Source organism: Phaseolus vulgaris, chromosome 3 (genome assembly GCF_000499845.2).
Source record: "Phaseolus vulgaris cultivar G19833 chromosome 3, P. vulgaris v2.0, whole genome shotgun sequence".
In the NCBI taxonomy this organism is placed as follows: domain Eukaryota; kingdom Viridiplantae; phylum Streptophyta; class Magnoliopsida; order Fabales; family Fabaceae; genus Phaseolus; species Phaseolus vulgaris.
Window position 1 is genome coordinate 39,582,881 of NC_023757.2, and position 127,259 is coordinate 39,710,139.

General features: G+C 31.1%; 11 protein-coding genes across 15 annotated transcripts in view; 6 read left to right on the top strand and 5 right to left on the bottom strand.

The window, feature by feature from the left end:
* LOC137807619 (ubiquitin-like domain-containing protein CIP73) overlaps positions 1 to 11,170 on the top strand; it is an 11,629-nt gene extending 459 nt beyond the window's left edge. The window contains exons 2-17 of one of the 4 annotated variants that reach the window (XR_011080561.1): positions 1,895 to 2,039; positions 2,453 to 2,570; positions 3,254 to 3,334; positions 3,991 to 4,109; positions 4,196 to 4,264; positions 4,430 to 4,591; positions 4,718 to 4,787; positions 4,875 to 5,050; positions 5,233 to 5,397; positions 5,482 to 5,553; positions 5,626 to 5,755; positions 5,884 to 6,276; positions 8,686 to 9,080; positions 9,459 to 9,533; positions 10,665 to 10,759; positions 11,017 to 11,170. Coding sequence is in view for 2 of the 4 variants with exons in the window: in XM_068608342.1 (XP_068464443.1) it covers positions 1,917 to 2,039; positions 2,453 to 2,570; positions 3,254 to 3,334; positions 3,991 to 4,109; positions 4,196 to 4,264; positions 4,430 to 4,591; positions 4,718 to 4,787; positions 4,875 to 5,050; positions 5,233 to 5,397; positions 5,482 to 5,553; positions 5,626 to 5,755; positions 5,884 to 6,276; positions 8,686 to 9,080; positions 9,459 to 9,533; positions 10,665 to 10,673 (2,157 nt within the window). In the remaining 2 variants the exon portion in view is untranslated. Of the gene's footprint in view, positions 1 to 1,894; positions 2,040 to 2,452; positions 2,571 to 3,253; positions 3,335 to 3,990; positions 4,110 to 4,195; positions 4,265 to 4,429; positions 4,592 to 4,717; positions 4,788 to 4,874; positions 5,051 to 5,232; positions 5,398 to 5,481; positions 5,554 to 5,625; positions 5,756 to 5,883; positions 6,277 to 8,685; positions 9,081 to 9,458; positions 9,534 to 10,664; positions 10,937 to 11,016 lie in introns of those variants that run through there. The other 3 variants (XR_011080562.1, XM_068608342.1, XM_068608343.1) reach the window with 3 other exon arrangements.
* Positions 11,171 to 12,931: 1,761 nt separating this feature from the next.
* Positions 12,932 to 14,380, top strand: LOC137807620 (small ribosomal subunit protein uS17). Its single transcript, XM_068608344.1, has 6 exons — positions 12,932 to 13,099; positions 13,196 to 13,236; positions 13,329 to 13,429; positions 13,704 to 13,848; positions 13,924 to 14,013; positions 14,102 to 14,380. Exons 1-6 carry the CDS (start codon positions 13,088 to 13,090, stop codon positions 14,190 to 14,192), a joined length of 480 nt encoding a protein of 159 aa, XP_068464445.1. The 5' UTR covers positions 12,932 to 13,087; the 3' UTR covers positions 14,193 to 14,380.
* Positions 14,381 to 35,599: 21,219 nt separating this feature from the next.
* LOC137807621 (small ribosomal subunit protein uS17) lies at positions 35,600 to 37,331 on the bottom strand. The gene is made up of 6 exons (XM_068608345.1): positions 37,143 to 37,331; positions 37,006 to 37,046; positions 36,813 to 36,913; positions 36,134 to 36,278; positions 35,969 to 36,058; positions 35,600 to 35,880 (listed from the first exon to the last, which is right to left on the bottom strand). Exons 1-6 carry the CDS (start codon positions 37,152 to 37,154, stop codon positions 35,790 to 35,792), a joined length of 480 nt encoding a protein of 159 aa, XP_068464446.1. The 5' UTR covers positions 37,155 to 37,331; the 3' UTR covers positions 35,600 to 35,789.
* Positions 37,332 to 43,011: 5,680 nt separating this feature from the next.
* LOC137807626 (probable protein phosphatase 2C 27) lies at positions 43,012 to 46,337 on the top strand. The gene is made up of 4 exons (XM_068608350.1): positions 43,012 to 43,491; positions 44,281 to 44,478; positions 45,188 to 45,399; positions 45,615 to 46,337. Exons 1-4 carry the CDS (start codon positions 43,318 to 43,320, stop codon positions 46,174 to 46,176), a joined length of 1,146 nt encoding a protein of 381 aa, XP_068464451.1. The 5' UTR covers positions 43,012 to 43,317; the 3' UTR covers positions 46,177 to 46,337.
* Positions 46,338 to 47,238: 901 nt separating this feature from the next.
* On the bottom strand, positions 47,239 to 52,266 carry LOC137807624 (110 kDa U5 small nuclear ribonucleoprotein component CLO). Its single transcript, XM_068608349.1, has 10 exons — positions 51,320 to 52,266; positions 50,837 to 50,905; positions 49,572 to 50,765; positions 49,346 to 49,444; positions 49,088 to 49,246; positions 48,925 to 49,010; positions 48,639 to 48,837; positions 48,359 to 48,469; positions 48,025 to 48,231; positions 47,239 to 47,814 (listed from the first exon to the last, which is right to left on the bottom strand). Exons 1-10 carry the CDS (start codon positions 52,055 to 52,057, stop codon positions 47,716 to 47,718), a joined length of 2,961 nt encoding a protein of 986 aa, XP_068464450.1. The 5' UTR covers positions 52,058 to 52,266; the 3' UTR covers positions 47,239 to 47,715.
* Positions 52,267 to 59,193: 6,927 nt separating this feature from the next.
* LOC137807622 (uncharacterized) lies at positions 59,194 to 63,659 on the top strand. 2 transcript variants are annotated; one of them, XM_068608346.1, is made up of 6 exons: positions 59,194 to 60,002; positions 60,925 to 61,920; positions 62,039 to 62,209; positions 62,620 to 62,762; positions 62,963 to 63,073; positions 63,178 to 63,659. In XM_068608346.1, exons 1-6 carry the CDS (start codon positions 59,883 to 59,885, stop codon positions 63,254 to 63,256), a joined length of 1,620 nt encoding a protein of 539 aa, XP_068464447.1. In that variant the 5' UTR covers positions 59,194 to 59,882; the 3' UTR covers positions 63,257 to 63,659. The 2 variants fall into 2 exon arrangements, with proteins under 2 accessions (XP_068464447.1, XP_068464448.1); XM_068608347.1 differs by having other exon boundaries at positions 59,677 to 60,002; positions 61,022 to 61,920.
* Positions 63,660 to 64,509: 850 nt separating this feature from the next.
* On the bottom strand, positions 64,510 to 67,027 carry LOC137807623 (uncharacterized). The gene is made up of 5 exons (XM_068608348.1): positions 66,494 to 67,027; positions 65,383 to 66,144; positions 65,205 to 65,284; positions 65,039 to 65,110; positions 64,510 to 64,944 (listed from the first exon to the last, which is right to left on the bottom strand). The coding sequence occupies exons 1-5, from the start codon at positions 66,818 to 66,820 to the stop codon at positions 64,701 to 64,703; spliced, it is 1,485 nt and encodes a 494-aa protein (XP_068464449.1). The 5' UTR covers positions 66,821 to 67,027; the 3' UTR covers positions 64,510 to 64,700.
* A 5,943-nt stretch (positions 67,028 to 72,970) lies between these two features.
* On the bottom strand, positions 72,971 to 73,792 carry LOC137807627 (uncharacterized). Its single transcript, XM_068608351.1, has 2 exons — positions 73,497 to 73,792; positions 72,971 to 73,405 (listed from the first exon to the last, which is right to left on the bottom strand). Exons 1-2 carry the CDS (start codon positions 73,644 to 73,646, stop codon positions 73,232 to 73,234), a joined length of 324 nt encoding a protein of 107 aa, XP_068464452.1. The 5' UTR covers positions 73,647 to 73,792; the 3' UTR covers positions 72,971 to 73,231.
* Positions 73,793 to 84,951: 11,159 nt separating this feature from the next.
* LOC137807628 (RAF-like serine/threonine-protein kinase PRAF) lies at positions 84,952 to 92,589 on the top strand. The gene is made up of 9 exons (XM_068608352.1): positions 84,952 to 88,432; positions 88,532 to 88,710; positions 88,833 to 88,901; positions 88,987 to 89,139; positions 89,219 to 89,382; positions 89,508 to 89,655; positions 91,665 to 91,787; positions 91,897 to 91,984; positions 92,078 to 92,589. The coding sequence occupies exons 1-9, from the start codon at positions 85,402 to 85,404 to the stop codon at positions 92,293 to 92,295; spliced, it is 4,173 nt and encodes a 1,390-aa protein (XP_068464453.1). The 5' UTR covers positions 84,952 to 85,401; the 3' UTR covers positions 92,296 to 92,589.
* Positions 92,590 to 93,020: 431 nt separating this feature from the next.
* On the top strand, positions 93,021 to 93,692 carry LOC137807629 (uncharacterized). The gene has a single exon (XM_068608354.1). It carries the CDS (start codon positions 93,129 to 93,131, stop codon positions 93,558 to 93,560), a length of 432 nt encoding a protein of 143 aa, XP_068464455.1. The 5' UTR covers positions 93,021 to 93,128; the 3' UTR covers positions 93,561 to 93,692.
* An 855-nt stretch (positions 93,693 to 94,547) lies between these two features.
* Positions 94,548 to 101,957, bottom strand: LOC137807630 (homeobox protein knotted-1-like LET12). The gene is made up of 6 exons (XM_068608355.1): positions 101,210 to 101,957; positions 99,959 to 100,079; positions 96,985 to 97,178; positions 96,219 to 96,350; positions 95,950 to 96,089; positions 94,548 to 94,836 (listed from the first exon to the last, which is right to left on the bottom strand). The coding sequence occupies exons 1-6, from the start codon at positions 101,630 to 101,632 to the stop codon at positions 94,803 to 94,805; spliced, it is 1,044 nt and encodes a 347-aa protein (XP_068464456.1). The 5' UTR covers positions 101,633 to 101,957; the 3' UTR covers positions 94,548 to 94,802.
* Between the last annotated feature and the right edge of the window lie 25,302 nt (positions 101,958 to 127,259).

Below are 127,259 nucleotides of genomic sequence, written 5' to 3' on the forward strand. Positions count from 1 at the left end.
CTGTTTATTGTCCAGTTATTGGCAATTTGCAACTAGGTTTTCAATTATACCCAGAACGCTCCTCAAACGACGAGAGTGAGATTAGGTTCATGAATTCGCATTGTTCCTGATAGTATTGTGTGTATGATTAATCATAGCATGTTTGAGCGATTCTTCTATTTGTTACAGTCTCTGGTTGCTTAGTGATTTTGATTTCCTTTTGTGTGAATTTTTTTAGATACACCAAGAACCAATATCTATGAAGTAGTTCCTGTTTTGTCATAACTGCATGACTATTCGGGTGATTATTTTGGATTGCATTTCTTTTTTGTGGCTGGTTTCATTGCTGATATTCTTTTTGTTGTTATATGGGTTATTATTTATTGCTTCAAAAACATCGAGATGAAATGCATGTTAAGTTTTTCTTAATCACGTGAATATAGGTAATGGTAAGATGTACCAAAGCCAAAATTGCATGTGTTTTAGAGAGTGCCAAATCATATAAAGTGAAATTTGAGCTCCTTGCTTCTATGTAACAAATTAACAATAGGCTTCCTGCACAGATTTTATTTATCAATGTCATCTATATTTGCTGAAATCAACTTATTTTGAAAATAGAATATATATTCTTCTGGGTCAAGAGCTTTTTTTCTATCATTGTGACAACCATTTTATTCTTGATTACAAATGGGCTTCTTTTATGGTTGCTCTGCTGCAGTCACTACCTTCCATCTCTTCATGCAATCTAACATATTTGAAGCTAGTTTGTTCAAACAAATTTACTGTCTTAATGTACATCATAACTACATAGAATGATCATATTCAATGTTGTTAAATAACCTTTATAGCCTCAACACATAATGCTATAATGAGGCTATTTTTGACCCTCCATCTTTAGTTTGTGAAGGGAGGTCCACTTGCAATGGTGTGATTATATGCTAGAAATGTTGACTTCCAGCATATTCCAGCATCTGTCATTGATAACCTTTCGTTGTTACATAATGACAATGACATTTGTCTGTTTGATACATGAGAATAATGAGGAAATGATTTATGAAAATAATTCAGATTTCTTTGTTTTAACTAACCACGTACTTTTCTTTGTGGATGTATTTACTTTGGCAAAGTTAACAAACCTCATCTCTAAATGAGTTGATTTCTTAAATCTGTATTTTGCATTAAACTGCCCATGCTCTTTCTACATTTCAAAACGTTATGATTTCTCACTGAACAAACACAAATCTAATCTTATGTGTCAATGTATCATATCCTGGTTTGTCTAACCTTTCCTCTGGATGGTCTTCTATTTCCAACATAATGGGGTTGATGGAGTAGTGTCAGCCCCATATTGGCTGGGTTGCAACACAACTCCCATTTATTTATAAATTAAGGCTTCCCTCTTATCTGATTACTTTTTTGACTGGTTCTCTATATTATTATGGCCTTATGATAAGATTTCTACCCAGGCAGTTAGCAAGCCAGCTTCAGTGTCAATTGTGTTTCTGCTTTTCCGAATATGGCAGTGTACATTTCTTTCCTTGTATTTTTTTTTTTGGTTTGTCTAATTTTTCTTATGTGTCAATGTATAGTAGCCTGGTTTGACTATTCTTTCCTCTGGATGGTCTTCTCTTTCCAACCTAATGGGGGAGTGTTAGTCCCAAATGGACTGGGTTACTATACTACACAAATCCGATTTATAATTGAAGCTTCCCCTCATATCTGGTTACTTTTTGGACTGGTTCTCTATATCATTAAGGTCTTAGGATTTAATTTTTACCCAGGCTGTAAGCAAGCCAGCTGTAGTATTATTAATTGTGTTTTTGTTTTTCCAAACACTGCAGGTTACATTTTTTCTTTTTTGTATTGTTTTATTGGTTTCACAAGATTTGCTCAACAATCTTATATAATTTTATAGAGTATTACGTGGTACGTGGAGGATGGGAAGTAATGGTACTGAAAAGATCCCAATCAATAACAGTGCTGAAAGTTCAGAAACCACTATTGAAATAAAGATTAAAACATTGGATTCTCAAACGTACACCCTCAGAGTGGATAAACAGGTCTTTCCTTGACTCCGTATCATTCTTCTTGACTTGTTTTTTGAATTTCTTATGAAGACTTTCTGTTTCTGTATGTGTATCTTGCTTCTTGCTCCGCTTTGCTTTTAGAAGCATGATAATCGGTAAAATTGAAAAAATTATAATAGTTAAATAGGTTTTTCAAAATAGGCAAAAAACTAAAAAAGTTTCTCCAAAGCATGGAAAGAGTAGATTCTTGAAAAGTTCCTAAATAAATTGTGAATAAAACCATTTTTTTCTGCATATCCAACACATCCTAATATGTTTGTTTTTTAACTGCAACACTATTTTAAAGATATCTGATAATAAGGCTGCCTCTTTGAATTACCTGACAACTTGCTTGAAGATCTGTTACTAATTGTTCTTTTCCTACAACAATATTCCCTGTTCTGCAGATGCCGGTCCCTGCCCTGAAAGAGCAGATTGCTTCTGTAACTGGAGTATTATCTGAACGGCAACGCTTAATTTGCCAAGGAAAAGTTCTAAAGGATGATCAGCTTCTGTCTGCGTATCGTATCCTGTTTCTTTGTCTTTCCACTGTGTTGAAGGACTCACAAAGGAAGCCAATGTAGCTTTAAAGAGATGCTATCTTGCCCTTAAGTAGTTATTAGTTCTGGAGAGAAGACTTGGATTTTGGAAATACAAAATGATATGATGTAATCTGGTGTTTCCTTTATTTTGTGTTAAATTTGTGTTCCTTTTACTTGTCTGGAAAGGGGCTATGTCTTTAGCTTCTGTAGTAATTTTTAATCCACCTTGATAAAATTTCTTATGTGTGTTTGTAAAACATGATCTGTAATCAGTATTGTGATCAAAAGTTTTGTCAAGAGTTTAGATTTGAGGCAAAAAGGCTGCAGCACATAAAAATCAGATTGATAAGAAGGGACACTGCCATGACAGTAAAATTTCTATGGAGTGGAGACTTTTGACTTTTGTACCAAATTGCTTGAACCTTTACAGAAAAGTATGAAGTTGAAATGTAGGCCCATTGACCTGTGTTATAATTTGTTTTTTTGTTTGCCAAGCATATTAATATTATCTCAGTAATTGATTTTATGAACAAAAACAAAGAAGCACTTTTATGATTTGATTAGACACAAAATCCATGATTTGTTATGTCGAAGAAGTTTTGATGCTGTAACTACATCCCTATTTTTTCATATCTTCAAAATGGGTTTCCTCCCTAACACAAGTAGATGTTGAAGATGGTCACACCTTGCATCTGGTTGTGAGGCAACCTGACCTACCACCACCAGGAAGTCTGCCCAATCATTCAGGTTTGATGTGATTATGTACATTATCATTTGCTATCGTAATTGATGTGAAAGTTATGTGCTCTTGTTTAGTAGGATTTATAATGAAGGTTTCTTATTTCTTTCTGTAGCAAATATTCTTTAAATAGAAAATTGGTGAAATAAGATATACTTGGTCTTTCTTGCAAAGAAGATATTGTTATAGCTTGAAACTCGTTTGTTTGTTTCCATTTTATACCTAAATAAAAGCATGCCTGGGGGAAAACATGAATTGTAATTCAACAAGTGGACAAAGTAGGTTTGCAACTTTTAATTTTTTTTTGCCTGGAGAATCAGGTAAGATGATCAAAGCACACATTCATAGTGCCATTTATCTGGTGCACCTGCAAGAATTAAACTAGGTTAGTTTAGTTTCACAAATTTTTTACCTGATTGTGTTGGAAAATATTCCCAAGAACATGCCTTATTTGTGTAAGGAGAAATTCAAGAAGTGGTCATCGTGTTTGATGATTTTCCATTTAAGCACTCACAAAATTGTCACTGTTATTTTTTTTCTTGAAGGGGTGGGGAACTGGGTGAGGAAATTTCTAGTTGATCTTGTCTTGTGGCTTACCTACATGCTCACCCTTAATAAAAAGAGATAAGGTATACTAATCTCCATGCTTACCTCCATTTTGCAGTGACTGAACCGAATTCAAGCTCGAGCCTCAGTCACAGTAGTCAAGTAGCTCCTGGTGTTTTTATTGAGACTTTCAATGTGCCTTTTCAGGGTGATGGTGTTGCACCTGAAATCAATAGGGTATAGTTAAAATTTGAAGAAAAGGGGCCACATTGAAGGTTTTCTTTTGCGGTTGGAAATTTAATTTTTATCTTTTTCCTGTGCAGATCGTTTCTGCTGTTCTAGGATCCATTGGACTTCAAAATTTTGCAAGTGGTGAAGGGATTGATGTCAGGGTAAATTCAGCTTTCTGTATATTCATTCCTTTTCCATTGGGTATTGGAGTGCTATAATGAATTTATGATCCGTGACCAATAAAAAATGGTATTTGCATGTCTTTTTAAGTTTATATTCATCTGAAATTCTTTTCCACTTCATTTGGCATATTGGATTGAATGAAGGAGCATGATTCCCAAGGCCCTGGAAGAATTTCAGGCTCTAGTGGGATATTTGATTCGTCTCATCCTCAACCCGAACAATCGGGTTTTCGGATTTTGTCTGATAGATCACGTAATGCCTTTGGAGCTCCAGTGCCAGTATCTCTAGGGTCTTTGCAGCCTCCTGTATGTGCTAAATCCTTATTTAGTTTCATTCAGGTGTACACATTCTTTTATATTTGACATTTTGAGCCTTTTCCTCTGTTTCTGACTAGAAATCAAACAATTTATTTCTTGTATATGGCTTTGTAGGTCATTCCTGATTCTTTGACAACTTTGTCCCAATATTTAAGTCACATAAGCCATGAATTTGATGCAATTGGTAAGCATGCCATGTTGAATCTAATAGTTATCCTTCATTGGCTCTGTTGCATTATTGTTCTTTGAGAATGACACATTTTACTGGCAGTCAGAGAAGGGGGGGATATTGCCCAAGCAGCTGAGGCTCAGAGGAATGTAGAAACTAGACCTGTTTCTTCACGATCTGGTTCAGCTCCAGAAGGGTTTTCATCTCCAACGTTGTTGGCAGAAGTTTTACTTTCTACAAGACGAATGATTGTTGAACAAGCTGGCGAATGCCTACTTGTGAGTTTTAAAACATCTCAGATTTTTCTTCTGTGTTTGACATGACTTTGTAATGATTCAAAATTTGAAGTGTTTATTCTTTCTTGCTGCACTGTTTGCAAGTAGGCATTTGGAGTTATATAACTATTTTCTTTATTCTGCTAAACATATAAAATTGCCAAGTTCATTATATACTTCCACAGCAACTATCACGGCAGCTAGAGAACCAAGCAGATATAACTGATCCATTGTTGCGGTCAAGCATTCAGTCTAGGGCTTTGAGAACTGGAGTTTTGTTTTATAACCTTGGTGCATTTTTACTTGAGCTTGGTCGCACAACCATGACACTGCGTTTGGGTCAAACACCGGTAGGCTTGGTTTCCCACTGTCGGTATCTTGTTAGTTATTTGTTCGGTTTTGTGCTTCTAAGTACTAATTAACTTTCTCTGCAGACTGAAGCGGTAGTTAATGGTGGGCCTGCAGTTTTTATATCCCCAAATGGTCCTAACCATATCATGGTTCAGGTACTTTTGTCTTCCTATAGTTCTTGTCTCGATGACCATACTGCTTTTGCTTATTGACCTGCATGGTTCCAGCCCCTTCCTTTTCAACCTGGAACAAGCTTTGGCGCTGTCCCTGTGGGAGCTGCACAGTCTAACTCAAGTTTAGGTAGTGGGCTTGGTTCAAGCTTTTTCCCTAGGCGTATAGACATACAGATACGACGAGGTACATTATATATATATATATATATATATATATATATATATATATATATATATATATATTTAGTCTACTAGGTTCTGTTGTTTTGCATGATGTTTTTAACTTGTATATAACATCATTTGTATAATTAGGTACCTCATCAACATCAACCAATACCAATCAAGAAGAACGCAATGATACACAACCTGCCTCAGTACAAAGAAATCCAGGTGAAAATCCTGTTAATCTGGCAAACTCTAGGCGTTCAGATGCATCTTTTGCTGGGGAACCAGGAGTAAGGTTAGTGCCTATTAGAACCATGGTTGCAGCTGCAGTACCAGGTCCGGTGGTCCGTCCACCCTCGGAATCATCTGGTAATTCTATAGGGCTTTACTATCCAATTCTTGGGAGATTTCAACATGTGTCTTCTGGACATGTAAATAGTGAACAGAGATCTCAACATTCAAGTCAACATAATGCTGCGGTACCATCAACTACTGAATCCATGTTGGAAAGGCAAACCACAGATGATTCTACAAGGAATGGTAATTTAACAAATGTCTTTCAATATCTGAAACCACTGATTGCTTCCTGTTACAAGAAGTTTTCAGATTAATATTTGATTCTTTTTTCTAGTTGGTATGCAGAGTATGTGATCCAAAACTATCTTTCTATAATTTGTTAAAATAATAAATGCTTATTTATTTTGATTGAAGATGTGGTGCTATGCAATCTGATGTTATATTCTTCCTATTTTTTTTTGGCTACTGTATTGAAAATTTGAGAAGTAATCAATACTTATTTCGTTTGATTGGTGCTATGAAATCTGATGTTATTTATTCCTGTTTTTTTTTGGGTCTTGTATTTGAAACTTGAGAGCTGTTTATACATTGTTTTCCAGTGCAATGATTAAACATCGAAAATTATTTTATAGAAATAATAGTGTTGTGATAATTATAGAAATTTTTACAATCAAGAATATTGTTATAATTTTAGAAATAAGGAGTTGATCTTATATAATCAGGAATATGTAGATTATATATGTATTATTAGGAACTTTTATTTATTCATTTATTCTCGTATCTTATCTTTGTTATTAGGGGATGTCAAATCTCTATTGTATTAATTCCTTTTTCTCTATAAATAAAGTGCATGTGCTGTTTCAGAAGCATACAGTTTGAGCTCAATGTTTTTCTCTTCCTTGGAGTTTTTACATGTTATCTAGATTTTTTTTTCAAAATTGTGTTGACTCAGGAGACCTACCCATGAACTACTGAGGGTTTTTTCTTTTTTTGCGAACATTTCTCCTAGGTTCGCTTTTTTTTTTTTTTTTTTATGCTCTCTCATTAGGTTATTTTATTTTTCTGGGTAAATGGTGGTTCAGTAAAACAAATATTGATGTATTTTATTTTTACTACAATAAGTAAAAAGAATAGTCGTAGTACAAAAGTTTCAATTCCGTTAGTTTTGTTTGAACTCCATTAATGATTGAAGTAATTAAACACATGTTTCATCTTTACTCATTGACATGTATGTTTATAAAAAGGAAAAATTAATGTTAATATGCAATTAACCTTCTTTTAGAATACATGTGAGTAGAGTTGGGATAATTGCATATTAACATTAATTATCTTTTTAATAAGCACATGTGATAATTACTAAAAACCAAAGACATACTCAATTACCTCAAACCATTAACTGAGTTCAAACAAAAATAATGGAATTAAAGTCTTTTGTTGGAGGGAACCTTATATTTTGGAAAAGTAAGAAACAAAATGTTGTTAACCGATCTAGTGCAGAAGCTGAATATAGATCTACGGTCCTAGCTACTTGTGAACTTGTGTGGATTAAACAACTCCTTCAAGAGTTGAAATTTTGTGAAAATGGGAGATGAATAGTGACAATTAGACAACTCTTCATATTGCCTCCAATCCGATGTTTCATGAGAGAACTAAGCATATAGAGATTGTCATTTTGTTAGATAGAACTTGTTGTCCGAGGATCTTATTACTGAGTTTGTCAGCTCTAATGAACAACTCAGACATTTTAACTAAATCTCTAAGAGGACCTAGGATTCAGTTTATATGTCCAAGCTTGGTGCATATGATCTATATATATTCTCCAGCTTGAGGGGAGTGTTGAAATGTAATATTTTTTTATTATTATTTCTTTTTGTATGTACCCAATTTTAGGGTTAGGGTTTAAGGTAAGTGTCTTGCCTCTTTTTTGTAACCATATATATGTGTGTGTATGTGTACATATATGTACACACACACACACACACACATATATATATATATATATACATCTATAAAAGGTAAAACAGTGTGTAAGTTGAATACACTGTATTCTCTCCATCTTATTTATTCAAGTAATTTCAAGTGCTAATTTATTCTTTCCTAAACACTTGATGGCAATGTTCCTTTCATTTTCCTAAGATAGATGACCCTTTGTGATGTTTTTCAGTAATTCAGTGGGTTAAACTCATAACTGACTAAATTTACCTTATCCTGGATATGATGTTCTTCTTCTATGAACTAAAGATATCTTCCAGATTATTCTTATGATTGAATGATTGATTAACCATGCTTTCAAATCATTTTATTGAATTCAATATGTTTTTTTCATTTTGGTGAGGAAGATATATTGGTACTTCTACAAACCTTCTAAAGTGTATCATTTCTATAAATATACTTAGTTTTATTATACTGACCCCATTTTTTTGTTACTCCATGGACAAGAATGGAGCACTTAGAGGTTTCACATGTAGCCCATCTTTGTAATCATTCAATTGGTTTCTCATATAAATTTGTCAGTTTGTGAGCAGTCAATACCTCTGTTCATATAACTCATGGTCTACTTATTTTTCCGATTTTAAAATTATCTGATATATACTGTAAAGAGTTGAGAGATAAATTTGATTTTATTTAATTTGCCACTGAACTCTGTTGTAGTAGGATCCTTATCAACTCCAAGCACAAGACCGGAGCCATCTAATTCTCGTGTTGTAAATATCAATATTCTTGCTGCTAGTGGACCCCAAAACAACCAAGAACCTGAGCGACAAATACCAAGCAGTGTACTTCAGTTATTAAGGTCACTCTTTCCTGGTGGAGAAATTCATGTGGAAGATTCAAGTGTACAAGGAATAGCTGCTGGCTCTACCTCAGATCATGCTGCAACATCAACGGGTGCTGCCCAAGTCCCTGAAGCACAACCTAATGTCAGTGAAGAAGGAATATTTTTGTCAAATATGCTCCGTGAAATCATGCCAGTCATATCTCAACAAGTAGGGTCAGAGGAGGGAATTCCTTCAGAAGATCACATGGCTCAAGATTCTTCAACCCAGGTGTGCATAGTTTGCTTTCCTTATTCTATTTTTATTTGCTTGATTACATTTGCTATTAGGTCAACATCAACTACCAAAGCCTCTCTCACCCATTGTGAGTGCTTCTTCACTTTTGACACACACGTAGGGAATATTTTGTTTGAAAGATTCCAATTTCTTTATACTTTACTCAAATCCCTCTGGGTTTCACTTTCTCCGGAGTTGCTGAACAGATATAATATATCAAAAAATTCAGGCGAGATTATGCAGGAGAATTTTCTTATTATTGTCTTTTTTTCCCTGTTAAACCATAGAATGTCTAATTGTGAAAATTAAGTATTGTAACTACGTCTCCTAAAAAAAGAGAGAAAAGAAACTGATCAGCCTATGTACATGCAGGTTGAAACTGATGTTGGGACATCACGCAGACCGGGTGATTCTGACTCAAGCCCACCAAATCCAAAACGTCAAAAGGTTTCTCTTCTACTTTTGAGTTTGTAAACTGTTCTTGTGCACAATTTATTTAAAACCCCAGCTAGGATTAGCATCCCAGTTTTAGGTTGGACTGCATTTGCCTACAATTATAACTGTTAAAAAATGATAATAATACCACCAAAATCCTATTCATTGGGTCAGGTACATGAGTCAAAGGATGCCGGTTTGTTTCTGTTGTAAACAATTCTTTAAAGAGGCCATTTAATTATATATACTTTCTAATGGTTTCAATTGAAGAGCCTTTACTGGTCTACCCCTGCCTCTAATTATTTGGCTATCGTATCATTTGATGAGCTCTTCTAATCAAGATTTCCATTGGTCTTCTTTGTACATGGCCTAGATCATCCTAGGTACTGCCACCTTTTTCTCAGTAAATATCACTCTTACTTCCCGCTAACTCATTCCTTTCAGATATATTAATATATAATTATGCCTAAGAACCTTCAATGTATCTATATATTGCATTATGAAAAGTACATGTTTAAATGCATACAGGGTAGATTTGTACAAGAGATTTTCTAAACCACTATGATTAAGCTAATTGGATTTGATAATCTTTCAAAGCTTAGTTCTCCTTGCTTCCTAACGAGGGGCAGAGGGGGTGAATAATTACAAAATACAAAGGCATCCCAACCCGTAAGTAGGTGAGAGTGAGTGCAAAGCTGATATCTGATTCTCTTTCTTTCTAAGGATGTTTCTGTTCCCATGACCACGTGTCTGCTATTTTCATTCCGTGTGGGATCCTGTTGGATCATATCCCCAGTACTCTTTTAAGGGGAGGAAAAAGTTTTCAATTGTCTTGTCAGGCTGAACCTGATAAGTTGATTTAGAATAAGCTACAGTGTGATATTGAAGTATAAGCTACCGTGAATCTTATCTGCCATTAATTATGATGGTCTCTGGATTAATTTCTGAATAAAACAGCTTTTCTCTTGTTAATACAGATTAAATGATGAAAGTTTATATTTTTATTTGCCCATACTGTAAGTTGTATGGACGTTAAAAATAAAAACATGGGCGTTAAGTATCTAATAACATTTTTGAATTATTTTTCGTTACAATTTCAACTACAACTGCAATTTTTAACAATGTCATGGTTTCTTAATGCAGATGGAATGAAATAGAAGACAATGTTGAGTGTGCGGTCAAGGAAGATTACGATCACAAGAAATAGAATTTGGTGTGAAACTCAAGATGTCAATATGGTATTATGTTCTTTCCTAGTTTTCTATATGAAGCATGATTTCATTTACTCATGCTGTACACAAATTTTAAGAAGACTGTTTATGTGACAACTTGTACGTTATTGGCATTGGAATTGAGCTTCCCCAAAGTTCGGTTTATTATGCTTGGATGGTAATAGAATTCAACATTAGAATTGAGATTAGTCATCTTATGAATTAAATTTGGCGTCCGTGAGGTCTTTATTGAAGAACTGAATCAAACATTTCTCTATTTTTAGGAAGAATTTTCCTTTCAAGAAAGCAATAATTGAGATGCAGGTATATTGTACCGGTTCTATTACCTTTTTCCAATAGTTGTCATTGGTCTGTATGTTTCAATATTGCAATATCCTTTTATTTTATTTAATAGTTATAATGTTATTCTTTCTCTAATCTGGTTGTTAAAGTATAAATAAATAAAAGGATTACAAATATGTTGTTATTTTCTAATTATTGATTGTTCTTTAAATTTGTTTGACATGAATCAATAGGGATTAAGTTGATGGATATTCATTATTTGTAAAATTACTTGTATAATTTTGTTACTTTAAGAATTACTAGAGAGTATTGAAATGAAATCGGTGTTTTGTTCTTTTACAAGGGATATTGCAATTATGTCAATTCTGTAAATATTTTCACTTAAGCACGACTTTGTATAATAATTGTAGAGATATTGTTTTATACATGTAATTAACAATTTGATTTTAAAACTGTAAAAATTGAAAATCTTCGCTATCTTAAGATTGAAGATTCGTTGTTATATTATAAAAGAATGAAAGATTTTACTCTTAATTAAACAAGCTAGAATACTCTATGATCATTATTTTTAATTTTAAGTGTATTAATAAGCACTTAAAAAAGTCGTTTGTTATTTTTTATTTATTTTGCCAGTTGTCAATTGAGTTTTATTTGCATATTTATACTATCATAAACCGTTCAATGTGATAAATTTGTTGGCTTTTACAATAATTATCTTAAACTTATTAAATTTTGATTTTCAATTGTTTATAAAATTGTTTTACATTTTAGTTTTAAATTATTCTTAATTTCACAAATTTTTTATTTATTTTATAACAATAGTATGTTCTTAGCATATTTGTTTAATAATAATAATACATAGATGCGAATACTGATGGACCATTACTAATTTCTGATGCAAGAATAAAGTATTCTAATAAACATTACTTTTCTTCGTAACCCTCTTCTCTTTATGTTAATGATGGTTGAATTTAAAACCTTTTTAAAGATAATGTAAATATGGAACTGAGACATTAAAAAAGTGAATTGGAATAATATTTGAATTTATTAGCAAACTAGTAATAACTATGTTTCTAAGACAAGAGATAGTGATTTTTAAAATTTATGTTGATTGGCAAGTGGAAACTGTTAAGATTTTAGAGAGTTGGGGAAAAGGAAAGTGAGGTTTTGAATAGAGTGAAAAGTATGTGAAAGTTTTATTCAAATCCTACACATCACAATTTCTATATCACAGCCATGATATAACATTCAATTTCAAAATTATTAATAATATAACTTTAAAAACAAAAAAATAAAAATAAAAATATAGTTTTAAATATTAGTTAACAGCCATGAAAAAATATATCGTCATTTTAATGAAAGTTTTCTTCATCAAATCAATGTCACTTATCTTATTTTTTTGTTAAGGTTAAGAATTTATTGTTGAAATTAGGTTTAATTAGATTTCAAGTTTTTTTTGATAAATTTGAATATTTTAATCAAGTTTTTATTGAATATTTTAAAAAGTTATACTTTTTAATTGAATTTTTACTGTTTAATTTTCCTTAAATATTTGAGTGACGTGACTATTTGTATTGTGTATTGTTTATTCATCTTGCTTTGTTGTTTTTAGGTGTTATTTTGTGTTAATAATAGTTACATAATTTTGTGTGGTTAACATAATCAGTTACTTATTATCGGATGAAACTAAGCGAAAGATATTAATTAAATATTATAAAACTTCTAAATATTAAAAAAATTAATAGACTTAACTAAAAATATCAAAATTTATCGTGAATTTGAAACTTAATTAAATTTTAAAATTGTTATTATAAATTTTGATTAAATTATTGTCTTTTTAAAAGCACTTAAAATGAAACTATTTTTAAAAAAAATAATGTTATATGAAATTTACAGCCCACAAGGAAAAGCCCAAAAGCCCAGAACTGGAAATCTAAAGAAAAGCGGCGTTTTCCCTGGAAACAACAGTGAGAGAAGTGACTAGGGTTTGTAGGTGCGGCAACTCCAACACTCTCCTCTGCAGCATTCTCCGAGAAATCAAATCCCTTTAGCATGGCTGAACAAGTACGATTCTCCTCCATCTCTCCATTTAGCTTTGTTAATTGTCCTTAGTTCTTCTGTGGATCTTCCGTTTATTTTGTTCTTTATTTTGTATTGCAGACCGAGAAGGCGTTTCTGAAGCAACCAAAAGTGTTCCTCAGGTACGCTACACACTACAAAGACCAATTAACTTTGTTTTTCACGTAGTGGTTTTGATGCTGATTAGTTTTTCTTATTTTTCCCGCTTTCGCAGCTCGAAGAAAACTGGCAAGGGGAAGAGACCTGGTAAAGGTGGAAACCGTTTTTGGAAATCTATTGGTCTTGGATTTAAGACTCCCAGGGATGCTATCGAAGGTATCTCTCCTCTCTCTTTCACCCAATTTTCTCTTGTTTAATGTTTGTTCTTTGAGATTTAAATCTATAGGTTATTGTTTTGGCCGTGTGTATTTTATTATTGTACAAGTTAAATTTCGGATGTGAATATTTTTTAATTAGGTTAAAATTCACATTCCTGTATGAAACCGTCTCTTTGATGGTATGTTTCATTATTTCATATGAAAGGATATGGTTAATTCTGTTGTCTAAATAGGTAATTTAAACATTTCCGACTCCTTTTGATTTATTACAGGAACATACATTGACAAGAAGTGCCCCTTCACTGGCAATGTCTCTATTCGTGGCCGTATCCTAGCAGGAACATGTCACAGTGCTAAGATGAATAGGACTATTGTTGTTAGGAGGAATTATCTCCATTTTATTAAGAAGTACCAGAGGTATTATCCTACCATGTTTATTTTTGTATGTTTATGATTGCAGAAATGTAATTATAAATGTTTTTTTATGTAAAGGTATGAGAAGAGGCACTCCAATATTCCTGCTCATATATCACCTTGTTTCCGTGTGAAGGAAGGTGATCATGTCATTATTGGTCAATGCAGGTAAGATTTTATGAATGTAATTGTTTTGGGGTATTTTTATAGGTTTATGCATCTGTCTGATGTTTGTTTATTTCTACCACCTATGCAGGCCACTCTCCAAGACAGTGAGGTTCAATGTCTTGAAAGTGATTCCTGCAGGATCTTCTAGCGGTGCAAAGAAAGCATTTACTGGAATGTGAGCTTTGATTTCCAGTAGTCTTATGATTTTGTTATACGTTGTGGCCTATGATAACTAGTTTTTTACTTTTCAAACAATGTAGACTCATCCTGTTTTCAGTCTATTTATTTAGTGTTTTTTTGAATTGTGTTTAGACTGAAAATCAAAGTTTTTGCCCTAATTAATGTGAAACAATTATTTTTGGTAGAATGCCTTTGTCATTGGAAATTAAATTGAGAACATCAGTTCTAGGTCTTAAATGTAGTATTGGAAACCAAATATTTAGATTAGAAATCACAGTAGTTTTGTATCTCTAAAACAGTAATTATTGAATTTGTCATTTAACTTATGGGTATTTGATCGTATATTTGACACCGCATGAATATAATAATAAGATACTGTATGCCGACGAGAATGGTTATGCACATTTAATTTTTTATTGCCCATTGCACAGCCACAACCAATACTTCTACTGTCCATTATATTTATTTTTGTGGTTCATTTACAATGTTGAATGTTGGCCACGCAAACTAGTAAATTTTGTTGTTAGTGTAACATTATTCTATATGAATCTATCCTGACTCAAAACTAAGTTGGTTCTAATTTATCAATAGGACATTTACCCGTTGTGGCGGACTGGATTTGTAGGTAGTTAAACTTGTCAAACAGGATTGTTTCAGTCTGTCAAAATGTATTCCTTTCTTTAAGTTTAATATAAAAAAAACTTATGGTTTTTGTTCCTAAGGACCTACTCTGGAATTCGTGTGGGAATAGTTAGACTAATTACAGAATATTTTATGCTATGTTTGGACAATTTTTGGGTAGGGGAGATAGATGATTTGTGAAGATTTTTTATTTCAAAATGTGTGGGGATATATGAAGTTATTTGGATTTAGAAATGATACAAATCCAGTTGATTGTAAGTTCATAAATTAAGTTCATAAATTTATTTTTGTTGTTATAAAATATTTTAATAATGAATTATAGTTTTTGGTGTGTGAAAGTTTGAAGATTTTTTAATAGGTAATATCTATAATTTGTTGTATTTTAAATAGAAAAGCTAAAAAATATAAATTTGTGTTAAATTTATATTTATTATATTTATTTGTTATTTTATATAATTATATATGTTTTGTTGATATTATTATTATTCTCATTATGTATAATTATATGTTATTTGTTATTTTATATATTTTAATAGAATACATGCATTTGGATTTTAATATTTGAATAATGATTTATAATTTTTTGTGTGTGAAAGTTTGAAGATTTTTTAATAGGTAATATCTATAATTTTTTTGTATTTTAAATAAAAAAGCTAAAAAATATAAATTTGTGTTAAATTTATATTTATTATATTTATTTGTTATTTTATATAATTATATATGTTTTGTTGAAATTATTATTATTCTCATTATTTATAATTATATGTTATTTGTTATTTTATATATTTTAATAGAATACATGCACTTGGATAAAATATAAGAATACAAGAATTTTACATGATTCAACACAAATTAGTGAAAACAAGAACTGTATTAGGGATCAATAATTAGTGAAAGACAATTGCTTTTATTGGAGTGAGTATAAGTAACTGTTTAAAAAAAATAATGAACAAGAATAATTGGGATAAATAATTTATTTTGTCAAAAAGGTATAAATATTTTATACCATTTATCTGAAGAAGAATTTCTGATATGATTTTTAAAGTAATTATAAATGAATATTGAATAATGGATTTTTTTTCTTTAGGTAGTTCAATTCTTTTTCGAATTTTTCAAAATGGGCAAAACAATTCGTAAATGGATAAATCATCAATGTAAAATACGTTGTGAAATAGAATACTAAAATCGCCTATGTTGTATACTTTCTTTTAAAAAAATTATATATGAAATTGTATATGCAATAACAAATTTTTAAAAAATATTCAAAAATCTAGAATTCTTGTATTATATACTATTTTTAGTTAAAATCGTATATACGTTTTAAGATTTTTAGTATATAATAATTTTAATCCACGTTTTTAATATTTAAAATTAAAAAATTAAAAATAATGGAAATTAAATAAGATTAATTTATTTATTATTTATAAATTTTTCTATATATATAATTAAAGAAAATTGTTTTCTTTTAATTTTTTTTAACAGAAAACTTTTGTAAATATAATCAATGGTTAAATTTTTAGAAAATAATTTTTTATTATATATAAACAACAATTAAATACATTAAAAAACATTAATTCTTAACAAAATTAATTATGTAATACTTTAATAATATAAAATAATATAAGTTAATTATTTTTAAAAAATTATTAAAGTAAATTTAATTCATAATAAAAGTTTAGTTGGTAAAATCCTAAATTTAAAATAAAACAGAAATTTTAATCGAAAAACTAAAATAAAGAAGATTAATCGAAAACTTTAATGGCAATAGCAATTTATTATATTGTAGCTTTTATACCTATATACACCACCAGTTATTAAGTTCTATTATGTATATAATTACAAATGATTTTATAAAAATTCAGTCATTCTTAGTTTAAATAATAAAAAAATGTTATAAAAGCTTATTTAGTTAAAAAAATATATTTTAAGAAATACTAATTTTCTTTATTTTTTAAAATTTTAAATATTAAAACCGAATATTAAAATTATTATATATTAAAAAATAAAAACGTATATTTTATATACGATGTTAACTAAAATTGATGATTTTGGTATTATAAAACGTATTTCACATCGGTAATTTACTCATTTATGAAAAAAAAATCATTTTGAAAAATTTGAAAAAAAAATGCACTACCTAAGAAAAAAAAAACCTTTTGAAGTAAAAATATCTTTAAGTGCCTATAGTTTTTCTTTTTAAATGTATTAAGTAAGTTTTATTAAAGTATGTCAATTTTGGTAACTAACTTTTTTCGACCTTAGAAGTATAAAAAAATATTATAAAAACATGTCTTTTAATATTTTTAGTTTTTTTAATATATGGTTGTAGACATGATAATCGTTTTTAATTTTAGACAAAAATATATCCAATTTATTAAAACATAAAGCTCAACTCAATATATATCCGTTAAACATAATCAAATTCAATTTTATTTCACCATTTACTGTTTTGATAGGTTCGAGTTGTTTGGTTTTAATATATTTGTAGAAACATACGCATATTAAACAAGCTCAGAAAAAAGTTGTAAAGGATTTGTAAAGTTTGGATTATACTAACATGATAAATGCAAAACTGAGATGAAAATGCGTATTGCGGGAGATGGTTGTAGGTGTTGTGGCCTCAATCCAATCGGTGAAAAAGAGGCCCTATGTAGAAGACAAAAGCGCTTGCACTTTGGATCAAAAGAGGGGTTGCAATATCAACACAATAAACAAACCATGATGAACATAAAAAGGGTCTTGATGAACCCTAAGTCTAAAGATGCACAAGAAGAAGATAAACTGATACGAAGGTAAGGAGAAAAATATTAATTCCAGGGTATACACTTATAAAAAAGGGAGCATGAGCCAAAAGACATGGGCCAAAGAAATAAACAAAAACTAACAACCCATATAACAACCCAAACCAAATAACTACCCACTTTATCACCCCACTCAAGCTGGGTGTAAATATTTTTCATTCCCAGCTTGGATTTAAGTTGAGTAAACAGAGCTGGAGCAAGAAGTTTTGTGAATATGTCGGCAATTTGTAGAGAATATGAAATTGGAAGTAGTTTGAGAAACCCAGTAGTGACCTTTTCTCTGACAATATGATAGTCGATTTCAATGTGCTTGGTACGCTCATGAAAGATTGGATTGGAAGCGATTTGGATAGCAGATTGATTGTCACAAAAAAGAGTGGCTGGTTGAGTGTATGAAATTCCAAGATCTTGGAGAATGAAAGTAAGCCACTATAACTCACAAGTGGTAGTGGCAAGTGCCCTGTTATAGATTTTCTGGTGTCAGTCCGAATCACTGTAGGCACGTAGATGAATGGGGCTGTTGCGGTGAAGGAAGATACCAGAACCCGGATTGCCTTTGAGGTAAAGGAGAACACGAAAAACAGCTTGTTGATGAGCTTTAGTTGGAGAAGAGAGAATGTGGCTGAGGTTGTTTACACTGAAAGTGATGTCTGGTCTTGTGTTAGTAAGATAAATAAGTTTGCCAATCAGACGACGATATGTGGAAGAGTCTTTCTCAGAAAGGAGAGTGCCTTCAGAAGATTTCAATCAAGAGGAGTGGATCATTGGAGTGGGCACTGGAGCATAATCTAACATTCATGGAGAAGATCCAGAACATACTTTCGTTGATTGAGATGTAAACCACTGTTGTTTCGAGCAACTTCAAGTCCTAGAAAGTATGTGAGATCTCCAAGATTCTTGATCTTGAATTGTTGATGTAGTGTGGCAGTAATGTGATTGATTTCCTCGATATTGTTTCCAGTAAGTACAAGATCATCAACATAGACAAGGATAGCAGTTAGTTTAATATTGTTTGTATCTTGTTTCAAAAAAAGGGAATGATCGACAGATGATAAGATATAATTATGGAAAATGAGAAAAGATGATAACTTAGCATACCACTGCCTACCAGCTTGGCGAAGTCCATAAAGGGATCGTTGAAGTTTGCAAACATGTTGAGATGTAGGGATATATAAGTTAGGAGGTGGTTGCATATAAACTTCTTCGTGTAGATCGCCATGTAAAAAGGCGTTGTTGACATCTAGTTGCTTTAAATACCAGTCATTAGCAGTGGCAACCGCAAGCAAGAGTCGTAAGGTAGTGAGCTTGGCGACAGGAGCGAATGTATCGAGAAAATCAAGACCTTCGAGTTGAGTATAACCCTTGGCCACTTAGCATGCCTTGTAGCGATCAAGAGTGCCATCAAATTTGTGTTTGATTTTGTAGACCCGTCTACAACCTATTGTTGTTTTCCCTTCGGGAAGAGGGATGAGCTACTAGGTATGATTGGTAGTAAGAGCATCAAGCTCTTCTTGCACTGCTTGCTGCCAACAGTCGTGCTTGGAAGCCTCATTATAATTTCGAGGCTCTGTGTGTGAGGATATAGAAAGAACAATGTTTTTAAAAGTAGATGATAAAGCTGAATAAGAAAGAAACTTGTGAATAGGGTATTTAGAACTTACATTGCTTGCATTTGGTATTTGAGTATGGAAATCTTCTAACTACGTGGGTGGTCTTCGTGGTCTATTGGACCGTCTAGGTGGTGTTCCAGGTACGGTTTGAATAAGAGAATTATCCTCATGTGGAGTTGTATCCTTATGTAAAACAGTGTCCTTAGGTGTAGTATTTTCAGATTCAAAAGTAAGATCATAATTTGTATCATATAATTCGAAGGTATAGGTAAAAACAAACTGTTGGGACTGTCATTTTTATCATTTTTCGACATGTATGGAAAATGATTTTCGTAAAAGACTGTGTGCCTTGAGATCTCAATACGATGATATTTTAGATTTAAGAAAATATATCCCTTTGTATGAGCTGGAAATCCAAGAAAAATGTCATGCACAGACCTATCATCTAACTTTTTTCTATGTGCAGTAAGAGTGCTAGACTAACAAAGACATCCAAAAACACGTAAATTAGATATATCACAAGGTTTATCATGTAGCTTCACATATGGGGCAATGTTTTGCAGCAATGGAGTAGGAGTACAATTAATAAGATAAGTAGCATGTTGAACAGCAAAATCCCAAAAAAGAGAAAGTAGATGAGCTTGAAAGATTAAAGCACGAGTGATATTTAAAAGTTGTTGGTGCTTGCGCTCAACAATGCCATTTTGTTTAGGTGTTTCAATGCATGTTGTTTGGTGAATAATACCTTTGGAGGAAAAGAAATCTTTCATAGAAAATTCAGAACCATTGTCCGTACGAATGATTTTAGCAGTAGTATGAAAATGATTTTCAATATAGGCAATAAAACTAACAATCTTTTGTCTAACTTCAGATTTTGCATGTAAAAGAAAAGTGCAAGTATAACGAGAAAAGTCATCTACAACAGTCAAACAATATTTGAAACCTTGCATAGAATTGATAGAACAAGGACCCCAAATGTCCATGTGTATAAAATCAAATACAACTGTAGTTTTCGAAGTGCTTAAAGTAAAAGGGAGTTTCTTTTGTATGGCACGATTGTAAATATCACACAAATGTATTTTTCAAAAGAAATAAAAGGATATTGAGTTCTCAACGCATGTAATCTTTCATCAGAAAGATGTCCCAGTCTATAGTGCCACAAATTAAAGTCCTTAGAAATGTAATGAATAGAAGGAACAATATTAAGCGTGGCAGAAAAAAGAAAAATGGCAGAATTAAACATGTACAAGCCAGCTTTGGCACTAACTAAACCAATCTTCTCTTGAGTTATGATGTCATGTATAATACAGTGGGTAGAGAAAAAGATCAAAATGGCAGTTCAGATGTAGACAAAGTTTGGAAGTAGAAATCAAATTGAAAGAAAATTGAGGTACATACAAAACATCTTTAAAAAATAACTTTTTATTGAAAATGACAGTTCCAGAGTAGGTTTGATTTTCCTATAAGCAATAAGAGCTGATAAAACAGTGCATACATGATCTGTTGCTCCAGAGTCAAGAATCCAGACATTTTCAGTTTTAATTGCAGAATTTAAAATGGTATTACCCGTTGAAGATTGCTAAAAAAATTTGTGATTTGGATCTGCAGAGAAGGATCCCACTTGATTTATTTGGGCAACACCACTGTTGCAATTTTGTTTGAACATCTCAGATAAGATTTGATATTGTTGAGCTGTAAAAGGACTATCTCTGTGTTCCTGTTCTTTTGCACAATGCTCAGAAAAACTATCATCAGCAACAACAATCATATTATTAGCTTGGTTATGTTGACCATTACCATAAAACCTATATCCAGCAAGATAGTCATGTTTCTTGTAGCAAGATTCAATGGTATGACCACTTCTATTACAATAGGTACAATGTTTTCTATTTCCACTATTTTTTAGGGTTCTATTATCTTGACTGGGAAAGCCAATTTTTCTAAAACATGCATTCTCAGAATGTCCAAATTTACCACAAAAGGTACAAACAGCAGAAGTATTCATATGTTTAGTGTTAGCACTATTGATATTCGAAACAGGATGAGTGCTAGCTAATTCTTGTTGAACCACAAGGGATAAAATTTTCGTTATAGAGGGAACAAGATCCATCAGCAAGACATGGGATCGAATGTTGTGATATTGATCGTTTAGACCCCTAAGAAACTGCATAGCTTGATCCTCACATTTTCTTTGACATATGATAGAAGCAACAGTACATGTATCTTGATGAATACACAGAGGATTAGGCCTAAAGTTGTCTAATTCATCCCAAATAATCCTCAACTTAGTAAAATAATATGTCACTGATAGATCACCTTGGTTTAAAGAAGCAACCTCAAATTGTAAATCAGAAACCCTAGACAAATTACCCTGAATACCTAACTTTCAAATCATTCCAAATATCCATAGCTTTTTCCATTCATACAATACTTTGTCTATTGGGTATAGAGACAGAGTGGACTAACCAAGACGCTACCATATTGTTACACCTGTACCAGGAAGGGTAAGAGGAGTGATCCTTTGCCGGATAAGGGTGCGTTCCAAGAATGGTAATTCGAAGGTTCTAGCAGCGGCGACACCAACAGTGTGGCTAGATTTTCGCTAGGATGCAAGTACATGTAACTTCCGGCTGATGGGGTCGACTGTTTCGTTTGAGTGGAGGAGGAAGGGGTTTTATTTTGTTCTTCCGCCATATCTGTAAGGAAAAACAATAAGAAAAAGAAAAATTAGAAAAGCGAGAATCAGAAACTGATTGAGAAAGAACAAGAGATTGAAACAAGAAAATCAGAGTTACGCAACAAAGCTCTTCAATTGAAGAGCTCTGATACCATAACATGATCAATGCAAAAATGAGATGAAAATGCGCCTTGCGGGAGATGGTTGTAGGTGTTGTGGCCTCAATCCAATCGGTGAAAAAGAGACCCTGTGTAGAAGACAAAAACGCTTGCACTTTGGATCAAAAGAGGGACTGCAATATCAACACAGTAAACAAACCAAAATGAACAGAAAAAAGGTCTTGATGAACCCTAAGTCTAAAGATGCACAAGAAGAAGATAAACTGATACGAAGGTAAGGACAAAAATATTATTTACTTCAGTAACTTAGTTGTAATTACAGGGATACACTTATAAAAAGGGAAGTATAGACCAAAAATATGAGAAAAAAATAAACAAAAACTAATAATCCAAACCAAATAACTACCCACTTTATCGCATATAAATCAATATTTATCAACATAAACTAAACTTTTCTTTCAGAGGAACTAAACTTTCTTATTTCTCTATGATAATATACGTACATCGAACACATACTGAAAACCATACTTAAGGAGTTATTGTGATTTAGATTGAGATATGCAAATGAAATAGATATTTTTTACCAATGTAATATAATTTTATATCATAATTAACAAAATAGATAAATTTTGTTATGATTCTGTTATAATTGAATTTTGAAAGATGGTACAGTTAAATTCATTAAAATCATATAAATATATAACAAAATGACATTTTAATAATTAAAAAAAATCCAATAAAATAATAAATGAAAGTAGTTCATGATGTGTTAAATTTTAATTTGTTTTGAAAGTGAGTTAAATTGATTAAGTGACTTAAATTGAATCATGGGTGATGCATTGGAAAGAGAGACAAAAAAACATTATTGATATGGCAGGAACAGGACCTATTGTTGAAGCTGTCTGTCACAACAAATGACTGTGTCGGTGCAAGGTTGGAGTCTGCACTCCATCAATTATCAAACTGTCACCCCACTTTCTAAGAACTGTTCTTGTTTTGATTCGCATCACTTTTTTCTATCTTTTTTAACATGATATTTTAAATTATTATTGCCTAACACTAACTAACATATTCCACTTTATAGTGTGGTTGCTCATTACTTTTTATTTATTTATTTGATGAACAATGACTATTTAACTACTAAATTTTTTAATTTTTAAATACTAATTAAGTTACTGTAATTAATTAGATTTTTTATTATAATTTTTTTTTATTTTAGACATCATTTTACATCTCATTTCAATCAAGCTGACATTTTAAATAAAACGATCATTTAGCATCATACTGAAACAAATATTATTAAAAAAAATATTAAAATATGAGGATCAAACCAAAATTCATAATAAAAAATTCTAAAATCATGAAAATCTATTATATCAATAAAAAATTCATTTATAAGTACACATTGTCTTATACCTTTTAATTAGAATTCTTTAGTGGTAGAATATGTGCCACAATACTCTACATAATTTCTTTTGGACGTTTCAACAGCTTATAAGACTCAAATTAGTGGCAGTGGTAATAACTTTTTTTTTTCATTTTCCAATTTGGTAGTAGTCAAGGCGGCTTATACTTATTTTTTAAATATAAATATAAATATATATTTATATTTATTTTTTTGTTTTTATCTATTTCCATCTTCATCTTCATGTATATTTGTAAATTTGTAGTACTTGTTGAATATTGTTTATTATATTAATTAAGTAATTTTAAAAAATTACAATGAAATGATTTAACAATATTAAGGATTTAACGTTAAAATCACACACATTTCTTTTATTTTATATTAAACATAAAGAAAAAAATTACATAAATCTTAAAATAGAATATAAAATACACATTCAATAACAAGACAAGTGTACATATTTATTAATATTTGTAAATTTCAATCACCGAATATTAAATTCTGATTTGAATATTAGAGAACCTTTTTACGTATATCTTTCTTTTATCGATAATCAACCAAAATAATAATAATGAAAAAAAATTAAAAAAAAAATAAATACCATTCATCAATAATAAAATGAGGCTTTCTCTTTTCATAAAATAAAAACCATTATATTAACTCTAAGACATTTATGAGAAATTGGCAAAGGTTCCAAGCCTACAAAAATCATAGACATATATTTAAAGCTTGTGCTGACTTATTTTGCACACTTATCATAGAGAAGTATAATGTGATTTACGTATCATCTTTCCATTCAATAACTTCTTTATTGGTACTAACCAATACAATCTTTAAAACTTTGCTTTTCAATTCATTTTTTTTTTTTGCTAATTAGTGGTAATTATAAAATAAAACAAACTCCATAGTCAACTTGTCTCTTAACTCAATATGTTGCTGTATTTCCTATTATTTGTCATACACATGTTCTTCAAAATTAGGCACATACTTCTATTTTATCCATATAAGATGGTTTTGCCAATAGTTTTCTTCAAAATAATCTCACAAATATGAAATTAATCGTTTTATGGCTACAGAATATTAAAACTTTGAGGATAATTTATTTAAGGTTTTCAATCATTTTTATGTCCCAAATCTATTATTTATTTTTATTTTGAGTACCTAATACTGTTTTTTAAATATATATCTATTAAATTAAATATTTTGATTTAAGTTTATTTTCTAGAAATGTATGTCATACTATCTAAAATAGAAATTATATATTTAATATACTTATGTATGTCATATTATGTAATAACATTTTTAATAACTTTTGTATGATATTTTTTTTCCATCACATCATTTATATTTCTTTCTTCTCTTCTTCGTGCTCATATTATAAAATAATAATACAAATTTTATTATGCAAATATATTCATTCTGTATATTGCAAATTTTATTATTCTGGATTGACGTCAGGGTAAATTCAGGTTTCTGTATATTTATTCTTTTTTCATTGGGTATTGGGGCTTTTTTAGGCTCAATTCCCTATCTAGCACCATTTACATCTTTATTTCCCTATCTAGTACCCTTTTGTTTTTATTTCCCTATCTAGCACCCTTTTGTTTTTATTTCCCTATCTAGCACTCTTTTATTTTTTATTTCCCTATCTAGCACTATTTTAAAAATAAATAAATAAATAATAAATTATTATTTTTTTAATAATTTTAATTTTGAATGCATTAAAAAATAAATATTTTTAATGTTTAAAACAATTATAAATATAATTAATGAATAAATAAATGAGTTTTTACAAAAAAAAAGTAATAAATTAAAAATGTTTAGTTTAAAATTATTTTTTAAAAAAATGAAGAAAATAAAAAATTAAACTCTACAACAACATAAAAGTTGAATCTATAAACATAAATTAGTATTTATTTTTATTATTATTGCTTATGTAATCATATTAATTTCAAGTAAAAAAATACAGGACATATTTATAAAAAAAAAAACAAAGTCAATTAGTATTAATTAATAGTGGACACATAAATAATATTGAAGTGTTTACCTAAATGCAAAATTCTAAAAAAAACTAATACAAATGTTACACTTAATGCTTAAAAATGAGATCAAAAAAATAAGTATAGTAAATAAAAACAGCAACAATAAAATAAAAACAAAAAATAGATATAAATAAAGAATGACAGAAAAAAAAAACTAAAAACATAAAAGATATAAAATAAAGGCAAAACAAAATAAGATAAAGATAAAAGATATAAAAAAAATTCAAACAAGATAAAGATAAGAGATATAAGGCAATATTAAATAAGTATATGTTGATCATAAAAAGGAAAATAAATAAAAGATGATCATTCATTTGATATTTTCTTCAGTGGTACATTAAATAGTTTGTGCAAAATGAAACATAATTAATGACGAGAATTGCACAATCTAGTAATTTTTTTTATAATTTTAATTTTGAATGCATTAAAAAAAATATTTTTAGTATTTAAAATAGTTAGAAATATAATTAATGAATAAAAACATAAATAGAAATAAATAAAGAATGGCAGAAAAAATAATAATAACTAGAAACATATTAAATTAATGATCATCTCTCATTTATTTTCCTTTTTATGATCAATATATACTTATTTAGTATCGTCTTATATCTATTATATTTATCTTGTTTTGATTTATTTGATTTTTTTTTATATCTTTTATCTTTATCTTATTTTGTTTTTCCTTTATTTTATACCTTTTATGTTTTTAGTTATTATTATTTTTTCTGCAATCTTTATTTATTTATTTATGGTTTTTGTTTTTATTTTATTGTTGTTGTTTTTATTTTCTAGACTTATTTATTTTTACATTTTTTTCTTCTCATTTTTAAGCATTAAGTGTAACATTTGTATTAGTTTTTTTAGAATTTTGCATTTAGGTAAACACTTCAATATTATTTATTAATTAATACTATTTGACTTTGGTTTTTTTTATAAATATGTCCTCTATTTTTTACTTGAAATTAACATGATTACATCATCAATAATAATAAAAATAAATACTAATGTATGTTTATAGATTCAACTTTTATGTTGTTGTAGAGTTTAATTTTTTATTTTCTTCATTTAAAAATAATAATTTTAAACTAAACATTTTTAATTTATTACTTTTTTGTTTTTATTTTGTAAAAACTCATTTATTTATTCATTAATTATATTTCTAATTATTTTAAACATTAAAAATATTTATTTTTTAATGCATTAAGTGTAGCATTTGCATTAGCTTTTTTTTAGAATTTTGCATTTAGGGTAGACACTTCAATATTATTTATGTGTTCACTATTCATTAATACTAATTGACTTTGGTTTTTTAATAATTATGTCCTGTATTTTTTACTTGAAATTAACATGATTATATCATTAATAATAATAAAAATAAATACTAATTTATGTTTATAGATTCAACTTTTATGTTGTTGTATAGTTTAATTTTTTATTTTCTTATTTTTAAAAAAAATAATTTTAAACTAAACATTTTTAATTTATTACTTTTTTATTTTTATTTTGTAAAAATTCATTTATTTATTCATTAATTATATTTCTAATTATTTTAAACATTAAAAATATTTATTTTTTAATGCATTCAAAAATTAAAATTATTAAAAAAATAATAATTTATTATTTATTTATTTATTTTTAAAATGGTGCTAGATAGGGAAATAAAAAATAAAAGAGTGCTAGATAGAGAAATAAAAACAAAAGGGTGCTAGATAGGGAAATAAAAACAAAAGCGTGCTAGATACGGAAATAAAAACAAAAGGGTGCTAGATAGGGAAATAAAGATGTAAATGGTGCTAGATAGGGAATTGAGCCGCTTTTTGACCATCATGGGTTTTTTTTTTTATCAAAATGGAGTCCTTTTAAAAAAATTACAAATTTAGACAAGTCGTGCCAATTCGGCACGACTTTATATGCACAAATCGTCTCAATTTGACACGACTTTGTCATGTCATACTGAAGTCGTGTCAATTTGACACGATTTCTGCCCTGTCATACTGAAGTCGTGCCAACACGTCATAATTTATTATTTTTTAAAATTTTATTGTTTATATATTGGGTAGTAAGTTATGTAATGTTAAAAATTAATTTGATACATAATTTTCTAAAAGTGTTAGTTTTAAGGAATAAAAAACTGGATAATCGTGTATGGATCATGTTTGACGGTAATGTAATACAATAACTTGATTATTTGATTAATTAAAAAATAAACAAAATTGTTATTGAATTTGGAAATAAATAGATAAATAAAAATTTATTGTATTTGGAAAATAAATAGAGAATTATTGTTGTGAATTAGTAAAATAAATATCTTGAAAAGTAATGATTATAAGTGATGACACGGGTCAAATCAGCTAATATTGTAATTTTTTTTAAACAGATTCTATTTTGATGGAAAAAAAAATAACCTCATCATGGTCAAAAATCTGTTATTAGATTGCTATAATGAATTTATGATCTCTGACCAATAAAAAATGGTATTTGCATGTCTTTTTAAGTTTATATTCATCTGAAATTCTTTTCCACTACATTTGCCATATTGGAATGAATGAAGGAGCATGATGAATTTGAGGCTCTAGTGGGATATTTGATTCGTCTCATGTCTGATAGATGACGTAATGCCTTTGGAGCTCCAGTGACAGTATCTCTAGGGTCTTTGCAGCCTCCTGTATGTTCTAAATCCTTATTTAAATCCTTATTTAGTTTCATCAGGTGTACACATTCTTTTATATTTTATATTTTCGCTTTGTTTGGATTAGAGGGTGAGGGGAGTGGAAGTGTGAAAAAATTGAGGTTGTTTGGATTTGAGTATGTTAGAGTAGATGTCTGAAGAAAGTTTATTGAAATTTGCGAGTGATGTGATGGTTGTAAGAATATTATAAATTATTTTGAATAGTAAAATTTGTAAGATTACAAATTTACCCTTGTATAAAAAAGAAGAATAAATAATGAAGAATCATTTTCATATTTTAGTTAATTAAAATAATTTTAAGTTTCATTTATAAATAAAAAAAAATGTAAAATTGAAAGAAACCATGAATTATAATTTTAAATTTAAGTATAATTTGATTATTTAACATTTTATTTATTTTATTTTATTTTTTACTTAACTGAATTTATTTACATAATTTTAATATTATATATGAATTTTTAAATTATGTTATGTTATATATATACAAATATATAAAAAATTAATTTTAATAATGATTTTCATTATTATGAATAGCAAAATGAATATATTTTAAAAAGAAAATAGATATTTAGAATATAACATGAATATAAATTAAATATATAATATAAATTCATTACATTTAATCCGGAAAGAGATATAAAGATATGTTAATTTGTTTGTAATTTTGAAATTATGTAAAAATGAAGAACATAATAATGTTAATTAGAAAAAGAAAAGACATCCCCAGTAATAACATTTTAATTCTTCTTGTGGAGACCTTCAAACGGTTTTCTATAAGACATATCTTATTCCGTTGTATGATAATAATTGTATATTTTTCATCGGCAACGTCTTCAATGCACCATTTGAAAAAATTACATTACATTTAATCCGGAAAGAGATATAAAGATTATGTTAATTTGTTTGTAATTTTGAAATTATGTAAAAATGAAGAACATAATAATGTTAATTAGAAAAAGAAAAGACATCCCCAGTAATAACATTTTAATCCTTCTTGTGGAGACCTTCAAACGGTTTTCTGGAAGACATATCTTATTCCGTTGTATGATAATAATTGTATCTTTTTCATCGGCAACGTCTTCAATGCACCATTTGAAAAAATTACAGCCTATAACCATGCCACTTCTAATCTATTTTCAAGAAAACAATAAAATTGAACAATGAATAAATTTAAAATAGCATTCTTAAGTTTGTATCAAACCTAATTGAATAATTTTTACCTTGTAGTTGGGACAACCCCAAAAAAAATTTCCAGCATTTTTTTTCTGTTGTCGCTATTCTCAAAACAGCAAACTGTCCACAATCACAAATAGGAGCAACGAAGGCACTTGTGCTCCCAGTAGCATGAGTAAAAGTACCACGATTTTGCACACTACAACTAGTAAAACTAGATGACAACGTGTTCTGATACACAGACATTGAATGGCACTTAACCAATGTTGTCAAAGTTTCGTATTAGGGTTTAGGGACACAAATATGATTTATGCATAATAGAAATAAAATGGTAAAAAAGTTGCATTCAAAACAATATGATTATGTAAATAAGTAGCATGAAAAGTAGCATAAAACCTTAATATTAAATAACAATTGTCAATGGTCAACATAAAAAATAACAATAACAATTCATTAATGTTCAACATGAAAATTAGAAATAAAAATAACAATGACAATAACATAATGATAACACAATCAATGGCCTTGATGACATCGAATGTCATTCAGAGTATCCTCAATTGGATTCATCCTTTGATCAACCCTGTCAATTGGGGTATTCATGCTTTGTATCCCAAACAAAATTTGGATTAACAATTCGGTTTGATGGGGGATTGCCGCCTCAGGTTGACCACCTTCAACATCTTGTGTTGGCAATTCATCCTTTTCAACATCTTCTTCGTGTGCACGGTGAGGCCTACCAAGTTGCCATACGCCATTGACCTGGAATATATTTAATTTTGTCATACTTTTTTTCCCAAAGTAATGATTTCAGCCTAGCATTATTGCTTGTTCATTCGACAAGTCGAAGCCATACACCTGCAAGATCCTCGTTATCAAATTTGCAAATGGGAGAGGCATCTTGTTATCCCGACATTTGATGATGTGTTGCATGATGTAATGAGGCCAATTAATGAGTACATTATTTTTTTATTAACCACAACATAAAAATATCTTTATTCAGAAGTTGTGCAAAGTTGCTTCCACGAGGGCACAAGATATGCACCCATGTGTAATGCAACAGTCAGTCATTCATTTTCAGACTACCGACATTTCTGAGATTTTTACCTTCAACATCTTCACGAATCATGGACGATAAAATTCAGTTCCTCAGGGATCGTCTCAGGGTTAACTTAAGACCGTCATACTATAGATGAGCAATGGTCATCCAATCCATTTCTTTAATGTGTATCATCCTTCCGCAAATCTCAATGGCAAGGTGACCAACATGTGTGATTTTTACATTTGTATAAAATACTCTCACCAAGTCCTCATAATACGGAAGATTAATTCCAAGTAAAGGTTGTAAACCTTGCCAATTCAAAACATTTTGGAATTCAAATCCTGGAGCAGCAAAAAATGGAGTATCCATAACTTTTTGTGGTAATACTGGTCTTGCGTGAAACTTTTTTCAAACACCACCATTTGACGTCTTGTACTAAAGTATCTTTTATAATCAAGAACTTGTTCAATCCTCGTTGCTGGCTGAGGAGGAACAACAACATCTTCTGCTAGAGATTTACCCATATGGGTTATGTTACGTTTCTGGGATGATGATGCCATGTATAATGCAATTACTACAATAAATAACTAAACCGAAGTTAACATAATATCATAAACATAATGGAAGGTCTTTTCAAACCCAATAGTACAAGTTCACAAAGGAAAATATTACATGGCCAATGAAAGTACAAGTTCACAAAGAAAAATATTACATGTCCAATAATAAACAAACACAGTCAAATATTACATGTCCAATAATTAAAGGTAACGCCGACATACAGATATATGAAATCAACGCCTAGTCATAAATCCAAACAACTTTGTCATGCGACGCTCATATGGCATCCCAAATAGTTGCTTAACTCTTCTGGGATGGTCACATAAAAACTCGTAGCATTGATCCATGAGTTGTTCATCCTAAATGTTAAGCTCCACGAGCATTGCCCAAATATCAGACTTTAAGTACTGGCATGAGGCATGGCGTCGATGGTGGTGTACATGCTCAGCATATAGGTCGTTTCTTTGTCTAATTTCGACAGCTATATCTTGAGCTGTCGTTGCCTGTGCACGAGCAATATTCACCAACTGAGAGGCATTTTCATTTCCATCCTTCATTGATGACACGCATTGTTGAAGATTAATATTCAACATTGCAAAATGTTCATCAATGTCGTCTATAGTAGGGGCTTTTCTCTTTGATCCTCGAGATGAGGATGTGCCCGCAGAGCCAACAGACGGCATAGAAGAAGTGTTTGACGGCATAACATTAATAATTCATGTCAAATCTAAAAAAAATATTAACTAAACATTATCAAATTTTATTTCCATTCTGTAAAAATACTATTTACAAATAAAAAACTATTTCTTATAAACAATTTAATTTTTAAAAACTAATAACTATCTACATTTATTATTACAAATTCAAATTTCTTCTCTAAACTTTTTCTCCCTTTTTAAATTACTATAACATTTTTTATAACATTTAATTCTAACATCAATAATTTATGTAAAATAAAAAATAACCCTACATAATACCAATATTCATTTTAAATAAATAAATCTATTCTCTTATAAAAAAAATAACTATGTACATTTATTATTAAAAATATAAACAATATTTATTTAAACTTTTTCAGTTTTCTTTAATTACTACAACATTTTTTTAATTGTTTTAATTATAACATTAATAATTTATGCTAAATATAAAGAAAACCTAAACTTTACAAATTTCTATTTCCATATGTTAATCATTAATTTTATACAAATAAATATTTTTCTTAAATGTTAAAAAAATAATAATTATGTACAAAAATTTAAAAAAAAAATTCAAATAAAGGAATTAGAAACAACATTAATTTACTAACTCATTAACATAATTAATTAAACTAAACCCTAAACAAATTATATTACAAAACAATAATCATCCAAACATAAATATAAAACAGAAATTAAAAACAAAATGTTAACATAAAAAATTAAAAAACCTAAAGAACAGCACAATAGGCATGAAGAACACACCAGGAGAGTACCTGGAAATTAAGCAAATTAAGCAACCCAGAAAATTTCACAAAGCTCACAAAAAATTAGAACATAATCGATTATCTCATCAGTTACAAACAAAGGATAATCGATTATCCAAAAAAATCAAGCATAACCGATTATTGAACAAGGCAAAAAACAGGCTTAATCGATTATCAAAAGCCATAATCGATTATCACAATTTATGAACGCTTAAGATAATTGATTATGTCTTGAATTTTTAACACATAATTGATTATGTGGCCAATGCTTTTTCAGCCATAATCAATTAAGCACCATTGAAGCAAAGATATATGCTCACCTGAGATCAACCAAGCACCTGAGATGACTCAAGCACAACGTTAGTGAACCCCTACCACACACTCTGATGCCTTACTAATCTCTCCAACCCCAATAGAACTCAATACATATGAGGACAAGCTTCGGTTTCTTTGGTTTCTTTGATTAGTGAAACAACTATGCATGGTTTTATATATTGAACAACCAACTTAATGCACACCTACTCCTCACCCACTGCATTCACAGCCTTCAATGGTCAAACGATTCCTAAGCCAAGTCAGGAATCTCATGCTTTGATGTGGCATGCATGCAGGGGGCAGTGGTTTGTCCTGGAATGGAGAGGAGAAAAGAAATGTCACAAGGGTAACTTCCTAGTTGTGACGTGGCCCTCGCTCTGATGATCCCTACTTTCTCTTCAATATGGAGAAGAGCCTAAACCCACTCCACTTTCTCTGCACTTCCTCCCTCACCCGCATTGAATGCTAGAAGCAAACGGGGTGGTACTGAGACTTCCGTCGTCGACAACAATACCACTCCTAGAACCAAACAGGGCCTAAAGGCTCGAAAAAGTTAGTTAACCTTTATCAATAAAAAAGTCGATATACTTTAATAAAACTTACTTAATACATTTTAAAAGAAAAACTATAGGCACTCAAAGATATTTTTACTTCAACGTATTTTTTTCTTAGGTAGTGCAATTTTTTTTCAAATTTTCAAAATGATTTTTTTTTCATAAATGGGTAAATTACCGATGTGAAATACGTTTTATGAATACCAAAATCACCAATTTTAGTTAACATCGTATATAAAATATACGTTTTTAATTTTTTAATATATAATAATTTTAATAAATATTTAAAATTTTTAAAAATAATAAGAAATTAGATAATTTTAATTATTATAGTTATACATATAATTAAAGAAAATTAGTATTTCTTAAAATATATTTTTTAACTAAATAAGCTTTAATAATATATTTTTTTATTATATAATTAAAGAATGATTGAATTTTTATAAAATCATTTTTAATTATATACATAGTAAAACTTAATGACCGTGATTATATAGGGATAAAATCTACAGGATAATAAATTGCCATATGGTAATTAAAGTTTCCTATTAACCTTCTTTATTTTAGTTTTTCGATTAAAATTTCTGTTTTATTTTGAATTTAGGATTTTACCAACTTAACTTTTATTATGAATTAAATTTAATTTAATCATTTTTAAAAAAAAATAATTAACTTATATTATTAAATTATTACATAACTAATTTTGTTAAAAATTAATTTTTTTAATGTATTTAATTGTTGATTATATATAATAAAAAATTATTTTCTAAAAATTCAACCATTGATTATATATAATAAAAATATTTTACAAAAATTTTCTGTTAAAATTTTTTTTAAAGAAAACAATTATTTTTTAATTATATATATAGAAAATTTATAAATAATAAATTAAACTTATTTAACTTTCATTATTTTTAATTTTTTAATTTTAAATATTAAAAAACGTGGATTAAAATTATTATATACTAAAAATCTTAAAACGTATATACGATTTTAACTAAAAATAGTATATAATACACGAATTCTAGATTTTTGAATATTTTTTAAAAATATGTCATTGCATATTGTAAAATTAGAAAACATATATAGCATATACAATTTCATATATAATTTTTTTTTAAAAAGTATATAACATAAGGCAATTTCAGTATTCTATTTCACAACTTTACATTGATGATTTATCCATTTACAAATTGTTTTGCCCATTTTGAAAAAATAGAAAAAGAATTGCACTAATTATTCTTCTTCAGATAAATGGTATAAAATATTTATACCTTTTTGACAAAAATTATTTATCCCAATTATTCTTGTTCATTATTTTTTTTTAAACAGTTACTTATACTCACTCAAATTAAAGCAATTGTCTTTCACTAATTATTGATCCCTAATACAGTGCTTGTTTTCACTAATTATTAATCCTTAATGCTGAGTTTGTTTCCAAGTAAAAGGAGTCTGTGTTTTTTTTTATTTCAATGATTTTAAAAATGAAAGAATAAATGAAGAGAGGATGGAGAAATTTAAAATTCTTGTATTCTTATATTTTATCCAAGTGCATGTATTCTATTAAAATATATAAAATTAAATTTTACATAAATTTATTTAATAATTTTAAAAATATTTAATTATACTATTAATAATAACATATAATTATAAATAATGAGAATAATATTAATATCAACAAACATATATAATTATATAAAATAACCAATAAATATAATAATAAATATTACTTTCATAAATTTAACACAATATATTTTTTAGTGTTTTTATTTAAAATACAAAAAAAATTATAGATATTACCTATTAAAAAAACTTCAAACTTACACAATAAAAAAAAATCATAATTCATTATTCAAATATTTTATAACAACAAAAATAAATTTATAAACTTACAATCAACTATCTCACAAATCCACTATATCATTCCTCAATCCAAACAACTTCATATATCCCCACACATATTTAATCCTCACAAATCATCTATCCCCAAAAATTGTCCAAACACAGCATAAAATATTCTGTAATTAGTCCAACTATTTCCACACGAATTCCAGAGTAGGTCCTTAGGAACAAAAACCATAAGTTTTATTTTTATTAAACTTAAAGAAAGCAATACAGTTTGACAGACTGAAACAATCCTGTTTGACAAGTTTAACTACTACAAATCCAGTCCGCCACAACGGGTAAATGTCCTATTGATAAATACTGTTTTAGAGATACAAAACTACTCTGATTTCTAATCTAAATATTTGGTTTCCAATACTACATTTAAGACCTAGAACTGATGCTCTCAATTTAGTTTCCAATGACAAAGGCATTCTACCAAAAATAATTGTTTCACATTAATTAGGGCAAAACCTTTGATTTTCAGTCTAAACACAATACAAAAAAACACTAAAATAAATAGACTGAAAACAGGATGAGTTTTACATTGTTTGAAAAGTAAAAAACTAGTTATCATAGGCCACAACGTATAACAAAATCATAAGACTACTGGAAATCAAAGCTCACATTCCAGTAAATGCTTTCTTTGCACCGCTAGAAGATCCTGCAGGAATCACTTTCAAGACATTGAACCTCACTGTCTTGGAGAGTGGCCTGCATAGGTGGTAGAAATAAACAAACATCAGACAGATGCATAAACCTATAAAAATACCCCAAAACAATTACATTCATAAAATCTTACCTGCATTGACCAATAATGACATGATCACCTTCCTTCACACGGAAACAAGGTGATATATGAGCAGGAATATTGGAGTGCCTCTTCTCATACCTTTACATAAAAAAACATTTATAATTACATTTCTGCAATCATAAACATACAAAAATAAACATGGTAGGATAATACCTCTGGTACTTCTTAATAAAATGGAGATAATTCCTCCTAACAACAATAGTCCTATTCATCTTAGCACTGTGACATGTTCCTGCTAGGATACGGCCACGAATAGAGACATTGCCAGTGAAGGGGCACTTCTTGTCAATGTATGTTCCTGTAATAAATCAAAAGGAGTCGGAGATGTTTAAATTACCTATTTAGACAACAGAATTAACCACATCCTTTCGTATGAAATAAAAGATTAAAACAGAGATAATGATATGACATGTGTAATGTCAAGAGTTTTTTTTTGTCAATGATTCTCACCAAAAATTTGAATGTTCAATTGCATAGACAAATGCATATTATTTTGTTTAGCATATATAAGAGAGCAAACATGAGACACCATCATAGAGACTAATCCTTAAATCATGTACATAAAAATGTTCATATCAGAAACATCTCTAACGAGTTGGACTTGAAATGCTTGTTTAAGAATCATTATAGTAAAAAGACAGTCCAAAGTATCAATTATAAAAATGCACTTCTATAACATGAAACATACCATCAAAGAGACGGTTTCATACAAGAATGTGAATTTTAACCTAATTAAAAAATACACACGGCCAAAACAATAACCTATAGATTTACATCTCAAAGAACAAACATTAAAAAAGAGAAAATTGGGTGAAAGAGAGAGGAGAGATACCTTCGATGGCATCTCTGGGAGTCTTAAATCCAAGACCAATAGATTTCCAAAAACGGTTTCCACCTTTACCAGGTCTCTTCCCCTTGCCAGTTTTCTTCGAGCTGCGAAAGCGGGAAAAATAAGAAAAACTAATGAGCATCAAAACAACTACGTGAAAAACAAAGTTAATTGGTCTTTGTAGTGTGTAGCGTACCTGAGGAACACTTTTGGTTGCTTCAGAAACGCCTTCTCGGTCTGCAATACAAAATAAAGAAGAAAATAAACGGAAGATCCACAGAAGAACTAAGGACAATTAACAAAGCCAAATGGAGAATTGGAGGAGAATCGTACTTGTTCAGCCATGCTAAAGGGATTTGATTAGACGGAGAATGCTGCAGAGGAGAGTGCTGGAGTTGCCGCACCTACAAACCTTAGTCACTTCTCTCACGGCTGTTTCCAGGGAAAACGCTGCCTTTCTTAAGATTTCCAGTTCTGGGCTTTTCGTTGTGGGCTGTAAATTTGCTATAACATTATTTTTCTAAAAAATAGTTTCATTTTAAGTTCTTTTAAAAAAGGCATGTTTCTTCCTGCACCCCAATATTTTTTAAAATATCAAAACTAACATTGTCATTTTTATTTGAAAATATGTGTTATAAGGTTTAGAGATTTCTGAAAATTGAGTTCCACTATATTTATACATTCATGAATTTATAATACATTTTTTTACTTATGAGTCTATGAATTCATGATGATTTTTTTAATAAAAATTGGTGAATTCGAAACACATTTTTAACTTATTTTTAACTTATGGATTAGGGAATCGAAAATGTATTTTTTAATAATTATATATTCGTTCTTTCTCTTGAGAATTAATTTCTTTATTATAAATGAAAACATTTTTTTATAGTTATGGGCAGTTAGAATGTAAGAAGAATATATAATTATATCTAAATTTAAAATATGAGACTACATATGATAGTATGCAACATCTATTCTACCACCATGGCAAGGTTTGAAAATAAGACGCATGCACTGGCCTAAGGTAATTCCGAAGTTAACACAATAATGCAAGACTGCACTAAGAAACACCCTTCATAAAAATAAACTTATTTTGTTCTAACTTTTATGCAAATATTTCTCATCAAAGTCCACACAGATTGAGATAATACCCATAGATGCAAATTTATTTCTCATCTTATTTTTTAGATAATTTTTTTATCGCTTTGTTTAATTAAAAATACTTTAATGCTTTTATTTAGTGTTAAGTTGACTTCAATTTTGTTATTTTTTGGTGTTGAAAATATCTCACATATCAAACGAACCCTAACAAAGGGCATGAAACTATTTAAGTCCCTCCACTGATGACTTAATGCGAAGGACACAAAACTTGAGTGAACACCATTGTCCCACGTCTTAGTCCAACATCTCTATTTTCCCATCAAAGACATAAGAAAGATTCTTATGCATAGCTTAGTGCCATGACAACTTTATAGTGCAAAAGGGTTCCTTCCTTTTGCTACCCTTGACTTAACCATAAAGACTTACATGCACTATGTATCAACATTCATGTCCTTGTTGGAATCTCATAGTGATAGCCACTATATTTGAAAAGCTCCTTCTCATATTAAAAAAAAAGTCATTACACTTTTATTTCTTTTTCTTATTCATCTATACACATACAAAATTATCTACAAATCGAATACCTATGAGACATACAAATTTAAACATAATTCATTCTTACGAAATCATATTCTAATCATGAGGTTAATTCAGTAAGTTATGTTAAATCGAATCTATCTGCATAAAAATTATCTTTTAATCCTACAAATATACATTTAAGAATAAGACAAAAGTACATATTAATCATCGAATATTAAATTTTGACTTGAGTATTGAAGGTTTTTTTATAAATATCCTTACAAAAAATTTGTGACCGAACCAGAACAATTATAGACAAAAATAAATAAACATCATTCATCAATAATAAAACAAGGCTTCGAAACTTGTGTTAACTTATCATTAATTCAATTAAGATATTTATGAAAAATTGACAAAAATTCAATTAAGATATTTATGAGAAATTGGCAAAGGTTCCAAGCCTACAAAAATCATAGACATATATTTAAAGCTTGTGCTGACTTATTTTGCACACTTATCATAGAGAAGTATAATGTGATTTACGTATCATCTTTCCATTCAATAACTTCTTTATTGGTACTAACCAATACAATCTTTAAAACTTTGCTTTTCAATTCATTTTTTTTTTTTTGCTAATTAGTGGTAATTATAAAATAAAACAAACTCCATAGTCAACTTGTCTCTTAACTCAATATGTTGCTGTATTTCCTATTATTTGTCATACACATGTTCTTCAAAATTAAGCACATACTTCTATTTTATCCATATAAGATTTTTTTTTTAAAAGTACCTAAAGTGGGTTCTGACTAATCCTCTCCCCAAAAAAGTATAGTCACACACTTGCAATAGTTTTCTTCAAAATAATCTCACAGGTATGAAACTAATCTTTTTATAGCTACAGAATAATAAAACTTTGAGGATAATTTATTTAAGGTTTTCAATAAATTTTATGTCCCAAATCTATTATTTATTTTTATTTTGAGTACCTAATAATGTTTTTTAAATATATATCTATTAAATTAAATATTTCGATTTAAGTTTTTTTTTTCTAGAAATGTATGTTATACTATCTAGAATAGAAATTATATATTTAATATACTTATGTTGTGGTTGATTGAGTTTCTCTCTCCCCAATCCTATCTCATTTTTAGAAAAATTAATTATACAAAACTTATAATCAATTAATTTTATCGTTATTTTTATCTCATAACCTTATAAGGTGCTCCACCTTTTGAATTTGACACAAATATTCAAGAAATGGTTAAAGAATCTCCTTAAAAGGTTGTCAATTACATTCAAAATAGCAAATGGGTTTGAAATCAATGGAATTCAACTTCAAAGATAAAGGTAAAAGGTAAAAATAAACACAAAACTTTCAATCTATCATCATATATTCTAAATTGCAATTCTTCAAAACACATAAAAATGTTCTAACTTTCACCTCTTAAAAATACATTAATAAAATAAATAAATTCCAATTATTCATGATAAAAATAAATAAGTTTGAAAGTATCAGTTGAGATCATTCATATAACAATGACAAAATACAACTTTTGAATACTAAAACTAAAATTTTATAATTATTCACTGCGTAATTCTAAAAAAACATTAATACTAAAATGGGTAAATATTCAGAATTTTAAATTTATAGAAGCTATTTTTTAAAGCTATATTTTGGTGAAGACCTGTTTTGACGTCTGCTTTTTTTTCATGAGAAAAAATAAATTAAATAAATAAATTATCATGTAAAATATTTATATGGTTTTTTCGTATGAATGAAATCTTCAACTATACTCAAAGTATTTGAAGCAGAAATATTGAAACAAGTATTTGCCAAATTAAAAATATTAATTAAATTTGTAGACCAAAACCAGATGAAACTCAAAAGAAATATTTCAACCTATATTATTCCAAATTTCAATAGATAAATTCAAGTTGAAAGTTATCAAAATCTTAATTCATGTATTTTATTTTAGTAATTTAATTTTAATTTTAAAAGTCTTATATCTTGAAATCTATTCCGTTTAGGAAGATAAATATTCATTATTAGTAGTAAAATTTAATAATTTCGTTAGTATAATTTTGTTTACGAAATTTACTTAAACTAAAAATTATCTGTTATAACTCAGAGAGAACTTGATAATTGTTTAAAAATGTTGAGATGAATTTTCTTGAAATTTTCTGAAGTATAAATTTATAATAAAAAATAAAAAATCCATTTCCTAAAACATTTTAGACTTAGCATACATGACTTTAATTATTTCCAATAAATAGGGTTGCAAGTGAATGTTATCAACAAATTCAACTCATCATAATTAATAATGGCCAAGGAATATAATTTTATTTATTTATTTTCATCTTTTAATATAATAAACAAATATGTTTTACATTTTATTTTTTTCAGAAACAATTTTTCTCAAGTGGAACAAGATGTCACAAAATTGTTCTTTAGGATATTAATATTACATATTAAAGATTTGGTTCAAAGAACTTATAAGTCAAAATAATATTATGCTAGGTGATTCATGCATCCAGTGGTTTTGTTTTTCGCAATTATTTATTCATATTTAAGTTTCAGTTTTATTATTTGACTAACAAATAAATAAGTGGCACCATTTTTAATATTGTATATAATTATCTGTTTTAATTATTTTTTATATTTTTCATATAAATCATATTATGTATGTAACCTTTTTAATAACTTTTCTATGATATTTTTTCCTATCACATCATTTATATTTCTTTCTTCTCTTCATATTATAAAATAATAATACAAATTTTATTATGCAACTATAATTTGTTTTGTTATATGCATGCATCTTAAAACACTTTAAAAATAAAAGTGACAACAAAAATTATTTCCATCTTCATGTAATATCTTCGTATAAGTCAACCTTTCAAAACAAATCAACTTATAAATGGTTAAAATGAATAAAATTGCCTAAATACAACAGGAAAATTTATCAATAATTAATGTAATCTTAAATAAGATTTAAATCTTTAAATATAGAATTAATATTTTTTAGTATCTAATAACTTTTGTTTTTCAACGAGTACCTGATAAATTAACATTTTTTTTAAATTTATAAATTCAACATTTATTTATATTTATTTTGATTTAATTTTCTGAAATATTATTTTATGTTATAATAATTAAAAAAAATTAATATGAACTAACCTACCATGTTAATATATGTAATAAAGATACTTAATATTGATTGGGTTTTTTAATGGAATTAGTTTAGTTCTTTAAAAAAAATGGTAGTTTTTGAAAATTTTATGAGACTAAGTCAACTATGAAAAAGTTGTGCAGGTATGATATAGGTTTAAATTTGTAAAATGTAGCAACTTGACACAACTTTAAGTTAAAAGTTAATGAGAGATAAAGTTATGTTTGACCCACGATTAATATTAGTTAGTTTTTTTCTTATTTTAAATGAAGTTAGGTTAGTATGATACTAGTTTAATTTAAATAAAATTATATTCAAGTCATGTCAAACACAATTTTAATGTAATATAATTTAAACTGAAGTTATGTTGAAGTATGTATGAGTGTTACAATTTTAATTATATTTTTATAATAAACTGAATTTATGCATTATTTACATGAAGTTATTTTCATATTTTTAATTTTACAAATATTTTTATTTAAAAACATTTATACTAAAATATCAAACATCTTTTTAATAATACACTAAATTTTAAGAAACATTAGTAATATAATCTCATTGTAAAAGATATATAACTTCAATTTAATATAAAAGACAATTAAAGTCATGTTGCACAACTTTAATTTAAATAAAGATACAATTATTGATTAACAGTAATTTCTCCTTTAATTAAAGCTGTGTCAAACTAGTTTTACTTGACTTTCACAAATTCGAACTTAAATTTTGTATGTACAACTTCATGCAATAAAATTATAATATATTAACACATATTATTTATAACAATTTTTTTTTTTAAATTTATTAATTCTGGTAATTTCTCTAAAATTGCACCAATTGGATTAAAAAACCAAATTATGGTTTCATACCTGAACTTAAGAAACACATAAATAGTAAATGTGACATCAGTAAAGGAAATAACTAAATAAAAAATGATTGATTTCTTAAGTATCTAATTTGGAAAAAAGAAAGTATTAAAAATATTATTACCTAATATTACTCAATAACAATATTAAAAAGTTAGATATTTTTAAAAAAACATCTATGGTCAATTTTATTTAATGATGTATTCCTACTTCCCAAACCAATTCCCTTATCTCGGTGGAAATTATCTTACCCAGTTTGAGCCCAAAGAACATTATGCACTACAACTTCTGAGGATTAAATAAAAGCCACAAAATGAATAATAGAATGAGGTTAGAAGAGAAAAACAAGAAAATGGGAGAAGATTTTTGACATGGGATATTATTATGGGAGTGTTGCAATAAAGAGAGAAAAGACAGGGAAATGAATATAAAAAAGAAAACTAGGTGGGATGACAAGATGATAGGTAAGCATAGAAAAGGACATCATGGAACTTATTTTTGTTACAAAACATTATAATATAAAGAATCAACCTAATAAACTCAACCAACAATTTTGGACCACGCTTTCTTAGAAAAATCTGGTGCTTAACTGCTACCCCTTCCCTCCTTTCACACTGCTTTCCACTGACACTAATATATATAAACACAAAACGCCATCATTTTCCCAACATATTCCAAGAATCTTCTTTCTCTCTCTCTCTATCTTTCTCTTTCTCTTTCTCTGTGGTTTAAGCAACAAAATTCCATCAAGTGTTCTATTCTAATGTGTGGAGTTGTGTATGTGTGACTGTTACTTAATTTCTGTGCCTGCAAGTGCAAGAGCCAGTTGCTGAGTTGAACAGGCCACTTGACACCATGTGTGTGCAAGAGGGTGAACAAGTTGGTGAGGATATAGAGAAGAGCGTTGATAACAGAAGGGTGTCATGGCCATTACATTGTGATCTCTTGCAAGCCCACATGGACAACAGGGAAAAAGACTCTTCCTTTAGAGCTCCCACTGACCAGATCAGTGTTGCAAATTCATTTCCTGTAAGCATTGACTTCCCTTATTTTCTCTTTCTTCTGTTCCTTTGTGGGATGTCTCATTTTTTTTTTTTTCTGTACAATACTGTAGTTTTAATTTGTAGCCACTGTTTCAATTCTGCTGAGGAGACATCAATAGTATTTATTTGTTATTATTCGTGAATCTTGTTCACTGTTTTTTTTTTTTTCCTTTTGTGAAGTCATGGATTCTTCTATGTTGTCCTTTTCTGAATTAGATTTTGGTCTGTGTCTGCCCAGATGGCTGTTAATGGTTTATTTGGATTCTTCTTGTGTATCAGAAGATGAAAAAAACCTGCTGGAGAAATATGACCGATAAAGCTTACATGATTTTGAAATTCTCTCAGATGTGATTATCAAAGAGTGATTGTTAGAATTTGCTATGGTAGAAATTAATTACTCTCCTTGGATAGAGATTAACTTCGTGTACTAGTTCACATCAATGTTGAAATTGATTGTGCTGTCAATTGTATTATTGGATTGCCGTGTAAATCCCGATTAGATTTTCCACATGATTCTACTTGTTAGAACAATTTGTTGGTTCATAATTGTCAGTGACTTTCTAGATATGACAGTTAAAAACTACTGAAATTGACAGTGAATATAATTCAAGAATTACATTTGTGCTTATACACCTTTTAGGAATTCTCCTCTGTTTCTTACCTTTTATGTCTTTATTGAGTTTGCATAGTATGTACTATTTGTTAACTTTATTTCACTGTACAGAGCTCTTATCCTCTTAGCCTATTTTCATTTCTCTGCTCTGGTACTTTTTAGCTGGAAAGCATATGTGAGGATACAGAAACTGTGGACAAAAAACAGAACCTGATGAACTTTGTCCCTACTCTTCGGTCTGGAGAGTGGTGTTATATTGGAGAGCGCACTTCCATGGAGGATACCCACATATGCATTGGAGACTTGGCCAAAAAATTTGGCAATAACGTACTTTCCGAGGAAGCTATTTCTTTTTATGGTGTAAGCTATCTAACCAATTATGTTTTTTCCCTGTTGTCATAAATTTCAGTATATACCATCCTCAGTCATATTATATTTGTCATAATAAACAGAAAAAAAAATGAACATGCATGGTTCAACCCTAAATAGACCCCAGCATGAAGGAAGAAAGTAGTCCATGATACTGATGGACAACATAAAAGAAAGGTCAAGTATCTTGTTGAGTCCATATTGGCCCATAGGAAAGTATCTTTAGTTAGATATGTTTTTTCTTCTGCAGAAGTGGTCTCATTTCACATTGTTAACTCAAGCCACAAAAGTTTCATCTCCCAAAAATTTAGCAAGCAAATTAACTTATAAATGGATGTTTATAAAACTAGACAATGACCATAAATGTTAAATGATGTCATGAGTCAAAGTTAGGGATTTTCCATTAAATACCTCAATCTGGTTCACAAGATTCAGTGTTGAGAACGTTTCCTTGTTTGAACTTTCTTAGAGTTGAGATCATGGACTCTTTCATCATTGTCACTCTCTTCCTCCCTTTACAAGTTGTAATGATATACCCACTCTGAAGTCTGACTTAAAACTTGTGAGTAGAGAAAATCATAGGGAAATTCACCTCAGAGCAAAAGAAAGCTAAACAAATTTTAGTAATTTTCAAATAGTTGAATATGCACCTATTAATCAGGATTTGATTTGACATGTAGAGAAAATTATATCTGTTCAGGTATTTGACGGACATGGAGGGAAGAGTGCTGCACAATTCGTTCGTGATCATCTACCACGGGTGATTGTTGAGGATGCTGACTTTCCTTTGGAACTTGAGAAGGTTGTCACAAGGTCATTTTTGGAGACTGATGCTGAGTTTGCAAGAACATGTTCTATTGAGTCTTCCCTGTCTTCTGGCACAACTGCATTGACTGCCATTATATTTGGAAGGTAAGCAACAATTCGTTTCTGCTACTCTTTAGCTTCACAACCACAGAATAATTTTCACAGCTCACAGTGGCAAAGTTGCACACTGAACTTGAAGGCAAACGTGAGTGCCTAATGCAAGTTGCATAAATATTGAATGATAACAATGGTGATACATGTTGAGTGGATATTTGATGAAGCTATTTGTATGTTCTAAACGAAAGTCATTGTATCTATAGGTCTTTACTTGTAGCCAATGCCGGAGACTGCCGCGCAGTGTTATCTCGTGGTGGACGGGCCATAGAAATGTCCAAAGATCACAGGCCGTTGTGCATGAAAGAAAGGAAGAGGATTGAGTCTGTAGGTGGATACATAGATGATGGTTACCTGAATGGGCAGTTAGGTGTGACTCGTGCTCTAGGCGACTGGCATCTTGAAGGAATGAAGGAAATGAATGGAAAGGATGGACCATTGAGTGCTGAGCCTGAACTTAAATTGCTGACATTGACCAAAGAAGATGAATTTTTTATAATTGGCAGTGATGGAATATGGGATGTTTTTCGCAGCCAGAACGCAGTGGACTTTGCTCGAAGAAGGCTTCAAGAACACAATGACGTGAAGCAGTGTTGCAAAGAGATAATAGAAGAAGCAATAAAGAGAGAAGCAACAGACAACTTGACAGTGGTGATGGTGTGTTTTCACTCAGAACCACCACCTCCTGTGGTAGTAGAAAGGCCTAGAGTCAGAAGAAGCATATCTGCTGAGGGACTTCAAAATCTTAAATGCTTGCTAGAAGGATAGAACGATCTTGTCTGCAAGGCAAATTATTTTTTTGAGCTAGGACTGTGTACATAAATTCATGCAAAACACTGAAAATGCCCTTCTGCTTCCTCTTGCTCTGGGGATTGAGTAAGGAACACACCAAGATGCAAATTCTAATAAAATCCATACCATCTCGTATATTTGTTTTTCTCATTGTTAATTGGAAGTGAGAAATTTGAATCATGTGTATCATGCAAAATGTGATTTATACGCACAATCACCCGTAGTTTTGGCTTTAAACCGTGAACTTTTTTTTATTAGCACAATCATATGAACGTTTAAACCAAAACTGCTCTATAACTTGGAAGAGAACTAAATTTCAAACACAATCACCCTCTTCTTTTTTATATCAAATGGTTTTATCGACTAGAGTCTCCACTTCAGGTATCATATGAGAAGCATCTGTACAATTTCCCTCAATGGATTTATTTCATCAAAATAGATAAACACATGATATACCTGAAAACTTCTGTGCCCTTTGTAAGAGCGACATTCCTTATAATGCTTGAGTATCATATATTACCAACAAAAAAAACAGCAAAAGGAAAGGCATTAAAATACTACTCAAATTGCTTTACTCTAAGCATGGAAATTTTCCAAAATGCTCTTACGTATCACATGTAGAAACTAGATTTGATCCATGAATTCCATCGTAATCAAATAAACATAAAACAAAACATTCAAGGGCCTCGTCACAAAGCGGACAACAAAAGAAAAACACTTTTCGGCCTAACAAGACGTGAAGATACATACAAAGTAAGTGTCGACATTGAATGACGCAGGTACATGTGTATCATGTGAGAATTCATTTGATGAGTTATTTTCCATCAACATGCTGCAATAGGACGTCGTGAACAGTACAACATTAAAAAGTGTTTGATTGTCTCGCTAGAAACTTATCATAATTTTTTTCGTCCATGTTTTCACCATCCGCTAACAGTGAGAAAATAATATAAACATCAATTGAACGCTTTTCAGCAAATCTCGATCTGTAGTCGTTCAAGACAGCTATCAACCGTATATAAATCGACGACCAGGAAGAATTTATAAATTTTTCTCTGCATTATCTGGTTTTGTGGTTTGACTAACGTCCATAACTACTGCATCTACGTTGCAAATAGGATTTAGTTGAACCTATAGTATGAAGGTGTTAGAACTTAGAAATACAAGCACTCGTACAATTACGATCTATGGAGGAAAGAAAAGAAAAGAAAAGAAAAGATTAAGTACTACCACACGATCAATGATACCATCAATACAGAATTTTGTATAGAAAAAGCTGCCCCGTCCGAAATAAGTAGCTTTTTCACACTGGAGAGAATTTAGTAGACTGCAATTTCAACGGCATCGATGCTTGCACCAGTATGTGAAAATAGCTGAGCCATATCCAGATAACTCGCAATGCCAAGCACTAGAAACTTTGCTTGCATCACATATAACGGAACTGCTTAAGGCCCAAACTTCTGAAGAAAACCCCGGAATGAAGATCAAATCGACAGAATAATTATTTATACAGAATCACATCATTTGTTGATGAAGGTCTGCTGCCTGCTGAGCCAATTCCACCATCATAGCCTCATCAAAGAACTTATTTATGCTTACATCCTCGCTCATCCCCTGCGAGATTTAATGTAAGAGCAAAATGTATTAAATGCTTTGCACTAGCTAGTTATTCCACAAAAAGGATAAAAGCAAATCATGGACTACTGTCTTTAACATAAATGCGTTATGGTATTATCACCAAGAGCCCTAAAGAAAAAAAATAAAATAAAAGGGCTAAAATTCTATAATCTTTAGTGAGTGCCTAGAACGAGGAAAAGGCTTTACCTTTCTCCGCCTTGTCTTCACCATAAACTCACGAGCAAGATGCTGGATAGGTGCTGGTTCAAGTGGGCGCAAAACAATGTTTTTGTCTAGAGGATCTCCAGGAACAATAGCCCAATGATCAAAAACTGACATGCAAAACGCTTGACCTTGTGTATGGTATCTCAAGTCTGTCTCAAATCCAAAAGATTCTATCACGGGCAAAAATGCCTGATATAAATTGGGAATGAAGTCAGAAACCAAATTTTTTATGTACTCAATACTACCATCAAGACCATAGCAGTCTAAAGAAACGACATCCATTATTACAGTTTATAGGTAAAAGTTAACCACCAACCTTAACGATATAGGCTGGGGTGCCGGGCTGAGGAACATCAGCAGTAACATGTCCACGCCTTCTAGATAATACAGTGTAGATTGCAGATACACAATCAATTGGTGTTTGAATCTGATGCAAAGGCCAAAAGAATAACATTATTAGTGCAAATATAAAATTTATTGCCTTCAGTGAAAGTCCGCTATTCCAGACATATTTCATTAGTCAACGTAAAAAACCACAAATAATTACAATCAAATTTGGCACGTAACCATCATTGAAGCATGGTAAGAGTATATACCTCCACATAATATACAGGTTCCATAAGCCTCGGAGTAGCCATGAGGAAGGCTGAATAGGCCACTCGCCGAGCTGTGGGAATGATCTGGCCAGATCCCCGGTGAAGTGGTTCAGGGGCAATCCTTGCATCAACAATCTTGAACTTAACGTTTCTGATGGGCTCATCACACAGAGGTCCTTCTCGTGCACCCCACTGAAATCTGTCAAATGACATAAAATCTCACAAATCATAATTATTTCATAATCGATTAAACAAGTGAAAATAGTTCGATGTCAGGTATGGTTACCCCTGAACAATGGAATCCTTCACAGCATTCAGCAGATTCTTGTCAACTTCAGTTGGAAGAGTATCGTCTAACAGAATATTGGGGCCCTGCATTATATTTGCATATGTTACAGAGTTTAACGGAGAATGACAGACTGGTAAATAGATCCATAAAGAGAATTTACCTGCTTATCAGGGCCAAATGCCCATATTGACCGTGCAGCAAGAAGATCCCAATCATATTTTGTCTGGAAAAATTCACCTAGTTTTTTTCTATTCCAGTCAGTGCTAACAACACCATTCTCTATATCCTCTGCAAGGCCTCTTTCTAATGGTTCAGTAATCTAAAGAAAAATCAAGGTCACTATGAGTGGTGATGACACGAGCAATAGAACAGCCTGATATAAAACGTATTCAATTCAAGAACTAAGCCATATACCTACCATAGTTATTTTATTCTTCTTGTTCGGTGTTTCAGCAAAGCATTTCATTGATGAAGATTCCACGACAGTTTCACAAAATGAGACAACAGGATCTGCAACCTAAAACAGCAAATGAACAGCTTCACAAATTACAAAATAATAGTTTCACATTAAAGTCCATGTCTAAAAAAAAGAGAACAAAAAGTTAATGACAGAATTAATTGAGTAGAGAAAATTAATAGATCACCTTGACTTCTACTTCAGAATAGAGCTCTCTCAGGTCCTTCATAATTGAATCCAAGTACAGCTCACCAGTCCCTAATATAGTGTGCTCACCAGATTCCTCTACTTTAGTAACTGCAAGAGGATAACTTTTGCTTATTTTTCGCAGGCCCTCCACCATTTTTGGCAATTCACTTGGATTTAATGGTTCAGTAGCAGTTTTTACCACTGACAGTGTATTGAACTGAAGAGGCCGGAATATATACACATCTTCATCATAATCCACATTACAAAGAGTGGCAGTTTTCATGATTGAAGCATCCACACCTTCAATTAGGACCCAAGAACCAGGAGGAGCCTCAGCTACTGGCATCCTATCTCGAGCTTGATACACCCACAACTTAGTTACTTCTTTAACTGTCATATCCTCCTCATCATCTGGTGAGTATCCTTCTCCTAGAACACGTACAGTCTGTCCTGTCTGTATCTTGCCACTATAAACTCTACCAAAGGCATCAAACACACTGCAATCAGATTTTGGATACAATTTGGTCACATTAACCATTAGGGGGCCATCAGCATCACACTGTGCCATGGCTTTGTAAATGGACGAGTCTTTCGGACCAGTATATATATGGTCAACTTTCGTAATTGCAGCATCCCTAGGGGAAGGTATATGTTGAACAAGCATATCAGTGAAACCTGAAGCTTGACCAAAAACTGAGCTGCATGCCAACCTTAGCAAGGGTCTGACATTTAATCTGTAGGCTGCATTACTTAGTGTGACTCCTAGTTCAGCAAGTGTTGTCTCTACACTCTTTTTATGTTCCCCGATCACTTGGCTGTATATCTTGTAAAGAGGCTCCAGCACAAACTCTACAAAAGATCGCTCCCCTCCAGTGGCAGGGGGCTTCTTTTTGAAGGCTCTAGTATCTGGATGAAAATAATAGTCTCCCCACAGTCGAGAAGCAAATTTACTAGCTTCCAAAGGAATTCCATGCAGCTTCCCATACAACTTAGCAAATGACTGCAACGTAAAGGACCATCCAGCAGTACCACTAGCAAAACAAACATTTCCAGCAACCGGATCCACAACTTGAACATCACCAGCAATCGAGGAGGCAGCAGATATGTGAGTATTAATAACCTCCAAAGTATGCCTTAGTTTATGATAAGCATCCTTCGGCGGCAACTTAAGTTCAGTTATAAGCCTGTCAACCTAAAGTCAAAACATGAAAACTAAGACCAGAACTTAAACTCAACTTTAACATCAATCAAGAAATAGTTTACCTTATTGATTACAACTACAATCGGCAACCGCTCCTGAATTGCATGACGTATCGCCCTTTCCGTGTTTACCTACGGACCACAACACACTAAAAGCTCAGTGTTTAGCAATTTGCAACTATACCAAAATAACTAACTACAAAGCAACAATATTCCTTTTTGGCTTTTCAAAAATCCCCCTTCAAAGGCAATCTTATTCAAGAAATGGTTAGACACTAAATGAAAACGCCCCTTCTAACAGAGTTTCAAATCGTGGTTCACCCCATAACGGGAGCAGAAATCACAAGAAGCTAACAACTAAATGGCTTTTAGTTTCTCCTTCATAGGGAGTCACAATGAAACACTAAACCTAAGCACCTCTCTCGGGAGATTCCTACCTTAGTTCTTCACAATGTATGTCCTATCCGCTAGACCCAACTCCATAATAGTATCACTCCAATTCCAATGCTTAAAAGTCTAAAAACAAAAAAGTATAATAAGCAATACCATGACTCCTTCAGCAGCATCTACAATCAAGACAGCGCCATCAGCAAGCCTCAAAGCGGCGGTCATTTCATCGGAGAAGTTAACATGGCCAGGCGCGTCCATGATGTTACACAGATACGACTTGGAGTTGCTATCCTCCAGCACAAGTGACATGGGAATAGCCTTGATCGAAATCTTCCTCTCCTGCTCATCAATCCGAGTGTCTGTATATCGCGTGTGCTTCTCGCTCTGGGGATCGAACGTGGACATGTGATGCGTCTGCTCCACGAGCATGTCCATGAACACGGTCTTCCCGTGCTGCAAGTGCCCCACCAGCGCCACGTTGCGCACAAGCGTAGGGTTCGACATGAGACCGAGGAGGAACTGAGAGGAGACATAGGTGGAGGAGTCCTTCACTCCAACCTCGAACTTGATGTTCCTCACGGGCTTAATGATAGGTTGCTCCAGGGGCTGCTCGTCCTCGTCCATGACTAGGGTTTCCACGTCGTCGCCGTAGACCTCCTCCGCGGTTGGGTAGTACTTCTTGTCTTCCGCCAGAACCACCTGATTCTCCATGTCCTCCGAGATCGTCGTCATCCATCCGTTGCTCGGATCCTCGCCGTCCGACGCAGCGCCGCCGTCGGACTTCCCGTCGGCGTTGTCGTCGGCTTCGGGGTCGGAGTCGCGGTCAGAGTCCTGGTCGGACTCCATTTCCGGGCCGATGTAGTTGCCAAACTCGTCGTACAAGCTATCGTCCATGGCGGAATGTGAAGCGTGGAGAGTGAAGAATAGAGAATGCGAGGGAAATGCTCACCGTCGTTTCAAACAGACGGAGACAGGGTGTTTGGGTTTTAGGGTAACGTGACCACTCGATGGAACGGTAGGGGAGATGGGATTTCAAGTGGACTGGACCAGGCCCGTAGAAATAAACATCTACGGCCCACTATAATTTTTAAGTTGCCATTTTCAACATGCATTCAACATAAAAATTTAATTTAAAACCCAACATTATTTTTATATTTTTTGTTTTGAAAAAAGAAACTGCAAAGAAGTGTTTTTTTACTGTATTGTGCATTTTGACTGAAGTAGGATGTGTGTGTTTGACTGAAGTGGGTTGTTGTGATACTGTAGTGAAGCCATTACTTTTAGGTAGGTGAAAATCTCTTATGAGATAAAGAAAATTATTTATGTTAGCTCATAGTGTTGAGATCTTATTGGATTCCCATATCCAAAATATTCTGCATTTAGATATTCAAAAGATCATTTTCTGTTATATTTAAGATTTTTCAGGAAGTTAGTTATGAGTTATGGATTTTCATGTTCAAAATGGTGTGTTGTAAATAGTGTTGAGGATCGAGATCCATAACTCATTTATTTTTGTTTATGAATCTTGATATCTGGAATGTCATTTATACTAACTAAGTTTTTGGATGATAAAATTCAAAAATGACATATTATTTCAATATTTTTTTTATATCCATAATTTTATGTTTGACTTATAAATATAAATATTTAAAATATAAAATCTTTTAAATTATTAAAAATAAAACAGATATTTCACCCCTCAACATGTTTGACTGCAAATTTGATTTGATATGATGGAGGGAGGGTCTTCAATATAAGATTCTTCTAATTTATAAAATACTTGTTTTTTCTTTTTAATTTTTACTAGTCTAATTAGCGTGCCAGAAAAAGCATGCATTTTATTAGTGTGTTTTCCACCATGTCATTTAAAATATTTACTCATATTTGGTTTTTATCGGCCTCGCCAAATCTCTGTTTTGCCCTCTAAAGTTCGGCAGTTTCAAAAGCGGCTACATGGTTTTTGATTTTCTTATAAGTGTATAATGTGAAAGGATAAGAAGGACCAACTCAAAAAGTCCAAAAAGAATCATAAAACACAATAAATATATATATATATATATATATATAACTTTATTAAAACATACTAATCATATTTTATAATTAAAAAAATAACAAAATAAATTATAAAAAAAGTGTTATAAAACAAAATTGTATATATTATATTACGTGGTTATGTTTTTAATTATGACTTAGGAGAAGATAAAGATATCAATTTTAAAAATCTTGTCTTCATCGAATAGAAATTCATTTCCTATAATATCTTACTATTTTTTATTATTATCTTTTAAAGAGGATTTTGAAGAGAAACGGAAATTCCTAAAATCAAATATTATATTCTGAATTTTTTTTAGATGTATTTTTTTAAAATAATATAAAAAAAAGTAGGCATTCAATTTGCGGTTTTTTTTACCATGATGAGGTTTTTTTTTTTGTTTTTACCAAAATGGGGTCCGTTTAAAAAAAATTACAAATTTAGGCAAGTCATGTCAATTCGGTACGACTTCATATGCAAAAGTCGTCCCAATTAGGCACGACTCCTGCCATGTCATATTCTGTCATACTGAAGTCGTGTCAACTTGGCACAACTTCTGCCCTGTCATACAGAAGTCGTGCCAACTTGGCACGACTTCTGCCACGTCATAATTGTTTTTTATTTTTAATTTTACTGTTTATATATTGGGTAGTAAGTTACGTAATGTTAAAAATTAATTTGATACATAATTTTCTAAAAGTGTTAGTTTTAAGGAACAAAAAATTGGATAATCGTGTATGGATCATGTTTGACAGTAATGTAATACAATAACTTGATTATTTGATTAATTAAAAAATGAAGAAAATTGTTATTGAATTTGGAAATAGATATATAAATGAAAATTTATTGTATTTGGAAAATAAATAGAGAATTATTGTTGTGAATTTGATACACTCTTTTAGAAAATTATGTATCAAATTAATTTTTAACGTTACATAACTTACTACCCAATATATAAACAATAAAATTAAAAAATAAAATAAAAATTATGACGTGGTAGAAGTCGTGCCAAGTTGGCACGACTTTTGTATGACAGGGCAGAAGTCGTGCCAACTTGGCACGACTTCAATATGACGGGGCAGAAGTCGTGCCAAGTTGGCACGACTTTAGTATGACATGGCAGAAGTCGTGCCTAATTGGGACGACTTCTGCATATGAAGTCGTACCGAATTGGCACGACTTGCCTAAATTTGTAATTTTTTTTAAACGGACTCCATTTTTGTAAAAACCAAAAAAAAAAAACCCGTCATGGTCAAAAGAACCTCAATTTGCTTCATATGTGTGCAAGTAATTTAAGTGTTATTTTCTAAAGTATTTGTGCATAACTTTCATACATAATATAATATAATTCTACATTAAATTTACTTGAATATCTTAAAGAATCATCAATGTTTACAAAATCTTATCTTTCACTCTAAGAGTTTGCAATATTTACTTTTATTACATGTCATAAAATTATTTTGTACACACTTTTTTTTCTTTGATAAACTACATATAATGATGGTCTTTCTAAATTCCACTTAGTTATTCATACTCTGAGTTTATTGTGTTGCAAGTTGTATGAATGAAGTTACAATTGAACTAATAAGTATTTGATCTAATACCCAATACTAAAGCTAAGTTTATAAGTATGTTTTTTTCAGCATGAGAGATGTTTGCTACATTCTTACATATAAAAAAATTGTTATCATTGTTATTTATATTTTCGTTTGACCCGAAACAATATATTTTCATAATTACAAAATACTATTATTTTGTTTGGACTCCTGTATTTTTTCAATCACCCATTTCTTTTAAATACTACCTTTCATCTTTATCTCTAAACTAAAAATTTTCAAGCATGCTCATCTGTTTTTTCTCTTTAGGATAACTTCTTTGTATAGATATTAGTGAATTATAGAAATTGACCTTTTTCAAAAGCTTTTATCTCTTGCAAGTGCCTCCTTTCCGCTTAAAAACTATCCACAAAATAACATTTTTGTTTTAATTTTTTTATCTATCTTCCCAATGTAACAAAATAAAATAAAAATATTCAAAATAATTTCAGCACGCTTCTAAATTATAGATACGTATTTCACATTATTTGATACGAAATCAAACATAGACATTGCAGTGTAAATACGATGGAAAATACCAAAAACAAATCAAAGCACTTTCAATAATACATTATTTATATATATATATATATATATATATATATATATATATATATATATATGATGAGCATATTTTTATTCATAAGCTCCATATGATATGCATTACATCAGAAGCGTTGGCGGTGGTGTGGAGGCGCCGGAGGGTGGAGACCGTGTGGCCCAGGAGCAGCATGCGGTGGTGGAGCAGATCCGTGATTGGGTGGGCCGGACGGGCCGTGGTGAGGTGATGGGTCTGGGCCGGTAGGGCCATGGTGAGGTGGTGGGCCTGGGCCGGGAGGACCGTGGTGAGGTGGTGGGCCTGGAGCGCCCGGTGGGGGAGGAATGTGCATGTTTCTTCTCTCTTATGTTGAATCGATGAAGCACACAGTGAGCATCAACGAAACCTTATATAATATTTTTAGTTACTAAAATTTTGGTTGTAGAGTGAAGGAATTCAAAGCACTACTTTCCATAAACTACAATTTTGGACAAAACTGAATAACTAGTTCCTTATCTTTTAACAATCTACTAGTCAATGAGTTTTGTTTTTAGTAGTTGAGTAACTAACATTCATCATAACGCGTCAACAATTTAAGCTGATGGTCATGGACTGCACAATATGCACTTCTAGGTCTTTACCTATAATAACACTTGTTACAAATTTAAAATATAAAACATAAATAATTCTAATGTCCAATATAAAAAAGTTATCAAAACATAAATTAAAAAACCCATTACATGTACAAAAAAATAGTAGTTGATTTTTTTTTAATTAAAATTAATTAAAATAAATATTACTGACTTACTTTCAAGAAGTGAACATTAAGTTTATTCTAACTATAAAAAAATAATTCATAAGACGAAGTTTGCATTCACTTATATATTGTGAAATATTTTTATCTTTATTCAATATAGGATCTCCAACACACAACACATTCTTATGAGTCGAGACTCTCCAATCTGTGTGTAGGATTATATATTTATGAATAGTCAAATAACGACCTAATAACATGACCTGATAAGCTTAACAAACTCTTATTGTAATAGATTTTATATAACTTTGATATCATATCAAGAAACAGACTTTTAAGTTTAATTGAAATTTAGTTAATTAAGTCTTGATAAATACTTATTTGAAAAATAATTTTGATTTAAATTAATTAAAAATAAAACCTGGATTGATAGAAACTGAAAAAAAGTGATATGTGATGTAAACCAAAACAAAGCACTAAATGAAGTGATTACCTTTGTGCTTTTACATAGCCACATTAATGTTTTGGTAGTATGCTAGCTAGCATTATCAATATGATTTTACAACATTCTCACTGTTTTGCACGTATTAACCATTTTTTTTTGTAATGTGGTAGCTTGTCATCAATATGGCTACACAAATATTGACATGTAGCACAAGAAAAAAGTGCTTTTACATTCCTTTACATAACAATTTGACAAATGGTCAATTAAGGAAATTTATAATGTCTTATGACTTTCATTTAAAATCATGTCAGGATTGCATGTAGAGCGAGAATACAGTAGCTCCACCACTTTCTCACAATTTTTTTATGATGTGTCATTTTCTTTCTAGAATAAATTACCAGATGCAAAGAAAAACTAAGTGAATTTTTAAACTTAGGCAAATAAAGTTCAGGCTGTTTCTTCAACTTTGTCTAGAACCACAACATGTCAGACCAAAAAACAATTTTATGTTTAAAAGAATAAATTTTAAATTAAAAATCCAAAGTGTATTATTAGATCTAAAAACACATTCTGAATTCTACAATAAACAAAAATCTTTTGAATTTTGAGAATGTATTTTTTTAAAAGAAATATATTGTGTATTACAGAATTTATAAGATTTTTTCAAGCAAACTCTAAAATCCGATTTTTTTAAATAATACAGTATAGAAAAATATTAATTAAATAAAAGAATATTTTAAATATTTTAAAAATATGAAGTGACACAAAAAGTTATGAAGAGGTAGGAAAAGACACTCTTAGAAAGCTTATCAAAGAGCAAATGGGTCATATATCTTAAGCCTAGGTGGCCCAAGGGTTGCCTAATTTTCGGGAGATGGCAAAAAAAAAAACCTTAAAAAAAACATGAGATTTATTTGAATATTATACTTCTTTTAATTAAAGTACGACAATCTTTTAATTAAAGTACGACAATCTTTCAAAGCATGTGTTGGATAGTAAACAGTTGATACAAAAGCAATCGTGTGGATCAATTTCACTTCAACAGTATCACATGGACGGATTTTATCAGTAAAAAAAAATAAAAAAAAAATAAAATTGCAACCTATTTTGGTAATTATGTTTTTCTGTCTCTTCACAAATTTCCCCAAACCCGCTACCAAATAATAATAATTTATTTATTAATTTAACAATTTTATCAATTTTTTCATGCTGTTCTCTCTGACGAGCTTGACCCTTCACGTACAAATTGAGCCATGAAATAATATGTGAAGAAAGAACATTAAGGATTTGAAAAAGGCAAATAAAAAGAGAGATGATTTAGGTGAGACGTTTGTAGAATGAAAGAAAATGTGACGTTGTACCAATTTAAATTCAAACACAGTAAGCAACGAATGGTTTGTCTATTTATCATTTATGGTAGAAAGAAGAAACGGGCAAGTATGTTTCATAGACAAAGTCAATAGTCTACCGTATACAACATTGTCATAAAGCATTGTTTTTTTGTTGTTTTTCTCTAATTTACTTAGATTTCGTGGAAATTAACAATTTTTGTTTTCATCACCCTGCCAATTATTATGCTTTATTATCACACATTTCTTCTCTTTGTTATTGCCACCACATCTATGGCCATTTACACAACAAAACAAAAACTTACCACATTTTTACGTGCTGTGAGCTGTTATGGATTTGGCTTTTTCTTCTCCATTCGGTCTTCTGCTTCCTTTTACTTTCAATCATAACATCATCTCATTCGTTACTTTTACTGCTATGTATAATAATATATAATTCAACAAATTCATATCTCTATTAACCTTTCAGACCCTATAAACGGATGTTTAGTTGAAATTGATCTTCCTCTTACAATTTTATGTATTATTTATTTGGATCATTTTTTTTTTACTGTTAATCAAACAAAAATCTTGTTAAAATATATTTTATAGATCATTATTATAAAAATAACAATTTCATCTCTCACTTATGTAATTGGATATTGATATAATATCTTTTATCAGTTAATCTCTATGTAATTTTTTTTTCTTAGTATTTGAATTTCGACTCTAAATGAAAGTACACCTTTGGTATACATAATAAATATTATAGTAATAACATATTTTTTTTTTTAACTATTGTGTCTATTTATATGGTATTAATAATTTTTTTTACTAATGAGTCCATATTGGTACATCCTAACTTCGTACAATTTAACTTATATTACTATATTTTAATTTTAACAATTTGTTTTTATGGAGTTCGTCGGTATTTACTAAATACTGAAGTGTTAAAAAATCCTAAAATCCCTAAGTATACAGTTATTTTAATATAGTGTTGTTATTATTATTTATTTTCATGTAATCGGTTAAAGAGAACTGGCATGCCACAATATCAAATAGCTAATAACCTTAAAATTAACTTGTAATTATATAAATACATTAAATACTTAAGATATAATAAAGAACTTTGCCTACCCTCTCAACGAGTAAAGTAAAACATACATTTTTTTTATCAGACTCGAAGTTCAAGAGTTTATTTGGGATAACTAAATTATAATATTTCAATTGCTCTTTCTAAGGAAAAAATGTTTGTAAAATAAGTGGTGTGTTTAAGATAATAACTTAAATTCGTAAAGAAAAATATAAAAATATAAGTTTTTTGTAATATGAAAATTTGTAGCTTGTGATTATTTTTCGACATTTTTTCCTTTTCGACTTCATGGAGACTCTTTTTCCCATGTATAAACCGATTTCTTTTTTTATATCCAAATGAAATTAGTCATTTTCAGCAAAATAATTGTGATTAGATAAATCTAAATTTTGCAGCTATCCAAAAGAACATCAGAATAGATATGAGATTATTTCATTTCTAAATAATTTCATTATACTCGAAGAGTATTTTGGTTAAGGTTGTTTTTCTGATTGGAAATTTGATAGTAGAAAATCCAATGTATTTTAAAGAAGTAATAAAGAAGAATATTTGGTGGAAGTAGTTTTCTTTAACATGAGTCAAAGTGGAGTTTTCACTTAACAATACATGTAATATCTACAGAAATAGAAATGAAAATTATTTATGATATTTTAAAATAGATTTAGAGAAAAAGGTGAGAAAAGAAAGTGATAATATTAAAAAGACAAGAAAGAAAACACTTATGAGTGTTTGAATTGAGAGCCCCCAAAGTAGAGAAATAATTGAAAATGAAGAAAAGCTCCAAGTTGGTATGCTTTCCATTGTGATGAAGCAATAAGCATCCACATCTTACATCTAGCTAGGTAGCAAGCAAGGAAGCTACTTGGTTGTGGTGAGTTCTTTGTGTGCCTCTAATCTTCTCTTCTCTTCTCTTCTCATCTCTCTCTCCAAGACCATGGGTTCCTCTTCTAGTAGACATGCTTCTCGCCCTTCTGCTTCTTCTACTCACAGGGTCAACCGCTTCAGATTGTCGTCTCTTCTATGTGGCACCTCCACCTCTCGCTCCATTCACCAGGTACCCTTCTCCCTCTATCCCCAAAATCCCTTCTTCCACTCTATTTCCTTAATACCCATTTCTTATTTTGCCTTCTCCTACACTTTTTAAAATTCAAAAAATTGATTTTTCTCATCTGGGATTCATCCATCTGATCCCCCTCCTTAACCACAGGGATAAACAAAAGTAATTGTATGTGCCTTTTTTTAAAAATCCGTGGCCCCTTTTTTTCTGTGTAGTTGCAAAATGCAAATTTAGTTTTTTCAGAGGGCCATGACAATCGATTGAGTTTGACTCATGGATAGAATTTTTGTCAAAGTATTGGCTTTTTTAGTAGGTTTTTTATTTTCCTTTTTCGGAATTGATTGTGTGAGATCATCTTTTACACATAAACTTGTTCGCAGTTTATGGGGGGTGTTGATTGATTGTCATAGTTGTTGGAGCTTTTATAATCCGATAATTTGTCAATTGAATAATACGGTTTGACGTATTTGAGCTTAATCAATGGAACTATCAGCTGATGATGCCTAATTGGCCGTGGTATCATTCTTTGTCAGAATGATCGGATTTAGCTTCTTGTTATTGTTTTCCCTGGGTGGTTTGAATGATTCAGTAAATGGTGCAAATCTCTAACATCTGGAGAACTTAAAATTTCACAATTTACAATATTTTGAATTCAACTCTTTCTCCTTTACTTTTTATTGAATTGTCTGAATTCTGGAGACGAGTTGGTCAATATTATTTTATGCACGTCTGAATCTATACATGGATGCATTCCAAAGATCATATATGTTAACTTATTGAATACTTTCTATAACTTATTAGTATTGTTTGAAATTCTGTGCACTAGCTATGTTAAATAGATGGTACAATTTGAGGAAGATTGTTTAAATAGCCGAGAGAGGTTGATGAAGGAAGTGATATTCTTATATTGTGTTTTTAGATGGAAGAACATTCAGCTGAACTTCAGGTTCATTTAGCAAGAAATTTTGAAGGTGAAATTCATAAAGTCACTGAGGAAACATCTTTATTATGTACAGAAGCTAGAATTAGCTGCAGTCCCCCTGCTGAAACTTCAACCTCATCTGATATGAGAACCGAGTTCCATGGGAATACTAGTGCTGGAAGTTCTTATAGAAACGTTGCAACACATGGTCACAGGAACTGCTTGTCTGAACATGAGGAGCAAGCCCCTCCTTGTCAGGTAAGTGCTGGTCGTAGTGGTCGTGAATCATATAGTGATAGTAGCAACACAGCTAGTACTTCATTTGTAGCACAGCAGTCTTCAGATCCAGTCTCTGTAAATGTTTCTGCTAACAAGGATGTAGTTAATGACGTTAATTATCCAGTGGTTAGTGGTGGTGTCTCTCAAGTCTCTCATGAGACAGTGCATCCAAGAAGTTCAACCCCCCGGGAGCATGTGAATTTCAGTTCTGGGGAAATTTCTGTTGAGAATCACAATAGTGCATTCATTTCTATCCAGAATTCTTCCAACCTTGCTCAAGGTTCCAACTTAGCAGCTACTTCTCAAGGGCAAGAAGAAGAACCTTGTCGTGAGACAATACCTTCAGGTTTAGGTATTCTTGTATCCAATCGGGAAAGAGGACCAGGAAATGATAGTGTGCTTCAAGTTGACGTGGTCACAATATCTTCCAATATTTTGTCTGGAAGCAATGCTGATGCTAATGATCATGATGCTAGAAGGAGTGGTAGAAGATTATTTTGGGATGCTTTTTCACGACGTAGTTCTAGAAGGCTTGGTGATTCTCCAACCATTGTCTTCTCTACTGCAGTTGCTGATGATCCTGGATCTCAAGATCGATGGCTTGTTGATTTTGGTGGTGATTTGTCAAATGATGGGGTTGGAGGTGCTTCTGGATATATGGGCAGTAGAATTCACAGATTGAATGAACGAAGAAGGCGGCACTCAAGATCTGAGGTGATTTTGAAAATTTGGAGCGTAGAATGCCTCAAATTGCTTATATCATCTACTTGGATTTGTTATCTGGATTCATGAACCCTTTCGTGTTGCTTAAGCTGTTTGATTACTTTTATAGATCTGGGATAGGCTTCGTGGTGGCTTTGATGAGATTGGTCGATGGAATTCATGTCCACTAGGACTCCATGCAGATGGCATGTGCTCATGCGAGTCTTCCCCAATGGCTGATGAATCAAGCACTCGAGCAAGTATTTCAAGAATAGTCATGCTGGCTGAGGCGTTGTTTGAGGTTTTAACCTTCTCTCACATTTACTGTTTGCTGCTAGTTTTAATTCAATTTAGCTTTCCACCCTTTTTTTCCTGCACTATTTTGCTTTACATCTTAATTTTTTGCTTTACATTAAGCATTTCATTTAAACCCAGTTCTTACCGAGTTTCATTTCAGCCAGTGAAATCTAATTATGATACCGTTGACAATGTAGTGTGCTCGTTAGATAAGAGCATCCCAAGTGTAGAGTGTCATGCCTCCTGATAATTGAGACTATCTGATGTTGTGATTAAGTTAGGCCATTTTTTATACGATATTGGACTTCTTTTACTGTGCCACTTCTCTGTAGGAAAACCAATTTTTATTTCTTATCTAATAGGTCAGTGAATGTTTTGGAGTGTTGAGATGTCATCTAGTGTTTTGGATTGCAGGTTTTAGATGAAATCCATCGGCAACCTGGATCACTGTCTCTATCCATGGTCTCACTCCCTGCCCCTGAATCAATTGTTGATTCCTTTCCCCTGAAATCTCACAAAAAGGTTGAAGTGGCTGATGGAGGCAATGATGTTGAACAGTAAGGGTTCTTATCCTAGTTGTGTTAAGCAAGAATGTGGGTCTGAATAATGTGATTAAATGTTATGGTTTGTTAGCTTTTAATGCTTGAAAAGTCCATGTCAGTGTGGTAATGATAGTTTGTTTGGTCTTGAATACTTACATGAAACTTCATGTTTTTTATTATTTTTATTTCTTAAACATTAATTTGGAATATGCTAGATGTTACATATGTCTGGCGGAGTACGAAGAAGGGGACCAAATACGAGTTCTTCCTTGCCTCCATGAGTATCACATGTCATGTGTGGACAAGTGGCTTAAAGAAATACACGGGTACTGTCATTATAGCCAAAACTAGTCTTCTTGTATCATTCTTTTTCATATTTACCTATTTCCATTTCATAGACAACCACTTACCTAGCTTTCCTCTTATGCAGTGTATGTCCTCTGTGTCGTGGCAATGTCTGTGGAGGGTTCACAGAGTCTTCTGCCAACTCAGAAGTGCAATCTCATTGACATTGTACATAAAATGTAAATATTAAAATTTAGACCAAGCTTCCATTTGGGTCCTCTTAAAGATATCCACTTGGCACCAACACTGTTCAGGCTATTGTCAGACACAAACATGACCAAGAAACTGTTTTTGGTGTCACCCAAAATCTTCAAGAGACTAATTTGACATCACAGATCTTCAATAGACTGAATTGATACGAACTGTGTCTTCAAATAGCTAAAAATAATGGTTTAAAACACATTCGGCCACTGCCAATGATATGCATAAAACGTTTTTAGAGTCTGGAGTACAAAGTGAGATTTTGTATCCGAATTTTATGATGATTCCGTAGTCTTATTTATCTAGCACATATTCATATGACACACAATTTGTACCTTATTTATCCGATTTTATTTTTTTTGTCAATTTAATGTCTAGATTGTGCATACTAAAAGAAAAATATAATTTATTACATCAAAGATATTCATTTATTTAAAATCTCAATTATATATAAAACATTTATCTTATAGAATACATGTATTAGAATATGTTACGAAACCGTAAAGTTTAAAGTGTTTATTGCAAATAAAAAAAAAATAGTTTTTATATTCGAAGATATTTATTGTAAAAAAAATCTATATAATGCATAAATTTTAATATGTTGCATGTTTTGTAAATATTTTAAAAGTTTGAATGAGACACGTTTCTATGACAACATCCTTGCTGTAAATAGAGACCTTCATTATATTCAAGAACTAGTCAACAACAAATTCATTAAAAGTTATTCATGTCAAAGCTGAAAATTGTATGTTCAACAAAACTCTTTTACAAGTTACAACCTCTTTTTAATAAGCTCAAAAACAAATTGACTTCTATTAACATGTTTCTTCCAAATTGAGAAGGTTGTATTAGCTTATAACCCTTATATCAACTTAGATTAGTTTTTCCTTTATGTTTTTTTTTTAAAGAATTAGTGTCTTAGTGGGTGCAATATATTTCTCTTTTTTCTCTTACATGTTAACAGTCTTAAACTTTGAAGCCAAGATGGTGAAAAAAGTTACCGCCTTCTGCTGCCAATTATTTTCTACTAGATTTCGTTTATCGATTTCCTTTTTGTCCCCACATTATTCGTGAATCGTGATCCGAACACTGTCTACAAATTATAACCATGGTTTTGTTATATCCATTGTGTTTCTTTGAAATGCTGTTTTTGTTTTCGAACCTTTCTTTTATATGGGAAACATCAAATAATAATTGTATGTTTGAGCGAACACCATAACAAGAATAAAATTTTTGAAGGTAAAATCAATTGACAGAACAATATTTAACTTGTCACTAGAAATGCACGATCATAGACTGTAGAAACATTGAGACGGTAATTACAAATTCTAGGTTTTTTTTTTCTCAAATACAACAGATACTGTACGGATGAGCTTCGTAGAGAGGAAGCTTGATCCAGACCTTAAACTAAGCGAAACCATGAGAAAATGGATTGATGTTACTGCAGCGAATTGAGTTTTCACGATGAGCAAAAAGATTTGGATGAATGTTTTCGTCTTTGTCAAATGTTGTTGTTGTCGTTGTCCACCACCTAGAGTTGCTGTGTTTTTCTCTAGTAACGTTGCGCATGTTCTCCATTTCCGCAACATGATCTTTGAATTCTTTCTTCACTACGTCCAGCACAACATCTCCGTATCGGTCACACCAAGATCTTCGAACACAACAATTATTTCAAAATTACATAAAAACAATGCTGAAATTTTAACGTATATATATATGAAAGAGAGGGGTTTATGTTGACTCACTTGGGAAAGTAGTTTTTCAACTCAGCCTTGTCCACTGGAATTCTGGTAGAAATTGCTTCAATCTGATCATTCCTGTTTGTACAAGTAACTTGTCAAATTTCATATGTAAGATTTGATGTAACAAAAAGCTAAGAAAAATGACATACACATATGAGAAAATACTCACGAAAATTTAAGATGTGGGTTTGTGCTGCTGAGTTCTGTCTGGATTCTGGACAACTCCTTCTTTATCTTGTCTCCCAAAACCTATTTATGGTGTACAAAAGATTTTGCATTACACGCCCAAAATTAACTGAATAAGGAAATGAGATTCATAGATTGAAAGGAAGGGAGGATCATAAAACCTTATCTATGAAAAAATCAGATGGGGAACCATCAGAATGCAACTTCTTCTTCATTAACTTGGTGTCTGGTCCCTCCCCAATTCCCTTTGCAAAGGGACCTGAGTATACCTCATTATCTGACCTCTCACCAAATGACAAAGAAGATGTCTCATCTTCTAACTCATTTCTCTTCCATTTCTTGAACCCTTCAAATCCCCATTGCTTTTTAGCTGATTTCCCTGATCTTTGATCTTGCTCAGCACCACCACCATCTCTCTCTCTTTGCTCCTTATGAAACAAAGCCCTAAATGGTTTCCTCTTCAACTTCTCCAAACCACTACTCTCCTTAACTGCTTCTGGAGGCTCACTTCCCTCCATAAGAATTGAACCTCCTTCACTTTGTGCTCCCTTTGGTTGAGCATCCCAGAAAGGGTTTTCATTTTTGGCAGACAAGTAAGGTGAATCAAATATGCTCTTTTCCGTCCCATTTTTTCCACCTTTGCCAAAGCCAAAAACAGATGCAGCTCCTTTAATCTGCTTCATAGATGATCCCTGACTAGATCTGCTCTTACAACCCGAATTCTCTTTGTTCACTGAGCCTTTCTCATCCTTCAAGTCAATCACCGACCACTCTTCTTCCAACTTCTCTTTTGATTCCTTAGTCTTTGCCACTATCACATCCCTGGCTTCAATCTGAGCGCCTTGAGCCGCCAGCCTCTGAAGCAATGGCCTCTTAGAAGAGTGGTATTCTTCTTCAGAAATGCACTTCCCATAAAGAAGTTCCTGGTGACAAAGAAAAATCCAAGTTTCAACAAACATTTTGCAAAATTGACTGTGAATTTAACATAAACTAGTTGTAAAAAATGCATGTTTTAGTGTTTCAACTCAAAAGTCAAAAATAGTAGTAAAAGATCAGAAACAAAGTTTATATTATCCCAAATAATTATCTAAACTATTTCATTCAAAATCAATTCCAGATCCATAATCAATTGTTCCACGCGAAATCAAATACGTAAATATTAACCTAAAACCACTTTACTGACGTGATACTAGATCATCTAGCACGAATCCAAACTAAAAAAAACATCCAAAGATTTGCTTTCATTGAAAAATTACTCCAATTCAAACTGACCTGGAGAAAGAGAAGCTTGTCTCTTAATATAACAGGGTGTTCTTGTTCTGGAGGAGAAGCAATGAGGGTGTCTAGCAAGTGAGTTCTGAAGGCTGAAACCTCAGATTCAGCCACAATGCCTTCTTTGTGGAGACCCATCAGGTTCAGCACCTGGTGGAAAGAGTCTTGCTGCCATTTAAGGTTGTCTGATTGCAGCTTCGACAATTTGTGTTCTGCCGCAGGTAACGGTCGTTTCTTGAAGCTGAAAGGAAGAATGGTCTTGCACAGCGAGGTGATGGAGTCATGGAGGGTTGAGTAGTAGGTGGGCGTGTAATAGGAGTACACCATTATGGATTGTTGAAGTTAGATGAAGGTTTGTGAACAGAGAGACTGTGACTTTTGCGGCAAAAGAGTGATGATGTTTTTGTTTTGTAGAAGTTGAAGAAGGTGTCTGAAATTATGTGTTGGTCAGATTTTGAATTTGGAAAGAATACTATAAACAGTCACTTCGTGCTTAATTACAAACTAGCCGTTGTGAATGTGGAAGAAACACCTATGCATGTGACCACTCCCCAACATCTTTTCATTAATTATTTTCCATCTCATAATGAAATGAAAATAAATTATTTATTACATTATTTTACAGAAAAAAAAATCTCTATTTATTTAATTTTATGATTGCCATTAAATCAATTATTTTTGTTATTACTATCTTTGGTATATTTTTTTATTCAACATTTATAAAAGGCAAATACAACTTTGGTGGAGTGCTTCATGAGAATATACATGGGCATATATGTACTTATGAAACATAATATAATTATCTCAATGAAATGATACATTATTGTGTGTGGTATCTTTTAATAAAACTTTTGTTTTACTTCTTAAAAAAAATAGTAAATATATTGATTTGGCCCTTAAAATAACTCTCTTATTTTTGTATTACATTATAAAAATATTATGCAGAAACTTTTCTATTACTTGTGGCAAATTCATTTATAAAGTAACCAAATTATTAGTAGGATGGAATTCATATATTTATTAAATATTAAATAATAAAATAATTTTGAAAGTACTAATTTTAATAAAATAAATAAATAAATTTTTAAACATAAAAAACATATGTAACTCTACATCATCCAATTTCACATTATTTCGAAGTAATGTTAATTTATCATTATCATCTAAATGTATAAATAAATGGTGTGAGATGCAGGAACTAAAAAAAATGTATAAATGAGTGAAAAAATAGTAAATGATTTGATTGATTTAGTATAATAATTTTTTTATAATATTTAAAATTAATTTATAAAATATATATTTTTTAAATAATTTCAAATATAAATAATTTTAAAAAAATATAAATAAAATAAAATTTAATAATATTTATTTTAATATAATTGTTTTATTATATAAAAACATAAATATTAAAATGATAATTAATTATATTTATCAGGTAAACTGAAATTGAGATGGTTCATATTTATATACACTACAAGAAAATTATAAATAACAATTAAATTTAGAGATAAAAAATAGTTAGTCACTATACTAACTAAATTAGATAGTAATTAGTCACTATGTTATCTGTTCTCGAACGAACTTGGAATCAAGATAACGATTCAGGCTACTCTTTGTTCGAACAAGGTTGCTAGAAGATTTCTTCGCATTTCTCACCCCAGCTGAACTTTGCCGCTTTACAAAGCAATTGCACCATCGGCCGCGTGCGGTCGACCAAACAAGGGACGAACCTCGAGAGGGTGGTAAGACGCCCGATGAGTTGTTGCACCTCCTTCACGTTTTGAGGGCTTCTCATCTCGGTTAGTGTCTGACATTTATTCGTATTCGCCTCAATTCCTCGGTGGGTTAACATAAAACCCAAAAACGTGTCGCCTTCAACATCGAACGGTCACTTCTCGGGGTTGAGCTTCATGTTCGTCCTTCTCAGAGCTTCAAAGACTTCGTCCAAGTCTTTGATGTGGTGGTCACACGAGTGCGACTTTACGACTATGTCGTCCACGTATACCTTCACGCTTCGGCCGATCATCCCTTTAAAGACCTTGTCTATGAGCCTCTGATAGGTTGCTCCAGCATTCTTTAGGGTGAACGAAATTACTTCATAGTAACAATTCGCACCATCTGTCATGAAGACAGTCTTCTCTTTATCCCTCAGATGCACGCTTATTTGGTTATAGCCAAAATATGCGTCCAAGAAAGTCTAATTTTTTTGGCTGGCTGCACCATCCACCAGCCGGTCAATGCTTGGAAGTGGGTACGAATCCTTTGGGCATGCCTTGTTGAGGTTTGTGTAGTCTACAAATATCCTCCACTTTCCATTAGCCTTGGTGACCATGACTACATTAGCTAACCAAGTGGTGTACCGGGCCTCTCGTATAAACTCGACTGATAGGAGTTTCTCGGCCTCTTCGCCTCTTCCTTTGTTGCCAACATCTTTTCCTCGCTAAGCTTGCACTTTTTTTGGGCTACCGAACGTGCCTCCTTGTAGACCAAGAGCTTGTGGGTAATGATTTTCGGGCTCACCCCCGACATATCGGTTGTTGTCCAAGCGAAGACATCAACGTTCCTCTTCAACGCCTGGTGCACCATCTCGGCCTCAATCGTCGCTATGGTCGTGCCTACACAGGTGTTGTGCTCCTCATCAAGGAGAGGGACCTGGCACAACTCTTCTTTAGCTTCGAGCCTTGGCTCGACCGTTTGGGGATCCTGGTCGACTAAAGTGACTGTGTACTCTCTGCGTACCAGTTGAGCGTCTCTTCGAGGGGACTTCCGTCCTCGAGAGGGTTTCCGCCTAGGGTATCGGTCGCGATAGGTGTTTTTCTGTGTAAGCTTTACCCTTAGGCTTTCTGCGTAACATTCTTGTAACACCTTTTGATCTACATGGACTGTGAGAATGTCTCCCGACGCTGATGGGAACTTTATGGCCAAATGAGGCGTGGAAACGATCGCCTTCAACCTATTGATGGACAATCGTCTCAGCAAAATGTTGTAAGAGGTGTTGGCGTCTATTACTAGGTACCGAACTTTGATGATCTTGTTTGTCTCTGCTTCGCGGAAGGTGGTATAAAGTTCGATATAACCTCAGGTGCCTACTCTCTCACCTGAGAAACCGACTACATGATCATCGTACGGGTTCATCTCCTCCTCAGCTATCGTAATTTGTTTGAACATCTTCCAATAGAGGATGTCCATTGAACTCCCCTAATCCACTAGTGTCTTCATGATGGTGAACTTATCGATGTCAACTAATATTACCATAGGGTCGTCTTGTGAAGGGTCGACACCCTTAAAATCCTCAGTGGTGAAGGTGATTGGGGGAATCGATCGGAAAGAAATGGTATTCACCTCATGGACCACTCTCAAATGTTTCTTTCTGGCATTGTTGGAGCTTCCACCCCCAACGATGGTGTTGATGACTTCTCGGTCGCCCCTTCCTCCTTTTCTTTTCGCGGGGTCATCTCTTATAGGTCGACGCTCAGGTCGGTGGTCGTGTTTTTTCGTCTTTTGAGGGGAGTAGTCCCTTCGCCTCGTCACCTCTTCCCTTCGCGGTCCCCCTACATAAATCGCCGAAGGTGCCCAACTTAGATAAGTTCCTCAATCTTATACTTCAACGCCTAACACTCCTCAGTGGTATGTCCACTGTTTCTATGGTACCGACATCTACGAGTTCGGTCGGCGTTTTGAGCACTTGCAGCTCTTTTTGGTGGTGAAATCAGATCAACACTCATTGCCTCATCTAGGATCCTTCCCTTGTCGGTGCTTAAGGGGGTTGTATCTTGTGAATCGATGCCCACGGTTGTCCTCTGCTTATCTCCTCGACCAACAGCTGGTCGGTTCTAACGTTCCTTCTCCTTTTCTTTTTCCTTATCTCCACTTGTTTTGGCTCAGGTCTAGTTCCTGAACTCCTTTAGTTTCTCCAGTTGCATGAACTTGGCGACCCTCCGCCTGAGCTCTTCCAAGCTGCAACTGGCTCCATGCATAAGTTGTCGGCAAACGGTCTTGGCCATAGGGTTGTGACCATGTGATGCATGGCCACGTCCGGACTCAGATTCTGGATGTTCATGGCTATTTTACCCAACCTAACTATGATCTTCCTCAAAGATTCCCCTTCTCCTGGCGAATGTTGACGAGGGCGGTGGAAGTTAGGAGATGTAGTCGGCTGGTAGCAAACTGTGTCTCAAACTTGGACATCAAGGTCTCAAAACAGTCAATGGAGTTTGGGGAAAGTTTCGTAAACCAGTTTAAAGCTCATCCTTTCAACGAGGTGGGGAATACTCGACACATAATTGCACTGTTCGAGGTGTACAAGCTCATGTGCATGGTGTACACGCTCATGTGCTCGTCGGGATCAATCATACCGTCATAACGGTCTCTATTAAAGCCTTCCCCTTGCTGATAGAGGTACTCCGATTATAGAGTCGGTAAATGGATGTCGGTAGGTCAGGTCCAAAGTACCGGTCGTAGGGACCAACTTGTTCAAATAGGACTCATCGTCAACCGCTTGGGTGTGGATCTTATTGTTTGGCTCCTTGGGTGTGGATCTTATTGTTTGGCTCCTCAACAATTTTGGGGCCCGTGAGGGGTGGTGAAGGACCTCTCAACAGGGTTGGCCGACCTGACAGATGGACCCCCTTCCACAAACTTCTTGTTCATCTCTTCATTCTCCTTTTGAAGAGCAAGAATCTCATCCCCATTCTTCCGCTTAGTCTCCTTATTCTTTCTCTTCATCTTAGCCATCTCTTTCTGAGAGACATCAAGAGCGCCATCTGCTCAATATCAAACATCTTCTCGTTCACCATGCTTTTGGTTGACACAATCTACTTTCTTCTTCACGCTAATTCTCTTGGTCCCACGGTGGGCGCCAATTGTTCTCGAATGAGGTCGGAACCAAGAGAACAATTTGGGCTACTCCTCAGTCGGTCGATCGGTCTGCAGTTCTTCCCTTCCTCTCAAAACGAACTCCTTCCATTCCCTTCGTCACTCTGCCTCTCAGTCTCTGTGAACTTCAAGCTTGGATGGTACCTGCAAAAGGCACTTCGACGCTTAAGTTAGAATTCGGTATTTGGCACTCGGTGCTACTAATACTGTATGATGATGTATCTGATTCTTGGAATCTGTGCCTATTTTTATGATTATCATGGGCTCCTTGTTATTCTGGATTAGGGAATTGGGTCATACTTAAAAGTGTATTACCCAGTGTTTTTTTCACTGATTAGTCTTGTTAATTCTGTTTAGGCGTAATGGTCTTTATGGTGTCGGTCGGCTTGGACCATGTGCTAAGTCATGGTCTCGATCGTGCGGACCCTACTAGTGCACTTCCAATTGTTCTCGATCGGGGTTGGAACCAAGAGAACGATTCAGGCTACTCCTTGGTCGGTCTGTTTGCACTTCTTCCATTCCTCTCAAATCAAACTCCTTGCTCAACCTACCTTCGTCATTATGCCTTTCGGTCTTCATCAACTCTAAGCTTGGATGGTACCTGCAAAAGGCACTCCGATGCTCAAGTGAGAATTCGATATTCGGCACTTGGTGCTATTAATACGGTATGATGACGTACTTGATTCTTAGAATTTGTGCCTATTTATATGATTATCATAGGCCCTTTGTTATTGTGTCGGATTAGGAAATTGGGTCATGCTTAAGAGTGTATTATCTAATGCTTAATCACTGATTAGTCTCGTTAATTCTGTTTAGACGTAATGGTCTTTGTAGTGTTGGTCGACTTGGATCATGTGGCGAGTCATGGTCTCAACCGTATGGACACTACTAGTACACTAACTAAATTAAATAATATTTTAGAGATTAAGATATAATTGATATCTAAATTGATTTATATTATTAATAAAAAATTATAAAATAATTTATCAGTTGGTATCTAAATTTGTTTTAGTTATTAATATTTTATATTATGAATTATTCTCTAAAATATTAATAAAGATGAATTTAGGATATAAAATAGTAAATAGCTAAAATCTTACCAATGTAAAATATTTATAATTTAGTCAATTAATAACTAATTATTTTAATATCTAAAACTAATTTTTATTTAATTGTTTTTTTTAGTAAAAATTGATTATCTTTCGAAGATAGAGAACTTCTTTACAAATCTTTCAAAAAAGGGAAGTCTAAGTCATCAAATTTTGTTTTTTTAGGCGATTTTACATTTTTTCAATCTTCATTTTCTTTACCTTTCTCCCCTTCCATCTTTTCATTCTTAGAAACAAACAAAAGCATAAACGAGAGAGAATGAGATAGAAAGTTTATCAATTATACAATTTCACCATCATAATTGATTAATGACTGTGTATGATTGTTTTCTTACAATTTTTCTAATTTAAGCAAAATTGTTTTTGGTGGATAATAATTGCACGCACTTTCATCTACCTTTTTTTCTATCAACGTTTTTGCTCTCTAAAAAAAGATTGTACTTTCACAGAGAGAAATCTATACAAGGAAGTTCTTTTTTCTGAGAGTGATAAATGATTGAATAGTTCAATAAGATTAACCAAACAAGCATTGAGGACAAATAAAAGAAAGTTACAGCTTAACAAAATCTACAGAGAAAACACCCAAATCCATAATTTTTTAACCATTTCAAGCATTGGAGCAGATAAACAAATAATACATATCTCAATACTTGTTTTCTAGTTGGCACCGAAATGTCTGTTTATTTCTTCTTCCTTTTTCTGGGAATTGCTTAGACTAATAAAAACAATCTCCCAAACAGAAACAAAAAATGTTTCATCGTAATTTGATCTGAGTTGCTGCGGCAAAGTATTGAAAAAGGCTTTTGCTTTGTGCTCTGTTTTCTGCTGCTAAATGTGTCGCGAACTTCTCATCCAATCTCCGCTTGGCTTCGAGTGCTGCTCCTCCCAGATTTTCATCTGGGTTTGCTTGATTCACCGTGTTTCTTTCCTGTTTCCATTCACACATCACAGACCCATTAGGCACACAGAGAGGGAAGAAAAAAAAAAGTGTGAAATTAAGAAATAAAAGTGAAACGAACCAATAGAGAGGAAGAAGAAGAAGAAGCAGGGGATTGGAGGTTCCTGGCAGTATACAAACACAGAGAGGAGCGAGTGCTGGAATCGCGAGAGGAACTGTTATGCAATCGTCTTCTTCGAGCACATTCAACTCCTGGAAGCATGCCAGACATGACTTCGATTCACTACAACAATGTTGTCAAACAACTTCTCTCCGCTCGTTGTAAATGATAATAACTATAAGAAGATAAACACGAAACGGGGTTTCGTTAATTTCGAGGAAACCACCCACGACCTCCACGAACTTTCCTTGCACCTTCTTTCTCTTTTTCACCTACCAAGTCAAACTAATAATATACTTTTAATAATTTAATAAATCATTACTCGGTGCAGCAGTCTAAAATGGTCCAATTTATTAATTTATATTAATTTTTTTTTTAAATCTCAAAAGGTGATTCTAATTTAGAAGCATGTTTTCATAAATAAGTAATATGATTTTTTTAAATATATAATAACATTTTCTTTAATGTAAATTAAAAGTTTAAATAATTTTTGGTAAATTTGAAATAATTATCCATTAAAAATTAAATGTTATAATATATTATTATTATTATTGGTATATATAATTACCACAGTTGTATCTCTCATTTTGTTATAAAGAATGCATTATTATTATTTATTCATCTCATATAATAATTGTTTTACTGTTTATAAAGATGTTATTACTTATGTTGATAATGACTATTTGGTGGTTTTGTAGGATCTTTAATTTTTTTTATCACTAATAAGGATCTTTAATTAAATTCATTTTCACCCACATGATTAAAAAAGTCAATAAAAATATTTTACCATAATATTTTCTTTTTTTACTCAAGTTTTATAATGATAGAAATTTAATATACATATAGAAACAATGTTGGATGAGTCGAAAATGAGTGACATTATGCTCTCTTTCTTCTTGTTGTCTTAAAATAAGGAATGAAGAAAATTGTGGAGAAGTTAGTCTCCGTATAAAAACTGTACATTAATATTAATTTAAAAAAAAATTATTTTTTAAGTAATTCATATGAAATGACAAAATACTTTATGATACTAATAAAATGAGATATATTAAATAAGAGTAGAATAAAAAAAAAAGTTGTGTATATCAAAAAATGGTTATAATGGAAAATTCATTTATATATAGGTATAAATTATTATTTATAAAGTTATATTATTATGTTCATAAACAATTTAATGGTGTAGGATATGGTTGATGTATTATATGGAAAATTATAGTTGAGATTAAGCTTATTGGAATTTCTTTATCAAGCTATATATTGAGAATTGATAATAATATCGAAGACTAAGTATTATTTCTCTAACCATGTACATGCATGCCAAAATGTATAATATTTTACATCAATACATGTTCTATTATTAATTTCATGTTATAATTATTTTTATTATTTTTATAATAGGTCATCTCAGTCTTCACAATTGACAACTACAATATCCTATATTGCATATTTTAATGAGTCCTTATCATAAAGTTTAACTTAGATGCTTAATGTTGTTGGGAAAATATTAACCACAATAATATTAAAGTAGACTGCAAAGTGAAACGATTGTGACAATAATTTAGTTTAAGAAAATAAGTTTCACAAAAACTGCAAACAATTAATTTTGTTAATTACAAACTTGAGTTATTTTTTGAAGTCCTCGTGGAACGAACTATAGTTATTTATAATTGTTAATAATCCTTTGCATGGATTGTGATTTGTTGACAAAATTCTTAATGTCTTAAATTTATTTATGCAAATTGTGTCTTCATCCATCTATATCAATAAAATTATTCAATATCAGTGAGAACATGGATAACTTATGCTTAGTTTCTCTTTTATGGCTTGTTTACCAAAACTAGCCCAAGATTAAACAACTAAGCAATGATAAAATAATTCAATTAAATATTTTAAAGTATGTTTATAAATAATATTTTTAAATTCTAACTAAATATACCTATCATTATTTTCATAACAATATCATTAGATATGAAATTATATATCTATGGATTGTTTAACAAGAAATTAATAACGGTGATATAAAAGTCTCAAAAAAACTTAAATAAAATAAATTTTGAATGACTTTGATATTATTTTAGTAAGTGAGATTATATTTAACTCAACCCTACAAATTTGATTGATTTTTAAAATGAGATTTACACTTTATAATCTAACATTGTTTGTAGTCGGAATCTTCAATCATCTTATTTATGTCACTTTAATATTATTTTATATTTAATTAATTCAAAAATTAATTTTGGATATTTTATTTAAAAAATTATCACAAATAAAAAAACAAAACTTTAAACTTAAATATTTTAAAAAATAAAACTATGATGTTGTTATTATAAATACAACTTATATTTTAATTTTAAAAAATTAATAAAATTCTAAAGTCAGGTTTCTAAAGGCAACTTCTCTATAAACTAAAAAAATTATTACCTAAAGTCATGTTACAAAACATAATTTCTTTATAAAAAATATTTTTAAACACGACTTGTCTATTTAATTTTTAAAATTTACTTATTCAAAGAAATTAAAATGTTTTGATATTTTGACCTCAACCCAAAGGAAACTTTAATTAGGTAATGAAAAAAAAGAGTAAGAAATACAAAAGAAGACATTGTATAGAAAATTATTAAAACATATCCTATTTCTTATCTTCATTTTAACTTATATTATTTCTCAATCCAGAATAGAAAATGAAGATAAAAGAAGTTTCTTCTAATCACTAAATTGGTCCATTAACTTTTTTTTCCTCTACTTCCATACATTCTTCCTACATACATATCATACCTTCTAAAATATAAAAAATGTTTATTTTGGATTTTTTAATTTGGAATAAAAAATTACATTCTAGAATATACAATAAAAAATAAGAAATTATGATTTTAATTATGTAATTTACGAAATACAAATTTGCATTTCAAAGAATTGTGCTGATATATTATATTTTGGATTGTACAATCTATAGTTAAAAAATCCTAAATTTTAACTTTTATATTTTATAATCAGATAATTTCGTAATTTAATATTCCAAAAATAAAATAAAAACAACGAAAAATATCAAAAATTAATTTAAATATTTTTTAAAGTATGGAGTGAGGAAAGAAATGCATAGAGTGCAGGAAGAAATCCCTTACAGCCTATAAGAACTGTATTATTTTTGTCCAAAATGTCTGTCTTGAATGACAGAAAAAGGTTTCTTCTTCCTGCACCCCTACGTTTTTCTTCCTGCACCCCCACAATTTTGTAAATCCCAAAACTGACTTTCACCTTGTTTCGAAAGCAACTTGTTGATTTCTGGATTGCTGAATCCAGAAGTCTAATTTTTGTTACGGATTGATGGATCCGGAAGATTACCAGATTCATCAATCCGGATTATTTATGGATTTTTCAATCCAGAATGTAAAAAAATAAATGCGGATTTCCCATTCTGTAAAATTATCGAATTGCATTGTCCGGAAAAAGAAAGAGTAGTATGGATTTTATGTGTATTTTGGGGTTTTTTAAAAATATTAGGGATATTATTGTCTTTGTATTACATTGTGGGGGTGCAGGAAGAAAAATGTAGAGGTGCAGGAAGAAACTGCCCCAGAAAAAACATAAACGAAATACTCTTGGGCTGAATAATTAGGTTCAGTCTTAAATCAGGGCTATTTCTTTTTGTACCCTCGTAATTTTCATATACACCCCTATAAATTTTAAAATTCTAAAATTATCCTTGCTATTAAATGGTAGCGGGAAGGATTATTTGTTTTGATGTTACGTTGTTGTGGCTAGTTTGAGTAATTTTACACACCATGTTTATGGTGGTTAACTTGTTAGATTCGTGGTGAAGTGAAGACAATGTAAGAAGGGAAAGAAGTTTGTCTTCTATTTCACAATTTTTTTTTTCTGATTTATGATTTTCAATTTAACTTTTATATTATGTAATATAGAGACCTCCAATAATAATACATATTACGGAACCTTATATAAAGAGTATATAAGCTTTGGATTGTCAGAACTGAAAACAGTGTTTTGAAAAAGAAAATTGGGTTTCAAATTATACAATCTATTTAGTTATTTTGATTAGTAAAAATTACATAATTTATAATATTATTTTAACTTTTAAATTGTTTAATCTATTTTTTCGAATGTATTCTGAACTCTACCATCTTAATAATTTGAAATATAAATTTAAATAAACTGTTTCAATAATATTTTTTACAGAATCTAAGTTTTTATAATTTTTATTTATACTTTTATCTTTGACCGCTTTAAAATGTAATTTAATTATTATAATATAATAATTTTGTGTCGTTCAAATCCAAAAACTCTTTATGGTTAAGTATAAATTTTTTAACTTTTGGCAAACACTCCCCTAGAATTGGTGTGATAGTAGAGAGAAATCAACCTTTTGAATAAGAAAAAGGTTGTTCTGACAGAAAAGGAATCTAGGAGGAAAATCAGTATAAAATAGTAGAAAGGCGAAAAGAGAAAAGCTTTTCCACTATAATGCAATCTCATACCAAATAAGAATAACCAAGAATACGATGTTTCCAAATACGAATTGACGCAAATAGCCTCCAAAAAAACGCGCTAGTGCGTTTCTCTTCCCAATATACACTTCTTTCCCGTGACCTCCCTGTCCTTTTTCGTCATTTTTTCTCTACCCTCTTTCCCTACCTATTTACCTACCTTTCCTATTCACTCTTCGTTGCGTTGCAGAAGTTTTATCGCTCGTGTTAATGGCGGAAGAAGAATCCACACCTGGATCACCACACTCTTTCAAGAACAGGCTCAGATCCTCCCTCTGTTTCTCCTGTTGCTTCCCTCACCACCGCGTCAGGCCCAAAATCGTTCGAAGCGCGTCGCTCAACAACAAGCCGCGCTCCTCCGATTTCCCCTTCCCGCACCTCAAGGAAAAGTGCTGCAACTTCATCAACCGCATCGGCGGACGCCACCGCCGCCGCCACTCCGCCGACTTCCGATACGACGCGCTCAGCTACGCACTCAACTTCGAAGACGACGCCTCTGACGAGAGGTCCGTCGACGATCTCAAGAGTTTCTCCGCCAGATTGCCGGCTTCTCCGCCGTCGAAGACCTCGCCGTAACCGCCACTTCGTGAATCGGCAGATCTGAGAATGCGAAGCCAAACGGCGGTTGCGGCGTCGTTTGAATAGTTTTTGTCTTGTTGTTTAATTCGCTTTGTTGTAGATAACGTCATTGTGCAACGGAAAAGTGCAATATGCAAAGAAGAGGTATATTATGAAAAGGCAAAAAAAGAAAAGTTAAAAGTGCGAAAGTGATGATGATGATGATGATGATGATGACGTGTTTTTTTCACTTCCACCTTCACTGTGTTGTTTGTTAGTTGGATATTTTGCGTGCATTGAAATTTGAGAAAATAGTGTGAACTCTGAAGGCAGAGATGTGGTGGATTTGCTAACTGAATGTCTGACAGATGACGACACCATTCTCTTTTGTCTTCTTGTTGCAAACGGTTTTGGGGAGACTGCCAGACTGGGATTTACCACATTTCTTTTCCCTTCCCACCATTCCACCATTTTTTTTAAGTTATTTAAAATGTTTAAAACTTTTTTTTAGGAAAATGTAACTCTTTTGACATAATCTAAGAATGTTATCACGACAGTATTTTGCTAATCCCTTTTATCTGCAAAAACGGATGAATTAGTATATAGTAGCGGAAACAGACCTTTGTGTATCATCATTTTTTAATTTTAGTTGAATAAATTTATAAATTTCTTTTATGTTAGATTTTCAGAGCCAATGTAATATCTTGAGGCTGCATAGACCATAATGATTTGGATAAGTCAAATTTAAAAAATAAAAAATAAAATTTAAAAGAATGGTTAGTATACTCTTTCTTTCTTATTTTTTTTTATAAAAAAATATCTTCATAAAAGTTGTGTCTTATATCTTCAAATAAAAATTTGAGGAATGAAGGTTATATTAAACTGCCTATTAACATTAATTTAAAAATTTAAAAGAATAATTTATTTTTAAGTGATTCATATTAAATGCTTATTAATAAAATAAAATATATTAATAAGAATAAAATTGGTAAATATTTGTGTACATCAAATAATAACTAAAAGGAAAAATCATTTTTATAAGTGATTCATATGAAATGATGATCTCATTATCATAATTTTAAAAAATAGTTAAATATGTTTTTTTCATATCGGTCAGTACTTAACAAGTCATGTCACTCGATCTCGGTGATTATTTGAGATCGAACGCATTAATATACATTAAAAGTGTTTAATAAATGACAGTAATAACAATTAAGGAAACTTTATAGTAATCATAATCATGTCTCACGACATCCACAATTAATTAGCTAACATTGTTTTAGTGAAAGATATTGATTTATTAAATATAATCTTCAAATATACCAATATTCTAATCTACTAATATACCTCCTTATAAATCAGTTAACACTAATATTTGATAGATTCAGCCCATCACAATAAAGACCCCATGACTAAACATTGTAAATAAATTCTTCGCAAATGAGTAAGGTACGCTCCTATCAACTCTACAATACTTGAGTGTTGAAGTACTTTTTTCAAGTCAATCTCGACCAAACACCAACAATTAAAGGAGGAGGGTTAAAGTGAGGAACGAGGGATGATCGTCAACCATTGTACAACTAGTTTAAGGTATTATTTAGGCTCCTCTTTGTCCATACATGTACAATTTTCATCATTATTGAAACTTTAGACTATCCAATTACTTGTAGTATGAAAATGTTTGGAATAAGTCGTTTTGTATGAGAAATGATTGTTACTTTTTGTTAAAATTTGTTGTTGTTTTGATTGCATACTAATGTTTAGGATAACTACTTCCAATGGATTGATGAAGTAAAACCTCAAATTGAACCAATTTTACATGAAGAATGACTCATTCCAATCATTTTTATACTACAAATACCTGAATGGTGTAGAAATTGGATTGGATAAAAAACATAAACTAATTTCATTTAAAAGTATAAGAACAAAAAACATATTTAACTAAATAAAATAAAATATATTAATAAAGATAAAATTTAAAAAGATTTATAACAGCTATAAAGAATAATATTCTGTATATATCTTTATATATAAATATAGGTGATAATTAAGATGAAGTATTGTAATTAAGGTGACACACTTCAAAAATTAAATATTATAATTTCAATTTATTTGTTTCAGCCTTGTTTATGTACCCATAAAATTGATTTGACTCACTTAACTGGGAAACAGGCTTCGCTATTTACCGATATACAGTGTTTCAGTGAACATGGGTCGCAAATACCAATTAACTTTTAAAAAAAGTTAGACTAATGGTGGTGATTCATCAAAGATGCTATTTAATAAAGGATTTAACCATCTTTCAAGGAAAATGTTCAACATTAACTCTTTGACTTATTGCAAATTACAATACTATATATTTTTATTTTATTTTAAGAAGCTTCATATTTTCATACGCATGTTGGTCTCTGGGTTATCAGCCCAGTAATGCTCGGGCCCAAAAGAGATTCATTTCACGACTTTTACTTGGATGCTTCTTTTTGCACCCCGCAAATTCTAATATGCACTCCTATAAAGGTGAGTAAACTACCAAATTATTCCTAAATCTTCTGTTTATCACCCCTCTCACTCTTTTCCTTGCGTTCCATTTTTAGAAAATATCTTAGAAAATACCATTTTCTCTATCACTCTGTATTCTCTTACATTTCATTACCTCATGAAAAGAAGAAAATTATATGATAAAAATGCATGCATGCCCTATCAATTCCTCTAAACAGAAAATTACAAAACACAAGAAAGTAATTTAAGGTGAAATTACTTGTTAAATTATAGCGTATTCGTATAAAACTAATAACTGTACCGGTAAAGAAAATACAACACTAATCTTTATAACTATGTTTGGTCTCGCATTTGAAACATATTTTTAAAATTAACGATTACAATTTTAAATCTAAAAAACAAAATCCCAACGTGCAGTTTTCAGGTATAAGTGTTTTAAGTAATGGGTTATAAATATGTATGATATTTATGTACTCAGACAAAAGTCATTTTAAAGGAATACAAAAATGAAAAAATACTACCAATTTTGAGACAATTTCACCTTTGTATTCTTTTTTCATAGAATAACATTATACTTAAGATTTATTGTTGTCTATATCATCAAATTGTTCATCTTCCCAGTGAATAAAGTAAAATTAGGATGATTGTTAATAAAGAAAATATTTATATTTAAATTAAATATATTTTTTGTTTTTTTTATTATTTTCATGCAAAATTAACTTTGTTCCTAGAACTATAAGAAAATCATGAAATAAAAACTAATTTTAAAAACAAAAAATAATTAGTTGTTATAGTGACTAAATTATAGTTCATTTTAGCAACTAAAAAAAAGTTGGTTTCTAAATTAGTTTCTATTATTATTAAATAGTTTCTAAATTAGTATCTAATTAGCAACCAAGTTTTAACTATCAATTATTTAGATTCTAAATTTGGTAACAAAAACATACCAATTTATAAACCATTTAACAATAATAGAAAATAATTTAGAAACTAATTTCTTTTTAGTTTATAAAATGATTTTTAATTTAGTCATTATAACAACTAATTATTTTTTATTTCTAAAATTGAATTTTATTTCATGATTTTATTGTAGTGTAGTATGAACTTTAAACCTCCTAAATATTATAGTAAAAAAAATATTAAAATGATTATTTTTTTTTTTACATAACAAACAAATTTAATTTATTATGTGAAAAATTGCTGATAAAATTTATTTCAATAATTTTTTTACTACAAGTAATCATGATATTTAAAATTTGAACTATAAATAAAAACTAATTTTATATTATAACAAAAAATTAACCTTTTATATTTTTGACTAGTTTTACTCGACCAAGTAAAAGGGATTGCACATCTTCCCTAGTTTATTGTAGAGATAATATTTTTCACAATAAAAATTGATGTTGCACTCACTCTCACCATGAAAGCTTAACTTTTAACCTAATTAAAAGTTGATGGTGTTGCACTTCAATTCACATCACATTTATTCATTGTCCACAAAACTACAAAGATGCTTCTTAGAGTTCATTTTGGCATAAACAAGTAGAATGAGTTGTGACTCAATTGAATTTCATTTGTAGTGTACAACTTTTAAATTTATTAAAACCCTCTTGTGGTCTATAATTGGTTTGAACATATGATTGCCTTGGAGATAAGTCATTACCCATAAAAGTAATACAAAAATATACACATGAATTGCTTCTATCACTTTATTTCTTTACTCCATTCAATCCATATAAATGAAACAAAATGCATGATGGATAGTTTTTTTAATAGATTCCAGAACTTTCTAGTGCACAAAATTATCTCTGAGTGGGAAAAAAACTAGTTATGATATTTTACTCAATTCATTTTTTAAATTTATTTTATTTTTATAGTTTTCATTAGGAAAAATAATATTTTGCTTTAGACATTTTTTTAATATTTTCATTCCTTTACTATTTTGTTACTGCCATTTTAAATTTTATAATATTGATTTCATTATAATTTGTTTGAAAATAAATATTATTTATTAACTTTATCAATTAAAAATATTTACTAACATTCTTTAAGGGATCGAGAACTTGAAATTTAAAACACTATAATATTATTTTTTTTTACATTTTTAAGTTTATGGATTAAACACTGTTGTAAAATTTAGAATAACAAACTAAATATTGGTATGCAATCCTTTTTAGACAATAGTGTTTGACTTATATATCTCTCTCACATGTTACATTCTTCTAATGTATTAAAAGATACGATGTCATTATTTTTAACTTTAATGTTTTTTTTTTTCATATTTACAAAGTAGTAACTATTTTTTTTGTCTATATAAAAAGTTTTAGTCCAAATACCTTCATTTGTTTTTCAGTCATTCCAAACCTCAATGATAGATCGTCGTGTTAGATGCCTACCTAAGGTGTGATAAAAAAAAATAGGTTAGAAGCTATAAACATGGAAGCAAGAAAAAAATCTCTAAAAAATATATCTACAAATCTATTAAAAATATGTATTTCACTACAGATAATAATATACAATTTACTAGTTGAGATTAAGATGATTTAAATATATATATATATATATATATATTTTTAAAGATAAAAACGTGATAAAACTTTAAATTTAAAAGATAATAATATTTGGTGATTAATTATAATTTTATTATTTCAATAAATTTAAGATTAAAACATTGACATCTTCTAAAAGAATGGAAAAATAATTTTAAAAATAAACTTTTATTCATTGTCGAAGTGGTTTTAAAAGATGAACAAAATTGAAAAAATTTGTTTTAATAAACAAAGTTGAAACCAAAAATAATTTAAATATATTTTTCATCATTACTCTCTATTTTTTGCATTTATATTCTCTGTGTATTCTTCAATTAAGACCAAATAAACTATAGAATGCAAACAAAATATAAAAAAAAATGTAAGAAGATAAAGTAAAACTCTTAATATAAAATAGATGAGAAGCATAGTGTGATCTTAAAGGAAGATACGTGAATGGAATGGAAGCTAATCCTTAATGCCACCTAAATACATGACGTTTGTGTGGACCCCTTCCTCCACTTTCTCTTAACCCAAACACTTTTTGTCTCCTTATGCCTCTTTATTATGAATCAAACATCTTTTTTTTTCCCTCTTTTGGTTTTTAATCTCTATTTAGAGTGTCACTATCCTATGAAAGAGTAACAAACCCTACAAAAGATTCACATAACCAACAACTAACCCTATTTGATTCTTCACTTCCCACTTTGAAATCTTCTTTTAATTGGATTTTCTTGTGGGTTACCTTTTTACCTTCTTTTGGGCCATCACTTGTAATGTGCCACTTCATTTCCTTCAACAAAGAAACAAATCAAATCAAATCAATCTTATAAAATAAATATAACAATAAATAAAAACAATATCCTTATTTCTAACATAATTTATCCCACTTTCTATTTTTAACTCATTTTCCAACAAATTAACTTTTAACTCCACCTATTACATCAATAAACATTTGGTTTAAAACATGGACACACAGACATAATATTATTAGTGTTTATACTGATAAAAAGAAAACCAATAACATCTTTCTTTCTACAAAGTTAATTATTAAAATTTACAGTAAATGGTCTAAATTTCTTAAACTAGAGGATAAATTAAAAATTATCAGCTAACTACTTTAAATACGAAATTAACTTTATAAATTTGATTATTATTTATAAATAATAGAAATTAAATATTACTTGATCCCATAATAAATAAGGTGAATTAAATAAATAAAAAAATTAATACTGGGCGTCCTCCTTCCTCCTCTGGCCGTGCCGTTGTGGTTTTGGCGGGAAAAGATGAAAATTTCGCCATTTTTTCCGATGTGGCGTGGTTCCATGTGTGGGAGCAGCAACAGAAGAACGAGAAAAAAAAGTAAAAATTAAGAAGAGAGAAAGAAAGAAAGAAAGAAAGAAAAATTTGATTAAATTAAAAAAAAATAAATAAAAAAGAGCAAAAAAGAAGGCTGATTTGTTGGGACGAGTGAGACTGAGAAGGGATTAATTGTTTACGTTTGTGACCGTTCTTCTATTTTTTTCTTTTTCGGGAATTCTCCATTTTTCTCTTTCTCTCTCTTATTCTCTGTCTATCATCACTCTTACTTCAACCTTCAATTTTTTTTTTCGCTCTCATTTTCCCCCAATTTTACTAGGGTTTTAATTCCACTTCTAATAAACTAATCATTAATTGTTAATCGTTAATCCTTAATCCTTAATCAATTTCCCACGACGGCATTCATTCCTCATTCATTACTTTCCTTGCGATTCAGATTCAAACGTTTTTTTTCCAGACATGGCGTTTGATCAGAATTCCGTTCCGTTGGATCTCCGGCCGTTGAATGTAGCCGCCGCGGTGGCGGAGGAGCCGATCATTTCGCCGGCTACCATCACGCCGCCGACTCCGAATTCTGTCGGCGAGCTTTTTTACCAGCCGGCGTCCTCCGCCGCCTGTACAACGTGGTGCGTCCGCCCAATTACGCATGCCAACGTGAGCCCTGCCGCGGCGTATGGGTTTAACTACAGCGGTTCCAGCTTTGGCAATCGCGTCGTGGCTGGGAATGCTATGAGTTTGGGGAAGCTTGTGGGGTGTAATGGATTGGACAAGGCCTGCAATGATGCGAATGGTTTTGGTTATGGTGTTGGCGGGGTTCGGGGCAGCAGAGTGGTCGGGAGTGGCAGCAATCAGGGTGGCAGGGGCGAGGGTGGTGGCAACAGTGATGATTCGGCGTCCGGGAGGAAGGTGAAGTTTCTCTGCAGTTTTGGTGGGAAGATATTGCCTAGGCCTAGTGATGGAATGTTGAGATATGTTGGGGGGCAAACAAGGATTATTAGTGTTACGAAGGATGTGAGTTTCAATGATTTGGTGCAGAAGATGGTTGACACTTATGGGCAGGCCGTGGTTATCAAGTATCAGCTTCCCGAGGAAGATCTTGATGCCTTGGTGTCCGTGTCGTGTCCCGATGATGTTGAGAATATGATGGAAGAGTATGATAAGTTGGTTGAGAGATCACCCGATGGTTCTGCAAAACTAAGAGTTTTTCTGTTTTCTGTTTCGGAGACCGAAGTTTCTAGTGGGGTGCAGTTGGGGGACTTGCAGGATACTGGGCAGAAATATTTCGATGCTGTGAATGGAATTGGTACGACAGAGGCAACTGGGTTTGCAGGTGGGATCAATCGGAAGGAGAGTGTTGCAAGTGCGGCCTCAACCCAGAATTCGGATTTTAGCGGGCCTGAGACTTTTGATAGTTCAATTACTGGTCAAGGGGATGTCATTGTGCCCTTCTCATCACCTAAAGAGAATGTGGCAGCAGCTTCCCCAGACTCAAGTGCTAATATGGGGATTTCAGATTCCAGTGCACCGGTTTACTCGGGTGTTTGTGCAGTTCCGGTTGCCATGCCTGTGGCTAGGGCTAGTCCAACCCCATCCCACAATACTTATTTTCAGAATGAGGTTGAGTTAGAAAGGTCTGTCCCTGTTGCTTTGCCCCAGCAGCCTTTTGGATTTCAGCAAGCTGGAATAGAAGTTCCAGCCCCTTCATCTTATTTGCAGCCTTGGGTTGATCCTAGCCAGGAGGTTATGAACCATACAGACTTTGTCCAGGTTACTTCACAGATGAGGTTCACAAACCCTCAGCTTGTAGGAACGACTGGGCCTGGCTTGATGCAACAGCAGTTTTCTGATAATACTCCCGGCTTAGCCTTCCATCATCAGGTCATCCCTGGGGTACAAATGCCTGTGGCTCCACAATCTTCTCACGCTGGTGTGAGACCGAATGTTATTCAGTCACAATCGTTCGTGCAATCACAGCAACATCTTTTGGATCAATACCATGATGATAATACATCAGGGGTAAGGATTATCCAACTTCCTGCCGAACGTAGCTACAACACTTACCAGGTTCCAGTGAATCAAGTACCATCTGTCATAGTTGGAGGCAATTATAGCTGGGTTCAGGTTCCTTCACAAGAGCGCGTTGTTATCTCTGATGGACTATTACCTCAACAACAGGTAACGACCCCTGAGAAATTCCAAAGAACCGAGGAATGTTCTCTGTGTCAGACAAAACTACCTCATGCACATTCAGATCCTGTAGTTCAGGATGAGCGTAGTAGTGGTGCAGGTCCTGTTCCTGATTCAACCCCAAGTCACTATAGCTTCCCAATGGAGGACAACATAAAAGCTCAAGCACCAAATAGGATTACGCCAGTGGTGATGTCGCCGTTGAAGGAAGGCCTTGCTGAACAAGGGGCTGGGACCAGACCCTGTGTCGTTGGCAAACTGGAACCTCCTGATGGAGTTCATCATACTGAGACCACTGGGCTTTCTCATAATATTGAGCCACAGCCAGAAGAATCTGATCATCCTGGGAATTCATTTTTCCAGGAAAAAATTGCATTCAAAGGTAGAAATCAATCTCCAAATGATGAGCTCATGGGAACAGCAGCACTGTCTTATTTAGATGATGTTGGCGACCAACACATAGTACCAGTTGAAAACTGGGTTAAACAGGATGTGCTTATTAACAAACCTATGAATAGTGATATGTCTGCAGTTGATGGAACATCTATACGAACTTCAGAGTGCACGGTTCAAGGATCTCCAAATGAATATACTGATGAACGTAGTGGGGTTGTTTCTAAATCAGATGAGATAGATAATTGGATTAGACAAGACCATCTAAAACCTATTGATGGAAGGATGGACACCTTCAAGATACACAATTCTGATGCTTATGTAAGTAATGACTACTCTTTTCTGCCAGCTGATATACCCAGTGGGAATGATAATTTAGGTTACAACACTCAGAAATCTGCAGAGGAAGAGGTCATTCTGGATAACAACTTTGGCAGGTCAAAGCTGATAGTTGATGCAAATCAAAATAAGATGGCAGGTGTGCTGCCTTGTTCTTCTATGGAAATTTCATACAGGAAAAATTCCAGGTCAGGGGAACACAATGAGGCCACACAATCCCCTGTTTGGGGCATTCCTGTCTCAAATCCTCAATCGAATATTGGAAACCCCCACACCAACGATCCAGCACTGTCTTCATCATCCCCATCTGTCAGGTTTGAAGATGTGCAGGATACTCCGAACTCACTTTTCAGCAATCAGGATCCATGGAATATACAGCATGGTACCTTCCTTCCACCTGCAAGACCTAGCAATGCTTCATTGAAGAAAGAATCCTATTCTTGTCAGGATCCCTTTCGTGAGGATCCTGGCCACTTTGGAGAACAAAGTTTAGAAGAAGCCCAGTTGGATGATAGCCTCTATCAGTCATTCAAACAAAATTTAACTTTAGAACATGGTCGATCTGCCAAAGGTCCGTAAATTGTTGAAGCCTAAAATAAGTAATTTTGTTGCTGTTAGATTGTAGGATCCCATAGCATATACTCTTCATGTTTTGGTTTCTTCATTGAAGGTTCAGCAGAAGACCAACAACTCCAAGCTGTTGCTGAAAATGTAGCAGCTTCTGTTTTGCACTCAAGAAATCCTTCAAATTCTGACTTGCATTCCAGAGATGTTTCCTGCTGTGATAACATTGAGGATGGCAGTGTTCAAAATAATCTAATGGATGTAAATTGTGGACATAAAACTCAGGTGATATTGTCTACATATTCCTCAGTGTTTGTATTATCTTTTGCCTTATAATTGCAGAAATAGAGCAAAGTATTCTGTATGCCACTTTAGAATTATTATGATATTATATTTTCTCCCTTTAGGATGTCACGAGCAAGCAACTAGAAAAGACAAATTTTGGATTTCCAGCATCAGGTTTTGGAAAATTACAGGTTGGATGTCTTTCTCATGATCCCCTTTATGATTTTATGTTGTCAGCGCAGCAGAGCTAACACCTTGTTGGTGGAACTTTACTAGGTTATAAAGAACTGTGATCTTGAAGAACAGAAAGAACTCGGTTCTGGTACATTTGGGACCGTCTATCATGGAAAATGGAGGGGCACTGATGTTGCAATCAAGCGCATTACTGATAGGTGTTTTGCGGGAAAACCTTCAGAGCAGGAGCGCATGGTTTGTGTCTCATTAATTGTTTTGTTTTCCATGACCTAAGAATTAACTTACAATGATTCTCGGTTTATGCATCAAACAGAGAAATGACTTCTGGAGTGAGGCAATCAAGCTTGCTGACTTGCACCATCCAAATGTGGTAGCTTTCTACGGTGTTGTGCTTGATGGTCCAGGGGGTTCTGTGGCAACAGTTACTGAATATATGGTTAACGGTTCTTTAAGAAACGCATTGCAGAAGAGTGAGAGGTAATTTCTGCATATATTCATGGGCATGTTCCTTGTATATGCTCATTTTTGTTAGTTACTTTGCATTGCCCTGATTAATATGTTTCCCTATTGATAAATGCTTGATGCTGTTGTTATCATATTAGGAATCCTGACAAGCGCAAGCGACTTTTGATTGCAATGGACGTGGCCTTTGGCATGGAGTACCTACATGGAAAAAATATTGTACACTTTGACTTGAAAAGTGACAACTTGCTTGTTAATCTCCGAGATCCACACCGCCCAATATGCAAGGTTTAAATGCTTGATACTGATGTTGTCATATCAAGAATCTTGTTCCATTGCATCTTATTGTGGGGGTAGATATGCTTTCAGTATTTTGTATGAGATATCCTAGATTGCACATTTTCTTTCATATATGTTTAGGATTTAGGTTCTTATTAATTTATAACCTATCCGCCATTAAAGTCTTTGGAATATACTGAAGTGGCTTACCTTGATGGATCCGGATGAGATAGAATGATCAGTTTGCTGCTTTAGTCCGATTTAAGGAATTTGACCCATCAAAAGTACTAAAATATTGTTTGTGATATTTTATATTGACTTTGTCTAAGATCTAGATATATCTGTTAACCAGGCATAGGTACTAATTGGCTGTGCTGAAAGTTTAATCTGGCATCATGTGAGTATGAACCACCGATACTTTAATTTGCATTTGATGCCAATACTCTTTGGATACTTCAACCATAAATATTAGCCAAGTATCCAGGACTTTAAATCAAGTTATGAATATCCAATACCCATATGAGATATAGAAGTGTGCAATATATAGAAACAAGTAAAAATGGTCCCTTGATGAACCACAGATAGAAATCATTCCTTTGTATGAATGACATTGATACTATTCTATCAAGCCGATTACTTAAAATTTTTATTTTGTTTTTACTGATGTCCAGAAGTATGTTCATGATTTGAATTTCAGAATTCCAATTATATATTATGTTTTACGATTTTTTACAGTATGTGGATATGTACCTTACACATGTCATATTTTATATATTGTTTGAATAAATTATATTTGTTGTATAGACTAAGTTTTGAACGAGTGCATCACAGATGGCATAAGTGAAACTTAATATGCAAAAGGTGAAAGTCATACATTAGTTAGAAATCTATAGCACTATTTTTGGAGGGAAATCAGTTATTGCAGATTTGCACTCCAGTCTCTGGATGGGTATCATAAACACAAAACAGAGAATAATGGGTATTCCTTTGAAGACGAGTCATTAACTTGCAGATGCTGATGCACACCTCACTTAAAACTAAGGACTTTGACCTATGAATTTGTAGGACTGGCTTTTCACATAAGATTATCCATTGCGTACTAGTTGGCATTACTTTGCCACTCGTTGGAAAAAAGATGTTTTACCATTGAAAGTCATGGCTCCTTGGTTCTGCTGTAATTTCTCCGATTGATATTTACGACGATCTTATGTTTGATGATTCTGTTCTCTTGGTAGTTTCTGTGTTCGGATAATTTTATCATCTTGGAGGATGATGAATAAATTATGTTTATATCATAAGACAATAGAATATTTATGTGTTGAATTAGTATTTAAAATGCTACAGTTTGTGATTTTTCTGAAAGTAACCTAACTTGCTCATCTTCATACTCATGGCTTACCTCTACCTTAGTCACGGTCTCTTTGGGGACTATCTTAATTGCAGTCTCGGGAGTGCTGATTTAGTTCCATATTGATCAGAAATATGACTTAAATAGATCTTATAAAACTTGAGCAGTCTTCACCTTTTAAATAGGTTTTGTGAGTGGAATTAGGTCCGAAAACCAAATTTTAAGAATTTTATTTTGTGTTTTGCCCCAAAAAGCAAGAGGGTTTTTGTTCTCTTAGTTTTGAAACTCAGCGTATATTGTCAGGATTTAATCATGGGAAACAATCTATTAAATCTAGATACGTTATCTGAGAGCTCAAATATACAAAACATGACTACTCTGTCAAACTACCGATCCATCAACAAAATAATGCCAAAAGGTCCTGTACGAGCTGTCCCATCAATTTGCATTGGATCAGAACACCCATTCTCTTAATGATTTAGAATTTGCTCCTAGCTCCATTTTTGCAAGATCTAGTACCGTCATCTTCTCTCCTTAATTTTTTGTTAACCGATTTTCATATTCAATGCTTGCTTTCTTGGTCAAAACAGCTCTACTTGTAGCATGGTGCAATTGATTGATTGATCCTTCATTAGTTAGTTTATTTTTACACTTTTACATGTGATATCAGGTTGGAGACTTGGGTCTGTCCAAAGTAAAATGTCAGACACTGATATCTGGTGGGGTGAGAGGAACTCTGCCGTGGATGGCTCCGGAACTGCTGAACGGAAGCAGCAGCCTTGTTTCAGAGAAGGTTTATGCTTTAACTTAAATCAATTTGAATGGTTGATGTGTTTTGATACCTTCATAGTTTCTCACCCTCTCTAAATGAAAGGCTTGTGTTTTGATATTTGGCGTTTTAGGTTGACGTATTTTCATTTGGCATTGTGATGTGGGAACTCTTGACTGGGGAGGAGCCATATGCTGACTTGCACTATGGTGCTATTATTGGTAACTTTCCTGTTGAATCCAATTTTGTGATTTAATTACGAAGGTTTGAGTTAAATTGACCGGTTGCACATGTGGTTGCTAAAAAAAATTCAGGTGGTATAGTGAGCAACACTTTGCGTCCTCCTGTTCCAGAATCTTGTGATCCAGAATGGACATTGTTGATGGAGAGGTGCTGGTCATCAGAACCATCAGAGAGACCAACCTTCACTGAGATTGCCAATGAATTGCGTTCTATAGCGGCCAAGATCTCTCCCAAAGGACAAAACCAACAGCTGCAACACTCTCCATTGCACACTCAACTCCACAAATGATTTTTCCTTAATTTTGTGTTTTTCATCCAATTGCATATTATAGGAGAAGGAATGATGCGTTATTGGTTCAGACAGATATAGTTACCTCCGAGGTTGTCAATAAGTGTAGTTTTTTTAGTTTTACTGCATATTTTCTATTACTTCCAACCCTCAACACGAAACGTGTCATTTGAGTGTGAGAAAACAAAAGGAGAAGAGAAAAATTGTCAATATTTTGATATTGCTTGTTAAAATTGTAAAAAGTTGTACCTGTATTGTTTAAATCGCGTGCATTCCTTGAATTTTCATTATGAATATCGCGTGTGGAAGGTGTGTTTTATGTTTGTCAAAGTCGTGTCTACTTTTTGCGATAATTGAGCATGGCCCCGTGTGGATAACTCAAATTTTAAATATTAATTACCATCACTTCACTTCAAGGCATCAATGAGTATTGTTAGCATCTTCAAAGGCTTATTTTTAGTATTATTTTATTTTAACTAAACTTCATCATCTCACGTTTCCTTTTTAAATTTTGTTTTAACGACAAAATTTTATAAAACTATTTTTTATTTTTTTATTTATATTTTAATTTGTCACTACTTAAAAAATATAATTAAATTTTTTCATTTTTAAGGTGTCATAAAATCACATCGTCATATTTTTATACCTCAATCATACACTAACATGCTATAAACTCCATGGAATAGGAAGATATTTGCTTGGAAACTTCCAAATTCAAAGTTCAAATGTGTCTCCTAATTTTTCTTTGACTTTTCCTCCTTTATCTCTCTTGTCCTATAAATCTTTCCTCAATTTTTAAAGCCGTCACAACCAGAAGCCTCACACACGAAAACATGACATCTCACGAGGCAAGGCCATTGGTGATGGAAATGGAACGTGAGGAAGATTTCGATGAAGGCAGCAACAGTGGGTGTGGGTGTGGATGTTTCAGAGGTTTTGACTTAAAGAAATGGTGGCGAGAAAGTGATGAAGAGGATAAAGGGCTACTTGATGAGCAAAGGGGTGAGAGAGAGTCATGGGTGGTGGAGAAGCTGAGGAAGGCAAAGGAGGCCTCAGAAGTGATTGCTGGTCCCAAGTGGAAAACTTTCATAAGAAAGATAAGTGGGTATGGGAAGAAGATGAAGCAGCAAAGAAACAGGTTCCAGTATGATGAACAAAGCTATAATCTCAACTTCAACAGTGGGGCTCAGAGTGAAGATGAAGCCATGCCTTACAGCTTCTCAGCCAGGTTTGCTGCTCCAGGGCGTCGCCAAAATGAATCATGATACGTGCATCAATGTTCTTCTTTTCTTAAACATCTATTAATTCTTGTTGCCTAAACTTGTTTACATGATTCTGATCTTAATTAGTCTTGTAATTATCATTCATTGAGTGAAGATGGTATCGTTCTTTTTCCACCACTTTCAGTAAAATTCCGATTTTAATTCCTCTTGCTAAACTTTGCTGAATGGCAAAATATGAAAAGAAAAGTAGTTGAAGAGGGTACCCACCAAAAATAAAGTTTGTGGGCAAAGTTTAGTTTGAACAATATCCTCTTTCTTAAGATAGAGATGGAAGAAAAGAATTTGGATTGTTCACGCAAAGCATAGTTTTTTGAGGATGAAAAAAAAGTAAGATTTGAAGTTGTAGACATATGGGGATTCCACTCCAAAAGTAAACGCGTTGGATTGAGCAATACTTTTCCTTTTGGTTTATATATGTATGCCAAATCCTTTTCTTGTAGGAACCCAATTGGAAGTTCTCCCCTCTCTTGCAACTTCCATGCTTCTCTATTTAACCCTATAATAAGCCTTTCATTTTTATTTATACTATTGAAAACACAGACCTCATTAACACAGTGTTATAACTTTTTAAATTATATAAAAAATCTGAATAATTATTAAATATTATAATTAAAAAAGTATGAAAAATAAATTCTTTAAAATCTATTTTGAAGTTATCTTATTTACTTTGTCTTTTGGAAGAGATATTAAAAAAGAGTTGATCAATGGAATAGTTGTAGAAAAATCAGTTACCTTATTTATAAATTAAAGGTAATTTCAAAAAATAATTATGTACAATGAAGAAATCTCATAATATATTGCTATAGATGATAAATTTACACTATGCACCGTTTGAATGGATACAAACACTACGCATATGAATTTTTTGTAAGTTTCACAAATAAAATAGTAAAACTTCTTAGTAAAGCTCTCATAAAATTTGTTTAATACTAGATATTTTGAACCGAATAACAGAGAAGCAGAAAAATATATATGTATCAGCATGCTACCCATTAAATGGAAAAGATTAATTGTGTGTGCATCAATATCAGATATCAAGCGGCAGCAGCCTCATATACAACAATAACAGGGCTAATTTTCTGTAACAAATACTATTTCTAAACAGTGATTAATTTTATGACCCTTTAGTTCCAGAGTCCATCAATTCAGGTTCACGCTAACCGTAAGATCTAAGAATCCCACGACCATGCATAAAAGAAGAAGAATACCAAAATATGCCACCATTCACATGAAGCTCTGATTACTGCTTTCTCCTGCACTGCTACCAACCAAAAATAGCAATCAGATGTAGCCATAAAAGATTAGAAAAATTTCTAGCTATCCTATTTTTCTTCATACATAATTTATTTTTTAAGTTTTTATTAATGCAATTATCCCTATCCACATAAAATGCTACTTATTAGTTACTTCTTCCCATGATATATTTTGAACATCCATGCTGATATTAGAGGTGTACATTTGAGTGAACTTGACTTGCTCAACTTCAACATGACAGGTTGAGAAAAAAACCAGTCAAATAAGTTGCTTCATTTGGTGAGCTATATATAACCTGGCTTGACTCACTGTGAATCGATAAGTATTTTTTTTTTAAATTGTAAAAATAAATAAATAAATAAAATAAAAACCACAGTTAACAAATCTAAAGTACTGTAAACCATTACCGACGACCATCTTAATAACCTTTCTTTTAAAAGATTATTAAATGGTTTAAAAGACTTAAAGAAAAGGTTAAGTTAATTCTCTCAATCCAACTTAAACCCAATATGAGAAGCGGGTTAGGTACACTGACTCAAGAAAAAGCGAGTCTAAATTTCATTAATCTGACCCATTGATGAGCCAAGTTGGCTTATGGATCACAATCATATTAAAGATTTAGACAATACCTGATACTTATAGTGTTAAATAAATTAATTGATTAATCAACTAAAAGTGAATCCTTATTTCATGAATCTAATCCATTGATGAACCAAGTTGGTTTATGCATGGATCACGACTCATTTTTAAATTGAAGACATGTCTCATGCATGAATATTGTGTGAAATAAACAAATCAATATATAAAGCTACAAGACAAAATTGAGTTAATGATGATGTGATACCACTTTTTAAGAATATTCAAAAATGTATTTTAATTAATGATGTGATACCACTTTTTAACATTCAATAATATCGCTAACACAGTTGAATTCAATAAATGAGCCGTCACGATAAAAAGAAAAGTTTTACTTTACAGACTTACAGTATAAATGAATAAATTACAGGAATTGAAACATTATAATCCATAAAATAAAACACAGCATGAGGTTGGGTTTTCAAACTTAACGACAACAATATATATGTCATTAGGAAGACAGAACCTAGAGTTAACCTACCTCTTGCGCTTGCTTTTGGTGTTGCTAGAGGATGAGGGGTTATTAGTATGCCAGTTCCTTTTCCTTTGATTTATGAACCAATTATTTATCTGCTTTAATTGCAACCCTGTTTCCTGCACCAATCTGGCCTTGTCTTCCTCCTAAAAATACAGACTCCGTCATGCTCACAAAAAAAAAAAAATAAAAAAATATATATATATATATATATATGTATTATTACACTTCTTATTTTAGTATAATATACGATTCACATGTAAGTCCAAACTTACAGTGGGGTATGGCCATTTAGAATGTGCTTGCCACCAAGCTTTCAAAAGAGATGTGGTATCCCCTGGAAGCTTCCCTGCTCGTCTCTTTCGTAGAATTTCTTCTCTTATGTCCACAATCTTCTCCTTGTAACCCTGATACACAAACAAACTGTGTGTTCACAATGCGAAGCCAAATACTTGTCTCATCTTCTCACAATTAAAAGTAACACGTGAGACAAAAATAAACTGGTACTTTTTAATTGTATGTCACTTATAAGGGAGTAAAACAAGATAATAAGGCGATTTTAAGTAGTGTTTAACATCGTTTGGCTCCTTTTTTTTTCACAAAAAATGTGCCAAACACTATGTCTAAAAAAATCTTCGAAGAAAACTAATATGGTTTAATTTTTTTAATACTTTCATTAAGGGTGATTAAAGTTCCCACATTTTCGTAATCCCCATAGATAAAACAAGATTTAGATTTTTTTTAAAAAAATTATCATGTTGTTAAAGTTATAAGGGAAGATCAAATTCATCAATATTAAAATATAAAAGCTTTGATAATGTTACATCAATAGAAAACATAATCCAAAAACATATTTTCTCAACTAAAAATAGCCGACACTTTATTTTTTTTCCAATCCCCTCTATTCAGTCGTCTTCTATATCTTTTTAAGGTAAAAAAGATACTTCAACTTTAAACCAGATCTTATATCCCAAAAACATTTGAAGCCAAACATAATTAGTGTTAAAAATATGGGTAGGTTGGAATACTTTTAACAGTTACCTGTTTCAATTCATGCTTCAGTTCATGCCTCACTCTTTCCATCAAGGATCTTTCAGTCTCAGTAGGGACAAGAGGACCAAAGCCAAGGGTTTCGCCGCCGTCGAAGGTGCCTTCATATAGGTTGCCATTGCTCTCTGCCTGATCATCTTCATCGTCTGACATTGTTGCACCCGTACCTTCTCCAGGAGAAACACCTGCATCCTCATCCATTAAATTTATCCTTGTTGTACATGTGAAGCATGAGACATGCAATAGTCATCACGTCGATTTTAGAACTAATCAAAAGACGCAAAATATATACACAATGGTGGTAAAGATATATTGTCTTCATGGCTTTACACAAGAATTTAAAAAAGTATTAGATACTTTTAGCTTTTAAGAGAATCTGAGCTCATTATTAAACTATTTATATTTTAATCTCGCTCTATTATTGCTTTCTGATTCTATTCAGTGAATACTACTATTAACTTTTCCAAACTCTTTTGAAACGGATGGAGTACTTCCTTTAAGAATAATAGTTGCATGTACCATTTATGTAGCCAATCACATTATTAGGTGCAAAAATTACTAAACTGTGATATAAACTATTACTAATAAGTAATGTGTCGTCAATTCATTTAATATAACTTGGATGCACCATTTTGAGAATCTCTCCTTCCATTACATTGATTGAAAGGCCCTTATGAAGAAGAATTAAAGTTACGTGTGCCCGGTTGGTTGTGTCTTGTCTCTTTCCTCCTTCGATCTCTTAATAATTAAAAATTAACATGTGGTTAAAAATATTCTCTTCTCTTCTTTTCTCACTCTTATTTATTAGTTCTTTCCACCATTATTTGTTTTAATTGAGTGACAAAGAAAATACACGAAGAAGACCGGTGATTTAATTCATGCGAAGAAGCTGTGGGGTTATTAATAAACTCTATTTTAGAGCACACAGTTATGGTAAAAAATGTGCATATTGTTTGAAAAAAAGTAGAAAACGGGCTTTATCGATTCTCAATCAATGTTTTGCATGTTAAATTGGAGACGGGAAGGGAAAATAAACTCAACAACAGTATTCATATGCTTCCACATTAAAAGTTTAATATCTTTTTTTATCTGATTATCTTTTATATGATTTATTTCACCATGTATATGGCAGTATCTATTATGTCTTGACATACTCAAAATAAATCCAATCTCTTCAAATAAAAAAGACAGGGACAAATAAAGCAATCATGAAAATACTATTTTTAAATCATAATGTATTAACAAAAGACTAGGGTAAACTTACCATTACAGCAGTCATATTTGTAGATCTCTTACTAAAATTTTATGTGGTTTCAAATTCAACACCAGCAAATAAGAACATTTTTATTCTTCTTTCCATTTCATTAATTTAACTTCTATTGAATAATACAATCAAAGATTACAATACTTTTTCACCAAAAGAAAATATTTTTTTCTCTCACGTTTAGTTAATGAACAAAATTAATTTTATTTGACTTACATTTTTTAAACTATGACTAAAATAAAAGGTTAATATACAATTTATTTTTATATTTAATATTTTTGTATATAGTAATACTTTTTAACACTTTATCTTATGTAAAGACTTTTTAAAGTCTAATATTTATAAAATTAAAAGTTAAATTCAATGAAAGTTTATGAAAGAAGAAAAAAAATATCATCCACAGTGCCACTAGTCCCACTTTCATGAGTGGGAGGAATGAGAACATTTTATTTTGTCAAATTATTATTCCTTTAGTTTTTCCTTTTCCCAAAGATTAATATGCTATTTCTTTTATCAAGTTTTGTATTTTTTTTCTCCATTCATTTTACCCACTCATTTTTCCTTCACTGTCATCAATTATTCAAGCAGCCCCTCCACTCTGAGATCTGAGTAAGGACAGCCTCAACCTTTGGTTCTTCGTCATTTCTCCATCACTCTTCTATTCTACAACAAAATACTTAACTCCACCTTTCAACTGTTAATTTTAACTTCTTAATATTTGGGCACTTTTATATCTTTAATGTTTGAGAAGATATGTGGACATGAGAGTTGGATGTGGATATCTTTTATATTGTTATAAAGTAATATCTCCTAATAATTAACTGTGACAGGTCATTATTTAAAAAAAAAAATGGTATTCTTTTCTATAATATGATAATATCCTACTATTACTCTAAAAAAATCTGAATTTGTTGATTGAGTTTTCAGCTGCAATGTATATGAGATCAATCATTCATTCATTATGAGTTAATTCATAATAATTTTTAATGTATTAAATTTACAATTTTTTATTTTTAAAATTTTAAATTCTTTTTCTTTTCTTACTTTAAATATTAAAGTGATAAATTATTTATTCATACTTTTGAATTATTAATTATTCTAAAAAAAAATCGGTTTAATTCATATGTACCTAGTATATATACATATGTAGTTTTACTTAATATTATTTTGTACTTTAAAATTCCTAATTAAAAATTAAAGAATAGTAAGATCTCTCATGTCATTCAGCCCAAATATAATTAAACTCATATTCAATTTAACGTGATACCTTGAAATAATAACAAATTATTCTAAAAATTAACTAAAATAAAATTGTTTTTAAATAAGTTCAATGAAGTGTGTAAGTACACCAAGTATTATCTAGCTCAACTTTTGTAAATATGCATTTACTTTTTTTCTTTAATATCATCTTCTTCTCATTCTCTTGTTATTTTTTTCATGTTTTTTCTATTTAAATCTTACCTGAGTTTTGTTTTTATTATCTCTCTCCTTCCAGCTTACATTTTTTTTTTCAATGAATGCAGTGAAAGTTTCGGAGGAGGGGCAGTGTGTGGTCTGCAATCAGTTCTTTTAATTTTCTTTTTCATCAATTAATTAATTAATTAATTTTCTCTCTCCTTGTTTTTGTTTAGGAAGAGAATAATAATGAGTACAAAAGACAGGGTAACATCTAGGGAGCAAGGAAAGATGCTGAAAATTTACCTGTCAAGCTTTGCAGAGACTGCTCCAGATCCCAACAAGCCATCACTGCCTCCATGGCATGAACACGGACATGCTGTTGCAGTTGTTCTTTAAATGCACAGAGCAAAAGAACATAATGGGTCTGCAACAAAACAAATACCAGCAAAACTCAAAAAAGGAGCTCCAGATAATTTACAACTAAGAAAAGACTACAAGAACCGCAAAGGATAATAAATATTAAATAGTTCAGATAAACCCGCAGCATTGTTATTAATTAGAATGATTAACATTTCCATCATATAAACATAGTGTACTACATATTTTGCATCACTCCAATCATTGTATGTAAAGTAAATATCAAGTCAGAATCAAAGTTGAAAATCACCAACTTAAGTATAGTTGATTCTACCACACACTACCGGACAAACACTACGTTCAGTTGATACGTACAGAATCACCAAACTCCGTATTCCCTCATTATTGTACTTGGCGAAGCCAGAAACGTACATTAATGAGGAAGTAAAGGTTGAGAAAACTTGATGAGAGCTTCAACTTTGGCTCAGAACATATTCCATAAGAATTCAAGAACTGAACCATCAAAGTTTAGCAAAAAGGGGAAAGGAAAAAAAAAAAAGAGTATGTGAACAAGTGGGAAGATCATGACAGCATTAACAGAAAAGATTCCATAAAGCACTCCTAAAGGTCATTGTAGGAAGCAGCAGCACGAGAACCCTCAAGCCGAGCCACTCCATGACAAATCAGATTCACCAAATAATGCCTCGTACCACCATCCATCCAAAATCAAACTTCTAAAACCATCATTCCCAATATCTTCATCATCATCATTCTTATTATTCGTTTTCTGATTTCTGCTTATGGGTTAGCTTGTCCACAAAACCTTAACATGAAAATTTATGATTTAACAAAACCAGCATGACCATAATAAAAAAAATTATTCCCTAAATCAGAAAGATAAGAAATAATTAAATCCACTCAGACCATACATGATTTAATGTTCTTTTCAGAATTAATAAAGTTAAATACATAGAAGTTAAGTTAATTGAGACTATGGAATCGGAAATTTATTACCTAATGATTTATTCAAGTGAGGAATTCAATGAAATTAAGATTCTTAGAAGTAGAAGTACTCCTGGAGAGTGGGTTAAAGAGGTGCGACAAGAAAACACACAGAATTGAAGTACAAAGAAAACAAAAGGTAGGTTTGTTAATTTAAGAAGGAGAAAGAAAAGAGATAAACAAACAAGCACAAACCATGAACTGATCAAGCTCCTTCTCATCGACCACCCCGTTATTCGCGAGTGCAGAGTACTTTTCCACCACGCGCTGCGACTGCTGAAGCTGCGCGTCGATCCTGGGAAGCTGGTCGACCGGCGTGGCAATCCTGAGGCACGACACGTGCGCTGATAGCAGTTGATCGTAGAGAGGGTGCCCAAGAATGTCCGCTTTGTATTCCCTTAAATCCTCCGATTCGCAATTGCTTTCGCCCCGGTTCCGATCCGCGCTTTTCTCGGCCGCGCTGTCGAGGAAATTCTGCTGCCGCTGCTGCGCCGCGTTCACGTTGTTGAGCCATGTCGCCGGGAGCCTCTGCTGCATGTCTCTTCCCTCGCTCAGCTCTTGCTCCTCCGTGAAACGCTGGAACGCTATTTCGTGCTGGAGATGGTCGTGGAAAGCCATAGTTAACCGAATCTGCGCCGCTGTTTTTTTTTCTTCTCGCTACATTTCAGTGGTTTGGTGGCTTTGTCTGTCGATCGAAGTGAGGGAGAAAGAGAAACGGCGGGTTTGGAAGGAGAAGGGTTGGTTGTGTTGTTTGGTGTTGTTGTTGAAGGTGGTGAGTGAGAAGTGCGGTGAAGAAGAAAGGGTGAGAGAGAAGGGGAAGAAGGAAGAAGAAGTTTGGAAAAGCACTTTTTATGGAAAGACTTTTGGAAAGGTCGACGCACATATCGAGGATTGGGGAAGATCCAACGGTGGGATTAACAATAACGTGGAGAGATTTGTGGATAATACTCATTGGAGCTTTCATGTAATAATAAAGACAAAGATGGATAAAAAATTGATCACTGGTCGATGTGGGAGGCAGCTACATGACATTTCTTTAGTATTAAATTGCACCTATCAAAATAATGTCCTCACTCTACTTTTTTTAAAAATTAATTAACACAGTATCAACAGGGTACTCACTCACTCTGTTTGCCAAGTAAATTATCTTTCCCAAATTAGTTTATGCATTTCCTTTTTCTGAGAACGTTTGGGGTTAACGAAGGGTATTTTTAATGGTAAAGAAAAGGAGATTTTGTTCATTTAAGATGAAAGAGAGAGGTAATGATTTGATAAAGAGTACAATACTTAATTCAAATCAATTTCATTGGATAAAGTCCGTGACAGTCCCTTTGTTAGAGCAAGGGTTATTGAATTGATCACATAACAGTTGATATTTCCTAGTTCAAAACCAAAAGCTATATACCACCTTAATCCTATTGAAATTGTCAGAAAGGACCAAGTTGTAGTTGAATTAGACCCTGACAAAGAAGCTCTACTTTTACTGTTATTTGAAGAACAAGTTGGAACTGATGGAGTCAACAACAGACCAAACAATAGAATCTCTTAGAGGTAAATATCTAAAGGTTAGTTATTTGTGATCCATTATTTGTATTTGGTGCATTGACTAGAAAAAAGATTAGCCCTATTATAGGAATAATTTTGATATTGCAGCATTTTCCTTTTGAATAAAGTGTGAAGTTTAAAAATGAATGAGGTTTGGGAAAAGTTTTGATGGGTGGAAGTGACAAGGTGCTTTTCCAGTTTCCATCCATGCTAATGATCTCTTGAATCGAAAAGCAGTGAGAAGCTGAGGAAAAAAAAAAGAGACTGCGTTTGTTTATGTTTTAATTTTGATGTGGAATGGGTCGGTGTCAGGGGTCCCAGAGGGTGCGGTAGTGGCAGTGTGCATGAGGCCCACACCGGGCAGAGTGGACATTGGCGTTCCTGAACTTGGGCTAGCCACTACCCAACCCGACAGCGACCTCAGCACCCACGACTGACACGCGTCACGCCCAGGATTCATGGACCACTCAACTATTACCTGTGTGTTCCAAGATTTGGGAGTGCGAAATAAAGTGGGAGTGAATCAGGTTCGTACACATGCCCTATTTTAACCATGCATCCTGTGGACCCCGCAAGCATGGTCATTGCCACTGGTGCATGCATCCATGTTATCATTACTTCATCACCCATTCAAACAACACCATTTCTTTCTTTTTACCTATTCATTCTCATTTTTAAAAAACAAAACATCTATTTTTTTTCTCTCACCTACATCAAATTTTTTTCCATCTTCTTCTGCTTTTAATTGTTTGTTTTGCTCTTGACATGATATAAAAATGAAAAAAATGTGACTGTTACAATGCAGTGGTCATGCTGCCGAACTGAGAATACAAAAACTTTAACATTTACGAATTCTCAGTACTTCTTGAAACTAGACAAATAGCTAGAAACTACATAATCACGTCAAATTGCATGAGTGAAACAGTTAATAAGAGAATGAGGAAACAATATATTATATAATTAATTATACTTATTTATTATAATATAAATATGAATTGATTAATAATATTGAAATTTTTGTTTATTTTTTTATTTCTTTCTGCACATTTATTCATTTATAAAAATAAGCCCTTTTAACCAAAGAGACCATGAATGATCAAGAAACTGACCAGCCTTAAATTCCACTGTTCCATTAAAGGCAGTGTCTCTTCATTTCCTCATCATCTTCGGTTTCATTTCATTCCCTGATCCATCTACTGCATAATCAAAAGGAAGTATTTGCACTAATTGATAAGGCAATGGTGTTTGGATGATCAGAAAAGTAATTTTGATATATATAGAAGGCACTCCAAAGGTAAAGAAAATGTAAAAAGGGACAACTAAAAATTGAGTGAAATTCGTTGTGCCCTTTCGTTCATTTCTTGGTCTTTTGAAATAAAAATCCAATTTTGCAAATATTATAATTCTTAGAAGAAAAAAAATGAGCAGTGAAATGTAATTTTGAAAGGATAGGTATAATTTATAGATAAGGGTGAATTGGAGAAAGTGATGGATTGGGTTGGAGTGGGGCAAGGTGGTGGTGAAAGGTACTGAGATTGTTGTTGTAGGGATGGAGCACATTCAATTGACTTTTGAATTTTGGACTCAGCTAATTTAGTAAGAGCAAACAGTTAAGACTCAATTTTTTGGTAAATCCAATAACTCTATTGCACAACTTTTGAAAAGAGCTTGAACTTGATGATTAGCATGAGTAGAGAGATGAAAATGTAACTCTAAAACCCTTTCTAATAAAAGTGGGTCAATCAACAAAGTAGTGAGCCTAAAGTATCCCCACGCATGAAAAAGTTAGTCATGTGGAGGCAAGATTGGAAAGAAATTTGATAAAAATGAAAAAAAAAGACATAAACTTAAAGAACCAATGAAGAGGTTTAGGGTTTAGTGTTGTCGTGACGATGAAGTGAATGTTTGCAACAACATGCTGACACATTGATGCAAGGTTTTGTGGTTAGTAGTTATGAGAGGTAAAGGGAAAGAAATGAGTTGGTTGGGAAAGGTTTTCCACTAGAGAGTCTTGTTCAGATCCCAATCAAAGGTGAACTGAGGTGATCAAATTTAACCCTTGAACCTTTATTAATCTTCTTAGTCAATCTCTAACATTCATGGTATCAAATTCAAATGAGTTCTTTGTTAACATATATCATAAAACAAATATATATATATATATATAAATTTCTTATTTCATTTTTTTATATTTTTTTTTCTTAAAAAAACTTATAGATGCTTATTCAAATAAATCTTTTACATCTAAATTACATGAATAAATAGGCATTATTTTTTTTTTCTTTCCATGGGTTTTTTTCATCTTGCCACGTGTTAGGAAAAAGTTTAACTTCTATGAATTTTGTTAAACAACTAAATATGAACTGATAAAAAAAAACTAAGTATAAACATTGTTATGATTGATATATAAGATGATAGTATAAAGTTCGAAAAATAAATTATATAAAACAAAAGTGTTTCATCTAATAAATAATATAATAATGTACAGTTTTATCTTACATCTTATAGGAATTTGACATAGACGTGGATTTAAGCTAACCTTGTACATGTTTTTATGAATGTTTGTTACTTTCGTTTGTCAAAAAGATTTGTTTAAGCACAAGTCACATCAATGATTTATTAGATTAAGAGTTAAAATTATTATTTTTTTCAACAACTCCTTAATGTTGGCATTGTCAACTATGAAAACACTAGATGCTTTGTATGGCTATGCTCTTTAGACAAAATCAAGCAAAGACACACTCTTCAAGAAGAGATAAGGACATCCAGCCACTAGGATGTTAAGTAAAGAAGAAAACAACAATTAATGTTGCTTTAAGTGCATATAATATTGCATAAAGTGCATTTAATGCAACCTTCACAATTAATCTCATCAGATGACAGACGATCAGAAACTCATTTATAACTGTTACGTTCTTCAATGCCTATTTAAAGTCATTCACCAAAAAGAACTAAAACAAGAGACTGTGTTGCATAGTGCTGAAATTTTGTCTAGATGTTTTGTGCCTCAAAAAGAATTATAAAATATTGTTTATGTTCACTCAGCAAACTAGAAGACAAAGCATAATCTTGTATCTGTTAAAAGTTGAAAGACGTTATCACTCTTTAGTGAGCAACCCTTTGATTTGTGATCACTTATATAATTTACCTATCTTAACCAGTAGTGGCTGTTTGAAAAATAATACTCAATTTTTACTTAGGAGTTCAAAGAATACTTAATTTTAGCCATGGGTGGTTGGGTTAAAAAAATACTCAGTTTTAGCTAGGAGTAACATCCAAATAATACTCAATTTTTTCTTAGGAGTTCAAAGAATACTTAATTTTAGCCATGAGTGGTTGGGTTCAAAGAATACTCATTTTTTAAGTTTAAGAGCGACTAGATCCAAATAATACTTAGTTTTAACTAGGAGTATTTATGATTCAAACAATACTTAAGGGGTTAGTCAGGAGTGACTACACGTCTAGACAATATTCAAGGGATTAGTTAGGAGTGACTACGAGTCCAAACAATGCTCAAGGGGTTAGCTAGGAGTGTCCGCGAGCCCAAACAATACTCAAGAGGTTAGCCAATAATGACTATTTGCCTAAAGAATACTCGTGTTGTACTTCACAACACTAGTTTACTTAGTGAAACTTAATTTGTTGATTGAAAACTAAATATAATATATTGTGTGAAACGAACCCGTATAAAAAAAATAGTGTGTTTCTCTTTTTATTTATCTCTTATACTTTATCATTACCATCTGTACTAATTTAAAAGGGAGAGTCACTATAAAAAAAATTAGAATCGTTTTTTTAAACAAGTGAATTCATTATACTAAACCTAAACCTTTACGAGAGTTGTCGCCCAAAACAAAATTTGTATCACAGTGTTCGGTTTGAAGGAGGTGTTTCATCTACTTAAAGAGTAACTTGGCATTGCTTGGTGTCCGCCAAAACAAAAGGTTGCAGCTAATTTTGATTACCATATTTCTTGTAATGTTGTTAGTGCATTTACTAAGTATCCTAGTGGAAGAAGATATTGTCAACATATTCATGAATAGTTGAAAATCATATTGCTTACATTATTCATGAATTGCTATTTACATACCGATTATTATATACGGATTCAAACCCGTATATAATGCTGACTTTAAATAGAATCCAAATCCGTATGTAAAAATTCACAAGTAATGCTCACTTTACATACGGATCTCCGTATGTAAAGTGAGCATTACATACGAATTTTGGATCTATATGTAAAGTCAGCGTTACGTACGAATTTTTACATACGGATCTGGATCCGTATGTAAAGTAAGCATTACATACGAATTTTTACATACGGATTTGTATCCGTATGTAAAGTAAGCGTTACATACGGATTCAGATCCGTTTGTAAAGTGAACATTAAATATGAATTTTTTTCATACGAATCTAGATCCGTATGTAAAGTAAATGTTACATACTGATTTTTACACACGGATTTAGATCCATATATAAAGTGAGCGTTACATACGAATTTGGATTCATATAGTTCTTGATGGGAATTAAAAGCAATGAAGAAACTAAAATAAAAAATATATAAAAAAAGGTTATAGAGAATTGAATTAATTTTAAGATTTATTACGTTGTTAAAATTAAATTAGAAAAGTAATTTGAGTTTAATTATTTTCTTTAATTTAATTAAATAAAAAATTATAATATTAAAATTATAAAAAAAATTTACATACGGATTGTAGTATCCGTATATAAAGTATTACATACAAAATATTTTTAATAATGATAATAATAACAATATAAATATTACTGATAATATTAATATTAATATTAATCATTTAATAATATTATTAGTAATAATAATAATATTAATATTTATAATATTAATAATATTTATAATATTTATAATATTAATAATATTTATAATATTTATAATATTAATAATATTTATTATATTAATAATATTAATAATATTTATTATATTAATAATATATAATAATATTAGTAATATTTAATAATATTTATAATATTAATAATATTTAATAATATTTATAATATTCAAAGTATTCAAAATATTAATAATATTAATGATATTAATATTTATATTATTAATGATATTAATAATAATAATAATAATAAGTATAATAAATTATAATATGATAAAAGAATTTGTTTGATGTAGTGATTAAAGTTTCTTTAGTTAATGAAAAAAGATAAAAAAAAAAGAAAATTAAAATTAAAATATTTAATTTCTTTCCTACGGATTTGTATGTATATAATAACAAATTTTATTTTAGTACAAATTTGAACACACATATTGTAAGAGTTCAAATGCATATTTGATCATTAACACAATCCATTTTTGCTTGCTTATATGGACAAGAAATAGATTCACAAGTGACTTTATATGATAAAACTTCACCATAAGCCTGTAAAATAACCAAGCCTTGGACACTGGGAGTTTTTCAGTACCCTAACCTTAATTAATTCACAGTAGCACAGTTGCACGTATAATGAGAGTGAAGGCAGAACGAGTAAAAACATATTTGAAAATTAGATTTGATGACGTACATATATGTGCATTAGTTAGGGTAAGTCCAAAAACATATCATAAATTTTCTATTCTTTCAAGTTCATAAAAAGAATATCATAATTTTTCTATTTTTTCAAGTTCATAAAAAGAATATCATAATTTTTCTATTTTTTCAAGTTCATAAAAAGAATGTGAAAAACAAATCATAAATTCTCTATTCAAGTTCATAAAAAGAATGTGAAAAAAACTTAATTAAGGGAATTTGGATGTACCCATTAAATCAGTTAATACTATTTCTTTTACTAATCTCAATTTTATTTTATTTTCTAAATATTTCTTCCTAAAGATTATATCCTTAAATAAATAAATTTTTTTTTTAAGTTCCCGCACATAATCAATTGATTTCTTATATTTAAGTGCAACATACATAGAGGAGAAGGAGTGTTAAATTTAACTAAGTTATTACGAACTTAACGTATTTTTTAATATGCTGAATTTGTTAGTGCAAGTATTCTAGTGGAATATTGTCAACATTTTCATGAATAGTTGAAAGTTACATTGACTTGTCTTTAACATGTTTTTGTGTTATGGTTTAATATGCATTTTATTAAGATATGATGAAGTATCACAACGATTTTAAGAGAGGGATTTATTAGTAAAAGTTATAATAATCTCTACTAAGACACTGAGATTTTCTAAATCCCTCATAATTACTTAGTAAATTACAATAATTTTATGTTTTAGTATTAACTCCTAAAAAAATTTCTTAAAAAAAAGTTTTACTCTTATAAATTGTATATATAAATAAGGAGCATCGACGAAGAAAGAAACAAATGCAGAGAGACTATCACGGAGGGTGAAGAATTGTCTTGAAAAGGAAATTGATTTAGGTTTGGTTCTCATCGGTTGTGCGTTTGTAACATGTCTTCAAGACTATCCTCTGACGACATCTTAGGATTCTCTAATGTTTCTCTCAAATTTCTCCCTTTTAACTTCAATACATCTCCAAATGCACAGTCGGTTTTCATGTTGTTGTTCTTTTTGTTACGTTTCTCGTACAATTAAGATTTGTTTTTTTTTTTATCAGCAACAATTAAGATTTGTTGTCAATTAACATGGGAGAATAGTTTTTTTTGTATTCAATGGTATATTGTTTTCACCTTTTTTAAATGTGATCAAAACAAATATAATGAATGATCAGTGAAATTAAGTTGTTTTTTTTTCATTTATGTATTTTCTTGTATACCTTTGATTCAGAAGTATATGTATGGTAGTATCTTACCAGTGTTGATTGAAATTTGTTGTGTGATTATAAACAAGGATTTTGCCATAAAGAACCCTAAACATATCTTGTTTCACTAACATTTCTTTTATTTTTGACAATAGTTGAGAATCTTGATTTTGGGAGGAGCTCGATTCATTGATTCTAGTTGATAGATTGATGGAATAAGAAAAAAATGAGGTTACGTTTCTTATCACAACCTTTTTTCGTAGCAGAAGTTTTTACCGGTTCGGCTGGGAAATATGTATATGTATGGTAGTATCTTACCAGTGTTGATTGAAATTTGTTGTGTGATTATAAACAAGGATTTTGCCATAAAGAACCCTAAACATATCTTGTTTCACTAACATTTCTTTTATTTTTGACAATAGTTGAGAATCTTGATTTTGGGAGGAGCTCGATTCATTGATTCTAGTTGATAGATTGATGGAATAAGAAAAAAATGAGGTTAGATAATTTGTTTATTATGATTTTTAAAAGTTTATTTTGTTGACATAACTTCTAATCAGGTCATTCTTGTCCATAACTACTTCACTGAATCGGATAATCTCAAAAAATGGACGGATCATCCCAAATTTCAATTGATTCGTCATGGTAGAATATGATTTTGTTCACTATTCAACTATCTTATACAATAAATTATTGTTCTCATGATAGATCGAAGGATGGGAAGTGATTTATATTAAAAGTTTGAAGGCTTCAAATGATCCTTCTATCTACAAAAGCTCTACACAACCAAATTCAACAGTTATGTTTTAGATGTATGTTATTCCCGAGTGACATTATAATGATATCTTAGTTTACTTTGTATATTATATTTATAATGTCTGAAAATTGATAATGCTGATGCACATTATCATTATGATTCTTGTGTAGATATCTACCATCTTGCGTGTCCTGTATCTCCTATTTTCTACAAATATAATCTGTGAAGGTATAGTTTTGATTCTTATTTTTTCTGTATTTCATTATTTTTTGGTTGGCATGCTAACATATTTTTCGCAACTGTTGACTGTTTTGCTTTTAACATTCATTTCATAGTCATTGGCCCATTATGTGGCTTTCTGCAATCTACTGTATTTTTATCTATTGTAACTAATTATTTTGGTTTCTAGAAATTGGTTTCTATTTCATGATTTTCTTGTAGTGTTTTTATCCCCATTTTCATTTGGAAATTTTAAGGTATTATTGTCGTGACCATTAAGTTTCAATTGTATAAATAAAAAGTATAAAATAGGTATAATGTTAGCATTTTTCACTACGATCTAGAAATCTAAATTAAAATTTTGATAGATTAAGGTCGAAAAAGAATGTGTAGTTACTAAAATTTAGAAAAAAAAGTTGATTATGTAAAATTATTGTGATATTATTTAAACAATAGCATAAGTATTACAACTTCCTTATTAGAATGATATTATCTAAGTGTACATAACAAGTTTATTTAACAACATGATTTGTAGAGGAAAACCGTTGGACTATTTTGGTTTATCATTTTTATTATTTGACACCTACATTTTTATATATGCACATCCTAAAATTAACGGGGTTTTCAAACCGCTAGGAATAGTGGGGGTTTTCAAATTGCCGAGAATAGCGGGGGTTTTCAAACCTTCGGGAATAGCGGGGCTTTTCAAACCGCCGGGAATAGCGGGAGTTTTCAAATTGTCGGGAATAGCGAGAGTTTTCAAATCGTCGAGAATAGCGGGGGGTTTTAAATCGCCGGAAATAATGACGCTGGATCTTTCAAGGGAAAAGCAAACTGCGGGTAACGCACTTAACGAGGGTTAAAACCGTCGGAAACACCAAATATAACCCCCATTAAGTTATTTTTTTTGTAGTGTATGTTTGTAGTTTCTGCTGAGTAACTAGTGTTTGATGTTATATTACTAGGAGGTAACTTGCATTGGGATCAGGAACACACGAAAGATGGTAATTAAAATCAGTTGCAACCTTTTGTTTTACCAAACACCAAGCATTGCCAAGTTATTGTTCATGTAGATGGAACACATCCTTCAAAACCGAACACTGTTACAATTATGATGCATATTTTGTTTTGGGTGACAACTCTCATAAAGTTAGGTTTCTAAACAAGACAATACCCTAAAATGATTGTTAAAACCTAATATGAACAAGTCAGATGATGATAGTTTTTCTAGTAATATAGGCATATATCTGAACAACGGTATGTACGCAGGATCGACGTTTGTTTCATCCTCGCAGCCGGGTTGCTTCAATATATACACATTTTGTCATAGACTTATGAGCATACACTTACAATTTTCAAAAGTTCAAAAAAGTTTTAATATGAGGAGTATCTTTTATCATAAACTTAAATCCTTTTGATTTTGAAAAGAATAAGAATGTAGTTTTAATAAAATTAAAACATTGACTTAATTCATTTTTACTTTTTAGGGAAATTAACATATTAATTTAAAGTTTTAATCGGTTAAATATAACAATTTTAGCTTTAATCAAAACCGTTTTTACAATTTAAAATATCTGAAAACATTACTTGGAACACAAAACTGTGTTTTTGGAAAGACTGGTTTAGGGTACAAATCAGAATTTAGAAACAAAACCAAACAATACAAAAGTTTCTTTAGATATAGTAAAACACGGTCCACACCATTTGTTACCTACTTCTACTGTTTGAAAATGGGTCATACCAATAGAACATGTCGAATAAAAAATAATGGGATAGTTAGGTGAATACCTAAGAGTATCATTAAAAGTATTAGACCCAAATTACATTAATAAGGAAACCAAAATTTGTTCTTTAAAACTATTTTGTAGGTTTCTTTGACAACCAAAAACAATTATGATATCTTAACAAAGATTGTTCAAAGCATTTGACAAGAGATGTATCCAAATTTGTTGAAATGCAACTTAAGCATGAAGGACATGTCACCTATGGTGACACTAATAAAGGGAGGATTTTTGGCAAAGGGATGATCAAAATTCTATTATCATCAAAGATGTACTATGTATATAAGGTTTGAAGTACAATATAGTAAAAAATGTGACAAAGGGTATCGGGTTATTTTTGAACCACATTCATGTCTAATATGTGAGACAAACTCAAAGAACATCTAGGAAAAAGAATAAAAAAATGTATACATGTTGAACATAAAAAATATTGCATCTAATATAGAATGTCTAATATAAAAAAGATGAAGACTCATGGTTATAACATAGAAGAAAAACACATATACAAATGCATTATTTAATAATCATAACAATTTAATCATAAAATAGAATTTTCACTTTTTTATAAAATTTAAAACGATTTAATTTAAATAGTCTAACTAATCTAATAATACTATAAAATTTCAAATTTTTTTATCTAAAAAATATATTTTATCATAAAATATTTTAAATTCATTAAGTAATTACCTTTTCATAAAATTTTCTATCTAGCCAAAGTAGAGAGAACAAGAAGCATATAATATTGCATATAAGTTTGATATTGTACATGTTTTGTCATACAATGAATAGTCCCTATAATCTATGGTACCAATCTTAAGTTTGTTTTCTCTTTTTTAACTGGAAACCGTCAAAGTCTTAATTCAAATAATTTTTAATTCAGGTATAAGTTAATTTTAACTGATAAAAATATATTTTGTTTTAAAATGTCCTTTTACAAATATTAGAAAGAATTTTACTCAAATATAATATCATTTGACTCTTTTTCAACAATTGTGTATGGTAAATAAAAAAAAATCCTGTTTCTTAGCAGAAAATATGCAGGATAGAAAAATAGTCTTTAATTTAAATAAAATATGGAATGTTTTGCAGATTTAATATATTATTATTGAATTAAAATTATTCATATGCCGCCTGTATGTTATATGCACTATTTGATAAAGAAAAAAATAAATTGAGAGAGACTAAAAGAAAAAAAAAATAGTGAATTGAAAGAAAAGTAATTTGATTAAAAAGAGAATGAAGGGAAAGAAAATGATTTTATCAATTGTTAATAATTTTATTTATTTTGTTAATATTGAGACTGGAAATATATTAATATCAATTCTTAAACTTTAGATTTTAGATTTGTATATGTATCACTTTTTTTTGGTGGTGATCCTTTAACACACATGTAAATTAGATACACCTCATAAATTATTATTTTAATTATATTTATTTTATTTTTTAATTAAAATATTATTATATTATTATAATTGATTGTGAAATATATGTTATTTACTATTTAATTGTTAAAAGAAACTTTTCTTTTCTTCTATTTTTTTTCTATTTTCCATCATCTCGTCTTTTACATTGATGTGATGCCTTATGTTTGATTTAGAGAAAATGAATAAAAAATAAATAAGTTGAAATAAAGAAAAAGATTATAATAAATAAAGTTGAATGTCTAGACGTTTAGTAAAATAAAAATACATAAAAGAGGGGAGAACGAGTTCATTGGTGAGTTACAATTACAAGAGAGAAAAAAAAATTAATTAATCCGTTGCAAAGTTAAATTGAAGACAGAAAGATAAAAATAATCATCACGTCAATGGAAAAAATTGAACACAATATACTTAAATTAAAATAAAAAATAAAAACCAAATTTTTTAATTGAAACTCAATTAACAATATTTTAATTTATGATATACTTAAAATTTAATTAAGTAAAAAAATATTACCAAATTAAATAACAACAGGATAAGGATTTATTATAAATCTATATTATTCACTTGATATAACAAAATATATAATGTTTTACAAAATTGCAAGTTTATTATTTTTTTTATATACAATATGCACATTTGTTTATGCTTTCCCTCCTGCCCTAGGTAACAAATCACCACTCACTAATAATATTTGGTAGGAGAAATTAAAATAGATTAAAAGGTGTTTCTTTGGGTTTGTGTACAATGCACCAATGAAGTCATGAACATTGATTTATAGTAATTGCATTGCAGTGTGATTTCAGAAAGCAAGAAAAAGCAAAGTTTGCATGAAATTGAACACAGTTAAGAAAATAAAAAATGCTGCATGAAAGAACTCTTGCACATACTCCTTGATTGGTCTATTATTACCATTAGAAGTATCAATGGCTTGGAAACACAACTAACAAACAAAACAACTTTGTCACTTTGTAGCCATTCCCTTCAAAAGCACTCTAGGAAGAACTGTGTGGTTTCACTTCACTGAGCCACAGAGGCACCTTCCCTGTTTCTCATTGTCTTGTTTTAGAAAGAAAAGATTGTGAAGAAAACTTGGAAGTTGTTGTATACATGGAACATTCAGTCCATGATGTTTCCTTGGTAAATGAAACACATGTTTTCTGAGGACAGGCTTTGGAGCAAATGCCATTCAAGTTGTGCAATGCACAGCCACAGTTTTTGTGGTATGGCCTTCTCTCAATCTCCATGTCATGCAATGAAATACTTCCCTCAAAGACACACCGAAGCATCATTTGACATGCCCCAGTGGCCATTCTGTTGGTGATTTTGCCAATCTTTCTCAAACATGTATATATATACATACTATATGTACAATATAGTGTGTGGGATTGGATGAAGAAATCAAGAGTAGGAAAGTAAATTTGTATTTATTATTCCCGTAAAATTCGAAGCTAAAGTAGAGAGTTACACAAGACATGCATCGCTAGGGAAAATAGAGACAAGTTAGTGGTTTGGCCTCTTTTTCATGTGTGCTTCAAAACCCACCTACCTCTCCTTGTCTTGTAGTATGGTTCACTTTTTCTATTTTCATTCTAGCTATAGAATTCTCCAAAAGTTTTGGTTAACTCTATTATAGTTCTTAGGTAGGCGATATTCCCTAAGCAGAAAGTTCTAACTTTTGCGTCACTTCAATTACTAAGTCAAAAATGTTGCAGTGCCACTTTATGTTCTGTTTCAGATACTATTGTTTGAGTCCATTTGATAATGGTGGTGGTATAACTTGTAAGATAATTCTTATTGTTGACTCCTACCTTCTATGCATCCAAATTAATGTCAATTCATAAAAGGAAAATGGTAATGTGAGTTGTAACTCCTCGAGGGTAAGCCAGAAACCAGGATCTTTTGGTACATGATTATATATACAAGAAAACTTAAAGCTTCATATTGGAGCTGGTTTATGGTGGAACTGTAGAAACTCACTGTTTAACTATTCTAGTTTGAGATATTTTCCCAACACAAAGGAGGTATTGGTATCATATCAGATTTCACCTCAGAAGCAATTGATCTTAGGTGAAGTTGTCCAACATTTTATAAGTTGCGTTCTAAAAATTAAAGTAGGTAATATGAAATCTCCAAAAACTCATTATCTACCTCATTTTTTGAAGTGTGATTTAAGTATATATTGAACAACTTTCAAATATTAATTGATTTTAAGGCGAAATCTCACAAAGATGATATATATGCAATCTCAGTACTGGTAAGAAAGGAGAGAAAAATTCAACTACATAAGCCAAAATAAAAATTAGTCGAAGTTCATATGTTACTCTCTGTATTCTATAAAATTAAATGCTATAATCCATATCTAGCGTCTAGCTGGTGTCTGCTGGCATTTTATTACAGAACATTTTGTTCCAGAACAATTCGTTGGGATGATTTAGTATACTGACCTAAGCAACTCTGGTCTTAGAAAAGGACATTTGATTTCATATCCAATTTGTAGAACAAGTTCCATAGAACTACATTCTCAATCCAGCTGCCATATGGTATGTTCTGTACTCTGATTGTTTTCACAGTTCACGTGTGTAGGCCCTCATCACTTTTTTCCTTTGTCTTCTCTGTCATTTGCAGATGAGGTCTTAATCTGAGTTCACCTCATACCTCACAGGACCAATAAATATTTAATTATGAATAGTATAATATCATATTTTTTATTTAATCATGATCAAATTCATTGTTCCATTTGAAATTGCAAGCCAGCATCTGACCATCCCATGTGATGAATTGATCTGACAGTTTGAAGATTCTTCAAAACCATTCAAGGACAGCAATTTTCACTAATCATAAACTTGACCTTCAGCCATTAACTACTGATAAAACTCTTCGGCAATTATAAGGGTGGTTCTATTATCTGCGCTCACCTCAAAATATTTACTATTATTAACTATCTGGTTGAATGCAGTGTTATGGATATGATAGTTATATGATTAGAACCCCAAAACTATGTCAAGATTCTTTCTTGGATCACGATTTCAAACGCAGCTTGCAGCTGATGGTGAAATTAAATCAAAACCAAATTGAGAAATCACAGACCATCAACAAACATTTTGCAGGAACTCAATAGCCTCAACTTCTTTGATAAAACCAATATTCAGTACACAATCATATTCCCTAGAAGATTGGATTGTCAGAAAGGAAAATATAGCTACCTGCCACATATATAACTCCCAAATTTCTACAAAATCCACCCAAGAACAATGGATATTCCTAATATTTACGCAAAAAGATTAATTAAGAAGATGCATATTAGCACAGATACATTGCAAATACGTATAAATATTCAATTTGGATGAGCATAATAACAATTTAGGAGAAGCCAAGAAACAACCATAGTTCTTGAACCATACACAACCATTCATGAAATCATCCTAGTAATTTAAAAGGAAAGAAAAAAGAACCCCTAAACCAGACTCAAACTAATGGAACAGATTGAATATATTATTGTCATCAAACGTTAACTAAAGCAAATTTTACTTTCCCCCATTAGCAAGCTGAGAAGGAGAAGAAGAAGTAGCCAACAGCAAGCTTCCTTCACTCCATGCCCTCCTCATAGGGTATGACACATTGTTAGACCTTGGAAGCTTGTGCGTGCAATGAAGAGACTTGTTATGGAGTTCACAACCACAATTACGGTGGTAGGGTCGCCGTTCAACGCAGTTATCGTAGCCAGATATGCAGCCTTCATACACCGACCAGAATAATCCATCTGGGGTGGCACCAGTGGCCATGTTTTGCTGCTTCAAGTAAAGAAGAAGATAATATGTGGGTGGTGACTTTCTCTTTTGTTATGTGTGTTGAACTATGCATAAACTTCTTCTCTTGTAGCTTGTTGATGATGCAAACGTGCAAGCTCCTTTATAAAGTGCTTATTTAGGCGTTGAGCACAAAATGATGGGCATTTATATAATACCATAACGTTGGTAGTTAATTGAATATACCTTGGAAGTTAGTTTTCGGTAAATTAACAACGGCACGTTCAAGCATCGTGGGACTCCTGTCTCCTATGTCACTTCCTACACATTTTTTATTTAAGAAAAACAAAATTACTTATAACCACTTTCTATTATTCCTAAATAATTTAGAGACGTTTATAGTTGGATCTTTTATATTTTGTTCAATTTTAATTTAATACATTTTTTGAATCAAAGTAAAGAAATGTTTCACGATTTGAATTAGGTACTGTTATCATTGTTTCTATAAATGGTTAAACATTTGTGGTGAGAATTTGAAAAGTAAAGATTGGCTATCAAAAAAATTTATAATTGTTGTCATATTAATATTTTTAATTTATCATCATAGTTGTAAATAAATTATATAATTTGATAGAGAAAAGGTACAGCATAAACCATTTGTCATTTGATAAATATGAATATAGTCCAAACACAATACAATTAACTATAAAACAATTCATAAAAAATTAGTTGTATATGATAACTAATTATCAATTTAGTAATATATATAGTTTTAGTCCGAATTATGTTTTTTAAACCAAATATTAAACTAAACAGTTACGAAAAAAAAGATAAATAATTGGTTTTTATTGGCTATCAAATTTGTGGATAAGTTGTCGTTTATTTTTAGATTATAGTTGGGTTTTTAACTATTTCTGCTTTAGCACTTACGTAAGATGAATGAAACGTGTAAAAAAATATGTTCTAAAAGGTATTAAAAATGCTATATATAGAAACTAAAAGAGGGTAAAATGGTGTGTGTGGAAAATAAAATGAGTAGATTTCAAATATAAAGATAACAAAAATAAAATGTATATATCATTTTTAATTAAACAATTTTTGAGGGTTTTGAGCAGGTAGGCAACAAATGATGTTAGGAGGTGTTACTAAAATGTATTAGTTAGTAGCCAACAAGTTAAAGAAGCGCAAGACACTTGTTTAGGTTACCTATTAGTTTGTTTTTGTTTTAGTTTTTGCCTTCCCCAAATAAAACAATTTTGATTTTGGACTTTTTTGGCATTTGATTGACGAAAAACATTGTGGTCTAAGAGAAGGTGGAATTTAAGGATGGTTACGAAAAACTAGGTTTGTTTTGATTGTGAGTTGGAGTGTTTGAGTTGTACACGTTTGTTGCAGTTTTGTATGGGTTTAGTTTTGGAGTGGCTCACTGTTGCTTTGCCATTCACCCAATTTATAGTCTTTGCTTTTATCGGATGGCTTTCTTTGGAGCTTTATGAGGGAGCATCGTACGTCTAACTCAGATTCACTTTTTCTTATGCCTATCACTTTCTTCCTTCTTTTCTTACAAAAAAAAAGGTAAAGCTCATAAATATATAAATATCACAAATTTAGGTTGGCTTAATAATTAAATTTTAATTATTTCATAAATTTTAATATATTTAGTTGAATCTCTATAAATTATTTTTATTATTGAATATTCAAAATATTCACTAAAAAAACCATAAAATAGAAACTAATTTTAGAGACAAAAAATAATTAATTACTATAGTGACTAAATTAGAGACCATTTTAGAAACTAAAAAAAAATGTTTTTTAATATTGTTAAATGGTTTCTAATATTATTAAATGGTTTTTACTACCAAATTTAGAATTTAAAAAATTAGTAGTTAAAACATTGATAGTTAATTAGATACAAATTTAGACATCATTTAACAATAATAGAAACTAATTTAGAAACTAATATTTTTTTAGTTTCTAAAATGATTTCTAATTTAGTTAGCAACTAATTATTTTTTGTCTCTAAAATTGATTTTTATTTAATAATTTTTTAATTTAAATATTCTAAACATGGATAAGATTTACATATTATTTTCTTCTTCAACTCATTTGTCAATTCTTGTTTATCTGGCACTAAATAAAGATGATAATATTTTATAATTTATAAATACATATTGTCTTATAAATCAGTTATAAATCAATTTTAAAAGATTGATTTGGACTAAAAATTCAATTCTTAATAATCAATGTTTAATTGCTTTTATTTTCAACATCAAGTACTGAGGTTATCAATATTTCATTCAAAATGAAACACAAATTAAATTAAGTCATTTTACATGTACTGAATCAATTAATGTTACATGCGAAGATTAATGAAGAACACTATTAGAATTGCACCCAGAGAGATTCTTCTATGACAAGTATATTCTTAAGCATCTATAAAAGTCAAAAAAAGACAAATATAAAGACACATTACTCTCATACATAAACATACAAATTTATTATATTCATTTATGTTCTAAATTTGTATAGTATGAGAGGAAAAGAAAACTCTTTATTATATATATTACTTTTTAAAAGATTTTGTTTTTAATTATTCTTTTACTTTTCTCCATAAGTAAAAGTGACAATAAATAATATTTTTTATTTTTAGTATCAAGAAAAAATTAAAATAGCCAGGAATAACTTTGTAAACTTATACTTCTTTTAAGAGTGATGTTGTGTATTTAATTGATTTTTTTTTTGTTATAGTGAGGTTTTTTAATAGTTTTTTTAAAACAAATATGAAGGTAGCAAATTGTTAAGTGGATCAGAATAAACATTTTGTATTCTTGTTGTTGTTATAATGAATCTATCAATCTATTTTAATATTCAGATTAATAAATACATATAAGTTGGTATAATTTGAATGAACTTGACTTTAATAAAAATAGTTTTAGTAGATTAATTAATTTGATAATATGTTTTATAATTTTGTAAAAGTCCAGGAAAGAACAAAATACGTAATTGTTTTAAAGTTTTTATTCCTTGTTTAGATAAGAAGTAAAATTGAAAAAATAAATAAAGGAACATAATATAAAAATATTAATTAAAGTTCTTTTGGATTATATATATTTTTTATTTAGATTGACATAATTAAAAAAATATTTAAATTAAGTTAAAGTGGAAGAAAAAAACCGATAAATATTTAAAAGTGTGATTTTACTCGTGTGGTTAAATTAAATTCAAACATAAACTTCATTTCTATCAGATTATATTATGTAAGAAAATATGCATGATAATTATTACATATAGTGTGCATCTAAATGTAAGTTATACTAATTGTTTCATATTTAATTAAGTTTTTTAATATCTCGAACTAATTATGGCTGCTACATGCGTTTTTCTTTCAATATTCAGTAGTAAGCGTAATTTTTTTTTTAAAGTGACATTTTTTGTGTTTCTTTCAGTTATTTGATTGATTACGTTGATTAACGCGATCGTTTAATAATAAAAAAATAAAAAATATTTGTTTAGATTAAATATATAATCATATTGGAGTTCGTCTATAATTTTCAAACAAAATTTATTTAAAAAAATAAAAAACATAAAATGAAAATGAATATATTTAAATAAGTTTCTATAAATTTTACAACTAATTTAGGTTAGATTATGAAAACTATTTTCTATCTCTAGTAGGAGTTTCTCACACATATGAAACATTTTTAAAAAAATTATATAAATTTTCAAGTTTTAAATTTATTATGATTCATAGATAAGACATGTTTTAAAATATTAAAACATATTTTAAAACACAAATTCACTTTTTGAATAAATAAAGCATTTTTTTAAATAAAATCATAAAAATCGTGATTCCATCTACAAATTTTAAGTTGAAAAATAAACTACCAAAGTCTCATTCAAAAACGATACTTTTTAAAAGAAAAAAAAAACTAAATATGTAAAATAAAAAATGAATTCTATATATAATATGAAAAATAACACAACTTTTATTATATATATTTTAAATGTATTGATTATATTCTTTATTTGTATAATGCAAATTTTACATAAGAAAACTAAAAATTCCTTAAATAACATCTCTAGTGTATCATAGTTGTTAGGGTTAACATATTTAAAGTTAATATTGTTCCGTTTATATTTTTCAATATGTGATCTTAAAAAATTACCTTTTTAGTTTTCAAAACATTTATTTAATATTAGTTTATTTTAATATTTGTGATATAAAAAATAATTTTTTTCTTAAATAATTTCATAAATATTTTTTATTTGTACTATTTGTGGTCAAATTAATATTACAGTATTACTACAATTTCGTAGTAGTATTATTATACTTACAATTATCTTATTAATAAAACATTATTACGATACATAATCAAATCAAATAAGTAAACATTTTAATGATTTTTTATTATGTATATCAAGCTACACATTAATTATCTATCTGTTGATAAGGGTTACTTACTTTATACTTTAAATTAAATAAAAACTAACTGAGGTAAAATAAAGTAACAGATAATTTTATATTATTTTCAAAAAAATGTTATATTCATAAATTTTATAAAATTAAGCTACCTTATAAGGATTTTAAATTGAGTGGCTAAATTGCAAATATTATTATAAGAAGTTATTGAATTGGTATTTGCAATGTTTTGAAAATGATAACGATGATCAATTTAATGAAGAGATTGAATGAATAATTGAACAGATGAACAATTATGAGATATGATTAAACATATATTGCTTCTTGTGGAGGAAGAAAGAAAAAATAGTTTGAATTAATTAGGTTTATAAGGAAAGTTATCAGAATAAAACACGCAATAAGATAGTGTGGTTTGTGATAACTTGTATACAAAAACTATTAGCTATTAGCCAAGAAATATTACATGTGACATAAAAATATATATAGTTAGCATAGTTATAGTTCACCTAATTTACTTGTAAGATTGTTTACCTACTAAATGGTGAAGTACGTCCCTAAAAGTATGTTAGGCATTATTAATTTAATTTAAAAAAAACAAAAAAAAATATGTTGTCTGAAATTGTAAAAAAATATAAAGTATTCTCATATATAATATATTTGCACGTAAATTTGTTCGTGTATATAATATATTTATATAATGTCATCATAAGTGGTAAAGTATAAAGGAACAAATATGAATATGTTACAATTTTATATTATTATATCTAAGAATAAAATTTACAATTCATCCTAAATTATCCTTTTTCTTATGTATTTATACATCTTTATAATATAGTATGAATTGTACTGGTATGGGCGAGACCGGGACACGTGTCATCTTGACTGAGGCGCGTGTCACCCTGACCGAGACACGTGCCATTCTGACCGAGGCATGTGGGATCAGTCGAGACCTTGAAAACTTGACCGAGATGCTAGAAATCGCTACGGCCGGTCTGGCCGACTTATTAGCACTCAAGTCAAGGTCAATGAAGCTAATCTATCATTAAGGATTAGGTAATACAATCCTAAGTGAAATTCACTCCACTAATCGGACCCAATAAGGTAAGTCCATTAAAATAATATAAATAGCACACATCCCAAGGAGAGAGGTACGTCATTTATTACTGTTCACCTACCTGAATACTGACCACCCCCTTTTTACTGACTTGAGCGTCGGAGTGCATTCGCAGGTACCTCCACCATTTGGTGTTATCCCGAGACCGAGTGTCGAAGGAGAAGCAAGAGGACGAGAAGGATCCCAGTTCATCATCCAGTAACCTGCCCGACCGAAGGAAGAAGACGAAGACTTCAATAGTTCTCTAGGTCTCATCTCCCTAGTAGGAACACATATATATTAATACTCATCAATGAAAGAATATCTAGTGGTATCTAATGACATTTTACTAAATATACATATTGAGTACGTTTTTGTGAGAAATTGATATATTTATCATTAAAGCATACTTAAGTTCCATAGGTTTAGGGTAAGTTTAAGTCATCCAACATTTGGAATTCGAGAAGTGTCAAATGTGTAATAAATTCATCTTCAATTTCTTAGTGTCTCATATTATAGTCTAGGTGACTTAAATCATCAATAAAGTCATATATCTCTTTTATAGTGACTAATACTTAATACCGTATCAGACAATAGTCCACAAATTAATTCAAATTTGTGACTTTAGATCATAATTTATATTAATTAAAGCAATAAGTCACTTAATTTTACGATCAATAAGGACACAAGATGATGTCTCTGATTGAGTGAAGGTACTTCTGTTGAGCACATGTATAAGATGAAGCATCCATTGGAATGACTCATATGATACCTTCACTTAAGCCATTTGCCTTCGTTGAGAGAGGGTATCAAACGATACTCTCTCTTAGCAACTCAAATGATACCTCCACTTAAGCATGTATGTTTTTGCTGAGTGAGGGTATCATAAAATACTTTCAATCCCCCTTATTCTCAACCCTCCCAATCAAATCCCAAAACAAACCATTTTTTTTTTCTATTCACAAACAAAACTACGAACTTTTCCCTACACTCTCCATTAGATGTAGAAGCACATGCAACTTTTTTCGAGAATTTATAAAATTTTAAATTTTTCGAAATTTGAAGTGTTTCGAAAAGGCTTTAGGGTTGGGGTTTGAAAATTTGAGAAATATAAAATTTTGAAAAATTTGTCCATAATAATGAAATAAAATCAAATATTGATATAAGGATAAAATAAGAAAAAAAAATGAAGGAAGTTTAAGAGAGGAATCCCTTTATATATAGGTATAGATAACATAAAATAAACAGTGTAAATAAAAAATATCTTCAAAAATATTTTGTAAAATATGAAAATAAATATATAAATGAAAAGAAATTGGGTGTTGTTGTTAATTTTTTTAAAAAAAAATCTATTTCTATATATAAAGAGATTTCCTCTTTAACTTCCCTTAATATTTTTTCTATTTTATCTTTATATCAATATTTGATTTTATTTCATTATTATGGGTATTGCGTCATTTTCTATTTTTTCAAAAATTTCAATTTTTTAAATTGTTCAAAATTTTAAATTTTCAAAATTTTTAAATTTTAAATTTTTCATATTTTCAAACTCTAAAGCCTTTTCGAAACACTTCAAATTTTGAAAAAAATTTAAATTTTCAAATTTTTCAATTTTCAAACTTTTAAATTTTCAAAATTTGAAAATATCAAAAATTTTAAATTTTTAAATTTTATTTTTTAAAATATATTCTCATTACCTTGAAAAAATACTTCAAATCTGATTTACTTATTCACAATCTTAAAATAGAGAGAAACTCAGTTAGAAGAACGTAGAAAGAAAAGAGAAACACACTGAACCCCAAGACACTATTTTTCGCGCATGTTCCTATCATTGTCGTGCTTACCCTCAAGCGCAAGGTTCCAATGTGAAGGAACATTGTTAAGAGAGGTGTGTAATTTGGATTCGGTGCATGTTGCATTCTCGAAAAAAAGTTACATACGCTTCTACATCCACTGGATAGTGTAGGGAAAGGATTGGTAGTTTTGTTTGTGAATAGAAAAAAAAATGGTTCCGTTTGGGATTTCATTGGGAGGGTTAAGAATAAGGGGTGGCAGTGATGGAGGATATGAAGGGGAAGTGGTTGACAGTGGTGGTAAAGGATAGGAATAATTTGACTAAGTCTCTTTATGGTCCTAGACAAAGAAAAGATAAGCTTATATCATTATTATTTTTTTCTTTTTTTGTATATAATATTTTTCATGATTAATGTTGATTGAACAATTGAGGATGATTTTTTGGTTTATTGCTTAATGGTGTCACATGTATTATAATGATAAAAATAAAAAAATGCAGATACACAGGCGGCACAAGAGCATCTGTGTCCCCGCTAGTAATTTAATTACGTTTTTAGAATATTAACTGGAACGTCTCCTTGGTACTTTACACTGCATCATGGAGTTTCATTGCCCGTGCCTGCAGCGAGTCAATCAATATCGTCGACTATGTTACTGTCGCCATCTGTTCCTCCCTTGATGTCGACTCTGAGTCCGTCATCGCCATGACACTCAACCCTGACAATTTCAGCGGTACGATTTTTTTCCCTTTCAATATTTTATTCAATGAACAAAATTCTACGATTTTTTTGTTGTTGTTTTGATTAAATTGTTATCTCTGTGTGCTTTATGGGTTATTTGTGTCAACATAATAATAACAATAATATTATCATCATACCATGTTAAATATATGCATAAATGAATAAAAAATAAAAGCAAATTTAAATATTGCATTTTCATCTTCTACTTTATAACTATAAACAACACTTACTGGTTGGGTTTGTGGTTCTACAACAAAAGTACGACTTCTCATATCTTGAATTTTGAATGTGAAAATACAAAACAAAAAGAGCGTTTGATGGAAGAAACATATACAATTGTGCAATGTTTAATTTTGATTTTTAAAAATAATGTTATGTCTTCTTTTATACCTTTAAGATATAAAATTAAAATGGCTCACAAAATTACAAATATCTACTCTCATATATTTTTAATATTTTTAAAATAATAAAATAAAATATAAATCTAAGTATAAAATTGGAATAAAATAAATAACAGTTAAGAGGGAAATCCCCTTTATCTATGCCTATATTAATAGAAGAACTATCATCATCTACCTTGTTCATACCAGGTTTTAGCAACCATTTTGCATCCAAGATGTTGTCACTACCACCAACTCCTTCTAGATAATCTTCTACAACATCTTCATCAATGTTTGAATCATTATCAGATGTGCATTCTGAATCATTATTTTCAGACAACCTGGAACTCTCCTCATCTGACAAGTCTTCCTTATATTCTTCATTTTCATCATCTGAAATGTCCTGAGTGTATAACTTAAAACCTCCAATTGACAGAAAGCCTGAATTTCTCTTAGCACTCACTTTTGGTAAAAAGTCTTCTACGATCTCATTGGTTAACTCACAATCCATACCTTCATCAGAACCAACATCCTTCTCAAATGATGATGAATTTAAAACTGGAGTTGATTGGGGCATTTGTTCCTACGAAATGCCAAAGACACTAGGGTATTGTCTTGTTCAAAAGGGAAACCTAAACCTTTACAAGAGTTGTCACCCAAAACAAAATCTGCATCATAACTATAAGTATATTTCATAGTGTTCGGTTTTGAAGGTGTTCCATCTACATGAAGAGTAACTTGACACTGTTTGGTGTCCGACAAAACAAAAGGTTGCAGCTAATTTTGATTACCATCTTTTTTAATTTAATTTAACTTCTAGCGGGAACACAATATTCACATTTTTTATTTTTATCATTACAACACATGTGACACCATTAAACAATAAACCAAAAATTCATCCTCAATTTAATCAACATTAATCATGAAAAATATTATATACAAAAGAAGAAAATATAATGAAATATACTTCTTTTTTCTTTGTCTTGGACCCGCAAAAAGACTTAGTCAAATCATTCTTATCCTTTACCACCACCGTTAACCACTTCCCCTCTATATCCTCCATCACCACCACCCTTTATTTTTAACCCTCCCAATCAAATCCCAAGACGAACTTTTTTTTCTATTCATAAACAAAACTACGAACCTTTCCCTACACTAGTGGATGTAGAAGCACATGCAACATTTTTTCGAGGATGCAACACGTATCGAATCCAGATTACACGTCGTTTTTAACAATGTTCCTTCGCATTGGAACCTTGCGCTTGGGGGTAAGCACGACAATGATAGGAATACGAGAAATAGTTCCTTGGGGTTCAATCTCTTCCTCTTTATACATTCTTCTAACTGAGTTTCTCTCTGTTTGAATATTGTGAATAAGTAAATCATATTGGAAGTAATTTTTCCGTAAAACATGAGGAAATGATAATATATTTTAGTCACTGTTCTGTATTTTTAGAATATGTTCGTCTTGAGATTTGATTTGGAGGGTTAAAAATAAAAGGTGGTGGTGATGGAGGATATAGAGGGGAAGTGGTTAACGGTGGTGGTAAAGGATAGGAAAAATTTGACTAAGTTTTTTTGTGGGTCCAAGGCAAAGAAAAGATAA

What these genes read in the sequence shown, in the direction of transcription:
- LOC137807620 (XM_068608344.1), top strand. An exon ending in CAACCAAAAGTGTTCCTCAG is followed by an intron (nt 13,237 to 13,328) that starts GTACGCTACACA and finishes CCGCTTTCGCAG; the next exon opens with CTCGAAGAAAACTGGCAAGG. An exon ending in TCCCAGGGATGCTATCGAAG is followed by an intron (nt 13,430 to 13,703) that starts GTATCTCTCCTC and finishes GATTTATTACAG; the next exon opens with GAACATACATTGACAAGAAG.
- LOC137807621 (XM_068608345.1), bottom strand. An exon ending in CAACCAAAAGTGTTCCTCAG is followed by an intron (nt 36,914 to 37,005) that starts GTACGCTACACA and finishes CCGCTTTCGCAG; the next exon opens with CTCGAAGAAAACTGGCAAGG. An exon ending in TCCCAGAGATGCCATCGAAG is followed by an intron (nt 36,279 to 36,812) that starts GTATCTCTCCTC and finishes GATTTATTACAG; the next exon opens with GAACATACATTGACAAGAAG.
- LOC137807626 (XM_068608350.1), top strand. Translation starts at nt 43,318, where the DNA reads ATGTGTGTGCAAGAGGGTGAACAAGTTGGTGAGGATATAGAGAAGAGC. An exon ending in AAGCTATTTCTTTTTATGGT is followed by an intron (nt 44,479 to 45,187) that starts GTAAGCTATCTA and finishes ATATCTGTTCAG; the next exon opens with GTATTTGACGGACATGGAGG. An exon ending in ACTGCCATTATATTTGGAAG is followed by an intron (nt 45,400 to 45,614) that starts GTAAGCAACAAT and finishes TTGTATCTATAG; the next exon opens with GTCTTTACTTGTAGCCAATG.
- LOC137807624 (XM_068608349.1), bottom strand. Translation starts at nt 52,057, where the DNA reads ATGGACGATAGCTTGTACGACGAGTTTGGCAACTACATCGGCCCGGAA. An exon ending in CATTTGGCCCTGATAAGCAG is followed by an intron (nt 49,011 to 49,087) that starts GTAAATTCTCTT and finishes AATATAATGCAG; the next exon opens with GGCCCCAATATTCTGTTAGA. An exon ending in TGAAGACAAGGCGGAGAAAG is followed by an intron (nt 47,815 to 48,024) that starts GTAAAGCCTTTT and finishes TAAATCTCGCAG; the next exon opens with GGGATGAGCGAGGATGTAAG.
- LOC137807622 (XM_068608346.1), top strand. Translation starts at nt 59,883, where the DNA reads ATGGGTTCCTCTTCTAGTAGACATGCTTCTCGCCCTTCTGCTTCTTCT. An exon ending in GGCGGCACTCAAGATCTGAG is followed by an intron (nt 61,921 to 62,038) that starts GTGATTTTGAAA and finishes TTACTTTTATAG; the next exon opens with ATCTGGGATAGGCTTCGTGG. An exon ending in TGGCTGAGGCGTTGTTTGAG is followed by an intron (nt 62,210 to 62,619) that starts GTTTTAACCTTC and finishes TTTGGATTGCAG; the next exon opens with GTTTTAGATGAAATCCATCG.
- LOC137807623 (XM_068608348.1), bottom strand. Translation starts at nt 66,820, where the DNA reads ATGGTGTACTCCTATTACACGCCCACCTACTACTCAACCCTCCATGAC. An exon ending in AACCCACATCTTAAATTTTC is followed by an intron (nt 65,111 to 65,204) that starts GTGAGTATTTTC and finishes TTGTACAAACAG; the next exon opens with GAATGATCAGATTGAAGCAA. An exon ending in TTGAAAAACTACTTTCCCAA is followed by an intron (nt 64,945 to 65,038) that starts GTGAGTCAACAT and finishes TTGTGTTCGAAG; the next exon opens with ATCTTGGTGTGACCGATACG.
- LOC137807627 (XM_068608351.1), bottom strand. Translation starts at nt 73,646, where the DNA reads ATGTCTGGCATGCTTCCAGGAGTTGAATGTGCTCGAAGAAGACGATTG. An exon ending in CTTCTTCTTCCTCTCTATTG is followed by an intron (nt 73,406 to 73,496) that starts GTTCGTTTCACT and finishes GAATGGAAACAG; the next exon opens with GAAAGAAACACGGTGAATCA.
- LOC137807628 (XM_068608352.1), top strand. Translation starts at nt 85,402, where the DNA reads ATGGCGTTTGATCAGAATTCCGTTCCGTTGGATCTCCGGCCGTTGAAT. An exon ending in GCAGCCTTGTTTCAGAGAAG is followed by an intron (nt 91,788 to 91,896) that starts GTTTATGCTTTA and finishes TTGGCGTTTTAG; the next exon opens with GTTGACGTATTTTCATTTGG. An exon ending in GCACTATGGTGCTATTATTG is followed by an intron (nt 91,985 to 92,077) that starts GTAACTTTCCTG and finishes AAAAAAATTCAG; the next exon opens with GTGGTATAGTGAGCAACACT.
- LOC137807629 (XM_068608354.1), top strand. Translation starts at nt 93,129, where the DNA reads ATGACATCTCACGAGGCAAGGCCATTGGTGATGGAAATGGAACGTGAG.
- LOC137807630 (XM_068608355.1), bottom strand. Translation starts at nt 101,632, where the DNA reads ATGGCTTTCCACGACCATCTCCAGCACGAAATAGCGTTCCAGCGTTTC. An exon ending in GTCTCTGCAAAGCTTGACAG is followed by an intron (nt 97,179 to 99,958) that starts GTAAATTTTCAG and finishes ATGAGGATGCAG; the next exon opens with GTGTTTCTCCTGGAGAAGGT. An exon ending in CTAAATGGCCATACCCCACT is followed by an intron (nt 96,090 to 96,218) that starts GTAAGTTTGGAC and finishes CTGTATTTTTAG; the next exon opens with GAGGAAGACAAGGCCAGATT.